This window comes from Arvicola amphibius, chromosome 11 (genome assembly GCF_903992535.2).
Source record: "Arvicola amphibius chromosome 11, mArvAmp1.2, whole genome shotgun sequence".
NCBI classification, from domain to species: domain Eukaryota; kingdom Metazoa; phylum Chordata; class Mammalia; order Rodentia; family Cricetidae; genus Arvicola; species Arvicola amphibius.
The window spans coordinates 114,588,038-114,732,216 of record NC_052057.2 but is presented as its reverse complement, the minus strand read 5'-3'; the positions used below and the strand labels follow the sequence as shown (position 1 = coordinate 114,732,216).

The 144,179-nt window shown below is 43.7% G+C and overlaps 2 protein-coding genes across 4 annotated transcripts; one reads left to right on the top strand and one right to left on the bottom strand.

Moving 5' to 3' along the window:
• Positions 1 to 34,974: 34,974 nt before the first annotated feature.
• On the top strand, positions 34,975 to 91,160 carry Nsmaf (neutral sphingomyelinase activation associated factor). The gene is made up of 31 exons (XM_038347157.1): positions 34,975 to 35,256; positions 47,821 to 47,910; positions 51,870 to 51,948; positions 52,050 to 52,117; positions 52,192 to 52,228; positions 54,528 to 54,578; positions 56,030 to 56,101; positions 56,442 to 56,489; positions 56,584 to 56,636; positions 61,533 to 61,662; positions 63,605 to 63,676; positions 65,037 to 65,145; positions 67,329 to 67,505; positions 69,065 to 69,144; positions 69,583 to 69,673; positions 69,756 to 69,819; positions 71,171 to 71,222; positions 71,310 to 71,430; positions 72,028 to 72,159; positions 72,699 to 72,741; positions 73,353 to 73,516; positions 74,781 to 74,889; positions 76,922 to 76,980; positions 80,345 to 80,412; positions 81,127 to 81,194; positions 81,594 to 81,717; positions 83,617 to 83,700; positions 88,314 to 88,464; positions 89,385 to 89,487; positions 89,602 to 89,711; positions 90,536 to 91,160. The coding sequence occupies exons 1-31, from the start codon at positions 35,195 to 35,197 to the stop codon at positions 90,628 to 90,630; spliced, it is 2,766 nt and encodes a 921-aa protein (XP_038203085.1). The 5' UTR covers positions 34,975 to 35,194; the 3' UTR covers positions 90,631 to 91,160.
• A 638-nt stretch (positions 91,161 to 91,798) lies between these two features.
• On the bottom strand, positions 91,799 to 118,725 carry LOC119826122 (syndecan binding protein). 3 transcript variants are annotated; one of them, XM_038347158.1, is made up of 9 exons: positions 118,634 to 118,725; positions 109,502 to 109,568; positions 107,829 to 107,907; positions 106,201 to 106,310; positions 102,335 to 102,496; positions 100,118 to 100,293; positions 96,363 to 96,534; positions 93,676 to 93,767; positions 91,799 to 92,924 (listed from the first exon to the last, which is right to left on the bottom strand). In XM_038347158.1, exons 2-9 carry the CDS (start codon positions 109,550 to 109,552, stop codon positions 92,870 to 92,872), a joined length of 897 nt encoding a protein of 298 aa, XP_038203086.1. In that variant the 5' UTR covers positions 109,553 to 109,568; positions 118,634 to 118,725; the 3' UTR covers positions 91,799 to 92,869. The 3 variants fall into 3 exon arrangements, with proteins under 3 accessions (XP_038203086.1, XP_038203088.1, XP_038203087.1); XM_038347160.1 differs by having other exon boundaries at positions 102,335 to 102,493; XM_038347159.1 differs by lacking the exon at positions 118,634 to 118,725 and adding an exon at positions 118,479 to 118,601.
• Between the last annotated feature and the right edge of the window lie 25,454 nt (positions 118,726 to 144,179).

The window sequence follows — 144,179 nt, the reverse complement described above, 5'->3', positions numbered from 1 at the left end:
GGCATAGAGTGATAATGAGGTAAGAAATAATCTCTGTCTGAAGTCACTTAGTTCTTCCGTCTAACATTTTGTCACTAAGTACTACAAAATCTAGAAAGGAACTATGTCCCTTTTCTCAAGAGTGGCTTTAATATGAGCAGACTACAACAGCAAACCAAAATCTTTCATTCGCTTCACTCTGGATTAATATTAGCCAAATGCATCCACAATACAAATACCAAGTTTATCTTTTAGGCTCTCCTTAGCAGAGGGATGGGATCCTTTTTCTGACAGTCACGGTCTGAGGAATGATCTTTATTGTAAAGCCAAGTACGATTCTATGTCACTGTTGCAAATGCTGTTTGGATTTGCTTTGATGATCAGGTCTCAGCCCCCCGCTAGACATGAAAGGGATGCAGATGGATGTGTCATTATGGCTTTTCACCACCAGAGGGAGCTCCGAACCACACCACAGGGACCGATTAGCCTGCTGGCAGAGTAGAGAAAGGATATACTGCCTACAGCTGGAAAGTTTAAACCGCATTAAAACTTAATGAAGAATTACAGAGCGGCTGCGGGAATTCTAACACTAAAAACTCTCCCAAAGACAAAACACAACACAAATGCCTGAGGCATTCTGTTAGTGCTGTGTTTTTGTTTTTGTTTTGGAGAGAAAAAATACACAAGAAATATTGATTCAATTAGAGAAGCTAAACAAGCCCCGAGGTCTTAAATAGAAAGAATTGACACGGAGTGTCTCAACCCTTCCATCTGCCAAAATTCCCCTTCCGTTGGCATCCTCCTCCCTGCATTCTTCTGATCCACCTCGGATACCTCAAGCTCTTAAGATTTGCCTCCCACACTAAGGACTTTAATTTTCTCCTAAGGTTCCCAGAGCTTGTAATTAATGCTTCCTCTCTACTCGAGTGGGTAATGTCTATTATCAGTAATATTTAGCTTCAAATGGCATAATCCTTTAATAGACATCGTGATCTAATAGGAAGGGAAAGCACCGAGGACTAAAACCATAATGATTTCCGATTACAGGCAGGAGGCCAGGTGTGTGAAGTGCAGTGTATAGCCGATATTGTGCTGGGGACCCTGTCAGCACCGTGGGTACACGCGAAATGATGATACAAACAACAAAATAACAGCCAGGAACGTAAAAATAATAGTAAACTCTGCCCTCGGACTGTTCCCGCCATAACAAACCGCCACAAACACAGCGATTCAGACAGCAGAAACTTATTTTCACAGAGTCCCAGAGGCTGGACCCTGAGATCAAGTCCTGAGCAGGGTTATTTCTTCCAAGCGCCGGCCTTGAACTGTAAGTAGCCGTGTTCCTCCTATGTCTTCACATGGTCTTTTCTCCGTGTGTGTGTTCTTATCATTCCATCTTAGAAGCACACAGGTTACAGGCTTAGGGCGTAACTCATTTTACTAATTAGTTCCCAAGGGGCCCATTTTGGAACACGGTCACATTTTGTGATGCTGTGAGTTGGAGCTTCCAAATGTGCATTTTCTGGGGACACAACCCAGTCCCTTACGGTCCCCTTTCCAGCATTACGCGGCAGTGCTGAGGTGTCCAGGAGGCAGGTGGGAGGACCTGAGGGGTGGGGCTGGGTGAGCATCACAATGCCAGGCTGCTCACTGAATAAGGAGAATGCTACAGAAGGGAGAAAAAAGAGCAAGCAACTATAAAAAAAAAAATGAAAGCAAGCGGCATTTCCTGATAATGAAAGAGATTAAAAATAAAATCAAGTAAATGTAAGAAAAGAAATAAAATAAGTTACTTTCTCATAAAACAACACGGTAGAAAGTCAAATAATGTTAAATGTGGAGAAGGGGAAAGGAAGCACAGGGGAGACAGGGAAGTAAAGAAAAGACACCTGGCAAGGGAAAAAAAAAAACATTGCCCAATAATGAGAAATGTAAAAAATAATCAAATGAATGTATGAAGACCAAGAACAACTGATTTAAATATAATGAAGTAAAAGTGGTGCTGAAAGCATAGAACGGGGAAGAGGGACCTCAAGGGGAAAGAAGATGAGGTGTAGGAGGGCTTATTGCTGGGTCCTTGAAGGTTGAAAACCGCTGGTTATACGCCCAGAGCTGGAGGAGGCCAAGTTGAGCGTGTGGACATAGTCACATTGTTTATGCTGTTGTTGAGTCCGTCTGCGCTGAACTAGTGACGTCTGCCAGAGCTGGCTTCACCTTGGTAGTTTTCTTTCTTTGTCTATTAGGGACATAATAGCAACACATCTGCTGGCCACGCTTATCTTTGCCGTCTGTGGGAGGGGCAGGCTCTGTCTCTCTTCCCAGACTCCCCCAGATGACACTCCAGGGATGGCTAGCGTTTTACCTGGAGTGCTAGAGGGTCTGAGAAGCAGCTACAGAGCTGATGTAGTCCTTTCAAACCCTTGGGCGTGCTAATCACTATGCTAGACGAGCTAGTGCTGTCCTAGAAGTTCCGCAGTTGCCAGGAGCTACCGCACGGGGGCGATAAACGCACATGGATGGCCCCAGAGACTGAACCATTACATCTGCAGGTCTCAGCCTCAGAACTGTTACTGCATCTCAGCGGATAAGAGCAGGGCTGTCTTTATTCACTCTCTAACCTGAGCCAGCCTTTGCCACCTACCCTTTTCACTTCAGCACCTACTCTCCCCCTCCACAGCGACCTGGCTGGGCCTTCCCTCACACCGGGGCTCCAGCTGACCACACAATGAGTCTCCCCATCCCAAGCCTGTTCCCTGATCTCAGTTCCCTGAAGTAGCTCAGCTTTTAGCAAGAGACCCTCTCAAGTTTATGGTCCTCGCTGCCCTGAGTCATGGAGTATGGTGATCTATCCTACAGGAATCTTAATTTCTCATCATAGACTGTGGGTCTACAGGAGAGCTGAGCCTGTGGGGGGTGTTCAGAGAGTAGGAACACAAAGCTTTCAGTCAGCCTACGTCCAGGAAGTGGCCACTGCTTTGTTCTCTGGGGCCTGAAGTTCTGCTTCCTTCTCTTTGTGGTCTCTACTGGTTCTTGATCCTCTCACTTCAGATGTGGGTTCACAGGCTCCTCCAGAGGCTCCTCCCCTTTTTCGTTGTAGAATACAGCATATTTTTATTGTCGTTTCCCCTCACCAGAGCACCCAAAGGCAGCCTCAACTCCACCATCTTTTTTAAAGGAGTACATTTACTCAGGAAATAATACAGTTTAAAATTCTAACAATCTTTAAAAAAAAAAAAAAAAAAAAAACTTTTCTCGGTGTTTTCAGATTCCTGGGAAGTTACTCTATTCCCATAGGAATATTCAATGAAAAACATGATGCAAAATTCAGGCCTTGATAAGCTTCCAGTCCCTCGTGGAATCAATCATATATAGACCCTGCCCATTTAAGGACTTATTTTGCATTGAAAATGTGTTGTACCTTGAGAGATCATCAAAAGACATACTTGACACATACTATATATGTAAACTCACTAGTATGCATTTGATTTTCATTACATTTTCTTGCTTTCCTTTCTCAGTGTTACACCTACACACATAATTAGTTACCGATACACAGGTGGAGACTATAGGCCAGAATCTATCTGCATTTCAAGGAGAAAATGCAGGTTTTTCTGAAGATTGGGTGACCTCACTTGTATATTCTAAGTCCCTTCATTTTCTTATGCATTTTGTGATTTCATTTTTCCTTAGAGAAAATTATTAATCATAATGCTCCATTTCACATATGTTCCAGATTTTTATTATCCATTCATCTTTTTGATGAACCACTAGGTTAATTCCATTTCCTTGCTACAGTGAATAGGGCAGCAATAATCATGAGAGTTCACATAGCTCTATCGTAAGATATGGAATTATAGTAGTCTCGGTTCCCCAAAAATTAAAAAAAAAAAGATAACTGATAAAATGAATAGATACTAAAAGGGGATTTATTAGACTGGATTACAAGATGTGGTCCGGGTAATCCAACAATCGCTGTTCACAGTTAAAAGGCTGAGAACCCAGAAGCTGTTCAGTCTACATGGCTGGGGGTGCAGCAGTACTGAGGGACTCCTTGAAAGCTGCTAGTTTCCAGTCTGCTTTGGGATCCCAACGAAGTTATCTTTAATACCAATCTCAGCAACAGGATAGATGACTTTGCCAGGCAGAGTGAGAACAAAGCAGGCAAACAGCAAAGCTTTGGTCTCTGTCCTTTTATCTGGGACACCACCAGTTGATCCCAGATGTAGTCAAGTGGACAACCAAGGCCGATGACCCTCACAGCAGCTGTCTGGGTACCCCATGCCCAAGAGTGAATTAGCCATCATCTTCGCTAGAGCATCAGCAACACCAACATTCACAAACAGTGACTTTGCAGAAATCTCTTCTTAACCATGGTTTCACTTTCTTTTTTTTTTTTTTTTTTTTTTTTTTTTTTTTTTTTTTTTTTTTTTTTGTTTTTCGAGACAGGGTTTCTCTGAAGTTTTTTTTAGAGCCTGTCCTGGAACTAGCTCTTGTAGACCAGGCTGGCCTCGAACTCACAGAGATCCGCCTGCCTCTGCCTTCCAAGTGCTGGGATTAAAGGCGTGCGCCACCACCGCCCGGTGACATCATCTCACAGAGATCCGCCCGCCTCTGCCTCCCGAGTGCTGGGATTAAAGGCGTGCACCACCACCACCCGGTGACATCATCTCACAGAGATCCTCCCGCCTCTGCCTCCCGAGTGCTGGGATTAAAGGCGTGCACCACCACCACCCGGTGACATCATCTCACAGAGATCCGCCCGCCTCTGCCTCCCGAGTGCAGGGATTAAAGGCGCGCCACCGCCGCCCGGCTATGGTTTCACTTCCTATAGTGTCTCTGTAAATCTCGAATAGTACAATTAACTACATTAAGGAATCTCATTCATGTAGCCTGTATCACACTGCTGGGCTTGCCCTAATAATATGTATAGTTGTGAAATGCTTAGTATACTTGATTTATAAATTAAGCTTTGTCACGGGTATAATTATTAGGGGAAACAGTATCATTTATGGTGTTCAGTACTATCCACGACATTATCCCAGTGTCCACTGAGCATCTCGGAATGCATCATCTGTAAGGGGCCCTCAGAGTTGGTACAGTGATGTGGGATTCCCCTCCGTATGCTGTGAATATCATTGGTTAAAAAGGGAACTGCTTTGGGCCTATAGCAGAGCTATAGGGGAACAGAGCTAGGCAGGGGGGCGGGAGAACTAAAGTGAATGCTGGGAGAAAGGAGGCAGCGTCAGAGAGAAGCCATGTAGCCCCACTGGAGCCAGATGGAACTTTATTTGGTAAGCCACAGCCACGTGGCATTACCCAGATTACTACAAATGGGTTAAATTAATATGTAAGAGTTAGCCAGTTAGAAGCTAGAGCTAATGGGCCAAGCAGTGGTTTAAATAATAGTTTCTGCGTGATTATTTTGGAAGTCTGGGCGGCCAGGAAACAAACAAGCGGCCTCCTTACTACAGTAAAGGACTTACTCAAACAAGCTCTCAGCACAAAGGAGATTTATTATTCCAGAGGGACAAACAGAGAGAGGCTGTCTCTGGATAGGGCACAGACAGATATGAGGCGTCTCTACTGAAGTGGGTTCTTTAGGAGGAAAAAAAGGGAAGTCTGTGCTAGAGTGAGTTGGGAAGTCCTGATTGGACGGGTTAGCCAGTATAGCCAAACAATGAATTCTGATTGTTGGACTCCAATGTTTGGGAGCTGGACCTTGGCATTTTAGTCAGGCATGACGAAGTGACCAAATTGGGGAATAGACCTCATTGGCTAGCTTCAGGAATGTAATCTGTTTAGCAAAGGAGAGGGAAAAGGGTGGGCAAGACCGGCTGGTGCCATGTTTGCCATGCTCAAGCCTGTTAGAGAGTCCTTCAAAATTGACAAACCCTTAGAAGGCCCAGCCTAATGGAAGAGACTGAGCCAGCTCCTTCTCTCCCTGTCTGTCTCCTGGCTGCTCTGAGGTGACGGTTCTGCTCTATTGCTGACCCCGTCACAGTGTGCTGCACTGACAGAGGCCCAACGCTATGAGAACCAGAGGCCACGAGCTGAAATTTCTGAAACTTCACATACACACTCACACACACACACACATGCACACACACACACACACACACACACTCAAACACACACACTTAAACACACACACAAATTTCCTCTTACTTTTGGGTTTTTTGTTGTTGCTGTTGTTTTGTTATTCTTGATTTTGTTTCTTTTCTCTGCAGCAATGGAAAGTCAGCACAGCGGTCAGTTGATGTAAAATAAAAAAAGAAACTGTCTTCCTAGGGCATCGCCCTCACAGGTTAACTCCCCACAGCTCTAAGCTTGAACAAGAAAGCCATTTGTCCCCTTTCCATCAAAACAAAACAAAACAAACAAAAACAAAAAGCAGCAAAATCCCTTTACAAAGAGAATAGCAAGGACAAAATTGTCGGTGGCATTTGCCACAAAAGTTTTATTCTTTCTGGCATGAGCAGGCATCATGTAAGCTATGGACAGGACACATATTCCACATGACTATGATTTTCTTAAGCCTTAAAGCTTAAAAGTTCCAGATGAACTAGGAAGCTAGCAGGATCCAAATAAATATGCACCGCTATTCCGTATCCATCAGTGGGTGACCATTAAAAACCATCCTAGAAGCAAAATGTCCAGCACAGGGCAAAAGCTGACTCACACAGCCCCATTCACGTGCCTCACCACCAAGGCACATGCCTGAGCCTGCCCACGGATCCTAGAGAACAAGAAGGAAATCCAGTTCCACACCACGGACATACAGTTAGAAAAACAAAGAGTATTTTACAGTCTTCTCAGCTAACTAGACACTCTTCAGTCACATTAGCCCTCAATTGCTGGTAGCTTCCAAAAGAGCAGTTGCAGGGGGAAATCCAAACTGTGAAGTTCTCTTCCTCTTTACAGCAAAACCCACTAACCAACTTCATGAATGCTTTTTGTGTTTTGTGTTCTTTTTTTCTTTTGGTTTTTTGTGACATGGTTTCTTCATATAGCCCTGGCTGTCCTCAAACTCACTCTGTAGGCCAGTCTGGCCTCGAATTCAGAGATCCGCCTGCCTCTGCCTCCCAAGTGCTGAGATTAAAGGCGTGTGCCACCACCATCCAGCTCATTCATGATTGTATAACTGCTAATTGTTAACAAGTTTTATTAAAGCAATGTCAGAAATAACATTTGTTTAAATTCCTATTCATCTCCCACCGTTCTTTCAAATGGGAGCATTGATAAGCTCGTGGTAGTATAGGTAGTATTTTCCTGTTTTTAATTTTTCCTTAAATTTGTATGCATACACATGTGTGTGCACAGTGTATGTCTGAGTGCATGTGTGTGCATTCAGAGGTGGCCACCTCTGAGTGCTTAAGGAAGAATTTCCTACTGATTATTCCATGTGTTGATTCCTACTGTGGTTGCTACCTTTGAACCAGATCGTTTTTCCAGATAAATCATTCTCCTTTGCCCTATTCCTCTTTCTATGCAAAATAGTCTGCTATTATAACACTGATTGACATGGACTGGAGAGAGAGCTCATCCCGAGGACCCAGGTTCAGTTCCCAGCACCCACATGGAGGCATACAACCAGCTGTAACTCCAGTTCCAGGGGGTCCATCGCCCTCTTGTGGCTTCCCTAGGTATTGCATGCAGACATGCAAGCAGGCAAAATACTCATACATGTAATAAAATAGTGAATAATTTTCAACAAAAAAATATATGTTCACTGTTTTTTAAAAGCTATGAAATATCCCAGGCAGGTGAAAAACACCCACAGGCCAGCCTTGGTCCTTACAGTCCTGGCTGGCTGACGACATCCAGCAGGCCTTGGGGCACCAGCTGGGTGGATGCCGTTATGGTGAGCAAATAAATGGTGGAGAAACGGAAGAGGAAGAGAAGGAGACTGGTTCACGTGCTGCGGAGAGAGACAGAACTGAAGAAGGGAAGGTGGTGAGCAGCAGGCTGATGTGGGTCTCCTGCTTGCTACCCAGGTCCCGTGATGGTGGGGTTATGCTGAGGGATATGTCTGAGTCTGTGATCCTACCTAACCAGGGTCTGTATTGACATCCATGACCCATGTTGCCACTAAAGGCCAAAAGGATGCCCAGGGTATGGTCTGTCACCTGAGTCCATGCGGGTGTCTTAGAACAATGCTGCCACCAAAGTCATGCTGATCCCAGTGTCCTGTGATTTTTGTTTGTTTTGTTGTTAAGTTTTTTTGGGGGGGGATGCTGCAGGGATGAGGGGCAGATATAGAGAGACTGTAAGGTGAGCGGGTTTGGGGTGCATGGTGTGAAATTCCCAACGAATCAATGAAGAATTCTGTTACTTATAAAAAAAAGAGCGAGGAAATAACAAATAATCCATAATCCAGCTCACAGAAATTCCACCATTCCTGTTCGTTCTCTGGTTTAAGCAGCCATCAAGTAGGCTTTCCTAGGGGAAGAAGAGGCCAAGACGATACTTTAAAATTGTTCTACATATTTCATCTTAATTAAAACTCCCAGCCAAGTAGTCTATCTTCCTTAGAAGCAATTCCATCGTATAACGGTTTCCTATGGCCAACATAACAATGACACAAATTTGAGGTTTTCAAAGAATGTAATCTGGTACTGGTGGGGAGTTGTCTGCAGGCTTAAATTGCTTGCTGCACAAACGTGAGGACCATAGTTCAGATCCCCTGAACCCACTGAAATGCCAGACGTGCCATGGTGACTCACCAGTAATTCCAGCCTCAGAAAGCAAAGACAATGCCAGAACAAGGTGGCTATGGAGACTAGCCATATCTGTAAGATCCGGGCTTAACTGAGAGACCCTGCCTCATTAGATACAGTGGAAGAGGATTTCCAACATTAACCTCAGTTCGGCAGGAACACCTACATATGCATGCCCATGCCCGTGCAAATGTGTATATACATACACAAGGGCACACCACGCACAGACACAAGAGAATTGAAACAAAGAACAAATGAATAAAAGAACCCCCTTGTGTAGGGTCTTCTTACTGAGCAGTGTGCTGGCAAAGCTGCCTTTCTTTCTGGGGCTCTCAGATACTCTTTGTTAGTCAATACTGGAACTCAGCTAGTGGTGACTGCTTGAAGAATGGTTACAGCGGGAACTTTGAAACTATATGGGGAGAGCTTCCTCCCTCTTTATATTATATCAAGACTCTGCACAGCTTTCTCTTCCAGTGCACAGAGGCTGCTTTCATCTCTTGGTTTCACTGCTTCCTTCCTCTGCCATCAAAAGCAACTCAGGTGGCACACATCACAACACTACCATCTTGGGGTTTATCTTGATAATCATGCCACCCTCTGACCACAGCTAGGAGAGGATCCAGATGCTATGGTTTGAATACTAAGCGCTTCCCACCAGCCCATGAGTTGAACACTTATTCCCCAGTTTGTGCTATTTGTGATGTTCTAGCAACTTTAAGAGGTAAAGCCTACCCAGAGGTATTATTCTGTATTATGTGTTTCTCTCTCTCTCTCTCTCTCTCTCTCTCTCTCTCTCTCTCTCGCTCTCTCACTCTCTCGCTCTCTCGCTCTCTCGCTCTCTCGCTCTCTCGCTCTTCCTCTCCTCTCTCAGTCTCTCTCTTGTGCTTTCTCCTTCCTGTCTGCTGTGCAGCAAACAGTCCTTGCCATATGCTCCTGCTGCCATATGTTCTTCCTGACCACAGGCCAGTGATATGGTGCCAAATAATTATGGACAAAATCTCCTCAAACTGTGAGTTAAAATAATTCATTCCTCATTTAGGTTGTTCTCATAAGTATTTTGTTTACAGCTATAAAGACGTAACTAATTTACAGAAATATCTTGGGTTGATTTCCCCATATTAAACTCCTCAATTTAAGCACATCTTCTAAATTTTCCCTGTCTACAAAAAGCAGATATTCACAGGCTATGACAATTCAGACTTTGACATTGGAGGAGCTAATATTCTGCCTTCTTTTTCTGTTTGTTTGTTTGATTTTGGTTTCCTTAAAGATTTATTTATTTTGTAAACAGTTTTCTGTCTATATACCTGCAGGCCAGAAGAGGGCACCAGTTCTCATTACAGATGGCTGTGAGCCATCGTGTGGTTGCTAGGAATTGAACTTAGGACCTTTGGAAGATCAGCCAGTGCTCTTAACTGCTGAGCCATCTCTCCAGCCCTATTATTATGCCTTCTACAATTACTGGCAGATGCCAGAGACAGCTTCACTATGCTCAAAAGCAATTCAAAAAGTCATATACTACACTGGATAGTCTTCACTGGTACTTATCCATGAACCAGTGATAACTGGATTTATACACCTGTTTCTGTCCTAGAGATGAATTAGGCCTTTGTTCAGACCCTTGATGTCACCAGGGTACAGGCAGTACATCATTTATCTTCATGTTGTGCCTACTCTTGGTCAATTACTTTAAAAATAAATGAATATTTTGAATATGTATCTTCATTTTTAAAAAATCTAGTTTAATTTGCAACTAACATGCCCCAAACACTAGGCAGAATATTATCCATGCAGCAACAAGAAAGGCAGTTTCAGGACAGCTCTCTAAATGGATCTTAGAAACCTATGAAAAGGCTTTGCTTCTTTGCCCTCGTTTATTTAGATATGGTCAAACACACAACAAAACTTCCTATACTAACCACGTTAAATATATCAATTTCAATTCATGCTGTACCATAATGCAATCACAACCATCATCCATCTCTAGACATCCATTCATCTAGTAAATTGAAAACTCCACGCCCACTAAGCAGTGGGCTTATGCTTCTCATCCCCTCTTCCTCTGGCCTTTGCGGTTTCCAGTATAACTTCTGAATTATCCTTTTGATTACTCTCCATAGTATATGTAAATAGAATCATACACTGTCTTTCTGTGTCTGGCTTCTTTTATTTTATATAATGCCCATAATTCTTTGAAATGTGGTGGAATCCCATGTGATAGGATTACAATGCATGAATTATGATCACATAGCTATGCAGTTATTACCATATAACTCTAGAACAATTAATACTATATAAGAAACATGAGGAAAATTTGCGATACTATATATTTGCCAATTATTTCTGGATATGACATGAAAAGCAAAGACAGAAAAGACATATGAATTGGACCTCATGGATAGTAAAACTCTTTTGCATCAAAAATGCAACAGAACGTAACAGAATCCCACAGACTATAAGAAAATATCTTGTAGGGAAAGGGATAAAATGAGTACCTAGACGGGGGGAGGGAGAAATGGAATTGATAGACTAAACCACAAAATGTGGACACTTCTGAGTGTCAGGGTACAGACTAGAAAGACACCTAACACACACATGCAACCCTAATTCACTGTCCAGGGTTAAGTGGATCCGACAGCCAACCTCAGAATATCAGCTGATAGCATACTCTGAAACTTGAACAAAGTAAAGTCAATAAAAGCGATAGACTAAGGGAATTGGGGGGTGGGGGGTCATCTCTTTATTTCAAGTCACATTCACTAATGAGGTAGTGAGACATACAATTGCTAGGAATCAAAGGTAAGATAATTGCTGTCCTTAAATATCTCCTACTAGAATAAGGTGAACAAGCAGATAAGCAAATAACTGCACTATATTATGTTCCAAACGCAGGCTGACACTGGGAAACCATAAGATCATTGGAGATTCGGTCTCTATTCTGCTTTACTCAGGGTGGGAGTGTTGGAAAACAGGGACTGGTGATGGCTGAAGTAGAAGATGAATTTGATTTGAGTTGAAAATGACAGATTGTGGGAAAGAGGGATCATTAAATCCACAGCAACTTTACAAAACCTTGAGTCCATAGATGAGCACAGAGTATCGGGTGCAGTTCACACCTCCAGCAGAGCATCCCTTTCGGCCTTAGGAATCTGGTCAGAGAGGCAGAGATAAGCTGTAGCCAGAAGCCACGGAGCCATACAGTCAAATCCAAATACTACACTTGCCTGCTGCCAATTCGTCACACCATATCTTTCTATTGACGTCTGCCATCATTAGAGTCCAATCTTCTGATTTACAGTTGGATCCCATCCTCAGAGCTCCTTTCCCTCCCAAATCTCTACTCCTATGTTCCTCATAATTCTGCGTTCTCATGCCCCAAGCACACGAGGAATAAGAGATAGCTAACTGTCTTCCTGGCTTCATTTTGCTCTTCCTAAAACAGTGCTTTTGCCTCATTCTTTAGACACTGATGAGGGAGGTCCTTCTGTGTATGTGTTGTTAATGAATAAAAAAGCTTCCTCGGCCTGTGATAGGGCAGAGTAGAGCTAGGGGGTGTGGCTAAACTGAATGCTGGGAGAAAGAAGGGAGAGTCAGGGAGATGCTATGTAGCTGTGGCCAGGGACAGGCGCACCCATAAACCACAAGCCTCGTGGTAAAATATAAAATAATAGAAATGAGATAACCAAAGATAGAAGAGCTAGCTAGCAATATGCTTAAGTGATTGGCCAAGCAGTGATTTAAATAATACAGTTTCTGAGTGATTATTTCGTGGTCTGGCAGCCAGGAATGAAAAAGTGGCCTCCACCAATAAGACATTATAATTCCTTAAATGTTAATGGCATCAGGAATATCACACAAGAAGTATTTTCATCCCCTGACATCTTAGGAACTCCAACTAGTATACAGAAAGGAAGGTGTTGGCTTTAGCCCTCTGAGCTTATTTTCTTTTTATCTGGTCCCCATTCTTTATGGCATCTGCACCCCTGTGACTGGTCCATCCAATATCCTAACCTGTGAGTTCTCTCATCTTCTTGAGCCAAATGAGAACCTACTTGTCCAAGGGAACTAAACAAGTGTTAAGCACTATTAAAACAGTATTGAAAAGTGTTAAAAATCATATTATCAGAAGTTCTTTTCTAACTTTTAACTTAGCTAAAACTCTTAGTTTTGAAATGGGATCTCATGTATTTTGGCATTAAACTCTATTTGTAGCTAAGGGTAACTGTCTTAGCTGGGTTTTATGTCAACTTGACACAAGCTAGAGTCATCTAAGAGTATAAGAGTTGGGAACTTGAATTAAGAAAATGCCCCCATAATATCAGACTGTAGGAAAGCCTGAAGGGTATTTTTAAATTTAGTGATTGACGTAGGAGGGCCACATTAATACTTGTTGGTGGTGCCACTCCAGGGATGATAGTCCTGAGTTCCATAAGAAAGCAGACTAGCCAACCATGAGGAGGCAGCAAGGAAGCAGTATTTCTCTGTGACATCTGCATCAGCCTCTACCTCCAAGTTCCTGCCCTGCCTGTGTGTGGAGATGAACTGTTAGATCGAAGTGTGAGTGAAATAAACTCTTTCCTTTCCAGTTTGCTTTTGGTCATGGTATTTCGTTACAACAAGAGAAACCCTAACCTTGAAATTGTGATGCTCCTGCCTCCAACTCCTGAGGGCTACAATGTATGACCTGGTTCGTGCAGTGCTGGGTGTGGGATGCAGGGCTTGGAGCAGGCTAGCCAAGGTCTCTTGACCAGCTGAGTTAGTTACAGTCACAGCCCTAGTTCTTTAGGATCTTATAGAAACATTTCTTTCAATGTTCATTTTCTTTTTTTTTTTTTTTTTTTTTTTTTTTTTTTTTTTTTTTTTTGGTTTTTCGAGACAGGGTTTCCCTGTAGTTTCTAGAGCCTGTCCTGGAACTAGCTCTTGTAGACCAGGCTGGCCTCAAACTCAGAGATCCGCCTGCCTCTGCCTCCCGAGTGCTGGGATTAAAGGCGTGCGCCACCACCGCCTGGCCAATGTTCATTTTCTTATAAAGAAGCAAACATGGCTTCCCTCCCAGCCAGCCCTAAGCCCTCTCTACTCTCTTCTGAAGGCACAAGAGTCCCTTATGGTCTATCTGACAAAAGACGCCTGCTGTCCAGAATTCTCAGCCTTCCCAAGAGTGTGCCTTTCCACAGCCATGCTGAAGGTTATAGTAGAAAAATGTAAAGCTCGTGTTCCAAATCCTTCTCTGTGCTGCCAGCTCCCAAATAATGGCATGGAGACTTCTTCCTAATTATGAAAGCTCAGCCTTTACTCAGCCTTGTTTCTAACTAGCTCTTATAACTTAAATTAACCCATTTATATTAATCTGTGTGCTGTCATGTGGCTCGTGGCTTTCACAATATAAAGTGATTTCCTTTAACACATCTATTCTTTGGTTTGAAATTGTGTATTTAATCTTCAAAATACTTTACCCAACAACTAAATAATTGTTATTAAATACATGTGATCTGTAAGTTTGTTTGTGCATAAGGCTTTAATTATTGTATTTAATTAATACTTTAGTAAAACATATTTTGTTAAATCATAAACCATATCTGCCTTTATTTTACTATCAGACCTGTTAGCCAGCATACCTATTGAGTCAGTTCATTAAAATGCTATTTTTTTAAAAAATGAAAAGATAGTAAAAAGTTCTAGGTCTTGAAAAGTAAACATATACTTCCAAGTGTCAATCATTACCGAGAAGAACATCAGAGGGGACCAGACCTGAGGAGTGACCAGAGTGAACTAGGAAATTCAAATCCTTCTGACATAGTTTCAAAGATCTGGGATTGTAGATCATGGAAAGTTCTTATATCATATGCCGTAGGACACAGTTGGAATATTTTCTGGAAGCATAGGATATTCTCCAAGCAATAGTTCATGGTAGGTGGAGAAATGTACATCCTGACCCAGATTTACATCAATGTTAGAGGCAGCTTTATTAACAATACCTAAAAATAACAAACAGCCTAGGTCCGTCAACCGCTGATGCAAGAAACACGGTCTAGCTGCTCTTGTGACGGTTAAGGAAACTCCAATTTTGTGCCAGGCACCCCCTTTAGCTGATGCTGCCCTTGGAACTAAATTCCCGAAAGATGAGCTCCTGGCAATCTGCTCCCTCCCCCAGAACAAACAGCGCAACTGTTGTGAATGACTGCCTGCTTGCTCTGGCTTCTGTAAACTCGCTTATCAGTTTGTGCAGGAGTGAGGTGTTCCTCACATGACTGCCAACTCTGCAGAAATGATGTCTTCACCTTTAAAAGCCCTCCCCTCATCAGCTTCTCCGTGGTGTGTCTTTGATTTGGCTTAGACATGGTGCTTAGAGACTGCAGCACTGCTAGCAGTTTTAATAAATTTGACTGATTATAATCTGTATGGAGTCTAGGCTTTTCCCAGTAGTCTTGAACTCCATAACACTCCAAGTGTTACTTCTCAGAAATAAAAAAGAATGCATTTGTGTCCCACATTCCAAGTGGGTGAAAATCTAGAAAACAATAATCTTACAGGGAAAGGAAGCAGATTGGTTGTTTCTGAAGACCCGAAATAATGGGGAGTCCTACTGTGGGGTGTAAGGAAGCTTGTTAAGGTGGTGAAATGTTTGTATCACAATCGTGATGGTTATGAGACTGCATACATTTATCAAGACCCATCCAGCTTATAATCAAAGTTGGTAAACTTCATCACATGCAAGTTATGCCTCAATAAACCCAATAAAAATGGATTTTTCAGGCACTGGGGAGATGGCTCAACAGAAAAGCAATGGTGGCTCTCCAAGAGAACCAGAGTTCAGTTCCCAGCACTCACAACGTTCTATTACTGCAGGCCCAAAGGATCCAACGCCCTCTTGCGGTACTGTGGGTACCAGTCATCTGCAGACAAAACACCCACACACACAACAAAATTTTAAAAAATGGATTTACAAATGCAAAAATATCCTAAATGGCTACTAAAAGAAGCTCAAGAAAAAGAAAAGCTAAAGGGGAGGAGGTGGAAATTTTTAATTAAAAATAAATAAATAAGTGAATAATAAAAAAAGAAAAAAAGAAAAGCTAAGATTGATGCCACAGATTAGAGCCCCCACTGCATCTTCATCCTTTTTTTGGGGGGGGGCACTGCTTCAAGATGTTTGAAATGAGAATTGTGAGACAGGACTGTTGAGGAGAGATGCGCACCCACAGGTCATGGCAGCTTCTCTTGCGTGCACAGACAAAGGGAGAGCAAATGTCCCTCCAAGAGGCCCCTGAGTGTTCTATTCCAACCAATAAATTCTGCTCCTCCTCACTTTCAGCAAACAGTAAGAAAATAGACCTTGAAGGGTCAGGCAGTTGTGGATCAAATAACGTCCCTGCTGCTTACTGAATACAACTGTGCCTGTTACTAAATTAAAGCCTGAGTTAGCATCTTCTGATGACTGGAAATAACACAATGATCTCACAAAGCGACCTTAAGCATTTGCCAACGAGCCACGGTGTTGCTAAGGAGCAGAAGGTGTCAGTGATAGGTTGGACGGAGAGATTGTGATTTTAATTTAAACAGTCTGTGGCCGCAGGCAGACCAGGCACCAAGAGCTTTCCCCACCAAGTCAGTTTCTCCTGCCCCTCGGTGTATTGGCTTCCTGTGACAAAATGCTTGACCAAAGCGAGTTAAGGAGAGGAGGCTTTATTTGGTCGCATAGTTCATCATGCGCGGGCAGGCATGGCTGCAGGAATCGGAAGCAGCTGGTCTCACCGTGTCCTCATTAGGAAGCAGGGACGTGAACGCTGGTGCCCGGTTCACTTTCACCCTTTACAGTCTAGTTCCTCAGCCCGTGGAATGGTGCTGCCACGTTTATAGTTGAGTCTGCCCATGTCAATCAATTCGATCTAAAAAATTCTTACACGCATGCCCAGGTTTCTGCGGTGACTCTATTTATTTTTTTTTTTTGTTTTGTTTTGTTTTGTTTTTTGTTTTTCGAGACAGGGTTTCCCTGTAGTTTCTAGAGCCTGTCCTGGAACTAGCTCTTGTAGACCAGGCTGGCCTCGAACTCAAAGATCCGCCTGCCTCTTCCTCGCGAGTGCTGGGATTAAAAGGCGTGCGCCACCACCACCCGGCTTCTGCGGTGACTCTAAATCCCACCAATTTGACAAACAAGATTAAACTCAGGTTTCATGACACAACCCAACTGGATCCTCCACACATGGTCTTGTCACATCTGAGAGATGATGTCAAGGTTAAGAAGCCCTGAGCTACAGAGAGGCTGCTGCCCACTGTAACCTTAGAGAAGACAATATTATGTGTGTTACTTGGGACATTAACTAACATTCCCCAGCAGGTGCAAGTGAAATTTCCATCTTCACTACCCTCAAATACAAGGAGGGAGAGAAAGAAGGATGATGGGAGGAAGGAAGGGGGGATCGGGGATAAAGATAGAGACTGGGCGGGGGCAGAGAAGGAGAGAGAGGCTCATCGAGAAAATGAATGAATCTGAGTAATTGGTTGATATTTAGTCATGGAAAATCGGAGAATATTCTCTCACTGGGATCAAAGGAGAAAACTAAATGCAAACCACTGATCTCAGTGTTTGCCAGAAAGTAATTCCAAGTAAATTCTGGCAGCACTGGTGTTGATAATTATGAAGCAGCTGCAATTAGAGGCACATGTTCTTGGTTTTTGTTGTTGTTTTGTGTTTGTTTTTAATATTGATTCTTTGGGAATTTCACATCATGCACCCAATCCTACTCCTTTTGCAGTCCTTCCATGCACGCCTTCAACCCTTGTAGCATCCCTCAGTAAAAGAAAATAATATTTTTTAAAGGAAGAAAAAAAACCCAGTTCTCTTATCTATTTTTTCCAACTCTCCATCACATACTCACTTTTCATAGCGGCCAAGAGAGCTGTGGTGTGCCAGGCAGTAATCCTTTTGCCCAAACAGTTTTACTTGCAAATGTTCATTGCAATGAGTTGTTGGTCTGGCTCATTGTCTCTGGCTTCTGGTACACCATCAATACTGAACCCTCACGGAAACTTCTCATGAATATCCTGCTGTGGCCCTGAGTCATGGAGATCCTGCAGCTATGTTTCCAAGGGATCTGCCCCTTCACACACTCCAGCAGGCCATAGTTGAGGTATTTTGGGGTGGGTCAACTCAAAGCCCTGGATGTGGCCCTGGGTAGTAGCTCAGTTGGTCAGTGGGCACCTTCAGCACCTTTGTCAGAACCTACACACACACACACCCCAGGCAAGGGTCAGGATCATCTCTTTCTCACCCATTCCATTGGGGCAAGCTCGCATGCATGGATTGTGAGGGGTGGGACCAGCTCTTTCATTGTGGTGGCTGGTGAGGGAAGGGCAGTTTTCTCAGGACTGTTGATGGTCTTGGGACCAGCTTTTCATGCCCATGACACTGGGGCCAGTTCTCCAGGATGAGGGGGGGAGGGTATCACAGTATTTTTCACCCACAAAAAACAACGCTTAAATTTACTATTAACTATGGAAAGTTTGACCTTTAGCTTAGGCGTGTTTCTAACAAGTTCTTATAAACTTAAATTAACCCATCTATGTTCTATCACACTCCATCTTGATCTTCCTGTTTCCTCTCCCTATCTCCTGGCTTCTCCTGCACACCTAGATTTCTCCTCTTTCTCTCTCTTCCTGGAAGTCCTGCCTATACCTCTTGCCTAGCTATTGGCCATTCAATTCTTTACTAAAGCAATCACAGCAATATACAAATATACTTCACACATTATACAAATATCTCACATTTCCCCCTTTTTCTAAACAAAAAGAAAAGATTTTAACTATAACATGGATGTATACAATAAGAACAATTATCAAGTAAGAATACATTCACAGCATCTAGTCCATTTGCATTTGGCATATTCAGAGAAACTACCATCTATTTTATCTTGATGAATTCAAACCATTTCTATAATAACTTGTATTACCATCCTAAAACTGTCTTTTTTTTAGACCTGAAAACATCTTCTTAGGTAAACACTGATAGAGGGGTTAATGGTGTAAGATCAGAGAAGCAGAGCAGCCAGTTTTTACCTCTACTGAATCCTCAAACTGAATGGAGAAATCCTGTCTTTACAAAACCTCAGAATGAATGCCATGAACTCCTGTCTCCTCCCACCTTTTATTTCCTCTCTGCCCAGCCATATCCCTTCCTGTCTCTACCTCCCTAGTGCTAAGATTAAAGGCATGTGACTCCCAAGTACTGGGATTAAAGGTGTGAGCCACCACCTCTGGTCCTGTTTGTCTTTTACACTGGATCAATCTTGTGTGTAGCACAGGGTGGCCTTGAACTCACAGAGATCCGTTGGCCTCTGCTTCCCAAGTGCTGGGATTAAAGGTGCCTGCCACCACCGCCTGGCCTCTATGGTTAACTAGCAGCTTGCTCTGCACTCTGATCCCCCAGCAAGCTTTATTTGTTACATAGCTCAAGTACCATCACACTTACCACACAGAGATATCAATAGCCTGGGAAACCTAAAGCAACTAGACAGATCTGGTAAGTCAAACAGAAATTTTTTTTATCACCTAGAAGTTTTCAACAGATTTACACTGCATTCAGAGGAATAGTCCTTGAAGTGAATGATTATTTCCTGGTAGTTCCTTAGAACCACCTCTGTTGAACTCACTATTGACTTATTGCTGTTATGACTAGATCTTACATGTACCCCAAAATCCACACATTGAATGTTTAGTACCCAACATGTAGGGAATTATTACAGTGTCAGTGGTTGTTGGGGGGAGGGAGGCACGTTTTCTTTAGCAGTGTAGCCACTAGTAAGTTCTCCATGCTCCTGTAAGTAACCATAACTAAACCTAACTGGTCACAGAAAAGAAGAAAAGGAGGAAGAGGAGGAGGGACTGATGTGGGATTCCCCTCTGCATGCTATGAATATGTTTTATTACCATTGGTTATTAAGGAAACTGTTTCATCCAATGGCTTAGTAGAGTAAAGTCAAGCGGGAAATCTGAAAGGGAATATAGAGAGAAAGTAGGTGGAGTCAAGGAGATATCATGTAGCTGCCAGAGGAGAAATATGCCAGATGCCAGCCAGAACCTTACTGGTAGGCCACACTCTCGTGATGATTCACATATTAATAGTGTTAATTTAGGATGTAAGAGTTAGCCAGGAGCCAGGCAGTGGTGGCACACGCCTTTAATCCTAGCACTCAGGAGGCAGAGGCAGGTGGATCTCTGAGTTCTAGGCCAGCCTGGTCTACAAGAGCTAGTTCCAGGACAGGCTCTAGAAACTACAGGGAAACCCTGTCTCGAAAAACCAAAAAAAAAAAAAAAAAAAAGAGTTAGCCAGGAATATGCCTAAACTATTGGCCAAGCAGTGATGTAATTAATATAGTTTCTATGTGATTATTCAGGTCATTCCACAGAAAATCTACATTGGGCCTTCAGGTTTACATTGCAAGGGCTGAGCTACGTAGCTGATACTAAATGTCTATATTTGGGAAAATGCACCATATACCTTAAAACATTCATTCATTCATCCATCCATTCATTCATTTTATATTTTGTTTTATAGATGTTTCGCTTGCATGTATGTCTGTGTACCACGTGTATGCCTGGTGCCGGTAGAGACTAGAAGAGGGTGTTATATCCCAGAAACTGGAGTTACAGATGGTTATGAGCTGCCACACAAGTACTGGGAATCAAACCCAGGTCCTCTTCAAGAGTAGTAACCGCTCTTAACCACTTACTTGGCCATCTTTCCAGCCCCAGACTGTTTTATTTATTTCCCTCTTATTTTCCAATCTAATCTGTGCTAATCTCTGACAGGCACTGAGACCCTTTACCACAGTGGTCCTCAGCCTCCCTAACATGAGACCATTTACCACAATGGTCCTCAGCCTCCCTAATACTGAGGCCCTTTAACACAGTTCCTCGTGTTGTGGTGAACCCCCCAACATAAAATTATTTTTGTTGCTACTTCATAATTGTAATTTTGCTACTGTTATGAATCATAATGTAATTATCATATGTGACCCCTTGAAAGGGTTGGTCGCCCCCGAGAGTTGTGACCCACAGGTTGAGAATGGCTGGTTTACAGCATTCCTATTCCTTTTTAGCAGTTGGACATGTACGCAGGAATGGGTGTTGGGAGTTGGGGAGTTGAGGTTGTGAGGATCACTTGAGCTCATGAGTTTGAGGCTAGCCTGGGCAACATAGCAGGATATCTCCCCACCAGCTCAAGAGGGAGCAATAGAGGAAGGGGAGACAGTGAGTAAAAATAAAACCTTAGAAGCAATACTAGCTAGGAGTGCAAGTTTTTCAAATTCTATTATTAAAAAACAAGGAAATTTTTTTTTAAAAAAAATCACATACTGAATTTAACCATACCCAAAATCTATATGACTCAATGAACTTCTATAGCTAGAAAAGCCATTCTAAAGCTTTGGTAATTCAGGTTGGGTTTTATACTTTCTCTATCAAAGTATATCTCTATACTTGATCTATCAAGAGAAGATCAACCTGAGAGTAGAAAGAGCTCCTTTTCCTAGGGTTTCGATTTCCTTGCTTTGCAGTCTTGTGGACTCAACTGTTAGAAGAAGGGCCAGAGTACCAGTGTCTCTGCAAAGGCATCCTACTGTCTGGACCCATAGCCTGAAGGTTCTACCACCTCCCAGTATTGCCTGCAGTGGGGACCAAACCTTTAGAGATGTTTAATTTCTTAACCAGCACACACACACCCTAACTCTTAAATAGACTTACCCAAATCTTTTGAGATATTTACCCTGAGCCAGAACAAACAGCTTAAGGATAGCAGAAATTTTTTATCTTCAATAGCCCTTCAGTTCCTGTTAGAGAACTGGTTAAGCTACTAGTCAGAGGGCTCAGAGAATCAAGACTGTGAAATCAAGCCTGGGGGTGGGGCAGGCAAAGGCCCCGCAGTAATGGGATCAAGTACTCCAGACAGGAGCTCTGCTGAAAGCTGTTTCAGTTACTCTGGGCTCTGCTGAGAGCTCAGAAACGATAAAGCTAAAAGTGGCCAATGAGTGTGAAGGTTTGACAAGGAAGCCTTGTGGAGAAGAGGTAGGAATTGAATGGACCAAACAGATGAGAAAAAAAACGGAAACAGTGTGCACAGGCAGATACGTCAGGAAGGAGGTGGTGTGAGTGAATGCAAGGTAAGGGAAAGTTTGTCTTAATCTTAAAAATACATTACCCTCCCCCTCAGAGCTCAGGGAGGTGGGAAGATTGTAGTAGCCTGAGGGGTTGTAAGACACCAGACCAGAGCAAGGCCCTCTGAATCAACTAAACAGGACACCAGCACGTGAGCTCACAGAGACTGCAGCAGCAAGCGCGGGACCTACAGGGGTCTGCACCAGGTCTCTCTGTGTGTGTTACAGCTTTCAGCTCAGAATTTTCATGGGACTCCTGAGTGCGAGAATGAGGGGGACCCTGACTCCTGTGACTGCTCTTTTGGGCTCCTTTTCCTCTTGTTGGGTCGCCGTGTCCAACTTTGATACCATAGTTCTGGCCTCATGTATTTTACTTTGTCATATTTGGTTGTTATCTCTTAGAAGCCTGTTCTTTTGTAACGATAGACAGAAAAAAAAAAAAAGTGGATCAGAAAGGGAGAGGCCGTGAAGAGGAACTCAGAAAAGTAGAGGAAGGAGAAACTGTAATCTATTTTTAATAAAAAGAAACAATACATTGCTGCTCAGATGGAAATAGTCCACCAGTGAGGGGAGACAGACGAACTAAGAGCGTGACAGAAGAGAACGCGGTTCCAGATTCTCACTCTCCGGGAAGAAGGAAGTGAGCCTTTGATAGGATATTCATACCTCTAAACAATATAAACAAAGATGGAAGACAAGAAAGGGAAAGCAGTTAGGTAGAGATTAGGTGGGAGGAAGATGAGAGTACCATCCTCGGTTCTCTTTAAACCTCTAGCTCCTCACAAACCAACACATTAAAACGTCTCTCCTCTGGGACAGAGTTGAAGAAAACCCTTTGAAAATATGTCTCCCTTCTGCTTGTTCTAGAAAAGCTTAAAGCAGGATGAACCACTTTTAATCAGGAATGCGCTGTAGCAATAGGTGCAGAAGATGAACTGAACTTTGATTTGTGGAAAGGCAGAGTCAAGGGACAATGTAAGACTCGGAAAGGGAGCAAGCAGGGGCTCGAGAGCGTTGGGACAGTGAGAAACTACAAAGAGTTAGTCCATAGAAACATGGTCAGGCAGCTGTGTCTGTCTGCTAGTTGGCAATTCTAGAAGCTAGAATTCTGTCTTCCTTCTCGGGAGGAGCACACCAGAAGAATGACTTGTAGGCCCTTATAAAAGACACGTCTGAGTGGCAGGAGATACACATTCATCCCAACGGGACCAAGGAGTGACTTACTTCATGGTAAGTTTGTGGTCTAGGTATGGGCCTGTGTTCATATTTGTGTGTTTCTGAGGCCAATGTTGAGGGGGCTCCTCTATTGCTATCCACCTCCCTCCCCTTTTTTGGGACAGTGTCTCCCTGACCACACGACTCCCTGACTGACTAGAGCGGCTGGCCAGTTAGTGTTGAGGATCCGCTGTCTCGGACCCCCAGTGCTGGGGTACACTATCTGCCATGCTTGTTTTATCTCACATGGGTGCTAGGAGACAGACTCAGATCTCCATGCCTGTGTGACAGACACTTAGCTAACAGCTCTCCCCAGCCCCATGAGTCTTTTCAGCAAGTTCTCTTGACAACTTTGAACGGGCACTAAAAGGGGCTTGGGTCATCTGAAGGAACTGTTAGAAATGGCAGCAGGGTTTAAGTCTGTTCATGTGGAGAGGGTATGCATTGGAAGTCCAGAAATCTTGTAAACCAAGGTCAAGACCTATTTAAGGAGACTCACAGGAACCTGGCTAATAGGTCCAGAAGATTATCTGTCGCTCTCAAGCTCCCCAGGACCACACCTTTCTTCAGTGTTTAATTGAAAGGAAAGTTATAGCTGGTCTATCTTTTCCTTACCTTCTTTTAGCCAAGTTAACTTCTCTCCTCTGACTTCATAGCATCTATTCCTGGGATATTTCTCACACAGAAATTTCTCACATGATACCTCAGCAATTCTCATAATCTTATTTCACTGTGCAAATATGCACACAATGACACTTTCCCAAGGCCCCATGAAGCCAGTGTCTCTCCTCACAGGATCTGTGCAGCACTGAGATACAAGGAAGAGATGCACCGACACAGGGCACTCGGGTCTCTTCATGTATTACCCTCAGCTTCTGCTCACATTCTGACACCTGGTAAAGACAGCCGAGGTGTACTGCTACTTCCACCACCATTCCTTTCGGTCTTTTTTGTTTTTTGTTTTTGTTTTTTAACTTAGCCCTGCAGAATCTGGTCCTTAAGACAATGAAAGGTATGTTTCAACATGCACACAATTTGTAGGCTTGTTATCTGAGAGTCCCTCAAAGGTAAGCAATCTGCCACTTATTCTCAGGGTTACTGAGAAATCATAACCCCCACAAAATACCAGTCATACTTGGTAGGACAGATTTATACAAAAGATAATAAGTATCGTTGAAGGTCGGAACCTTTCTTCACTGCTAGTGGGGGTGCAACGGTGCAGCTACTTTGAAAGCAGTGTGGTGGTTTTGCAAAGTTCGGAGATGGAGTTATTAGGCAGTCTAGTGACTCCACTCCTTGATTTCAGCTTCACTCAACAGAAATGAAAGCACGTGCGTACAAAAAAGAGTATGTGAATGCTTATAACTGCATTATCCTTAATAGCCCAGAGGTGGAAACTCTGACATGCCTAGCGCTTGCTGAATATATTAGGAAATGAAGTATGGACTATAATGGAACATACTTCAGTGAGAAAAAGAAATGCAACATTGGCTTATGCTACAGCTCGTGTGAACCTTGAAAGCATTATGTTACATGAAAGAAATCAGACAAAAAGACCACATAATTGTATGGCCCAATTTTTTTTTGAAATGTCCAGACTAGGCAAATTCATAAAGAAACTTAAATAGTGTTTTCTAGGCAAAGGTTTGTGCTAAGGCAGCTAGGAGTAGTGATTGCTAACAGGTTTCTTTTGGAGTCTATGAAAATATCCTAGCATTGTGCTCACGGCTGCACCTATCTGTGAATATCACTAAGAACCATAGACTGCTGCACTAAAAAATGGGCGAGCTGCTTGGCACTAGGGTTGTCCTTCATTAATGCTGTTATTTTTTAAAAAAAATGCCATCAATTATTTCATTAACTGAAATTTGGGGTTGAAAATCCCAAACGTTGTTATTTCAAGTCTGTAGGGTAAAAGGGCCTGCCAAAGAAACCCACCCTGGTTCTGAAACCAGAGCTGATGAAGATACCCAACCTGGGTCTTGAGACCTGAGCCAGTGAAAGAAATGCTTGAGCCCTGAACCCAGACCCAAAGAAATGCACCTTGACCCTGAAACCAGTGCCAAAGATACACACTCTGTCCCTAGAATCAGAGTCAGTGAGAGAAATATTACCTAGCCCCCAAACTAGAGCCAAAAAGCTGAGCAGGGAAAAATTTAGCAATCCCTCTTCTCCCTGGGAAAACTCCGCCCCTAAGAAGCCCTATATAAACCCTGAGCCTGTTCAGTTGATGGCTCTTCTTCCACCCTGGTAGAGGCAGCCACTCTCCTGGATTCTTCCCTCCCAGTAAATCTCTTGGACATTTGGGTGAGACCTCCTTTCATTCGAGCAGAGCTGCACTTTTGCTGGGGGAGCCTTCTCCTAGCAGCCCCAAGTTGTTACAGCTTTGCTGGAGACAGCAGGAGCAGGACTGTAACATTTTTGCTGGGGAAGCCTCCCCTATCTTGGTCCTCCTTTGGTCCTCCCTTAGTGTCAGGGACCAACCTCAACAAAAACACCTCTTTCCAAGGTAAGAACCTGGGGATTAGGAAAATTAGTAAAGAATATGAAGACATGAGTAAAATAATAAAACAGAAAACATAAGGTAGTATCGGGAAGGAGTTCCAGTGAATACTAAAATTGCCCACATTTAATTTTCCATACACTTTTATACCCGATACAAAAGTGGGGAGAAGGCAACAACACACTTTTTTAACATGATACAAAGGACAACACAAACAGGTAATTGCTTCAGCACTTTGAGACATCAATCATTAGCATTCTGTTGTTTGTGCAGTGAAGCCATACTAGACCAAGTATCCTGAAAGCAGCCACTCCCCAGGTAAGCACATAATTACAAAAGGAGGAGCAGAAGTGTGCTTGCATATCCTGACCACCTGTCAGTGTGGAGTGGATCTTCCCGTATGTGCCATCTTAATGTCAAAAGAACCAAGTAACCACATCCTGAGTCAGGATGTGCAGCCCTGGTTGTTGTCAATAATTTTTAGCAATCTCTAAACTCTCTGACCATCAAGCAAGGTGGAAATAGGCTCACATTTTCGGGCTTCCACAATTCCTCCCTTTTAATTAATTTAAATAAAGCCTGTGCTTCTGCAACAGGACAGATGATCACATCTGCCTTAGGTGAATACTATCCTATTTTCTAGATTTACCCATCTTCAGTACATGCAGTCCAATCATGCATGCCCATGTCTTCAATATCTGGGGTGGGGGAGGATCAAATCCATCTCTGACTGCCAACTTCTGTAAGCAAAGAGTTAAGGGAGAAAGTGCCTTTGGGCTCTGTGTTTCTAAACCAAGTTTCTGGCAAGAGAGTTCATTTGGCAATTAGATAATTGTAAGCAAGCAGATAACAATGTGACACACATACTTCTATATAGTTATACTCCCATATACATATACTTTCATAAGGCTACAGTATCTTCCAATTAAAGGAGTAGAGGATCATCAGGGATGGGAATGCCCTTTTGAATTGGTCTAGAGTGTTTAACAGTTCTCAGCTGTATCAAAATCTAAATTTGTCTTATCAAACATGTCAAATCCAAGAACTCACTGGAAATGTCAAACTTCTCTTAGACAAGTTCTAATCTTTTTCTAATCAATAGTATCTTATAGTAAACTAAAACAGTAAGAAACATGAACAAGTCAGTACCATAATTCTAGCATGGAAATTAACAATAAACACACAATTCATCAAATCACAATTCTCTTAAATCCATTCTAATCAAAAGACAAGAAATGGTTTCTCAGATGGGTGAGAGTCCAACTGCATTGCTGCTTTTAAGTAACTGTCCCAGTCTTTGAGCAGCAGCAAAAACCCGTAGGCTATCCTCCTTATATCTGAAGAGGGGCTTCAGTCACTTTTTGTAATGAGTCTTTTATCCCCTGAGGAGAAAACTGAGGTCTTAGTTCGCAGGTTCTTTCAACATTTCAACAGTAGATTGAATACCTCATTGGCATTTTGAGTTCTGTGTCCCAAAGTACAAAACAGTCAAATGTTCAGTGTGTTTCTGGTCTGGCTTCAAAGTAAATAGGAGAGTCACTAGGTCTGGAACTTTGCACTGCAAGTTCATCAAGAGGCTGGGAATCACCATCACCCTTCTCGGCCTGTGGCATGGTGGTATGAGGAAGTCAAGAATGCAGGTTCAGAACCACATTCCTGCTTTTTTTTATAAATTGAGTCATCAGCAGCTGCAATGTCATCAGAGCTGGCATCCCTCTGCTGTATATGCAGTCATCACATCAAGATTTATTTTCTTCCTATGAAAAAAGCACAAACATGTCCTCAACCCAAGTTAATATAGGGTTGAGTCTCTCCATAATCCAGTGCAAGGGTATCTCCACCTTGCTTCAGCAAAGGTCACCTTGGTACCATCATGCTAGAATCTGTCCACGGCAGATTGCTCATGGACATTCATATTCGAGAAATTTAGCATAAAAGTGCATGGCTCAAGTTGGCATTATGTGGCATTTGAGGATATAATTCTCCTGTTTTTGTCTTCTAGAGTGGTGTTTTCAAGGAGCCATGGGCACACTACATAATTCCTTGTTCTTGAGAATGATTAGGTATACCTGTCTTATATTCAATATTCCATTGGGAATAAAATTGCTGAAAAGTTTTACTAATATATCTGGACCCATTACCCATCTTTATGATTTTTTGGATTCCCATATATGAGAAGCATTTTAAGCGATGAGTTATTACATGCTTGGTGGTTCTTCCAGTTTGCACAGTGGCCATCAAGAATCCTGACTATGTATCGATTGTCACATGCACATATCTTAATTTGCCAAATTCTGCCATACGAGTGAAAGACCTGGATAAATCCAGACCCTCCTCCCCCAGCAGGAAGAAAATAGCCAAAAATCTAAGCAGGAAGAGAAGAAACAGAAATCTAGGATTAGCCAGTTCAGTGACTGTTTCAGGAACTAGCTGAAGATAAAGTTAGATTGTAATCTTGAGAATAATCTTGAGAAACAGGGAGTTTCCCCCTTGTGATTATCATTGGTATTTTGGAATACTGTATTTCAGGAACTAGCTGATTATGACCCTGAGAGTGATCTTGAGAAGCCTGGAGTTGCCCCCTTGTGATCATCACTGGTATTTTTGGAATTTTCTACACCCTCCCTGCCCCTCTCGGATCACTGGGCTGTTATTTCTTCCTTTAAAAACCCCTACTCTCCGTCACTCGGGGTCGAACTCTTTCCCCTGCGTGGGTTATGAGTCTCGGCCCCAGTGCACTGGTTCCCGTCTCATCTCATCATTAAACCTCGTGTAATTGCAGCAAGGACGGTCTCTCGTTAGTTACTGGCGGGGTAGTGTTATCCCAAGACTTGAGTGAGAGTCTCCCCACACTGGGGGTCTTTCATGAGTAATATCCATTTGCCATAAGTGATTAGTAAGTAGTCTTCAGGGATTTACTCAGGCAAATACTGTGAGCATATATCACATTGCTTAACAATCTGACAAGCAGATTCTCTTGTTAATCTTAATTGTTTTCTTAAACTTCTAGGACTTGAAGAGCATTAAAAATATATTGGCTGTCAATATATTGATTAAATGCTTTATTTGCAGAAAGCTGAAACACTATAGGAACAGCTAACAGCTCAACTATTTGAGCTGAGGTTTGCGCTACACGTCCTTCTCCATCAACAACATACGCAGCTCTTCCTTTGGAAGAACCATCTGCAAAAATCAACATAGCCTCCTCTAAGGGATCCCCTGCCACTACTTTAGGGAAAATAAAGGAATGCAGGGGTACAAATCACAACAACAGATCAGGTGAGAAAAATTATTAATCTGGCCTTCACATTGAGCAAAAGCAATTGTCCAAAAATTATTATTTTGAAATAATCAATCTGTTTCTTAGTATAAGGAGCATTGATTATAGCATGTTCTCTGCCAAAATATCTTCTAGATTCCATATTGCTCTTTTGTGCTAAGCAAGCTACTGCCTCAAAATAAGGATTTACTACCTTAACTGGCTAAACAGGAAAGCGTAGGCATAAAAGTGGACTGTCTTGCCATAATACTATTGTAGGTGACCAGGCAGGAAGTAAAGGTGGGGCGACAAGAATAGGAGAATTGGAGAAGAGGAAAGACTCAGTTTGCATTTAGCTGAGGTTCTCAGGTGCCTGCCGTTGCAGTGGCTCTGAGACTTCTGTGTCCACAAGCTTAGGTGGGTATAGCCATGCCAATTTCTTTATTACCTCTGCTTTTTTATTTTAAAATCAGAATTTTTGAATCCTCTCCTCTGTTAAAAGCCATAGATTTATCCATATAGGCTCCTTGGCTCATGGACCAATTAGCCTCTAGGTATTTGCATTGACCCGCTACAGGTGCTGACTGTGGGAGGTATAGCCCTTCAAACTTTCCTGCCTCCTGCCTTTCCTGGCTCCACCACACAGTTGAGACTCAGCTGGCCACGGTGCATGTGCATAAACTGCCACAGTCTCAGCAGTAACCTAGGCCATTTCTGGGCTACGCACCCTGAGCTCTCTTCTCTCTTCCCACTGGCTCAGCAGCAGCAGAGGCTGTGACCAGAGGACCACAGCACTACAGCTAATCAGGGGCAAAGACAAGGTCATACTTTGGCCTCTCCAGGTCCCGGAGTGGCCCAAAGGTGGCGGTGGATATGGCCACCACCACAGGAGTGGGAATATAATATTTACAAACTCTAAAAATCTCTGCCTTTGTCTCTGCTCCATTCAAGCTCCTCCAGCTATCAAAATATATCCAATATATCCAAGCAATTATACAGACAGTTGAATACGATTTCCTTGTTTGTAAATGTTTACAGTTTTACTCCTGATTTTTTTTGCCCTGCCTTTCTCTTTACTTTTTTTATTATCTATTATTTATTTCTGAGTGCTCATTGCTCACCTCTACACCTGCAGTGTAATTTTCTTCATGTGGGGTCCCTCATGCTCTCCCCTGTATGCCTGTCCACACTTCTGTGCTTTTCTGGGTTCATCTGTTGCCCCCACATTGTGGCACCTTTTGTTGGGGATCAGCCTTGACAAAAACACCTCTTGCCAGGGTAGGGGCATGGGGATCAGGAAAATCAGTAAAAAATATGAAGATGCAAGTAAAATAATAAAACAGAAAACATAAGGTAGTATCGGGAAGGAGTTCCAGTGAATACTAAAATTGCCCACATTTAATTTTCCATACACTTTTATACCTGATACAAAAGTGGGGGGGGGGGAAGACAACAAAACACTTTTTTAACATGATACAAAGGACAACACAAACAGGTAATTGCTTCAACACTTTGAGACATCAATCATTAGCATTCTGTTGTTTGTGCAGTGAAGCCATACTAGACCAAGTATCCTGAAAGCAGCCACTCCCCAGGTAAGCACATAATTACAAAGGAGGGAACAGAAGTGTGCTTGCATATCCTGACCATCTGTCAGTGTAGAGTGGATCTTTCCATATGTGCCATCTTAATGTCAAAACAACCAAGTAACCACGTCCTGGGTCAGGATGTGCAGCCCTGGTTATTGTCAACCATTTTTAGCAACCTCCAAACTCACTGACCATCAGACAAGGTGGAATAGACTCATATTTTTGGGCCTCCACATCTGCGTCCTGTGGATTTCCATTACTACAGGCTGCAGTGACCTTTCTTATCCACAGGAAAGGTGGCGTCCAGCCCTTCTCATTCCCCCTTGGGATGCCTCTAAGAAAACCTCCAACCTAAACTTATTTGCTTTTACAATAAAATTTGGCCTAAATACCCCTTAGTTAATCAATCCAAATGTCTGCTTAATGGCACCCTAGGTCCCAATATTATTCAGGACCTTTACAAATACTATAAGTGATCAGGGGAATGGGAAAAGGTGTTTCTATGTCTAAGTTTTCTTTCTGCTCTGCTCCAAGCCTTTTCTCTGTACCTCATGTTCTCCTGCTCAACTCTTTCTAGCTATGAAGATTGAACAAGAAGATCCTTCCACTACTTCTGACCCAGCTAATCAACCTTCCCCCAAGCAAACAAAACCCACAGCTCCTCTGCACCCCCAACTTCCACTCAAGTTGGTTCACTAGCGCCCACTTTGAGTACACTAGCAGCCCTAGTCCTTCCACTACTCACTCTTGCTCCACCCTGAGACCCTCTTTACCTTCCCCTTCCCAGCCCAAACCAGCTAATGGACCCCTGACTCCACAGGCAGAAGTCATAACTGTGACCTTTAAGGTGTACCACAGGAGGTATGAAAAACCCAAAACAAAAATGCCTGGTGATGGCTAAGGCCTTTCAACCATCCAGAGCAAAACCTAAGGCTCCCTGCCCTCCCAAAGGCCAAGGACCTCCAAGTTCTTGTTACAAATGTGGTCAGAAGCATCATTGGGCCCAGGCCTGTCCAAACCCTTGTAAACCACTTGGATCATGTCCTAAGTGTCATCAAGGAGGACATTGGGGTGTTGATTGTCCCCATGTCCCTCGTGGGCATGAGGACATCAAGCCTAGATCACCCTACATCCAACCTCCTTGGACTGTCCATGGATGACTGAGGGGGCCCAGGCACCTCCATCTCTGACAGGAGCCTCAGGTAGTTATCACAGTGTCAGGGCAATTCAGCCCCTTCCTACTGGACACCAGGCCTGCCTCTTCAGCCCTGATGGAGTTCTGGGGCCCCACCTCTTTGTTCCTTCCTAGTGATACCGACCTGATCCATCCCGTTGCTGGGAAGGGACCTCCTAGCAAAAGTGGAAGCCTCTACTCTGTTCCCCCATCCACTTGACCCCAGAGTCACCAGATGTTCCCCTCTCCTTCAAACCCCACAATCTGACACACTTCTTCCCTTATCAGTCCGGGCTGAGTACACAAAATTAAAGCAGAGGACTCCACTATCATGCATAAGACCTTGCTTTACAAAAACCAATTGGGTATCCAATATGTTACCCAATCTTACCACCTCACCTTCCATGATGTTTGTAAAACCACCAGAACCTATCACTTGTTTCGGGGTCTCTGGCTGACCAACCCAGTCGCAGTTGCCCTTCACCCCATAGTACCCATGTCTTAACATTTCAGAAGGACTCAACTGAGCCCCACATTGGAGCACTGGACTGAGCTCCCAAGGTCCTGATGAGGAGCAGAAGGAGCGAGAACATGAGGGAGAAAGTCAGGAACGAGAGGGGTGCGTTCACTCATGGAGACAGTGGGACAGAACTAATGGGAGATCACCAACTCCAGTTGGAATGGGACTGATGGATCATGCGACCAAACCCGTCTCTCTGAATGTGGCCAACAGCAGGGGCTGACTGAGAAGCAAAGGACAATGGCTCTGGGCTCTGATTGTTCTTCATGGACGGGCTCTGTGGGAGCCTTCTCAGCTTGGTCGATCACCTTCCTGGACCTGGGGGGAGTTGGGAGGACCTTGGTCTTAGCATAGAGTGGGGAACCCTGATGGCTCCTTGGCCTTGAGAGGGAGGGAGGGGAGGTATGGGTGGAGGGGAGGGGAGGGAAGGGGGAGGGAAGGGGGAGGAGGAGGGGAGGGAGGGGGGAGGAGGAGGGAAGGAGATGGAAATTTTTTAAATATAAAAAAAATAAACCATGAGGAAAAAAAAAAGAAGGACTCAAGTTACTGATTTGACTCTTAAGAGATGTACAGATCATTTGTTTGTGCTACCCATCATGTTTGGTTCCAAATTCTTCCTCCACCCTCTCTAAGCATCCATCTCTCCTCATCTACTTGGTAAATACCCTCTTTCCGGCTCCTGGAGAAACTCCTTCAGAGTTGCACCACAGGGCCAACTCTTTATTAAGATATTTACTTTATGAAGATACTCACTTGCTCCTCTCCCTCTCTTGGAACCTGATGTGGGATTCCCCTCTGTCTGCTGTGAATACCATCGGTTAATAAAGAAGCTGCTTTGGGCCCATTGCAGTGCAGAATAGGGCAAGGTGGGAATTCTAAGCAGATAGAGGAGAGAGTAGGCAGAGTCAAGGAGAAGCCATGTAGCTGCCATAGGAAACAGACGCTGGACACCAAACGGAACCTTACTGGTAGGCCACAACTATGTGGCAATACACAGATTAATAGAAATGGGCAATTTAAGATATAAAGCTAGCCAACAAGAAGCGTGTGCTAATAGGCCAAGCAGTGTTGTAATAATACAGTTTCTGAACAAGCAGCCTCCTTCTACAGGAACCCTCCCTGTTTTCTGGCCTCCTCCCCCTAGGAGCTTCCTGCTAAGCCCCCACAGCTTTCTTAAGCACTTCTGGGCCTCTGCGACCTTGTTCCCTGTCTCTCAGCTCCCACTTGGAGTTTACAGAAACTCCCTCTAGTGGCGTTCACTCTGTGACCCCTCCCCTCCTCCTCCACAGACTCCAATGTCATTAAAGCCTCCCTCTGGCCTCAGTAGGGTACAAATGGCCAACATTTGCATTTTCAATTTTCAATGATGAGCACTTCAACAAATAATTTAACATTCTCTGATATCTAAATCTCCTTTCTTCTCTATTCTTACCTATACCCGTCTGGCATACGCTCTTCCGTAGGGATGCTTATTGTCCAAAAGGCCCTCACCTCCAACAGCCCGTCCTAATAAGGTCAGGAAATCTCTCTTCAGGCTGACAAAGGCTGGTTCAGTTACCTGTAACTCCTTCATCCATGCCCCATCACTGGGGCTTACTACCTATGCCTGTTTTCTCTATTCCTGAAGGATAATTCCTGCTGTTTAAGAGTCCAGGAGAGTGTCATAAGAATGTGAAAGCGTAAGTAAGCCCCGAGGACGAGTTCTGAGGTGTTGTCTGAGGATGTGAACGCTTAGGTAAGTTTTGAAGGTATAAGAAAATGTGATGTTAACGAAAGTTCTGAAGGTCTATGAAAGTGTTGTCTGAGGATGCAGAAGATTAAGTCTGAGGATCCAAGAATGGGTTATGTAAATGAAAGTTCTGAAGGTCTAGGAAACTGATTTAGGGTTGATAGAAAATGTTTTCATTTTTCTTTCCCCTCTCTTCTACACCTAAGTCATTCTAAAACACCTGCCCCTTATTCTGTCTTCGACAATCAAACTAGAGATTACTGTTGACGCTGGCCAGAAACGTATGGAGGCTGCTCTTACTGGTCCTGTAAGAGACGTAATGCATATTCAGGAAGGTACTCTGTCTTTTACGCATAATGGGGAACATTTATAAGACCCATGGCACTCCAGATGGGAGACAGGGGTCACTGTGTAAACTTTACTATAGCACTTATTACAGCTGCTCATCGGGCATGCTCAGAATACAGAAGGTATACAGCCCACTCTCAGTCCCTAGGTATAGACACAGCAGAAGTGGTTCAGAGTTCCTCAATGATCCTTACATCACTAATATCACCCCCTTTTGATGATACTGATCCCACCTCCCTTTCATATCTTTTGTTTCAGACCTTAACCTCTGCCTATCCGCTATTGACCAATGCTACTGACGGCTTTGAAGAATGCTGGTTGTGTGTCCCTCCTGGGTCAAAGTCACAACCACCATTTGTGTCTTGTTAGATTCTCCTATATTGCCGCCTGCAAATTGCTCTGAGTCAATAACAACTACTACCCCATCTCTCTCCCACATCTCTCTCCTCGGTGCTGCAGACTGCTTTAACTCCTCAGGAACACACTTTGTGGGAACTCTGGATTCTGCAGATCGCGATGATACCATGACGCTTGGGGACTACCGCACTATCCCTAAGTCCAAATATTCACTTAGTCTCGATTCTCTGCTTAGGTGGTCTGGGACTTGTGCGCTGGTGTTGCTTTTTCCTAAATCAGGGGTGGGACCAGGTGAAGAACCCTTGCCGAGTCCCACCACTGAATTTAGAACAGCTGGGCATGACAAACGAGCCTTTCCGCTCACACCCCTGGGGGCGGGGTGGGAGATGCTCCGGGCAGGCTCTCACGTGTGCGGTCTGCAGAGGTTGGTCGGGACAGGCTAGGACGCGGCTCCTGCGGCCCCAGGTCAGCGCGCGCCCCTCCTCCGGGCCTGAGTCACCGCGTCGCCCGAGTCCCCACGCCAGGATGCTGCGCTGAGCGCGGTCGGGACGCCGCGGGGCCCTGGGGGCGCTGGCAGCGTGGGGTTCTCGGCCGCCCGGCGGCGCCGCTCGGGACCTGCTCGGACGCTCGGCGGCCTGCGCGCCCGGGCCTCCATGGCGTTCACCCGGAAGAGGCAGCGCGAGCAGCAGCTGCAGCTCTACTCCTCCAAGGAGAGGTGAGCGGGGCCGGGAGGCCGGCTGCAGGGGTGGCCGGGCGGTAGCAAGCGCTCGCCCGCAGGCCGCGGCCGCCTCCCGGGGCCCGGAGCCGCGAGTGGGCCCGGGGACCTGGGGACGCGCCTCGTGGGGCCGAGCGCCCCGGGCCCGCAGCCGGCCTGCGCGGGCGGCCGTGGGAGAAGCGCGTGCGGCGGCCCGGTCGCGGTCACACGCGGCCCAGGAAGGACTCGGGGAAGAGCTACGGCCTCTCTCAGATCCCGTCCCCGGCTAGGAAACCGCACTTCCGCCTCGCGTGTCCTTCCCAGGGCGGTTTGGCGACCCACACGCCGGCTGCTAATCCGGCTGTGCTTCCACCAGGAATGCGGGCTACACCGTTTGGGGTTTTTATTTATTTATTTTTGCAAGCACGGGGTTTGTTGGTGGGAGCTGCGGTCGGCTGTCAACGTTGTCGCTCGGCGGAGCCAGCAAAGCTGGTTTATCCCTGGAGACGCAGGTGCAGCTTTTAATTCTGGGTGGATTTGCCCAGTCTTCACCTGTAGCTGTTACTTCACCCGCCGGCTTCCTTCACCCAGACACCCCTCTTTTCATCTGTCATGTCGGGCTGGCCATGGGGTGCGTTCCGAAAGTGCATTTCCCACCTGAGTTTACGTGGGATTTCTTTGTCTGGCACCAAGGACTTGTTAAGACTTGTTGGCGCTCTCTGTATTGCGTCGACGAGTCTTCACAGGAACCTTTTAAAGGCTTGAACTGTTGTCACGCTCTAGTCATCTTTAACAATCCTGTGACCTCGGTGATGAACAGGGAAACCGGGGAGGGGCGTTTTGTTCTGTTTTATCTAAATTTTAGATTCTCACTTTTACTTTGATCGATTTAGCCTGGTAGGGGAACCTGCTGGCCTTGATATTTCCAGCATTGGCTGTTTTGTTTACATGTTAAGCCCGCGGTCCTCCAGGCTAAAAGAGTTCTCCTAGCCTAAGCATTTGTCAGTTATCAGCATCAACTGTCCCCCACAATCAGCATGGACAGTTGAATTCTACTTCCTGATCACCCCAAGTTTTTTCTCTCCGCCTAATGACTTTGCAGTCTTGGGTGTTATTCATAGATATCTATTTTAATTAGGGAAGCATCTCCGACTGTGAGATTTGAACTTAAATTAAGGAGATTCTTTACAAATCATCCAAAAAGACTGTCAGCTTGGTAAAGCAACCTTGCCGAGACCCAAATTTAACACTTCTGCACGCGTGTTTTGTGGCTTATCTATCACTGGCAACATTAAGGACAAATGGACAAGATGCTAAAAGCCATTGGTTCCAGATATCTCGGAGGAGCTTGAGGCCAGCTTTAGAGATAACCAGAGGCCTCCCTCTGCACTGTACACTCCTTGGCTCCAGTCATACTGAGTTAGGGATTTTAGATTTCTACAGTTCCCAAACATTGACCCCAGAGAAAGAGAAGCTGAAGTTAGCTTTGTATGTGTCTCTGATTGCTGATTCAGCTCCACTTAGAATAGGTTGTATTTTCTACAAAAGTAAATCAGAGCTTGTTTGAGAGATTCCGTGCCAGTGGTTTCGATCAGTGAGGACAAGAAAGAATGCAGCAAAGTAGATATGTATTCTGGCTGTTCAGTGGGATCGAGGTGACTGCTGGTGGTAGTGCATCTGGCCTTTAAGAGGGCTGGAGAAAGAAGCCCAACCGGGATTGTTAGGCACAATATGAGGCACTCAGTTAAATATTAATTTCAGATAATTTTTGGCATATGTCCTATGTAGATTTGGGGATATGATTATACTAAAAACTTAGGACAGACTAAGTCTGTTGTTTATCTAAAATTCAACTTTAACTGGAATCTACATGCTTGCTACTTGCTAAACCACACAGCCCTGCCCTGAGACTTCTGATTTGAATAACCACACACTGTTGCTGTTTGCTGAAGTTCATGGAAAAAAAAAAATGCTTTAGCAGTTTTCAGGACCAGAAAGCAAATAAATGATTCGTTCTGTCTGATCAAATGAAGTGCTTTTGTATTTCTATGATCATGTCGGGCCATATTCATTTTACTAGGTATTTTTAAATATCATGATTAGATGCTGATGAAGGCAAATCTAAAGGTAAAGAGACAAGTTAACACACATTCTTTGAAATGGTTGAGTGTGGTAGAAGTGGTCAAGCAAATGATATTCTACGAACTGCCGCTTGTTCTATTTATGAAAACTATTTAAATTTTGTCTTCACAACTATTTTTGTCTTACTTATGTAGAAGTTGAGACCCATGTCTTCACAGTGAAAGCTGTCATTTGATTTCTGTGGTGTGAGAGAAGGAACAGCCGTTCGTAGGCTGTCAAGTCAGGCTGACACGTCAGTGACTCTGTTTCCTGTTGTATGCCTGTGTGTTACATGAATAGTTCTCCAGGAGTTCCAGAGACTTACGCTTGGCTTTAGAGAGCCCGTGGATGTGTAATTCCTTGGCTATGTTGGTATTAATTTTCTTACTTAATATATTTGTTTATCAAATATATTTGTTTATCAAATATATATTAGCATCTTTTAAAAATAGTTTTTCAAAATTCTGTGTTATTTTATAATCTTCCGTTTCTAGTGTGGAGCGTGCCAGTCTCTTATTTCCCTTTTGTAGGTTATGCCAGGGACTGGAAAAGGAGATAAACTGCAGATTCAGCACTCAGTCAACAGGACTCTAATGATCACGAGACATTGTACCTTTAAAAGATGGACTCGGTTTTTCACACATAAATCAGCTAGAGAGAAAACAAGTGTTGCAAATATTTTGGTTAACTTGGAATTTATATTGGCTTCATCAAAAATGCTTAGTAGCCTATCTCCTTATTCCATTATTGTCTCAAATTAACATATTCCAAAACAAGACTCTATCCATAGATGGAATTTGAGTTCTTTTGCTGTATGGTTTGCATCAGTTATATCTTAAGTATGATATTAATAGGAGTGGGTCAGTCAGGATTCAGTACTTAATTGTAATTTCTCTTCCTCCCTGATTTCCCCACCACCCCATCCTTTTTTATTTTATGAGAGTATAAAATACCTGTAGTCCAGGCTAGACTTAAATTCTTGACTGTGGAGGCCCGATCTCGATCAGAGGTCGGAGAATTGGACTTCACCTCTTTTCTTCCAAGGTTACCATGTTTCTACCTCAAACCAAGGTCCCACCTAGATTTAAAGCAGAGAGTTTTCTCAAGGCTGTTGTCAATAGGTGTGGCTAATGTTCAGACCTTACATTTCAGGAATAGAGAAGTAGATCTGTTTCTACCAAGGGTCCAGTTCCTTTATGGAGATAACATTGGATTCCACCCAGGGAGTGGTTTGCCTATGTGTGTGTGTATGTATATATATATATATATATATATATATATATATATATATATATATATATATATATATATAATGTTTTGGTGTAGGGTGTGAGTGTGACTTGTTTTGTTCTAGCAACAGAATATTTAACTGTGGCTGTAGCCTGAGACCTGTTCATTTCCTTGTATCATGTTAATGCAGTTTTTGTCTTACTCCTACCTTTTGGGGTCAGGGGTATTTAAAGCAATTGGAAATTTGGGTGAATTTTCAGTACTCATGGAATTCCCTCCCGATACTATCCTTTATGTTTCTTCGTTTTATTATTTTCATTCGCGTCTTCATATTCTTTATTATATTCCTAAATTCCCATGCCTCTACCCTGGCAAGAGGTATTTTTGTCAAGGCTGATCCTGGACACCTGACCCTTTGCCCACACCTCCCAAGTGCTGTGGTACAAGCATGCATCATACCTAATGGTGTATTAACCATGGTGCAGTGCCATTTTCCTTTCTTGTTATTGCTGATGTACTGGTGATCCAACTCAGGGCCTCGTGCATGGTAGGTAAACGCTTTACCTCCAAGTTCTGTCATTGGCATAACTTCTAAATACCACTGTGGTCTCAATTTTAACATCAGATATTTAGAATTGTCCTAACGTTTTTAACTCAGAAAGATTTTGAAAATTATCTTTTATTTCTTTCAATTTATTATTATTATTATTATTATTTACTTATCCTGTTTTTCCTCAGCACTGGGAATACTGGGGGTTTAATATAGTGAGGGACTTGCAGATGGTAGACGAATGTTTTACCCAGTCCTGTTACTGTCAGTTTGTGTTTTATGAGAAACTTTGAACTGTTTTCTTTTTCCTGAAGTGACTTTTTTAGGAACATATAATAACCTCACTGTTTCTAGTAGGTTTTTTTTATTTTGTCTGATAGTCATACAGCTGTATCAGGTGATTTTCATTATACAAAATTCTCCATTCTTTATTTTTCTATAACCTTGTGTTTTGTGTGTTTCTTATAAAATGGTATATTATCTAACTTTAGTCTTAAAAACATTACATTTTATGCGTTTATTTTGTGCATGTGTGTATGTGTGTGGGCTTGTCTGTGAAGGTTGCAGGAGTCAGCTCTCTGCTTCCACCATGTGGGCCTAAGATATCAAACTCGGGGTGTCAGGCTTGGCGGCAAACACTGCCCTGCACTTCTTGTTTGGTGGTCCTTCTTGTTGAATTTTTCAGTAGTTCCTTTTGAATCTTAGTCTTAAGAAACAGATTGTTTATTATTATTACAGATTTTATTTCTGCTATCTTACTGCATCCTGTGACTTCCTCTCCTCCCCCAGCCCCCTTTCCTTTGGATTAAGTGAAGTCCTTATGCTGTCTTCAATGTTCGTGCAGAGGATGGGGCACTGTATCCTAATTTTATCTTTGCTTTGGTGCTTATGCTTGAAATTCTAACATTTAATTTACTATCTGAAGCTAATCATTCACTTTAACTTCCCCTCTATCAATGTGCAGGCCCTGGAATAATTATTCCTGCTGTCCCATACTTAATTATAGTCCACTGTTGTCCGGTTAAATATACACATTTGGCATTATGATTGCCTGGTTAATAATTGTGTGGTTTTATGTGCATGTTTGCTAAAGTCTTTGAGTTTTCCTTCTTGCTTGTCTCGTCTTCCTTATGGAAATTTTCTTTCTCAATAATATTCTGTAAAAGTTCCCCTGAGCGGCATCTGATGATAGTAAACTGCCTTTGTTTTGCATGTCTAAACATATCCTTAGTTTGCCCTTGCTTTGAGAATAGTCTTGCTGGATGTATCATTCCTGTAGCATTAGAAGACTCTAAACAAAGGCAGATGACCAAAGGATAGGCCAGAATTTGCTGTAAGTGATATCACTAGCAGAGAGATGGTTTGGTCGCAGGTGTGTTCTTCTGGACAGCCCTCAGCTACCCAATTTTGCCACTTGAGTTAGGGAGAAACTTGACGCCTGTAGAATGATCAGTTGGCAAAACATAGTAGGTCCCACTCCTTACTCTTGGGCAGCCCAGCATTTGTGGCCTAGGGTTGTCCTCCCCCACTGGCTTGACTGAGAACTACTAAATCTGTAAGATCTGGTAGGATTTGTGGTAACCCTGTCCAGAGTGAGGAAACATGACCATGTTCCCTGGCATCATTTGGGAGCTGTGGACAACCAGGATTGATGACCTTAAATGCAAATTTCTGTAGCCAGATTCCGGGCAACTTCACAGGGTACCACCTTTTCATCTACAACCAGCCAGTACCGCTGCTACTGAACTGTTGTTGATAAGCAGAATGTCCTCTCTGAAAGCTAAGGAGGTCTCCTCTCTGTGGTGGTTGCTGCCACTAGGTAGCCAAGCTGGTTTCTTTACACTCAGATTTTTTTTTTTTTTTTGGTCTGTTTTCCAAGGTTGTCTATTCAATGTTTCCACTACATCTTATAGTTGAACTTAAGTAATTAAGTAAATGATTTGACAAGATCGCATAGCTTGGTCATGTGTGATGGCTAATTTTGTCACTTTGGTTGCATTGGGAAGCACCTGTGGACACACCTCTAAGTGTGTCTGAAAACATTTCCGGAGAAGATTAACAGAGGACAAGAAACATCCAGATGGATGAGGAAAAAGGAAGGAGCCTGTTAGCACGGGCAGCTCTCTCTGTGTCCTGAAACATTTACGTTAGCTGCTGCCGCCGCCGCTGCAGCCGCCGCTGCCGCCGCCTTCCTGCCAGGACAGACTGGCATCTGTGAAACTGCGCGTCACAAGACAAAACTTAACACACCATGACTGAGTGCAAACTAGCCCTAGCACTGAGTTCTTGGGCCAAGTTCAGCCTTTGTCCACGGTGACTTACTGATCTTGTTTTCAGTACAAGGCATGTGAACAGCTGGGTAGCACTTACTGTTAAGTTCTTGAAGTTTAAGATGATTCTGGCGTGACAGAAGGAAGCCTAGTTTATATGATCCTGAAATCTTAGTCTCACTGCACCCTGCGGCTCAGCGGCGTGAGCATGCCTGGAGCTCATCCCGGGTCCACATCAGAAGCTCGTTTTCACAGCCTCCTAGGTGATTGTGTGCACTTGCAAGTCAGAGAACTCAAGAGAATGTCAGCGATGCCTCCCTGCTTTCTTCTGTCCTTTTGCTGCTGCTTTCCAACGACTCCTTTGCCTCTCTCAGGTCACCATGGCTCCCTGGGCCATGGCTTTGTGTGCGGACTGCAGATTCCATCAAGGGCCTGAATGTGGTGGGTCAGCACCTCACCACTGAGCTGCTCACCCGCCCATTGGGCTGTGATGAGTGAGGGAGCGGAAGGACTTTTAAGAGCATCTGTCATGTTTCTGCCTTCATCACTGTAGACCATGGAGACTTGGAATTAGAAGCTCCAGGCTTTATGGGTAGTGCCAACAGAAAGGATTTTGGTGGCTGAGCTGGGTCCAGAAGTAATGATCTCATGGACTGAGAAGAGAGTATTGTTTCTTAGAGCTGGGCTAAGTGTTGGAGGCTTAGACATGCTGTGGCGGGGACAGGCTACAGAAGTCAGCTGACATAGTGAAATTGGTTTTGCTAGGGAACCACACCTGCAGAGGTTAAGGACCAGTAATGTACATGAACCAATGGGTACAGGAACTAGACAGACTTTATCACTCAGATAGTTCTATGCAAATTTGCAGACTATGGCTAACTTGATACTAACCAGACACCTGGGAAGAGGGGACCTCAGGTGAGGAATTCCCTCCCTCAGATGGGCCCGTGAGCTGTCTGTGGGGGTATTTTCTTGATTGCTAATTGATGGAGGAGGTCCTACACATTGTGGGAGGTGCTCTCCTGAGCAGGTGGTTCTGGGTAGTTTTACATGAACCTGGAAGCAAGCCAGCAAGCAGTGTTCCTCTCAGAGGGTTCTTCAGGTCCTGCCTCCAGGTTACTGCCTTGAGTTTCTACCTTGGTGTCTTTACAGCAGGGGTCCTCAACCTTCCTAACTCTGTGGCCTTTTAATACAGTTCCTCATGCTGTGTCCTCCAACCATGAAATTAATTTCATTGCTACTTCATAACTGCAATTTTGCTATAGTTAAGAACTGTAATATAAATATTTGTGTTTTCTGATGGTCTTAGGCTACCCCTGGGAAAGGGTCATTCGACTCCCAGGTTGAGAACCACTGCTCTGGATGATGAACTGTAACCTATAAGTGGAAATAAGGACTTTCCTTCCTAAATTGGTATAGGTCATGGTGTCTGTCACAGCAAAGGAAGCAAACTACTACAAGCATTAATGTGTTTAGGTGGGACTTGAGATCAGAATCCAGTGTTGAGGAGCTGCAGATTTATGCAGAAGTGTCAACCTGCTAGAGACTTGTGAATGCCAAGAAGATGCAAAATTCCTATCGGTTTGTGGAATTCAGGACCAGAGTAGGTAGGGCCCTCATTGAGGACCTTTAGGAAAGAGGAACAGAGATAACACACTTGCTTTCATTCATTGTAGGTCCCCCTCAGGGGACGGGGGAAAAAGTGACAGATGCGTACCTGGTGTAGAAAACAGGAAGTGGCAACAGTGACAAATGCCAACAGAGAAGTGTAGTTGAGCTAATTACAGATCCCCACTTCCCTTCTTAAAGTTTTCATTTATCCTGATGCAGAGAGCTTGGGACGTTTACTTGATTCTGAACATTAAAGAGACATTCATGAACCAAGTCCAGTAAAGAAACTCAGAAAGAGCCAAAGGGATTGAGGCTGCAGCCTTACCCAAAGCCAAGATTTTTAAAAGAAAGCAGTTTCAAAGCTTTCAAGTAAAAAATATAGTCATTATTACTGGGCTGTTCTGGAAAACATTTTCACACAAGAAGTAAATACTACCATCAAAAATATAATTTAGATTTCTTTTCCAAATTGCCTTTCCTGTGCAGTTGCAGAAGGCAGGGCAAGCAAACACAGATGGTTGTTTAGCAGTGTTTCTCCACGTTGTTCTCCAGATCTGAGTCCAGAAGCTATAACTGGCTTCAAGAAAATTGGAGCCTCCCTTGAACGGAAGCTTTGAAAAATGCTGTAGGTTAAGAGAACAAAACAAAATTTCTGAAGTTGTGTTTGAAATGAGGACATATGTAGCTACTGGGCAGGGCCACAGGACCTGAGAAAGTGACGCTTTTTGTGCATTCCCCTCATGACAATGGCCTTCGTCCAGAAGAGAATGTCACGAGCTGTGTGAAGATGCAGGGCACACAGGTGTCTGTTGGCATAAAAATGCCAGGCAAGCTCCTGTGCAAGGTTGCGGTTGTCTAGTGACCTGGGAAGTCAGAGTTGCTGAAGGAGCATGCGCATACTAGCTGGTGTGAGAGCTGGTGGGACAGAAGGTTCGGAGACCACAGAAGGAGGAAGTTGCCACCATCTCCAGCATGAATTACAGTGAAGTCCTGCTCTGCTCCCGATTCTGATTGGAAAGTAGAAAATGAAGCAGAGTTTAGTCCCCTTCACTTGGCCAGAGGATGAAGTGTTTGTTTCGTTGTTTGGTTTTAACATTTTATATGTGAACATAATTAACATGGGGAGATTGATGTTCATGTAGTTAGGTGGCCTCTAATGTAAGTGACTGTTGAGAGTCTGAAAGAACCCTCCAGAGTATGGTCCTGGCCTGCGGAGTACTTTGAACTAGAGAGCTGAAAAGGTCTCAGGAGTAAGGTCTCTGACCTCCTGCTCCTGCCCCCCTTCTCCCCTGAAGTGAGCCATGAACTCCTCCCCCAACTGTCCCACAGAACCCAGAGAACCTCTGCCTTAACCAACCACAAAAACTAGAGGTCAATTTCTCTTCCTCTCTTGAAGCCCTTCACTGTGAGGGCTTCTGACTGTACTCAGAAGCCAAGAGGACTCAGCAGACTGTTGTTGAGCAACTCTCCAATCTAGCACCTTCTGTCGTTCACTTTTCCATACAGCTGTCTGCTTTGTGACCCAGGGACTTAAGCAGAGAAGGGATGCAGTTTTCCCCAGGCCATTGGGGCCATTGGGCTCTCCTGTCATGCAGAGATTTACATGAGTTTGTTATTCTGTCTATGATGAGCCTGCCTTTGAGGATCGTGGCTGTCATGATGGACAAGGGCAGGTTTTGCTCTTTCCACCCCGCCCCTGCAACTCTCTTCAGACTCTGCTTAAGTGGGGTTTGGGGGTGGAGGTGGGTGTTTGCAGCTGTGGCGTCACCAGACTATAATCTTGCTTGTTTGTGTGCCTGTTTTCTCAATCTCTTTCTTACTTCAGATTCCAAGGGCTAACTAGTTTGTTCAGCCAGTCTTCTAGTGGTGTCACACTTATCTGAGAGACACATCCTGCACAGTGGGCTTTCCTGTGGCGTGCACAGCGCCACCCAGGTGCCAACAGATTTACGTGTGTAACCTAGGTCCAGGCCTGACCAGTACACACTGTGGACCCACTCTTGGGAATAGTTGTGGAGTGACTGTGGACTATACCTAATCTATGACTAATTCTTGTTCAGAAGTTTCTTTTCAGAAATTACTCCTCTCACTGTCTGGAGTAGAGCAGTGGGCCAGGCGTTAAGCATATCCATGTACTTTGAATATATAGTGACTTAAGGTTACAATAGCGTATGTTTAGTATGAATGATTTACTAATGGAGAGATGTATCTAGGAGTACATACTCTATAAGGTGGGTTACACTAAGACTATGGAACCATGAACACAAGTCTAAAGAAGTAATTAATGTTAACTGTGATATTAATGCGTGAGAGCGCAAAAGGCACCGCAAAAGAGTGACTTTAAAGTTTTCTAAAATTATTTTCATGTGCATTGGTGTTTTGCCTACATGTATGTCTGTATGAAGATGTCAGATCGCCTGGAACTGGAGTTACAGGCAGTTGTGAACTGCCATGTGGGTGCTGGGAACTGAACCTGGGTCCTCTGGAAGAGTAGCCCGTGCTCTTAACCTTGGAGCCACCTTTCCAGCCCTGACTTTAAAGTTTTTAAAACATTAGATTTTTTTTAACCCCATAGAATATTGTTTGGAAATTATTGTTGAAATTAATTGAAATAATTTTCACATAGAAAATATTTAAATCAAATACCAGCAAACACTTCAGTGCAAACAAAACAAACAGCTCCTGCCTAGGAGGTGGTGGCGCACGCCTTTAATCCTAGCACTCAAGAGGCAGAGGTGGAAGGATCTCTGGGAGTTAGAGGCCAGCCTGGTCAACAGAGGGAGTTCCAGGACAGGCTCCAAAGCTACAAAGAAACTCTGTCTCAAAACAGAAAACAAACAAACAAACAAACAAACAAACCCAAAACCAAGCAAACAGCTCCTTAAACTGTTACTGTTAGGGAGTGTGGTTTGCTCAGGTTCCTTCTCTGTAGTTTACGTTTCTCTTAAAATACAAGTATTGCGAAACGAAGGAAACCACTATTAATTTATGATAGATTAGTGCTGAAAAGGGTCGGCATCTGTCTCACTTACCGTATAGAAGAACAGCTGTCCTGGAAGGTGGTCTGTGTTTCCTAGCTGTAAAATCCTGCATGTGTCTTGTTGAAGAACACGTCTGTTTTCCCCTTCCTGTGGGAGCAGAGGGGACAGCAGGGGACAGAGGAAGGACTGCACCCCAGCTCATTTGGTTGCAGCCAAAATTTAAGGGGGTAACAAGTCTGTAAATTCCTGATTGGTACCTTCCTGGACATCATCTGACACATCAAAGGAATGCCCCTTCCTCCGAGCCTGGGCACTTGTGCTGGAAATTCAGCTTATGGCTAATTTTTTTTTTAATATACTGGACACTAAACCTAATTTATGACTAATTCTTGTTCAGGAATTTTTCAAATGGAGGACAGGTCAATGAAACTTAGATGGTAAACTAGTTCCTGTAGTCATTAATTTTAATCTCATGAGTCAGTCTTTTGGGCCAGCTTGTTTTTTGAATGACACTGTCTCGTGTCTCTCAATGAGTGTTTTGTTAGTGTTTTGACCTTCTGTTCCTTGTGTTGTCTCAGTCCTTCTAGTGTATTCTTGCTTGTTTGGGTGTTACTCTGTCATGTTCTGTCTTTATTCGGGTCATTAGTCTTTTACCTTTTTTTCTGACCCTACGCTGTCCCCGCTCTTTTCAGTTTGTATTCCTGTGCTTTCCTGTGTATTCCTTGGGTCTTGCTCTGTCACGTTAGAGGCTACTCATCTGGGACTGATGTCGGTGGCTGACACCGGGTAATGTCCTGTGCTTGCATTGGTGTTTGGATGAGTGGTACCGTCTCGGGGAGCATCCACACTCTGAGTTCTGTGTGCAGCTAATTCCCATCTGCCTGCTGCCCCCCCACAAACTGGCTCACATCTCTTCCTTGCTTTGATCTCTCTCTAGTTTGCTGTTGTCTTTGGGTTTTGTCATTTAAAAATATTTTATCCACATCTTAGGTTCCAATAGGAAGTAAAATAAGCAATGTTCTGTGTTATCCACACTTAATCTAGGTATCTTCCTCAAGAACTGCAGAGTATCTGAAAGCTTTTTCCTTGACTCCAGTTGCTGTCAGTGCCCCGCCCTACCCTGCAGCCACACACATGCTTCTTTGCATGTTTTTGCCTTACTTATTTCTATGGCAGTTCAACTAAGTTATTTTATTTTTTTAGTCGTGCACATGCACTTTCCGTGGTGCACGTGTGGGGGTCTCTGGGGAGTCAAGTCAGTCCTTTCCTTCCTCCAGGGTTCCAGGGATTCTCAGGCCGTCAGGCTTGAGCAGCAATCCCCTTTACCCACGTCACCTCACCACTGTATTTCTGCCATTGTACTTTTAAAGTACAAAGCAATTCAAACTGAAGGAAGTGTACAACTCAATATATTTGTTTTAGTTATTAAACATGCATGGTCTTAAACATTAGGTTGGTTGTAGCCCTCTGTGCACTTGTCTCTAGACAGAGCTCATTGGCTTGAGGGAGTCACAAGAACTGAAGTCAGTGTGGGTCTCAGGGTTATGGCAGGGTAGGGGCAGAGAAGCCTGGCGTGCACCATCAGGGGACACTGACATGAACATTCCTGTGGGGAGGAGAGCAAGGTTGTCATAAACTTAATTTCCCACAGTTTGATACTGTTGTGTGTGTGCGGACAGTGCATCTGTGCTGGGAAGGATTCCATTTGGAGCACGGGAGAGAGAAGTGTGGGCTTCCCAGAGGGCCGCCCAGGGTGTGGTACAGGCATGTTAAACACCTCTGTAGACAAGATGCAACACAAAGCCGTCTTTTCCCCGTTCAGGTTCTCCTTGCTGCTGCTCAATTTGGAGGAGTACTACTTCGAGCAGCACACGGCTTTCCACGTCCAGAGCCAGGACAGCCACGAGGAGAGGTGAGTGAGCGCGCACAGCGCTGGGCACTAGTGGGCTCTCAAAGTCTACTCAGGACTGCGTAGGCGTCCCTCTTCCCTCTCTGTGGTTAGGTAACGAGATGGTGACATGCCTTGTGGGGTTCCGGCTCCTCTGAGGCTGCCAAGCAGGACTCCCTCTGGTCATTGCTTTGTCCCCGTGTTCCTTGTCACACAGTGCTCCCTGCTCCTGGTCACTGCAGGATGATGCAGTGAAGTCGTGATCGGAAGCCATGGAGCAGTGAAGATGAAGTAATAAATAATGCAGTGTGAACCGGGGCAAAATCTGCTTCCCCCGTAACTACCTGCTCCTTTGAAAACAGATCCAGCTGCTTGGTTCGATTTTTTTTTGAAAGCTACAAATCAAAGCATAATTTGTCTTCGAATTTTTGTGAAATTTTGTACAGGTTGTGTTTCAGTGCCACTAAAGAGCTGATTCATGTGGAGTAATTCTTAGTTGGAAAACTCTAGCTTGTGTATATATAATGGAGTAACAGAATTTAAACCCATGATGGAGCAATGGCTCTGTATACAGGGTCAGCAACTACACAGCCTTTGGACCCTTTGAGTGGCCGCCTGCTTTCCTGGTATGGCCACTTGTTTGGGAGCAGCCACCACCATCTGTGCCCCTTGTTTGATCACCCTGTGACAGTTGTGACAGAGAGTGCATGATCTGTAAAGACACATATGTCTGGCTCTTCATAGAGACTACTCACCATAATTATATGTGTGTTGTAATCTTCAAGGGCTGCTAAAGCTCTCAGGTGAGAGGTTACTGAGGTTTGTAATGGGCACGTGAAGACTGATACCACCTTCAGTCCCCCGTGGTTCCCGCTGGTGTGAGCGCTCCCTGCCTCCCCTGAGGTACTGTCAGAGGATGCCAGAGAATCTGACATAATACATGGTTGGTATAAAGGAGGACGCGGTAGAGGGGTGTTTGTCACACAGATGCAGTAAACGACATTTATGGGCTGGGAGGTCAGGCTGTTGTCAGTGGGAGGCTTTTGTCCATAATGCCCAAGAGAACATGAGTTCTAGCCAAGTATTGGAAAAGGAACAATAAAGTCATTATGTGGGGAAATAATTGTAGATTAGCAAGTATGAGGAGTACATTATATAAATCAGGTGTTATGTGGACTCTTTGGATTTTGATTTGAGTAAACAAACTGTGAAAATACATTTATGAAATGGGAAGTTTTGAACACAGTATACTTGGAGAACTTTAGGAGTTGTTTAAGTGTGATAATGATAGAACCCTTATTAATGAGTGCTTCTTCAGAGCTCCTCACGTGGACCAGCTGGGTTTAGGAGGGGCTTGTATAAGAAGCAATGGAAGCAAAAATGACCGGTGCTAAAGTTAGGTGATGGGCAATGGGCACTTTCTCTTCTAGGTGCTTACACGTAGAAGTCTCATTCTATTAAAAAAAATGTAACTGTTGGTAAGTTTGGATATTAAAAGTAAATGCAATTAGCATGATGAAAAAACGTACATTTTCAAAACCCTTTGAGAAGGGAGAGTTGCTAACTGAATTCTGACCTTCCGTACAGTGGGTGCATGTATTGAATAGTAATGATGACCAGAAAGCTCCAGCAATCACTTCCTCCCACAAAGAGGAGAGTTTCCTCTGGGACTGGGAGGCCATTCTCAACTTTTCTTTTTTTTTTTTATTTAAAAAATTTCCATCTCTTCCCCTCTTCCTCCCCCTTCCCTCCCCTTCCCTTCCCCCCATACCCTCCCTCCCTCCCTTTTCAGGCCAAGGAGCCATCAAGTATATCTCAGTGTGAGGTTTTTTGTTGTTGTTGTTTTTGACACTTTGGATTTCTAAGTTATATAGAGACATAGACTCACAGATTGTTTTTCTCCTTAGATTCTCAGAGATACCCAAGTCCTTGAATAATTCAAGTCCCTTACAGAAAGTGGTGTAGTATTAGGATGCACCCTCCAGGCATCTTCCTGTTTACGTAACACGTCTGTGACTATGTCCAGTTCTGAACACGGCATCTGCATAGCACTTCGTCCCTTTCCATTCAGCACAGCGCTTGATGCATAGCAAATCCTAGTTTTATTTTTGGAACTTTCTAAAATTAAAAACTAATCTGAATTGGTTAATTATGGAGACAGAACCTTAGATATACAGGGTCAGCTGCAGTCACCTCAGTTAAGAGCAGGGTAGCCCAAGAACCCTGGGTGGACAAGGTAAGAAACTTCACCCAGATACCAAACAAGGGCTAGGAAGATGACTTGGTGGTTAAAGCGCTCTTTGTGTACTCATGAGGACTACAGTGCTTCCTCCCCATCCCTGTTCCCGTCCCGTCCCGTGTCCGTCCCCCCACCCTTGTAATTCCAGCCTCAGGACTTTCCCAGAGCAAGTTGGCTAGGGAAACCAGCCATTTCCATGAGCTCTGGGTGTGACTGGGAAATCCTGCCGCAAAAGATAAGGTGCAGTAGCCATGGAAGATGATTCTAGCATCACCCATGGCCTGCACATGCTTGTGCACAGGTGTATATGGATGTTCACCACACAGGTGTCTGCTGCACACATGCAATCTGTAAGCAAAGGCTGCTCATTCATTTCCCAGCCACCCAGACTTGAATAATCACACAGACACTATATTAATTACAACACTGTTTGGCCTATTAGCTCAGGCTTTTTATTGGCTAGCTCTTACATCTTAAATTAACATTTCAAAAATCTGTGTATTATCACAAGGCTGTGGCTTACTGGGTAAGGTTCTGGCATCTGTCTATTTTGGCAGCTACATGGCATCTCCTTGATTCCGCCTTCTCTCTCTCTCCCCTCTCTCTCTCTCTCTATATATATATATATATATATAGATAAATATAGATAGATATAGATATAGATAGATATATAGATATATAGATATCGATAGATAGATAGATAGATAGATAGATAGATAGATAGATAGATAGATAGATAGATAGATAGATAGATGTTTGGATTTCCTGTCTGGCTTTACTCTGTTAAGCCATTGGCCAAAACAGCTTTATTCATCAACCAATAAAGCCACACATATGCAGAAGGACATCCCACATCAGCAGGCGTGAACACACATAGACATATTCATAAAAAATGGGAGAAAAAGAATGTGAAATCATACAAATTATACTTGTATATAAATGTGCTTCTTGGAAAATAATTTTTAATAAGTACAGTCACTTTTTCCTTACACGTGTCTGACTTCATAGTAAGCTGTTGTCTTGGTTTAATCACTGATAAAAGTCAATTGATAAGAGAAAGTAAAGGTGATGAATATTGAGCCAAATTAAGAACAGCCTCTAAGATATTTGAACATGTTATTTTCCAAAATTCAGTAAAGCCATATGACTATCCTAGGAAGCTAAGGAAGTGGTCAGCCCCTTATCTGATTAAAGGATATCACATCACATAACATAGTCTTTAAAACTGCTTATTTTCATAAAATGGAGTTTTTCCACGAATACTTCAAAATTATTGTTTATGGTATTTTGTATGTAAAATTCAAACTTAATTTTTCCATGATTTTAAAAAGCAAAAAAGTCTTTAATTAATTGTACCAATTTATTGCTGTTTTCTGGGTAATTCTTCCATATTCAGAGGATGAAGAGACAATGAAATTTGCTGGAAACAGCACAGATTTAGCGTTGTCAGTGGTTTTGTGCTTCGGTTTCTCTGGAGAGCAATTGTGAAAACTCTGATGATGATAATAATAATTAATGAGGTCGTGGGGCTGCAGTTAACACACGAAGCCACAGTCTCAGCCCGTGCGGGTTCCCCAGCCCCTGAGGAGCTGAAGAGACATGGCTGCTCTCCATTGGCTGTTCTCCCTTGCAGTTGCCGGGCTTTTATTAGCTGACACCCTAGCCGTCCACATTTACTTAAGATAAATAACTTTTGTGATTGCCCTGGTGTCCACTAAATAATCTTTTTTTTTTTGGCTTCTAGGAAAACCAGAGGCTCCTTAAAAATATGTTCAAAATCAGTGATTTTTGAACCAGATGCAATATCCCAGCCCATCATTAAGGTAAAGGTGTTTTCAGTGTAAGCAGAAGCATTCCTAATGGTGTGTGTACGTGTGCTTCATCTTTGCCACTCTTCATACTATTCTCTCTCAATTTTATCCAGATTCCTTTGAGAGACTGTTTGAAAATAGGAAAACATGGAGAAAATGGAGCCAACAGACACCTTGCAAAGTACGTTGTTTTCACTTTTAATTTTACTTTAACAAAAATTTTACATGTCTGATGATTTTTTTTCTGCATTCCAGGGCAAAATCTTCAGGTATTTCACTCATTTTCAGACAGGTGAGAGCATCTAGTAAACATGTTTACTAAAAATGTTAGTATGTCTGTCTCCAGACTTGAAGGAAGACTTCTGTGCATGAGTGTGTGTGATTTCTTTTGCATGATGAAATTATTTACTTATATAGATCTCAGCTGGGAACACTTGGAAATTGATGTTTAAATGCCTTGAGAATTTAGTCATTGAGAAGTAAACGTTTTAAAGGATAAGAGTCTCCCACTGGACCCTCCGGGTTTACTAAGTCTGAGAACTGAGTTTGTCCTCAGGGTCAGTGGGAAGCTGGGAAGAAACTGAGTGTAGCAGTTCTTTCTGTGCCCTCCCCCTGCTAAAGGTGGGAAGCCAGTGCCAAGCCGCCAAAGCCACCCCAGGCTTCTGTGTGACAGCCCAGCAATGCTCCGGAAGCGCAGTCTCTCCTGGCAGGAGAGTTCATCCCAGATACACACTGACCTCACTTATGCACACACTGTGGTACTCAAGTCCCTATCTGCATCACGTGACAAATTAAAATGCAGCTTTAATGCTGGTGTATCATTGATTAGTTTGTAGATTAAAAAAAATTAAGTAAGAGCAGAGGGATTTCTCTGTTCTTTTGGTTTTGGCTTCACATTCTTCATCCGTCTCAGGATGTGTTTATCGGGGTTGCCCGGACTCCCTGCAGCTCTCTGGTTGTGTGCACTGTCAAGGGCCAGGGACGCGCTCTGTGATTAGTGAGTGCAGGAGCTGCGGGCAGAGTGGACACTCTGTGGTGAGTGAGTGCAGGAGCTGTGGGCAGAGTGGACGCTCTGTGGTGAGTGAGTGCAGGAGCTGAGGGCAGAGTGGACACTCTGGTGAGTGAGTGCAGGAGCTGAGGGCAGAGTGGACACTCTGTGGTGAGTGCAGGAGCTGAGGGCAGAGTGGACACTCTGTGGTGAGTGCAGGAGCTGAGGGCAGAGTGGACACTCTGTGGTGAGTGCAGGAGCTGAGGGCAGAGTGGACACTCTGTGGTGAGTGCAGGAGCTGAGGGCAGAGTGGACACTCTGGTGAGTGAGTGCAGGAGCTGAGGGCAGAGTGGATGCTCTGGTGAGTGCAGGAGCTGTGGGCAGAGTGGACACTCTGATGAGTGAGTGCCTCCTATAATTCCAATTTTTAAAAAATTGGAACTATCTTCAACTTCATATTTAATGTCTCACATGCAAACAGGTACAGCCCATCTGGTGCTTTGTGGGTGAGCCGTGCTACTATCCCTAGCCCTGTGTGCTCACAGGTGTACTTCTTATGACATCATGATAACATTTTCTTTAGAGAACTGCTCATCTTAGTAAAGGCTCAATAACTTGGCTTTAGAAATACAGCCCAGAATCCTTTCTCTTTTAGTAGTGTTAGGAGATCTCAGATGAAACCAATTCAAAATCAAGGGGCACCCAGGGCAAGCTACTCTTTCAAGGATTATTTTAAGCTTTGTATGTCAGTATTTTGACCAAGTCTCAGAAAAGGTTTTGGTATAAAATTTTGCTTTCAATTTTAGTGGTTGTTGGAATAACATGTTTGTGTGTGTGCGTGTGTGTGTGTGTTTGTGTGTGTGTTATGTGTGTGTGTTATGTGTGTGTGTATGTGTGTGTGTGTATGTGCGTGTGTGTATGTGCGTGTGTGTGTGTATGCGTGTGTGTATGTGCATGTGCGTGTGTGTGTGTGTGTGTGTACAAATACTAGTTTTAAGCCATATGTTCAGTAGGGGAGATGGATGGTGAGGGGGAAGTCTCTCTCTCTGTGTCAGTTAGTGATAATGTCATGAAGAAAAGGAAGAGCAGGACAGAAGCGTCCTGGGCACACTAGGGGATGTTGCTGTGCTCTGTGCTCCTTAAGACCGCGTGGTTAGAAAGAGAGAAAGTGGCTGAGCAGTGTGACTGTGAGATGTCGGGTTGAGCAGGTGAGGGTCGAAGGGTCAGAGCAGAGCACACCCCAGAGGGGTCTGGTCTGGGAGCAGGGCAGTCACGAGGCCTCTGAAGCATGGTAAGGCTGTAGAGAAGAGCAAATGAGAAAAGCACTGGGCAGTAAGAGTGTGTGACCTCATTTGGGTGCCCTGGAAACCTGGGGATGGTCAAGAGAGGAGCCAGGAGACCCTGAGGGTGTTCTGAACCCCTGCTGCTCTGCACCAGGCTGCCCGGAGCTCCTCACAATCTGGGGGTGTGCTGAAGACAAGCCATGCATAAAGCCTTCCAGCTGGAGCTTGTGTGACAGTGTAGACACTGAATTCATAGTATCTTTAGGGTACTTCTTCACACTGACAATTTGGTTCCTTCAATGTTGACTTGCCTTTCTCAGGTGTACTTCATTAAAGAGCACAACATTGTGGCGCCATATAAAATAGAACGGGTAAGTAAACTTTTTCATATATTATTGGACATTAATGCAGTGATTTTTGAGCAGTAAGACTTTTATGGTTCTATTAACATCTTTAATCAAATATGGTAAGTAACACTGAGTACTTCAAAGTTTATTAGCAGTTATTGCAAAGGTACCCAAGTGATCCACAGCCTTTAGTTCTAATAGCAAAAGCTTAGCGATCATATTAGAAGGGAAAGAAATGGAGGAATGGCTCAGGGGTTAAGAGCACTCTGGTTTGTTATATACATGGCACTAAAAAACATTTGTAACTCTGGTTCTAGAGATCTGCTGTCCTCTTCTGGCCTCTGCAGGCAGTGCACACACATGCTACATAGACATGTATGCAGACAAAATAACTACACATATAACATAAAAATAAACACATCTTTTTAAGGAAGGAAAGAACTGCAGTCAGAGTGTACAAATTGATAAAGCATATTTACTGTGTACCACTGAGAATTTTTTGCCTAACAGTACTGAACATTTATTTTTAAGAGCATTCAAGAGACACTCAATTTATAAATTAGCCTATATTTGATAACAAACTTTTATGAAGTCTTAATTTGGTGGAGTTATAAGGGTTTACAGGGAGGCATAGGCGTGTCTTGAAGTCGCCTGTGTTGCTGTCCCTCACTGCAGCACTGTGTGGGGAAGGCACACTCCTACTCAAGGAGTCTTCATAGGACCAGGAGGTGGAGCCAAGCTCCTGATAAGGGTGCTTCTGTGAATGAGAGAAACCACACTCCCTTGTTAATCCAGGCTGCATGCTTAGCTCCAGGTGCAGGCAGCCTGCAGTATCTTATCCAGCAACTTATGAAACAGAAACTGCTTAGGCAGTGTTAGAGTCAGGAAAACTCACATGTGCAGTGACCCAGGGGCTTGGCCACTGTGTGAGTGTGCCTTCCTCCCTGCTAAATGCATCCGGCCTTGTGACTTTTCTCTTGTTGTGGTATTGCCTCTACATCTTGGCAAAAACTCCCATGGGCAATAGACGACCCTTCTCTCAAGTTAGAGCCCTCCTGGGTGCCCTTCCTTGTGGAGCCTGCTGAGACCGTCTGAAGAACAGACCTGTATTTCAAGTGCCAGGCACGTAGCTATCAATGTATGTGAGGATTCATTCTCTGGAGACATAGACTGTCAGGATGCTACGTGTGTGGGTGTGGGTGTGTGCGCGCGCGCGCACACGCCTGTTTATACATAGTACCTGGGGAGATTGAGACAGATGATGTTAGATATAAGGAGTTTATTACAAGGAATCGATGTGGGGGATGATAAAGACTGAGACTTCAACCTCTGAAGAGCCCACAGTGTAAGGTGAGCCTTCATCTGAGGGAAGGGAAGCCCAGCATTCCAGCAGGAAGACAGTCACAGTGCACAGCTGGCGTCCGCTCTGCAGATGCTTACTGCAGCAGGATGACTGCTGCTTCTGTTCCCACCAGGGAAAGATGGAGTATGCCTTTGAACTGGAAGTTTCTGGGAAGGTGGAGGATGTTGTGGAGACGCTGCTTCAGGTAAGCCAGCCATTCGGTGGTCTCACACCCACAGATCATAGAGCAGACTGAGCAGGAAGCCTCCATGTTTCCCTTTTGTTTCGAGGCAGGGGCTCATGTAGCCCAGGCTGGCCTCCCTCATGCCTCTCCCTTCCTGGAACAGGGATTTCATCCTACCCAGACAACTGTCACTTGTAAATATGCTGATTGACTTGAATTTGGAAACTTAAATAGGAGAAGCCACAGACATCGGAATTGATCCCTGCTGTTACTAATGGACAACCAGTGTTTTTCTGTTGCCTCTAAAGAAATGCCCGCTGCTGTCTGCAGGGAAACTGATTGTGTGTCTGTCACATTGCAGTTGCACAGAGCATCCTGTCTTGATAAACTTGGTGACCAGACGGCCATGGTGAGTGTCCTGGACAGTTGCTGTTTGACTAGAAGTTAACTTCATTGAGCTCACTTATACTCATGCCCGGAATTTTAAACGGTTCTCCTCGTAGATAACAGCTATCTTGCAGTCACGTTTGGCTAGGACATCATTTGACAAAAACAGGTAAGATTTTAAGATTTTTGTTTTCTGACTAGAATGCAGTGAACGGCTCCATCTGTAGGCCTCTCTCAGCCTGTTCGGAACGGATGTGGGCTGGCGTGCGGGGAACTCTTGCCTAACGTATGTGAGACTTTGGTTCTGGCCCCAGTATGACTTTCATCATCCTATTCCAAACCTGCTCATCTTAGCCAGCCTAGGTATGATAACTCTCAGAGCTTCCGCTGCCCTCCTCCTTCCTGATGTCTGCCACTTAGAAATCCTGTCCATCCTCCAACTGCCATCTCCAACCCGCCCACCTGTCTTACCCACTGGGCTTGCCCCAGTGCGCCATCGCAACCTTGAGCCCATCTTCTCAATGCTAGTCTCCCGCCTCAGTTCTGCTTCTCCCCCACCCAATGACCTACTAAACTGTGTCTGTGTAAAGAACATCTGTCACTTAGCTGTTGGCAGTTACAGGGACCTGCTGCCACAACCTCCTCCTTCTGGGGCGGGGCTTGCTCACTGCACCAGGTGGCTGTTGGCTCTCATGAGTTCTGGGCTTTGGCTACTTGCAGAGGGAGCAAGGTCCCGATGGTCACTACTCTCTGCCCTCTAGGCCTTTGTCTCTTGTTCCCTCATTCTCTTTCCGCTCTTCCTTCATCTTAGCCCCCTGTTTTTCATGCTTGGAACATGGACCCTCCTGACTTTTCGTTCTGGCTAATTGGGCTTTCTGATTTTTAGCTTAGCTGTCAGTTTGAGCATCCCCTCAAATTACATCGATTACTTGCCTATTATTCCCCACAAGGACCAGGAGAGTATACTTATTGTTCTAATGGTTTTCCCATTGATTTTCTTGTCTTTATTAAGTATGCAATACAGTTTCTGAAAATAATGGTGCTATTTATTTTTATTCTAGTTTCTTATTTTTTTCTTGCCTTAGATGTAGACTATTTGCCTATGTTTTCATTTCATATTAATCATTTATAAAGAGGTAGGACCCAAGGTCTGTCCCAGGCCAGTCATCCAAGGCCTTGGTGGTTCCCCTGGCGGGTGGGAGACCACATCAAGTGGGAGACAGACAGAGAGGCCATGCAGAGAGAGCTGGGGTAATGAGTTTACTTAAGGGTTATGGAGGGGAAAGGGAAGAGGAGAAGGAGGGGGGTGCACCGGGGAGGTTGGAAGTGGGTGGAGCTTGTCTCTTCAAGGGAACAGGGTTCTCTGGTGACAGACCAGGCCAGCAGATTAGAACAGTATTCATCTGTATTCCTTTATCTTCACTGTAACTATTGAAAATGTTGTGGTACTCATCCATCTATAATGCTGGTTCTAGGAGATCTAACCTCCTAGGGCACCAGGCACATACGTACACAGGCAAACATGGGGCAAAACTCATACATCTAAAATGAAATAAATAAATATTAAGAAAATTAGAGAGTGGTTCACTTTGAAAGTTTTAATTTGTGTTTCTAGAACCCGAAATGTCATGCTGAGGATTTAGGGAAGCGTCTTTGCAGTGTGGGATGAAATATTTCAGTCATGAGCGCGGTTTCTAAAAAAGGGAACACAAACTTGTGAGCATAGCCTTCATCACGTTTTTGAAGATTCGCCTCTTATTGAGGAAATAGGATATTTCCCTACTTTTTATGTTGAAAGGGTCCAAATGCTGTCAAGTTGAAAGAGTACTATAGCGAGCGCAGACATCCTGTGGCGTGTCTGTCGATGGTTTCCAGCTTGCTTTAGATGTTGCCGCCGTGCCCGTATCCACGTCGCTGCTCTGGCATGCGCATGCGCGTCTGCCTTATGCAGACACTGTCCCGCAGCTGTGCAGTCAGGCAGCCTCTGTGCCCTGTGCCGCAGTCATCTGGTTATGCCAGTTCACCAGGCGGAGGAGGGGCTGCAGCTGTGCAAATACCGTGTCCTCGTAGATAAGACACTTGGGGGACTACAGATTTGGAGGGGGTGTGGGGTGCGCTCTTGCACGGGCACGTCGCTGTGTATTGTACGTGTTTGCGTGCTTGAGTGTAGTTGTTCGGGTTGTTGACACTGAGTTTCAGGACATCACGTCAGTTTTCCCCCCGGTACTCAGGTGTGTGTGATAATATCTTCTGACACGTAGCTCCAAATTCATGTTCACCCAAAGGTTTTCTAAAAATTCTTTATTTTAAAATTGCTTTAGGTTTTTAAAATGAAGGAGTCTATAGAAATTCCTTTCTTTGCGCTGAGCTCTCCCCAGGATCGGGTGTTTGCGGTGTAGATGTTGCCAACTTTCTTTTCTTGCCACATTTCTAGGTATTTGCTTGATGCCACTGAAATTCCTGTTCCAAATGTTTGTTACTGGTATAGAAATATAATACATTCTTTTTAATATTGGCCTTGTACCCTCCCTCTTCTAAGTCCATGCATGGGTTTGTAGCAGAATTTCTACTGTTTTCATGTTTGCAGTCCTTCCTGGAAAAGGGCAGTTTCCCCGAGACTTCTGTTTTCCGCTTGCTGTCTCTCTGCACTGTTTTGTTAAGGAAGAGCTTGGGGCAGACGCCCTGCCTTCTTCTTTATGCTGAGGGAAGATGGTTTCGTTTTACCACTAAGGAATGGTGCTGGCTGTAAGTTTTTCTTAGACAGTCATTGCCACAGTGAGGAAGCTTGTTTTAATTTTAGTTTGTTGAATTTTTTTAAGCAAAAGGTACAGAATTTTGTCAAATATTTTTTTTCTATATTTATGGACATCATTTTTCTCATTTGTTGTTAATATTATAAATTATATGGATTTTTTAGTGAACTTTGTATTCATGTAAAAATATTATTTAAGATCACGGTGTGTGACCCTCTCTCTTGCCTCGTGCTGTCCACACGCAGGACATTTTGGTGCAAAGTTCTGCCGACCTCATAGAATAGATTGGGATGTGTTTTGTGTTTGCCAGAAGAACGCGGCTTGGTGATATTCTGTTCTTATATTTTTTTGTATATTTTATAGAAAAAGGTATATAAATATAAAGTATTCTTAGGGATTGTACTTAATGTAGTTTACTATTATTAATTACTATTACCAACACCATCATTACTGTTATTTTCAGAGAGGGTCTTGCTATCCGGCTTAAACTGGCCTTGAACTTGCAGTCATTTTTCTTCAGTCTCCTCAGCATTGTGAAGGAAACACACACCCAGTTTGTTTTCTTCGTTTTTTGTAATGTGTGGATGTGTGTATGTGTGAGTGTGTGTGTGAGTGTATGTGTGTGTGTGTTTGAGTGTGAGTATGTATGTGTGTGTGAGAGAGTGTGCGTGTGCATGTGTGTGAGTGTATGTGTGAGTGTGTATATGTGTGAGAGTGAGTGTTCACGTGTGTGTGTGTGTGAGTGTGCATGTGTGTGCGCGTGTGTGTGAGTGTGCGAGGCTGTAGTAGTAGGCATCCCTTTGGTTTGTCACAGTAGCGCTCTCTGCCTCCCTCAAAAGTGCTCCAGCCCAGGTTTCTTTGTTGTTTCTAAATAACTTGGCCATTTGTGTTAAGCGATAGGTGATTAGAAGAATGTTGCTTACTCTTCACACAGTCGAGGACTGGACCGCTGTCTTAACAGTTGCTGATTATTATTATTTGATCAGAAACTCTGTTCTATGCTTCAGTTTTTTGGCGTTTATTTGAATTTGTTTTATAGCCAGTGTATGCTGGATCTTGGTGAATATTTCCTGTTTCTGGTAGCTCTTGAGTCGGTGTTTGTATAGCGCTCAGCTGACGGTGGATCCCAGTGTCTACACCCTAGTGGCTGCGTTGCTGCTGTGCCCATCGTTTGCTGGAGAGATGCTAAGGTGACAGCAATGGTTATGGAATTACTTCCCTATCTCTGGCGCTGCCCTGGCCTACAGACTTCATCATTCCCATGAGACCACCCTCCTCCTGCCATAGCCTGTTGGTCTCTTCTTTTTCTTCTTCCTTCAACTGTCTCTGCACCCTCTGTTGGTTCTAAGAACTTATGAGGATTGTTGAACTTACCAGTTGGTTGTGATCGTTAGGCAAGAGCCTCAAGGTCTCCAACAGTTCAGCTTTTCTCTAGAGAAGACTGTCCTAGTGTTGTGTCCTGTATTTCTTCCCTTGTCTTTGGTACCAGGATTGACCAGGGCTCCTGAGTGATAGCATACACTTCAGTGTTGAGCTGCACTCCCAAGCACATGAGATTTACTTTTAATACAGTTATTTCACTAAGTAATTGCCCTAGAATATTGGTAATTTAATTGTTTCTGCACTACTTTCTAAATTAACAAATCAGAAATGTTTTATTTTTTTTTGGGGGGGGTGGTTTCGAGACAGGGTTTCTCTGCAGCTTTAGAGCCTGTCCTGGAGCTAGCTCTTATAGACCAGGCTGGTCTCGAACTCACAGAGATCCACCTGCCTCTGCCTCCCGGGTGAATGTTTTATTTTTTTAAGTTAAACATTTGAAGAGTAGAGAATGCATCTCTGAGTGGTTGTATGTTTGTATCAAACTGACCTTCAAGTAATTGTAATTATGTGTTCAAAACCTGATACAGTAAATGTGGACAGGGTCTTGCTCTGTAGCCTAGGCTGCTCTGAAACTTGGGGTGCTCCTGCCTCAGCCTCATCAGTGCTGGGAAAACAGGAAGGTGTCTGTGCTCTGCAAGGTCTTAACTGTGTAAAAGCAGGATGTTACACGGATGTAGGACTAGCTTCAGGGCTGTTCATTTGTGAGAGATTTTGTTTCTGTGATATGTACTCTCCTGTTAATAAAATGTCATGCTTCCATTGTTCCATCTAAAAGACTGTCAACCTTAGTCAAGTAGCCAGTTTATATCCCCACCTTTTTCGTATTAGTTGTAGTGTTTAGATGCACAGCAGGCAAATTTACATGGTGGTTCAGCGGAGAGAGTAGGTCAGGTTCCGACTTTCCTGACTTTTTCTACAAAACATCTTTGCAGGTTCCAAAATGTTTCTGAGAAGCTGCATATGGAGTGTAAAGCTGAGATGGTGACGCCCCTGGTGACGAATCCGGGACATGTTTGCATCACAGACACCAACCTGTACTTCCAGCCTCTCAACGGACACCCGGTATGTAGGTCACGGGCCGCTGGGTGCATAGGTCGTGGGCCTGTATACAGTACTTGCTTCTGTCTTTCAGCTCAATTTTTTCAGGACCTGAAATCAAAATTACTGTCTTGAGTTACTTCCCTCACTTCCTAGGGACGGTCACAGTCGTTTGGTAGCCCCGTGTAGCAGTGTGCCTCCCCAGTCCATCTGGGGTTGGGTGCACGCTCACGTGAATGCAGTGTCCTCTGATCTGTATCCAGTCATTCTGAAGGCCCTCGTTCCTGGTAGTGTGTAGAGAAACGCCACCACTCCTGATTCTGGTCCCGTCAAGGGAGATTTATCCTTCTAGGAAGCACCGGGGAAAACACCAAGAAAGCGCAGCAGTGAATGAGAAACGGGTCTCCTGTAAGCACTTGCTGTGTGTGAGCACGGGTGGCCCTGCTTCTCCTTCATTACAGACACTGTCTTCCTCCAGTGCTCATGTGAGCTTCTCACAGCCAGTGTGTGCTCGTGTAGAGAGAGATGCTACGTCTGGATCTATGTGACCCCTCAGGTCACAGGGTTGGGCCATTTGACTAGGCATTTTAACCGACAATGTTTTCTGTGGCCATTCTCCAGGCTAGTCATTGGCCTCAAACTGGACAGACAAGTGTTGTAGCGATTCTGTCCACTAGGTGGCAGCACATACTGGTCAGCTGCTCCAGCGACTTAGCACAAGGCTGACTGGCATGGTGTTCTCCAATATTGGCTACTACTACTACTATTTTTGTTTAAAAAAAAAAATTGTAGAAAAATGTCTGGCAATACAGCTTCAGGGGACACAGTGTATTTTTCCCAAAGCCCTGGACAGGCTTCTTGGATTATGTTGGGGTCTTTAAGGCCTTTCTCACTGTTGCAGAACCTGGTTTTCCTATTACCTGGGAATCAGGATATAGAAGCTTTGCCTTTTAGCTGAGCACGCAGTATTTCTAATTTTGATTCTCTCTTACTATTCTTTTCAAGTTTTAGAGAATTGAAAACATTTTTTCCTTTAAAAAAGAAACAGTCTTGTCTTATATTGTAATTCATGAGATTTAAAACTTTGTAATAAAGGAAATTAAAAACATTTTTTTAAAAAAAAGGATCTTAGTACAAAGTAAACCCTAGATCAAGACTCAGGGCTGGAGGGATGGCTCAGCATTCGAGAGCATGTGCCCTCAGGTATCGGGACCAGATCTAGAATCCTAGCTCTCTCAGAGCCCGCGGTGTCCCACACACCTGTAACCTCAGCTCCCAGCCAGGTAGAGATAGGTTAGGAAGGGACCCTGCCCCAAAGAATAGGTGGAGAGTAATAGCAGAGGTACCTGATGCCTTCTCCAATCTCCACACATGAGTGCACATGTAGCCCCTCACACACAGGTGCATGTGTACACTCAGACACACACATACACACACGCATGCCCCCTCCACAGGTGCATGCGTACACCTAGACATACACACACAGACACATACACATACAAATAGGTATATGTAGTCCCTCATACACAGGTACATGAATACACTCAGACACACACCCACATACACACACACAGGTATATATAGCCCCTCACATAGGTGCATGCATACACTCAGATACACACACACACACACACACACACAAATAAATACATGTTTTAAAGGAGCAAACTTATTGAATAGTTATTTTTACTCATTCTTGAGTGCCCCATACCACACACTAATCTTGCAATAATCTGAAAGATGAGGGTACTGTTATCATCTGAGTTTACTGAGAAGGGCTAAGAGCTATGTCATAGTGAACTGTGACTTGGGTACCATTTGTTCAAAGATCTCCTCTGGGTGTCAGCTGCAGCACACTGGAAGGCAAGGATGTGTAGCTCTCCCTCCCTGCTGTTAAGATGCAAAAGAACAACTTCTAATTGTGTTTGAATGGCAACTCTTGACACTACCTTTGTCCTTTTTAAAGAAACCCGTGGTCCAGATAACACTCCAAGACATCCGGCGCATTTACAAAAGGAGGCACGGCCTCATGCCTTTGGTGAGTTCAGGTCACTGATGCAGGGCAGCTCCCTGTAGGAGGTTGCCAGACCTGCAGTGTGGCGGCTGATCGACATCCAGGCCCCCGCGGCAGGCCTGAAGACCCAGGTGTGCTGTGTGTGGACATGTGGAAGCTGGCAATTGATAGAAGAGACCTCTTCTCAGGAAGTAACAGCTTCTGTTGCAGAAATGTCTTCTTGTTCAAGAGCTAAAGGGCTAGAGAGAGTCCTTGAGTTTCTTCCTCCTGAATTTCCAGAGCTTCTAGGCTAAGGCTAGACCAGTGCTGGCAGAGTGGGTCCAGTGTTCCTCCTGCCAGCTCTCAGGGTAATCCTGGGAAGATCCTTCCATAACTCTTTAGTATAGCAGAAGTGCACATCAGAGCAGCCACAGCAGTTCGCCTCTGAGCTCAGGGAGGAGGAGGTAGAGGAGACAGTCATTAAAGGGTTGGCTCTTGCCGCCACTCCCTCTTTTATCTCACATATGCATCTTAGAAGTTAGTCACCGCTGAGGAGATGGTTCCTAGTGTTCTAAACTGATACCAGTATAGATTCGTTTCCTTTTGCAGATCATAACTAGCTCATTTTTGTACTTTTAATTGTGAAATTCAAGCACTTTATCATGTATTTTATGTGCATTTCTAATGATAGTAGAAAACAAATACTATTAAAAATCTGTGCTCTCAGTATAGAAGAGCCATGAGTAAAAGTGGAGAAATTAGCATTGGAGCCCCACATGTTTCCATTGCAGCTCTGTACATTACAGATGAAGCAGTTGTGCGCCCAGGAATTAACTCCCTAACTTCCCCAGCTGGTGAGTTCCAGCAGCCTGAGCTTGGCCCCAGGATCCCCTAATCCTCCTTGTGGTCATCTCCCGTCTTCCTTTGCCACCATAGTGCCCAGGAAGCTGACTCTTTTCTTTTCTCTTGAGACTGGGCCTACTGCAGCCCAGATGGCCCAGAACATTCAGCTTATATTGTCCTTTAAAATAGCCATCATTGAGTAAATTATTTGATTATTAATTTGTTTCCTACTTATTCAATTTGCACAAGAAAGCTAAATATTTATGTGCAAGAATGAAATGTGGGTTCATTAGCAATCTAATTTTAAATTTCAGAATAAAAAGCTATTGTCAGTAATCATATTTGGTACTAAAGAGAATCACATTGTTTGCCTAATGTGCATCTCTCGTTCTCAAGGTGTTTACAAGAAAACACACGTGAATATAGTGACATATATCCCGAGTCAGATTATAAATGTAAGCAAGGCTCAAGCACATAAATGCTTAGCTGACTTAAGATTGTGTACTTCTGTGATTGAAGAATGGACATAGGGCTATTTGTTTTATTCTTTCTGAATCTTTAGGGCTTGGAAGTGTTTTGCACGGAAGACGACCTGTGTTCCGACATATACCTGAAGTTCTATGAACCTCAAGACAGAGACGACCTCTATTTCTACATCGCTACATACCTAGGTTGGCTGCCTCCCTTGTTGTCCGTGCCTGTGAAGGTAGCGAAGCTCCTAAGGAGCTGGGGCAGCAAACAAGAGAAGAAGCATTGCTTTGCCAAAGTTTTACTTGTTTTGTTCTCAGATGTGTTATCCTACAAATGAGGGAAATGTGAATTCATTTTGTGAATGCTCATTTGTGTGTTTTGAAAGCTCTTATGAATATGTTTAAATGCTTCCTTATTTTAATGACTTCCAACTTGAGGGGGTTACAGGGTTTTTCCATGGCATGATTTAATTAATGAAAATGAAAACTGAGGTTTTTGTAAGACATGAGGATGTGTTTGCGATCACTAGTTAGCTCTTCACCAGAGAGCCAGCACACCGGGTGGAGCAGGTGAGTCCTCCCTGCCTGGCCCCACACCCTGCGACTGGAATCTGTTTTCTTTAGGAACGGAGCCTCAATCCTGCTGGAGAATGTGAAGTTCTCCACCTTTATCAGAAAAATCCCCACATTCTCATCAGCTGTGCACTTTATTAAGCTCTATGACTAATTCCTAATTCACATGGTTGCCCTGTCACTAGAAAGGAGTGACTTTCACGTGGACATTGAGATTTTGTTTCTCTCTGGTGTGCAGCGAGATCTTCTCCAGATGTGTGGTGAAGGGTGTCTTTTCTTGCTCTAGGGGAGGATTTTATTCCAGCAGATTTCGATTTTAGCTCAGAGTAGTTTGTCAGCCCCTGACATTAACATAGTGAATGAGCAGAGATTTAGTATGAGTTTGTTTTTATCTTCTGAGCCCAGGTGTCTTTTATTTTTCTAAAATGATAAGACAACAGTAGAAAACTCACTGTTTTAGGGAATACCAAAGCTTCAGTCAAAGCCACACCCTCTGCATTCCAGCTGCCACTCCTCTGTCTGAGCTCATTCCTGAGTTTGCCTTTCCAGAGGGTTCTAAGAGCCAGGAATCAAAAAGAAGTTTCATTGTTTTGAAGTCTTTCCTGGTAGCTAATGAGGAGCTCGGTGAGAGGTAAATTAGAATACGTTCATGCCTAGTGAAACAGCATATGAATGAAGATGCTTGATACACCCACTAAAGAAATTTTATTCTTTCTTTCTTTCTTTATTTATTTATTATGTATACAATATTCTGTATATGTGTGTATGCCTGTAGGCCAGAAGGGGGCACAAGACCCCATTACAGATGGTTGTGAGCCACCATGTGGTTACTGGGAATTGAACTCAGGACCTTTGGAAGAGCAGGCAATGCTCTTAACCTCTGAGCCATCTCTCCAGCCCCAACTACTTTTTTTTTTTTGTTTTTTTCGAGACAGGGTTTCCCTGTGGTTTCTAGAGCCTGTCCTGGAACTAGCTCTTGTAGACCAGGCTGGCCTCGAACTCAGAGATCCGCCTGCCTCTGCCTCCCGAGTGCTGGGATTAAAGGCGTGCGCCACCACCGCCCGGCATAAAGAAATTTTAGGTTCAGAAAAGCAGAGTTTTCTAAACAAAATGGCAAATCCTTCCATCCTTAGGACAGCTGAGTCATCCCGGCCCTTCTAAAACCATAGTTCTTACTGAGAGGCCATTTCTCCTGAGGGCCTTCCTGGTTGTTCTGGCTTACCAATTAGCCCTACAAAATCCCCCTTTTTCTTTGGCAGTTTTGTGGGGTTTTTTTACATATCATTTTATAGATGATATGTAGCTACTGACACATTGGCAATAAATAGTCCACCTCTTCAGAACCTAGGAAAAATTAAGTTCAATATTTTGTTCTAGCTTCATAAAAAATGAGGGGAAGTGTTTACAAATGGCCATGGTTTCTAAAAATTCATCAAAACTTGGCACATTTGATAGAATCTATTATTCATTGTGTAATTGTCAGCCATTGCCACATAATACTTATATGTTCACTCCATAGTCTAATAGTTTTTTATATAGTTTTTGGGAGTGAATTTGATAGTAGTTCAATAGACTTAATAACCTCTTTATCTGGATCTTTGTGAAAACACATCCACAGACACTTTAAAAACACTAAGCAGAAGCTCGCTCTTCACACTGAGCAGAAGCTCGCTCTTCACACTAAGCAGAAGCTCGCTCTTCACACTGAGCAGAAGCTCGCTCTTCACACTGAGCAGAAGCTCGCTCTTCACACTATGCAGAAGCTTGCCAGTGATCCTCAAAGTACAGTGACGGCACCCCCTGTCCTGCAGAGAACCATGCCGCAGAGCACACTGCAGAGAGCTACATGTTGCAGTGGCAGCGAGGACACCTCTCCAACTACCAGTACCTGCTCCACCTCAACAACCTGGCCGACCGCAGCTGCAATGACCTCTCCCAGTACCCCGTGTTTCCGTGGATAATAAATGACTACTCCAGCCCAGAGTTAGGTGAGCACTGTCCTGCGTGGGCCCTGGTGAGGACCTGCTTCCCAGCGGGAGGGTGCGCTTTATTTTATAGCATGTCAGATTATAGAAACAAATTAGAGCTCATTTCAGCTTTCTCACTAAAGATTGCCAATTTCCATTTCAAAATATTGGGCAGATGTGGTATAAATAGTGTTTTATGTGTGTTTGCCACTTCGTGAAGGTTATACCTAGGAAATGTGTGCATAATTTTAATTCAGTCTTTCTATTATTATATGTAAGTGCCAAGTTTTGAAATATTTAAATTTCTCACTGAAATTTTCAAGTTAGTTTATTTTAAATTCAGATTGAAATTTTTTTAAATATTTATTTATTTATTTATTATGTATACAATATTCTGTCTGTGTGTATGCCTGCACGCCAGAACAGGGCACCAGACCCCATTACAGACGGTTGTGAGCCACCATGTGGTTGCTGGGAATCGAACTCAGGACCTTTGGAAGAGCAGGCAATGCTCTTAACCTCTGAGCCATCTCTCCAGCCCCAAGAGCCCTTCTCATCTGATTGGCTCAGGAGATGCCTGTGAAGACACGCTCAGAAACATCTTACTAATGTGGCATTTCTGGGTCCACACACTGACACTCAGGACTGTCAGCACTTTCTTTTCATAAAAAAATCAGAACTGCTTGTTCCCTTAAATAATGCTTCTAAAATATAATATTGTAATTTTATATCATAACTCTTTAAAATTATATATTATGATCAAGTTGTTCTTTTTGACAGTTTGGTGAGTTGAGCCTTTGTCATTGAAAGTGATAACATATTGTCTAAGGATATAAGAATGTAATTCATTGATGATTTCCAAATCCTGGGTTTTTAAATTTTGTGTATGTAGCTGAGTGGTGGTGGCACACACCTTTAATCCCAGCACTTGGGAGTCAGGGCAGGTAGATCTCTGTGAGTTCGAGATCAGCCTGGTCTACAGAGTGAGTTCCAGGACAGCCAGGGCTATACAGAGAAACCTTGTCTAAAAAAACAAAACAAAACAAAAAATAATGTGTATTTGCTAATGTCGCTGTAGTTTAGGCATAGAAAGTAAACCTTAATGGAAGAAGATGGGTTAAAAGTTTGTTTTCATAGTTGTCCCTGGAATTGGGTTTCCTTTTTTCTTTATTGGAAATGACATGATTTATTTATCTGTATGTGTATGGGGGTTGGGTGTGTGGGTGCACATGTGCCAGGGTGGACCTGTGTGGGAGTCAGACAGCCTGTGGAAGTCAATGCTCTCCTTCCACCACGCAGGTCCCAGGGGTTGAACTCAGATGTCAGCCTCCATGGCAGGGGTCTGTATCCACGATCCATCTGGTCTGCTACAGAGAGTCTGTTTTTAACCAGTCTATGTGCTGGGCATCTCACACTACAGGCGTTACTTCTGAGTGAGGGTAGTTTGGGGGGTTTATTTGTTTGTTTTGCAGCTGTATAGATAACATAGGTTCTGACTATTGTGGATTCATCTCAGTTCTTAAAACGACTTTGTAGAACAAGTGTGAACTTGGCTCATGTCATTGTGTTTATGTTTACAGATTTGTCGAATCCTGAAACCTTCCGAGATCTTAGTAAGCCAGTGGGCGCCTTAAATCAGGAACGGCTGGAGAGACTGCTGGTGTGTATGGGGGGCTCATGGCTTCTAAGCAACCTCACAGGTCATGGCCTATGTCTGCTCAGTGACTGAAGCTCTGCCCCTAGACTTAGGTGGGCTGTGACAGAAGTCCTCAGCCCTTTCCTGCCGTAACCGGCAGCTCACTGTTTCTGTGTGTTTGTCTTTAATTTGGGAAGCTTGAATTATTTTTATGAAGAAAATCTTCAATAAACTGCAAAAGACGTGCAGACAATTCTGTTTTGTTGGATGTCAGCGCCATCGGCAGTGAAAGCCTAGAAAACGAGAATGCTTATCTGCTTGTCATGGATGCTTTCTCGCTGGCCCTCTGCTCTTCCTAAGAGGGGAATGAGAACGGCGTGTCAGGAGCTCCACTCAGGGCTGACACCTCGCGTCAGTTCCTGCCTCACAGATAACACGTAGCTCTTTGTTCTTATGTTGCAGGCGCGATACCAGGAAATGCCCGAGCCGAAGTTCATGTATGGGAGCCACTACTCTTCGCCGGGCTATGTGCTCTTCTACCTCGTCAGGATTGGTGAGGCTCTAGCATCACCCGTTTCACTTGGACTCTCAGACAATTCTTCAGTCTGATCTAACCCTGGTTTCCCCCCGTCTAGCACCGGAGTATATGCTGTGTCTTCAGAATGGAAGATTTGATAATGCAGATAGAATGTTCAACAGGTTTGATAAAACACCTCATCATTTTGAACACTTTCTGATCATATATGCTTGGTTTAGAATACTAGATACAAACAAAAATGCAAAGAAATATAAAGCCTAACCAGGCCTGAAGACACACACTTTTCATCCCAACACTCAAGAGACAGAGGCAGGTGGATCTTCGTGAGTTCCAGGTCAGTCTGGTCGTTACAGAGATTCCAGAATGGCCCAGGCTGTAGTGAGACCCTGTCTCATAAACAAGTCCTTTCTTTCAAGCTTTAATAATGTGTATATAGGGAAACATGTTTTTATATTATTTTTAATTTATTTATATGTCTGAGTATTTGACTGCATATGTGTGTGTGTGCACCATGTGTGTGCCCTACCTACAGGAGCCAGAAGATGTCCTGGTGCTGGAGTCACAGATAGTTGTGAATCCACCATGCGGGTGCTGGGAATCCATCCCAGGTCCGCTGAGCCATCTCTCCAGCCCTAGGAACAGATTTTTGTTCTGTTTAAAAACAGGATTTCTCTGTATAGCCTATTCTGGTCTAGAATTCAGCCTGTAGACCAGGATAGCCTTGAGCTTGAGATCTGCCTGCCTCTGCTACCCAAGTGCTGGGATTAAAGGCATGTGTTGCCACACCTGGTTTAGGGACGATTTTTATAGATTTTTCTCCTTACCTGTGTAGCCTGGGCAGTTCTTTTTCATACTCGGAAGAATATTTTGAAACAATGACTTTAAAAAATTATTGTGTCATGTTTTAGAATATACCACAGTTTACTTAAACTCTTATTCTCTATTGGGCAATTAAATTTGTCTACCCAAATTTTATTCTTCTTGATAATTCTGCTATGGCGAAAGCATTAAAATTGGCTTACACATTTGAATGATTAGCATTTGCTTCCCAGAATAGAAAAAGGAAACAAAGTCCCCTTCTGTCCCACCATACACTTTTGGACTGATCTTTTCTGGCACCACAGAGGGTTGCACTAATCGAGGATGCACCCCTTGGATAGGTGTTGGTGTGCACCTTCCGTGTGTGGTGTGTCCTTCCATGAGGCAGTGTGCATATATTGGTGTGGGACGGTGTGGTGTGCACCTTCCACGTGTGGTGTGCATGTGGTAGTACGGGCTTGCTTCAGTCTCCTGTGATTCTCGTGAAGTTCTGCCAGCCCCCCCTCCAGCCCCCTGGCCACACTTTTCTTTTGAGGTCAAGGGGCAGGGCCTCACATGCATGTTAAAATCCGAGTCAGTGAGAAAGCTTGCGTGCAGGAGCCTAGACGGGAAGTGTTAGCTGGGAGGAACCGAGCAAAGCTGCTGCCGCCGAAGCCCCGGCTGCTCATGAGTGCATCACTCTTTCATATCTAGTATTGCAGAAACCTGGAAAAACTGTTTGGATGGCGCAACGGATTTTAAAGAGGTGAGCGGTTCAGGGAGCTGGCGACCCACAGGCTTCACTTTCTCAATGCGGTAAAAACATGTTCTACCCCCACCTCCCAACCTGCAGTTGATCCCGGAATTTTATGACGAAGACGTTAGCTTTTTAGTCAATAGTCTGAAGCTGGACCTGGGAAAGAGACAAGGAGGGCAGATGGTTGACGGCGTGGAGCTTCCAGCATGGGCCTCAAGTGAGTGCTTCCTGAGGCACGGCGGTGCATCATGTTGCGTGTTCTCCCAAGTTATGTCGTTCATTGGATTGAATTGCTTGTGACTTCTAAGAATACCTACTTAACTGAGCTGGAATCTGTTTATCCCAATCAGAAGTATGCTGTGTCTACACTGTAAAGACATTGATATATGTTTGGTAGACCCAGATGCCATAAAAATGCTTTGCTACTTTTTCTAGGAAAAAATATGTAAAATGAATAATAAAACTCATTAGAGATGTATGTCTTTAAAAGAAAAATATAGAAGCATGTATCTCCTATCTCCTGGAAGTTTTATGCACAAATAGATAGGTACAAGAAATGAAAGAAGGGGCTGGAGAGATGGCTCAGAGGTTAAGAGCACTGCCTGCTCTTCCAAAGGTCCTGAGATCAATTCCCAGCAACCACATGGTGGCTCACAACCATCTGTAATGAGGTCTGGTGCCCTCTTCTGGTCTGGTGGCATACATGCAGACAGAACACTGTATACATAATAAATAAATAAATCTTTAAAAAAAAAAGAAATGAAAGAAGATTCAACAGAGATGGCATAACATTCTGATGCGCTCTACCCCATAGGTCCCCAGGACTTCCTCCAGAAGAACAAGGCCGCCTTGGAAAGCAGTTACGTCTCCGAGCACCTCCACGAGTGGATTGATCTCATATTTGGCTATAAGCAAAAAGGGAGTGAAGCTGTAGGAGCCCACAACGGTATGTAACACTGGCTGGCGTTTCCCTCGGTGTGTGCTGATATGCAGGCAGGCAGACAACAAGCTGGAGACCCAGCGCTCGGGAGCTCAAGACGAGTCTGGGCTCTGCAACCCAAACGAATCTGTTGCACAGCAGTAACTTTGATGCCTGCAAAGGGCAAAGTTTGCTTTGAATTAAGCATGAAAAAGGTGGTCACTGCCCACCTCTTCAGCCTCAGGTTTCTGAGTCTTTCTGTCAGTAGTGAGGAACGCGCACTGAAATCCAGAAGGACTCACGTGAAGTGCAGTCACGCCAGTGCTATGACTCACGCTTCCCCGAGGGAGACAGTAATGTGAGCCAAGGAAGACACAGCAGCCATGCCAGCTGCCACCTTCATTTCTGCTCTCCGAAAGATATAGTGCAAGTTAGTCTTCACTGAATATCAGTGGTTCACACCAAAGTGAATTTCTCTGAATACAGCTTTGAGTTGATCAGATTCTGGACAGGGTATTTAAAATTAAGTGTACTTTTTTTCAATAGTATCTCTATCTCTCCTTCAGTATTCCATCCCCTGACCTATGAAGGTGGTGTAGACCTGAACAGGTATGTGTGCGTATGAGGTATCTCTGCTCCACTATGAAACACTGCTATCTGAATCATTAATGCACTTATTTGAGAAGTTAAGGTATAGAAATTTTGAAATGATTTGTGTCCTGCTTTCAATATTGTTAGTTGCTAAGACACAGAAAACAGGGACCAGAGAGATGGCTCAGCATTAAGAGCTCCTGCTCTTCAAAAAGACTTGAGTTTGATTCCCTCCACTCACGTGGGGCAGCTCAGAGCTACCTGGAACTCAGCTCTGTGAAGTTTAACGCCTTTCTCTGGCCTCCTCAGCCACCCTTATACTTGTGGCATTCACCACCGCCGCCCGGCAATATTAATTCAAGCACTCAGAAGGCTGACGCAGTGGGTCTCTGAGTTTAAGGCCAGCCTGGTCTACAGAATGAGTTCCAGGACAGCCAGGGTTACACACAGAAACCCTGTCTTGAAACAAAACAAAGAAAAAATATTATGTAAAGGTGTATGAAGAGGGTTAGTCCTTGCCCGTGGTGGCTTTTTATTTGAGGTTTTGTCTCCCAGCTGATCTGCACAATTTGATGCTCACGCTTTAGGGACTTAGTGGTTTACTGTGTCTTTTGTGTTTCTTCCTAAAGCATTGAGGATCCTGATGAGAAAGTAGCCATGCTGACCCAAATTTTGGAATTTGGGCAGACACCGAAACAGTTGTTTGTGACACCGCATCCTCGAAGGATCACCCCCAAGTCTAAAAGTGTGTCTCAAGCCTCCAGCTATAATGCGTCTATGACAGAGTCCCCTGGTAAGTCCTGTAAAGAGTAGGTGTAAGCTTAGCAAGGGCCTGTGTGTCTCCTGTGGTTAGTGAGTTCTGACGATGCCGAGGCTGAGATGAAACACAAACTGCTGAGTTGCCTAAAGATGTTCACGTCGGTCGGAGGCTTTGGGCTGCTCCTGTCGCGGAGCTCCTGCCTTCCTAGGATGTGCAGGGCCTTGGGCTCAGCCCTGAGCACCACAAAACAAACATACTTCTTCTCCTCCTGTTTTTGTTGACGGTTGTCTGTAACTGTAAACTTTGAGAAATGGTCATTGACTGTGACCGTGATTGTCACAGCCTCTGATGCTGTGATTTTGAAGTTGACACCCAGTGTTTAGCATCACTGCCTGACAGACATCTGTACCCAGCCATGCCTGCTTCAACAGCCACTGCTCCATAATGTCCCAAAGAGGACTTCACCAGCCTTGCCTCCACCAAACCCACATACAAAATTTGAATTCAGTTCAAACTAGTTTGCTGCTAAACTTGTTTTTTTTTTTTTCTCTTCATTTATTTTTCTCTTTAACACGTGGCAGATGTATGTGGAGTATCTCGTCCACCCAGGCCATGCTGGCTGCTAATATAAACGACCCGCACCTTCATCCATGTAGCACGTCACAGAGCCTCCCGTGAGGAGCCATGTGACAGCACACATCAACAAAACGTTTCCTTTTCTTCCAGTTTTGTCTCATGACACCCATGCGTGCTGAGGCTTTCAGGGTTGCTGCAACAGGAACTAAGCTCACTTTTCAGCGTTTTGCTGTGAGGATTTGACCTGCGGCAGCTGAAAATCCTCCTTGAAGGCATACAGGGTTAAGTCAGCAATGCTGTACTCCTCCCTTACACAGCCTTAGCCACCATCGTGACCGCGTTAAGCAGGGGGATTCCTCCAGCTTTTCTTCATGCAGAGCAAGAACATTACTTCTGCCCAGAAAGACTTTGAAGAACCAGAAGCCTTACTTGATTTCTTGTTTTATTTCTCCTTCTCAAAACCCAAATAACACTTCAGCGTTCGTAGGCAACTGTCAGGCTTTACAAAGTGAAAGACTGAAAAGGGAATGGCCTAGGGCTTTCAACTAAACTTTTTGATTTGTTCTTGGCTAACATTGGGCTATACGATAAGTACCTTTGAAAGCATATTTTGGTGGGCAGCTTGTTTTCCTGGTTCCTTCACTGTAATAGAAAACACAGCGAGTCTGATGCAGTTGCCTTCCCGTGACTTACCGACTCACTTAGCACCGGTTTCATGCAATCTCTCCAGGGGAGGAGTCATTCGAAGACCTGACTGAGGAAAGCAGAAGCCTGGCCTGGAATAACATCACCAAGTTGCAGCTGCATGAACAGTACAAAATCCACAAAGAGTAAGAGGGCCTCGTGCTTCTGGTCTCTGTAAAAGCTGGGGTCTGGGTGTGGGGGGACTGTAGAAGCCAAGTCACGTGGGAAGTGTCCATTCAGTGTTGCCATCATTGGTGTCCAGCCTGCAAAACGTCTGCAGTGATCTGTGATGTGAAGCCGTTGTAGCAAAGGAAAATTGGGCATGAAACGGATAGTTTTGTCCCCATGCTTTTTCCTCCTGTCCTTTCTGTCATATGTTGTTCTAGAACAGTGGCTCTCAACCTTCCGAATTTTGGGACCCTTTAATATGATTCCTCATCTTGTGTGACCCCAACCATAAAATTATTTTGTTGCTACTTCATAACTATAATTTTGCCACTATTATGAATAGTAATGTATATACGTGATATGGAGTATATCTGATATGTGACCCCTGAGAAAGGGTCATTTGACCCCAAGCCTGTGACCCACAGGTTGAGAACCACTGTTCTAGAATAGGCCCAGGCTGGCAGACAGCCTGTAGTTTTGTACTTCTAGACTATATATACCACCCTTCAAATCTTAAAAAGTGGGGAATTATGAGACAAGCACATCTGTCATTAAGCTTTGGATTTACTGATAGTGTAGGAAAAAGTACATCTTAAAAAAATAATGGGACTAACAAGGTAGCTCACTAGATAAAGCACTGTAAACGCTGGGCATGTACAGTGGCCATCTGTAATCCCAGAACCCATGTAAAAGCCAGGCATGTATCGTGGCCATTTGTAATCCCAGAACTCAGAAGATAGAGACAATCCTTGGGCAAGCTGGCCAGCCAGAGATTCGCAAGAGTCCTGCCTCAGTAAAGTGCACTAGAGTCATCAAGGAAGACATTGAGGTCAACTTTGGGACTCCACATGCACACATGCGTGCGCGCGTACACACACACACACACACACACACACACACACACACACACATGCAGACATGTGCTCCTATAGACATGAAAATGTGAATACACATGCATACCACACATATATTTACATGCAAAAAATTATAACAAATGTGGGTGGGTGAGTGGATGTATGGATGAGTGAAAACTGACAGATCTTTTGTAAGATAATGGTAACACATGGGTGGAGAAAGGCGCTGTAAGATGATGAAGTCACAGGGTGAGGGAAGGGGCTGTGCAGAGCGATGGAAAGAGAGGAAGGGAGAGAACCAGGTATGTGCGTTGTAAAACCTACATAATTTTTTAAATGACACCTGTAATGTCAAGGACATTGGGTTTGTGGATGGAAGCCTCCCGTGTCTCCTCTGATGAGGATGCTCGTGTACCATGATGGGGAAGCTAAGAGGCTGCTCTAATGGGCCAGCCTGCTTCATAAAGAACCCAGCCTAGCTCCAGCCCTGGTACACTCATGGCTGTCAGCAGTCCCGCACAGGGGGTGGCCATGTGTTCTGCTGGTCCTGAGTAGACTGGGGTGTGCAAATGCCTGCCTTTGTGTGACATGTGGATCACAGCAGAGTACAGCATCTTGAACATAGAGAGCCAGTTTTACCTTATCTTTTAAATTAGCTTGTCTTCCCTCAGCTTCCAGAAAGGCACCTAGGAAGAGACGTGGTCCCTGAAAAGATGGTGAAGGTGTGAATAAACTGTATTTCTACAAGTAATGTTAAGTGGCTGAGCCTTGAATATTGTTTGAAAGGGCCCACTAGCACCCATGTGCCCGCTATTGATAGACATTAGGGACAGTGTATTCTGAATAAAGTGAGCTAAGTGGTTGTGAAGAATAAGTGCCGTCATTTTGGGTATGGTCAGATAAGGTGGGATTGTAGGGTTCAGCATTGTCTGCAGCAGTTTTGGGGATTAAAGTGCAGGAATGTTTGCTAGCAGCAGGCTGTTGTCTGTCTGAGTAAAGTAGGCATTAACAAGCAATGGCGTGCAATGGCAGGGACATGCAGATAACAGTCCAAGTGAAAGAGCCATGAAGACAAAATGAAGGGAGCTTAGGAAAAATAAAGCAGATGCCCTAGCACATGGCTAATGATAATCTATAAAACTTCAATTTTCAACAGGGCAGTTACAGGGATAGCAGTGTCTTGCAATGGGTCTTCAGTCTTTACCACATCACAAGGTATGTTTTCCTGCCTGAAAAACTGATGTGGGATTCCCCTCTGTATGCTGTAAATATGTTTCATTGCCATTGGTTGATAAGGAAGCTGCTTTGGCCTATGGCAGGGCAGAATATAACAAGGCGGGAAATCCAAATATATAGAGAGAGTACGTGAAGTCAAGGAGATGCCATGTCACTGTCAAAGGAGAAAGATGCCAGAATCTTACTGGTAAGCCACACCCTCATGGCGATACACAGATTAATAGAAATGGGTAAATTTAAGATATAAGAGCCATCTAGGAATATGCCTGAGCCATTGGCCAAACAGTGTTGTAAATAATATAGTTTCTCTGTGATTATTCGGGTCTGAGCAGCCAGGAACAAAAGCAGTCTCTGTTTACAAAAAGCTGTTTAGCTAGAATCAGTGTCTGAGCTTTACGCGTTGGCACGTGCTGCTTCCACATAAAATAGGCTTAGAAAAGTTTTGTTGTAGGTTGCAAAAAAGGAAAGGTTTCCTGATGCTGACAAGGTTTCCTGAATGAAGACACAAGGCAGGAAGAGTCCATTGGCTATTGCCTTGCTTACGCCAGGCTATCTTACTGCAAGAGGTTCCAAGCCTGCTCTGTGGCGTGCAGAACTCAGAATGGCATGGAGGAGTAGCCAGCACTGAGCCAAACCTGACCTGCCAGGGTGGTGGTGCACATTAGCTGTGGATTTGCTGTTAGCTTATGACTCTCGATTTTTTTTTTGTAGGATATAACATGACATTGAATTCATATATTGATAATGTATTGTGCCTTTTGGTAAGACTTAGAATTATATCTTAATGATCCATTAGAATTTGGCTGTGCTGATCTATGAAAACAGCAAAATTCATCTCTTGCTGCACACGTGTTTTCCTGGAGGTCTATCTCTATCATTAATAGAAGTGTGTTTTAGTGTCAGGACAGCTTCTGACAAAGCTAGTGATTGTTTTTCATGAAGCGACTCTTCTTTAGTCTTAGATGAGCACAGGAGACTGTAGTTTCCACCAATCATGCTTATAAATGATGCTATGCAGCCAACCACATCCAGGTAGATGAGTCGCTGCTCCTACATTGTTACTGTGGCATGTGAGCTGTACCATTTCATTTCCCCTGTAATCTACCACCCTGGATTCTATAAAATAGAATTTCCCACAAAGTCTACAAAACGATTGTGTAGGAAAGTTTACATGCAGGACCCTACACAGAACATGTCAGAGCACCTACTATGCTGCTCGGGAAGAAGGAAGCCATCTGTGTTCTGCAAAGATTTCTAGCCTCTGTGTTGATCCAGTCAGCAACCAGCAAACACTTGTGTCTTTAACAGAGTTCCTGGTGCCCTGTAGGGCAGATGACCCTTCACGGCAGTCACTTCCAGATATTTATGTTATGATTCATAACAGTAGCAAAATTAGTTATGAAGTAACAACAAAATAATTTTATGGTTGGGGGGGTTACCACAACATGAGGAACTATATTAAAGGCCACAGCACTGGGAAGGTTGAGAACCACTGGGCTAGTGATTCGTAGCATGGTTTGTTCGACATGGCTTGTCAAATCTTCAAATCTCTGTACTCATGTGACCGTGTAAACCATGTGTTTTATGTTATGACCACCAAGGTTGCAGATCTCCCCCAGCTTACTAAGCTTTGTACCATTGCTTTGTGAATTTGCCAAGTAAAAAGGAAGGATTTTTGTTAAAGTCAAACACTTGTATTTTGTTTTAATTTAAATTTCTCCAGATTAGATTTTCATGATTGGTGTTAATGGTTTATATGCAGTCTAATATTGGCCTCACAGTTAAATTCCTCCTCAGATGCACAGTGCACTTCGGTTTCGTGGCTACCACCTGGGCGATCAGCGCTCGCTGCTGTCTTTACCTGACAGCTTCTAGTGCCGGGGGAGAATCTTTGGTTTGGAGAAAAATGTCTTGGCTACTTTATGCCTCTGTAAAATGGTCAAATTGTCTTCAGTAGTCTTTGTGGTAAGCACACAGCACTGCCTAATAGGATCAAAAGCAAATTGGGAGGATGTTCCAAGATTAAATGATACTCCCCACCTCCCCCCCCCCCCCCCCCCCCCCCCCCCGCAAAGAACAGTCACGTGCTGTTATTCACAAGCTAGCGATAAGGGAAGCCTTACTGAGGCTCCTGTTCATAAATTTTCATGAATTCTGTTGCCAAGAAAGTTTCACTGTAGAGAAGGAATGTATTAAAAATTCATTCTGATGGGCTGCCATGTTGGGTATTTAGGAAGTAGGTTACTGCATGATAGAACATCCCTAGCAACATTAAGCTGTGAGTCTTGGGGGCTGGTTTTGGGTGCTGGAGATGGCGTCCATGTCTTTGCTCCCAGGGAGTGCTCTTTCACTGAGCCTCTGCTCTGGGCTTTAACTGTTTGTGTTGGTGAACTTGCACAGTGTCTATTAGTCAAGGAAATTAGTCATTTGGGTGTTTTCATCCCTGCTCTGCTGTTATTGTATAAGCGAGTGGTTCTCCCAGCCGGTATACACATTTGATTGGCATCTGCTCCGCTGCAGAACTCCAAGTGTTCAGCTGGCACATCTGTGGCTCCTGTCATTGCCCCATCCCCACTCCCTTTTAGTTTATCTTTCACCCCTGCTTTTCTTTTCAGTGCCAGCTCTGCTCTGTCCAACAGTTTCATAAAACAGGACTATGTGGGGCGGAGCTCAGGAATTTGAGTATATACAAAACATTTTCCTTCCTCAGTAAAAAGGAAAAATAACAAAAATAAAAGTACTTCTTATCTATAAATAATTTAGAAAAAGAATGTCACTCTGTAATTAGGCCATTCATTTAAAAAATTACTTTTATTGCCAAATTCTTTGTTTTCTTAAAATAAAATTAGGCCTGGAGAAATAAGTATTACTCTTTAGAGAACATGGGTTTGGTTCCCAGCACACACATGATGCTCGTTTATAACTAGTTAGCACTCCAGTTCCAGGGAATTCAGTACCCTCTTCTGGTCTGCACAGGCTTCAGGCTTGCATGTGGTACACGTAAATGCATTTAAAAAACAAACATATACACACTCACACACCTGTATACTTTGGGTTCAATGTTAAGATTTCTGTGTCCCTCCACTGTAACTCCCCCCGCACAGTTGGGTGTGGGCTGCACTGTGCATGCAGGCCTTTAGAAATGTCAGTGGCAAGCTGTGTTTGTGCTGGGATTGTACGGTTTCAACCGATCTTTCAGGAATTTATAGGTCATAGGATCTTAATGTTGGCCAGATGCTCGCGTACATGGCGTGACACTGACTCCTGCCCCTCACAAGTGAGGTGGCTCTCCTTTGGCATCCGTAATGCTTAGGAAATGTTCCATCTCTGTTCTGATTCTTAGATTCCACTCTGAAGATGTTTTCTAAGGAATCCAAAATGCTACAAAGAAGCATATCATTTTCAAATATGGTAAGTTCATTTTACCAGAGTTATACTAAAACACATGGAGTCTAGGATATAGTTCTGTGTTTGAGCATTTGCCTAGCATATGCAAGGTCCTTGGTCCTGGATCTGGGGTTGGGAGAGAGGGAGGCTGGCAGGAAGCAATAAAGGAAGTCCAGTTTCTGCTTGTTTTTTTCTCATACTAGTGTGATTTCATTTTAAGGTAAAATCTTGAGTACCCAGAAAAATTCTCCTTAAAAAGTTTATTCTTCCTTTTAGCTATCAGAAAAGAAATATTTCTGTGCTACTTAAATAATTTAGGCACTTCTGATTACTTAGGGGAAATAAAAGCAGTTATTAAAGAAATGTGCCTTATTTTTAATGTCAACACTCCAAGAGAATTTGAAATTCCCTTAAGAACTTTATATTTTCCTTAGTCGCATCTCTGCGCTACAGAGAGTCATTTCATCCTTAAGGACTGTCCTCCTACCCAATCCACTCCAGATCAGCAACACCCTCCAGCCCTGTGGGAGCCCAGCAAGCAGCAGGCTGGGCTACAGGATTCCTGACAAATCTGAGCGTTTGGGAGAAAACCATACATCTGGACTTGGCCACGCTGAGCCCTGGTAGCTAGGAGAAAAGAGTCTGACATTGGTTTGGCAGGCATCCATAAGAGAGGTATACCAGTAAAGAATTTACTAACTATCCCAAGTCATTAATATCAAATCTTCTGCATTTCAGGCTCTATCATCTTGTTTACTTTTGCCGGGAGACAGCACTGTCATCACCTCTTCGTGGGATAACAACGTGTGTGTATCTGTGCCTGCTTCTCTGTAATTAACCCGCGTGCTTAGCGGCTGCCTCCGCGTGGATGCGAGGGATAAGAGGGCTCTACTAGAGGAAACATATTAGACATGAGGACACTATCACTGGGTTCAAATGCCGTTATTTTAACGTAATAATTTCTCCAATTAGGATCTATTTTTTTTTCTAACTTTTAAACGCGGGTGAAATGTAGCTAAGACAGATTTGGAAGTAATCTAATTTTAAATTCAAATGTTGAATATTTTCCCTTACTAATATAAGAACAAGCAATTTGTAATTCAAGTAAACATTAGCAGTTTAGAAATATTTGTTTCTTCAATGTATGTTTAAAAATCTTAAAATTAAGCCCGGCTATTATTTTAATAGTTGTTGTTATCTTTTAGCTATTTTTATTCCATAGCATTCGGAAGACGCCAGGACACATTGATGGGACATGATGACGCTGTCAGCAAGATCTGTTGGCATAGCGACAGGCTGTATTCTGCGTCGTGGGACTCCACTGTAAAGGTTGGCATATACTTTTTTTTTTTTTTTTTTTTGGTTTTTCGAGACAGGGTTTCTCTGTGGCTTTTTGGAGCCTGTCCTGGAACTAGCTCTTGTAGACCAGGCTGGCCTCGAACTCACAGAGATCCACCTTCCTCTGCCTCCCGAGTGCTGGGATTAAAGGCGTGCGCCACCACCGCCCGGCTTGGCATATACTTTTTAACTGAAAATGTTTGTTCAGCTTCCCTTCAATATGTCCAGACAGTATGTAATTGATATACAAGTATACAGTATTATTGCATTTTCTTAAAGCCTGTATACTGTGCATTTCTTCCAAATATCTTTTTTATTCTCTGATACTTTTACACATGCATAGACTGTGTCTTGATCATATCCAACACAAACATCGCTCCTTTTCACTCTCACAGTGCTTCCCCTCCCCCCTTCAACTCCTCCTTTTTTAAACCTAGATTCCAGTTAGTGTTGCCTGCAGGCAGAATGGGTGTGGGCCATCCACAGAGCTTGGGTAGCCTATCAGAGCCACACTCCTGAAGGAAAATGGCACGCCTACCCCAGAAAGTTGTCACTAATTACTTAGCAGGGACAGAGCCTTGTGAGGCTTCTCCTGTCCACAATGGAAGGTTGTGGACGTCTCACGCAGGTGGGCACAGCTGATGGGAGTTCTGAGTGCAGCAGCCATGTCCTACCCAGAAGACAGCTCATAGCACTCCTCCCCATCCTGCAGACTCAGCACTGGGTGTCGTGTGAATGCCCGTGATGGACCGAGCAGTCAGTAGTCACTTACACTCAGCACTTTGACCAGTTAGGATGTCTGCATTTAATGTTTCTGACTGCAGGAAGCAGCTTCCCTGACCAAGGCTGAGAGCAGCATGCATCTATGGTCTAAACATAAATAGGTAGGCAGCAGACTGTCAATGTGACTGTTCAGAAAACAGCAGTAATGGGCTTTCACCTAAGACCCAGGACTTCCCCAGCCATGGGCCTTTGACCAGGTTTATAGGACAAGCCATGAATTCCTTCCTGTGGAGTAGGCTTCAGATCCAGTTGGGAAGCCATTATTGCACACAGCAGGCACATCAGTCTAATAACACGCACGGTCCACTGTTGGACAAATCCATTCATGATCCACCCCACCCCAGTGGCTGGCCCTGAATGCTCGCCACCAGGGAAGAAATTGTCAGCTAAGTTCCAGCTTGGTTTCTTATGTCCTTCAATACACATGTGTGTGTCTTCAATAATAGCGTCTCACTGTGTGCTTCTGCAAGTGTGTTCATGAAGGCATTTCTAGGTCTTCAGAAACAGAATTGGAGCCCTTGTTTGATGACACAGACTGGAGCCCTCCTGGTTGATCAGTTAATTCTAACAGTGCAAGTTAAGTTGAGAGATCATTGAAAGATCAGTGTGTTTCATGTTCAGTGGAACATGCATCCATGTGTTCTCGCTGTCTCTGTATTGCAGGATCATCAGCTTTCTTTTTAGATTCCCTTGTGCTTTTCCCATACAAGCCTCTCCAGTGCTCTGTACCTTAGGTTTCCAGATTGATTCTGTGTACAGGAAAGAAACAAAACCATTGTTTTTTGCAGAGTTTGTCTGAATTTTGTATTTTTTTTTCTCCAGCCTTATAGATAAGTTTCCTTTACATAATATCATTAAGGGCTTGGTCACCCATTTTCTGAAGCACCTAGACACTGCAGCACCCGTGCATTCAGCCTTCCCTTGATTCCCAGTGCTTACACAACACAGAATGCCGTGTTCAAGGGATGGGTGTGACAGGCATGTGTCGACCCGCGGAGAAGCCCACAGGCTCCATGGACAGGCATGCTGGATGGGAGTCTTCTGCAAATGTGTGGAGAACTTTGTCTCCAAGTTTACAAATACCTTGTGTGGTGTGCTCTGTCCTAGGTGTGGTCCGGTGTTCCTGCAGAAATGCCAGGCACTAAAAGACACCAGTTTGACTTGCTGGCTGAGCTGGAACATGATGTCAGTGTGAGTCCCACAGCAAAGCTCTAGGTCCAGAGGGTGGGTGGGCAGTAAGTACTTGGATTTGTGTATGTTTTCTCCTTTGCTTTCATTTGCACATTAGAGATGATAGGCTAGCTCTTTGGGTGATCCTGTTAGGTATTTGATTCTGCTTCCCTTACCCCTTCTAGTTGGTTCATTGGTACATTTACCTGAGAGAATTAGCAGAATTCTGTCCCAATTTTCAAAATGTCAGTTCTGAGGTGGGACCCATCATCTTCATGCTTTCTGATTTAGAAGGTGGAAGGGACCATCTGTCTGGAGATAACTATCCCCAAGCTGAGAAAACTGAGAGGGATCTGGGATGGCCAAGAATGCACAGCCTAGCAGCAGAGCCAAACTAGAACTTGTTACTGGTGGTTTATTGAGTCATGCTGCTGTGTCTTAGGCTGTAGTTTACAGTCTAGCATTTTCCGTGCATTGATGCTGCGTTTTCATGGTCTTCAGATATGAGGTTGAAGACTTTTAGTGTGCAATTCAAGACGGTATTCAAATGGAGAGATCCTTCATTCCACAAAGCCTTCAAGCAGTCACGGCTCAGCCTGCTTCAAGTAGTTTGCCACCTCAGTATGATGTATTCAGAGTTAACTTTTTAAAATATGTTTTTAATTACAATAGAATTACATCACCTTCTTGCCTACATTGCCTCCCTAACATCCTTTGAGTCCCTACCAAGTGCCTTCCCTCTCCAGGTGGTAGCCTTTTTCTTTTTTATTGATAATACATATAATAATAATATGTACATACATATAATAATAATATATACACACATATGTATGTGTTCACTCTCCTCCTCCGAGCCGTCATCAGTTGTGAGAGCCTGTCAGGTCGTCCCTTCTCTGCGTTAGCATGTCCCAGTGCAGCACTTTCCAGTGTGGTCTATGTCGCTGTTTCTGAGAGACCATTTCACAGCTGCCTTCCTGGTAGTCTGCCTCTTACACTCTTGCTGCCCTCTCTTCCTCTGTGGTCCTGGAGCCATTGATGCAGGAACTGTGATGCAGATGCAACCGGAGGGGCTGGGCGTCCTACAATCTGTTAATCCCAGAATCGTGAGATACAGCTATGGTTCTCTGTGCTGGTCTCTTTGCTGTAAAGACGGGCTTGTTTCACGAGTAGTGGAATAAGGACAAGGCTTATCAACGTGGTAGTGAGGACTGCTTTCTGAAGTCCATGACCTCACCAGTGCCAAGAAGCTGGCTCATTTAGGAATGTACCAGGAAGCTATCCCTCCTGTTCAATGGCCTTAAGTCCAATTAGACAGCTGTTGGTTGCTGCCGTCTTATCTGTGTGCATATCTCACCATGCTGGCAACTGGCTTGGTTCCTAGGTGTTACAGCTTGATAAGACTTGAATTGCTTCCTTCCCTTAGCAACTTGCATAGTAATTTCTGGACCCAAGGAAGCTAGACGGCAGGAAAGAGGCTTTCAGGTCAGATCCAGCTCAAGTCATCCGAGTTCTGTGTCCTCAAGTATAATGTCTTCAGGAATAAGGGTCTGCCCTACCTTCAACCCATGAGAGACACCAAGAACTCTCTCGATAGTCTGTATTGTTTGGGGAGTCATTTGGACTACCAAGACCATGCAGTGGGCAGTTTCTCATGCCCAGGACTGGAGCATTCATTAGTATATGATTCCTGTGGGGAGCATTGTCAGTCCAAGTGGTTTAACGTCACGTGTATGCACATACACATTTATGTGCTGCATACAGTTCAATGTCAATATAGGTAATACGATTCCTTGAGGCGCTATCAAACAGCTCTGTTATTATTTGTCCCTCGTCTCCTCCTCTGTATTGCCCCCCCCCCCAGCTGGAGTCCCCTCCTCAATCCATTTCCTGTTTCGTCTGTACCTGCTGTTTTCCCACCCTTGTCCCTTTATCCTTTCCTGGTCTACATGCTGTATATTCACATTTGGAGCTGGGGGCTGCAGATGATAAAGAATAGGTGACATCTAAGCTTCCGCGCTCAGCATAATCTTTTCTAGGTCCATCCATTTACGTGAAAATTTCATTTTCAGGTACAGCTGAACAGTGTTCCATTGTGTATCAATGTACTGCATTCTCACCATCAGTTATCTGCCGGGCATCCGGGTTGTTTCCATTTCCTGGCTGGTGTTAATGTGGACATGGCTGAGCAAGTGTCTGCAGAATAGGATGCTGAGTCCTTTGGGCATATGCCAAAGAGCTTGGTCACGTGGTTGATTCATTTCAGATTTTTAAGGGTTCTCCAGAGTGGCTGCACCAATGTGCACTCCCACCACCAGTGAGCAGAGGTTCCTTTGTCTCAGCAAACTCGACAAGCTTCTCTTGTTGGTTGTTTTGTTGACAGCTGAGATGACATCTCAAAGTTGTTTTAATTTTCATTTCCCTAATTGCTAAGGAGGATGAACACACTTTGAAGTATTTTTAGCTGTCTTAAGTTTCTTCTATTGAAAACTCTGTTTAGATACCTAGCCCAGTTTTCAATTGAGTCACTCATTTCCTTGACTCTTTGATTTTGTTTGTCTTAGTTCCTTCTATATTCTGGATATCCATCCCATCAGGATTAATTCTCTCCCATCCTGTGGGTTTCTTCTTCACTGGGTTGTTTCCTTAGCTGTATAAAATTTTTTTTATTTTTTGAGGTCCTACTTGTCAATTGCTGGCCTTAATTCCTTGGCAGATAGCTGTGTTAGAAAGTCCTCCTTACATTTCCATCTCTCAGGTGTTGCTGTCTTCTTGCACCTTTAGCATCGCATGGGATTTAAAATTGAGGTTTTTAATCCACCTGGATCTAATTTTCATACAGTGCAATAGATATGGGTGTAATTTCATTCTTCTGGATGTGGACATCCAATTTTGCCAGTACCATTTATAGAAGACACCATCTTTTCTCCAGGGTATTTTTTTTTTGCCTTTATACCAATTAATCAGATGACAGTCGTTATGAATACTCATATTTGGGTCTTCTCCTTTATTGCGTTCGTCTAGTTTTGTGCCAGTACCGTGTTGTTTTATTGCAAGTCTGGAATTATAGTCTCTTCCTTATTTTTTCTCAGGATTACTTTAGCTACCTGGAGTCTTTTCTGATTCCACTTGAATTTTAGTTAGTTTTTTTGTTTCGTTGTGAAGAATGTTGTAGATATTTTGATGGAATTGAACTGAGTATGTAAATTGCTTTGGTAAGATGGTCATTTTCACAATACTGATCTGTGTACATGGGATGTCTTTTCATTTTCTAGTCTTTATCAAACATTCTTCGGAGGTTTGAAGTTTTCACTGTAGGTCGTTCCTTGGTTAGGTCTCTCCAAAGGTATTGATGTGTTGATGCTCTTTTAAGTGGAAGTGTGCCCATGTTTCTTGATGTATAGAAAGGCTACTTATTTTTGTCTTTTTCTCCTTCCTATAGAGTTCCATGTTTGTCTCTCTTAGGGTCTTTGTTGTTTAGGTTCTCTGGGGCTGTGGAAAGTAGACTGGTTTTTCTTTGCTTTATGTCTAAAAAGCCACTTATGAGTGAGTGCATACTATAATGGTTGCATAGGAAACATGGGATTATTTCAAAGGTTTGCTCTGTGTCCCCGCATGTTGTCTTAGAGTAAATCCCATGTGTGATTGAGAGAAAGTTATTTGATATTTTGGTAAAATATGTTAGGACCATGTTAGGGAAACTAATATTTAATTGTGAGGTTTCTCTTCTTTTTTGTCCAAATGACGTATCTCTTGGAGAAGGTGGGTTGTTAGAATTGTCTACTATGATTGTTACTGCATTAGTCTGTGTCTTTAATTCTATTAGTATGCTTCTAATAAAACGGGGGCACATCAGGGTTTGGTCTAAATATGTCTAGTATTGCGATAGTTTCCTGGCTACTTGATCCCTTGATTAGAATGAATTGCCTTTCATTGTCTCATGACTAGTTCTAGTGTGAGATCTATTTTGTCATAGATTAAGGATGGCAAGACTCGTGCTTCTTTATCCCATCACTTGAAATACTTTTTCCATCCTTGCATTTTAAGGAAAGGGTGCCTATCTTACAAACTGGGTTTTTGTAGACAATAGACAATGGCTATTTTTTTAAATCCATTAATATTTGGATGTGTAGACTGTAGTCAGTTTGATTTTTTCTATTTGTGTTCTCAGTTGCTTATCATTAAATTAGGATTCATTGATTTTCTTTCTAGCCACTTGACTGCATTCCTCTCCTCAGAGTATTGCTCCCAGTAATCTGTTTAGCATACTTTTTGTTTTGTTTTTTTCTTTTTGGATTTTTTTTCAGGCTGTTTGAACCATGGAAAGTGTTTCTCTTTCAACTGTGGCAGACCCTTGCTGGATACAGTAGTCTTTTAGTAGACTATCTTAGACCATTTGAAAGCAGCCTTACTATGACTCCCTATATTATTTCATATACTTGTATTTTCCTAGCATACTCAGAATTTTACTTTATTTTAAAGTAAATGGTCATTTGATGAGATACTACTAGAATATAATACAATCATAATAGTTGTGCCAGCACAACTATTTACTGCACAGCAGTTTAATCTGTAATCCCTGTAGTGTATATTTAATGAGGAATCTGAGGCACTCGTCTATCACTGTCTCTTCCTAGGTCAATACCATCAATTTAAATACTGTAAGCACACTGTTAGTTTCTGGCACCAAAGAAGGTATGGTGAATATTTGGGACCTCACTACGGCCACCTTATTACACCAGATTTCATGCCATTCAGGGACAGTATGTGATGCTGCTTTTAGCCCAGGTACGTATTATCCTTTTCAGTACAGAACACATCAGCTCAGTTAGAACACTGAAATTAAAACTTCAAAAGCAACACATTCCTTACTAACAAGAGACTCTGTCAAAGACCTGTGGACAGGTCCCTGCATAATTCCAGGCACGACCCCAGAAGCACATCTGCTACCTGGTCTCCTGTGTTCACCATGCTACCACACTGCTGCCCTGAAGGAGTCATGCACCTTAACAGTATTTGCATAACTGTTGTGGTTAATGGAAAGAATGGTTTTAACCACAAGAGTCTTTGAGAAATGTTACTAAATAGATGATACATTAGTTAATAGGAAGAGTCTAAGACCAGGAATGAAGCAGAACCCACACTAACCTCATTTCTAAGAACGAGGAATAAACAGAGCCAACTATTAAGAGTAAGTTTCCAAGTTCTGTCGCCTATGGGATAAATGGAACGCCTGGTCTATCCCCAGAGGAGATGGAGTAGCGTTTGGCTGGTGAGCTGGAGAGAACCCAGACCCTACCAGGTGTAAACACGAGTCACAAGAGACAAAACTGTCTTGCTTTGCATGACCCTGTAACCACATATGCTGCCAGCTGGGCACACTGTTCTACCTGTAGGTGTGCCTAGTCAGAAAAGTACCTTTGTAGCTTGCAAAACTGTTATGCTTCTGATAATAGAGATACAGATCAAAAAGGCAATGGCTTCCAGTGGGAGAGTTGGGAGACAGAAGGGGAAAGAAGGAACAAACATAATTACTGTAACCATTTTTAGAAACTTAGGAAGAAAGACTGTAAAACTATTCATACAAACCATTGAAACTGTATAGAGAAAGACAGACTCCAAGGAAATGAAGTAGGCAGCCGATTCAGAAGCCAAGTCTGAGTGATCAGACCTGCTTTCTGAAGCAGCTCCCTGTGTCTTTATGACAGATAGTCGCCACGTCCTCAGCACGGGAGCAGACGGCTGTCTAAAAGTGATTGATGTGCAGACAGGCATGCTCATCTCGTCCATGGCCTCGGAGGAGCCACAGAGGTACAGCTGCTGAGTGCTGGCATTTGCAGTATGTTCGTGATTGTCCATCTGGTCCTGTCTGACCAGGGTCACATGCTTGCTTTATGGTGGACTGTCTCCCGACCTTGCTTGCAGGTGCTTCGTCTGGGATGGAAATTGTGTGTTATCTGGAAGTCGGTCTGGCGAGCTGCTTGTTTGGGACCTGCTTGGAGCAAAAATCAGTGAGCGGATACAGGGCCACACAGGTGAGGAGCGCGACTGTCTGACTCAGGCAGACCCCACGTGTGCTCTGGGAGAACATCCCTTGTACATTCTGACGGGCCAGTGGTTATGCCTTTCAGGTTCCTTAAGATTTGTATTTATCTTAGCCTCTGAAAAAAATCTTTACTACCACTTAGAGAATAAAAATCATGGCAAAACTGTACAACTGATACCAAAAGACAATGGAAAAATAACCTGCCGTGGAAACTGAGGCATCTTCCTGCCTCCTGCTGTCAGGCTGCAATTCCTACCTCCCAGTCTGGGGGTGGGGGGGTGTTCGACCATCACGGGCATGCTCATTGATTTTACTGAAAGCATTATGTGGAGAGAATTGCACAACACACACAATCATGTAGAACTCTCTGCTCTCTCCCTTTTCAGCTGCAGACTCTGGGAGACTCAGTGTAGGCTGCTTACATTTGCAGGGCTGTTTTCACCATTATACCTCCCACTGAGATGAACCTGCCTACCTTTTCTTTTCTTCTCATTTCATATGCTTTATTTCTTCTTAGACATGTATCTTAAATTATGTAGCTATGTTTTCAATGGAATAGGCATAAATCTGCAGATCAGGCTGCCATTTCCCTTCCCATAGGTCTCTTGACTTTTCTTACAGCATTTGCCAAGGTGTGTGCTGGCATCAATCATTGTGCTTTTAGACTCATACTGAAATGGTTTCATTCCTCTCAAGTTCTCTGTAGAAGTGGGTGTTTTTATTATAGAAAGACAGGCACGGTGACTGCTTCCTCTCTAAGCGTCCCCGTGTCTGCCCTGGGCCGCGTGCCCCTCACTGATTGCTGTCTTGCAGGTGCCGTGACATGCATGTGGATGAGCGAGCAGTGCAGCAGCGTCATCACGGGAGGGGAAGACAGACAGATTATGTTCTGGAAGCTGCAGTATTAAGTGCCTTTTCCTCTCTGTTGAGTTCACTTCTATTTAATGCATTTTTAAGCCAAACTTTGAACAGGTGAATGTGCAATGGCAGTACTTTACTACATGAAGAATTTGTGGTTTCAACTTCCTAAATCATGATGACTTCATTCAAAGCCATTTGTTGTCATCCATTAAGGCAGATAAAAATATGGTGGTGTTAGGGGCAAGAATGTTCTTTTGAAGACAGGACTGTCACCTGTAATAAGGTTACAAGACTGTACTGGGTGGTAGAGGACAAGAACCACACATTCAACTGAGAAAACCGCAGGCAACACTGGCCAGCTTAGTTCTCCAAGAGAGGAAGAAGCCTTTGACCCAAGTGCCCAGTTGTCACCAGGGTCTTTGGTGTGTTTTCATGGACTGCTCCTTTCTGCAGTGCCGTGGGCCCAGATTCTAAGAATCTGGGGGAGGAATATACTGTGTATAGTAATGGTTTATATTTCATTACGCTACTAAATGTTCATCTTTTCTACATTAAATTTTTTTCTGTAATGAAAGCACTCTTCCTTTTCTTATTTAAACAATTTCTTTTAAGAATCACAGCCAAGCGATGGTGGCTCATGCCTTTAATCCCAGCACTCAGCAGGCAGAGAAAGGTGGCTCTCTGTGAGTTCAAGACCAGCCTAGTCTAGAGCTAGTTCCAGGACAGGCTCCAAAGCCACACAGAAACCCTGTCTCAAAAAACATAAATAAATAAATAAACTGCAAGTATTACTCCTACAAAACTGTACTTAGTAACAAATATAATTTGTTTCATTTCTTTTGGGCTTATCATCAGGACCAAGTCCAGAACACAAGGTTGATAAACTGGGGATTGTCAATGTCCAACAAGGTAAGTTATACAGCAATAGCAACGATTTACTTTTTATTTCATCTCTGAACAGCAACATATGATCACAAAGTTTCTGAGCTGTCGAGAGTACTGTTAGTCAGTTTTAAGCATCACTGAATACATGTGGTCTCTGGTTTTACTCACGATGCAGAAGCCTCACCAGGTTTCCTCATCACCCACAACTAGGGTACAGGGTGAATGGGGGGTGGGGGTCACAGGCCTGGCCATCTAGGGTCCCAAGCAAGTGTGTTTCCAGACACAGCGCTAGGCCTGCTCAGAGACTGAAGAAATAGCACAGACGAAGACTCACCATTGTATACATTTAATAGGGTGATATCAGATAAAATCCTAGGATAGGCAAAAAGAAAAAAATCAAGATAAAGTGTCATTGTCATTTTTGTTTAGAGGACAGAGTCAGGAAACAGAACAAATTAAAACGGCTAGGGAAGCAGTCTAAGACTACCCAAAGTGGCTAAGTTACATAATGTTAGGGTTCAAATGCCAATCTAAGCATTGCCCACTTAATCTACAAGTGAAAAGGAGACTCCAAAATTTGTTCTGTTTATATAACAACTTTTACATGAAATATATAGTGATTTGTTTTTCAGAAAGAAATACGGCAACTTGTAGGCGTTTCCTTTATGCAGCAACTAGAAAAATCTTCTACAACTAGGCAGCTCTGCTTTGCCAGTAAGCTGCTTGGGGCTGGCGTATACCAGCTTAATAGAGAGCTAACATCTCAGAAGGCAGCAATAATTCTATTTTGGCTTTTATTCTAAATGCTTACTGTAGTTAAGGCGGCAGTTGAAGCACATTAAGTGAAGGTAGTAAAAATTCAGTGACAATCAGAAAGTCTTTTGCAAACTACACACACTGTATAATGCTTTTGTGGAATGAAACCAGTGTTGATTAACTGGAATTTTACACACTCATACAGAGAAAAAAAAGTAACTATCAAAGGCAGTCATCCTCAATGTACTATATGCTGATGTTCTAAAGTCCACATGTGCCACAGAACTGAAGCACACGACTAGCACTGTGCTTTATCTAGGACAAAGGTGACCAGTTCCCACAGCTAAGTCTACACCAGTCAAGTCATCCTAACCACAATGGCTTATAAAAACATCAGGTTTCCAGTAAAGAAACGATTCTAGGAAAGTCAGGAAGTTTCACATCTGTAAAACCAGGATAAGGCTACACCTATCTTAACTCTGAAGAAGACGTCAGATAGCGTGAGGTTCCCAGCCATGATGGAAGATAGACAGGTCCCCATGCAGCATATTCTCCCTGGCTTTGGGAAAGCTTCATATGCAAAATCTAGAAGTTGCCGAAGAAGAAAACTGGAAACATTCAGCTGTGGTAAGTTGTACAGGGTTATTAAACTTCAGGAATGGTGTGATCCATCAGGCTTTTCATAATGCTTGGTGCCATCCTACAAGAGAGCCAATCATGTAACAGATGACTTATTTCAAGAATGCCATGTTAATCCAAGACAACCCCGATTCCACTTTAGCACTATTGTCATCGATGAGTCTGAAGGAGAAGGAGAAGGTCCTTAAATGAGCTCAGAGCTAAGGAACTGATACTGAGTTGTCTGAGACTGTCCACACCAGGGTAGACATGCTAGAGAAGGTGCGAGTCCTATATGTTAAGACTGGCAGTTTAATTATAGCAAGGCTATGATGAGTCAGAAGAAAAAGGGGAGAAGGGACCTACCAATAGTTAAAAAGAAAAAAATTACAAAACAATCAAGTCTGTTTTCCCATAGCATTCTTCCCGAATAGATCAAGATTTCATTACAATGGTTATGCTTATATATCTTCCTAATCTCTCTTTCACATGCTATGTAAAAGACTCTGAATGAAAGGCTTCCAAGACATCATGGTAACTATAGAGAGAGTTGGAAAGCTCTGGACAGACTCACCCTTGCTGGCCTTATTAACTCGCATACACTGTATGTACTCTCAGTCTCAGAGGACAAGAGTAAGCACCATGCACCTCTCTGCCTCTGGAGAGACACCGGAAAGAATTATCGCACAGCCGAGAAATCCCCGTCATAACTATATGACTATAATATGTAACTATAATATGACTATATTTCTGGTAAGCAGAACTGCAGACTGAAAGTAGTGTTTACATTTGTGTCAGGTGACCACAAGTGTGAAGTAGAGCTGTCCACTTACCGCTTAATAATATGTTCAAAGATAAAAGCAGGCATGATTGTAATGGTAACTACAGTCCCAGCTGTTGACAGTATGTCTGCAATCTGAGAGTCCTAATGAAACATAACAGAATTTAATACAGATAAAACTGTAATTGTTAGGTAAAACTCATACTATATTTGCCGATGTCTTGCTGATATCTCTGTAGTCCCAATCCCTGGTATGTCTGAATTTTAAATTTAATCTTACACCCATGTTTTTTAAGCTGGTAATTAAGTTGAGGGTACTGAACAAAATCCTTTCCACACTCGAGAATGGATAGCTTGCCCCATATACAGTCAATCATATTCTAGAATTTATGAATTAAGGTCTTACTTAAAACCTTAAGATTTTAAGATAGTCTTAATTCAAGAATTTATAAGCTGAGCATGGTTTCACATGCCTTTGAGCCAGCACTGCAGAGGCAGGACAGCCAGGGCTATGCAGAGAGTTCCTGTCTCCAAAAAAACAAACAAAAAAAGCCCACAAAAACTTTATAGATCAAAATCTATAAAAAAACAGAGTCAACTTCCTACTGCCTTCTGGTCAAGATAGAGCCAGCTTCATGTCTGCCTGCATGCTGCCATGCTCCCTTCATGACCCTAAAGGACTGATCTGTGTCTCTTCACAGCAAATTAGAAACCCAAACTAAGACAGAAGTTGGTCCCAGGGATTGAGGTATAGCTGTGATAGGCCTGACCATGTATATGTTTGGAGGAATTTGGACCATGGTACTTTGGCTTTGGAAAGCAGTAGGATGCTTTAAGCCCTGCTTAATGAGGCATACATACTAGTAGGAGCATGGAAGACAATGGTGCTGATGATTTGAAATGTTAGGAGCTGGCTCAAAAGGTTTCAGTGAAGAATTTTAGTCTGTTGCCTCAAAATCGCTCTTATGATATTTTGCTGAAGACAGTGGCTACCTTCTATGAAGAGTCTGCCTGAGACTAAAGTGAGGTTTTGGATTAATTCCCATGACAGAAGGAATTTCAAAACAGCCTAGTATAGACACTGTTGTGTGGTTTTTAGTGGTAACTCTAATATACTGTTGTGTGGTTTTATTGGTAACTCTAATGAAAGTTTATAATGAAAAAGTGCAAGCAGAGCAGAATAAATTACAAAATGTAAATTTTGAGAAAAGGGGTACCAGGAAGTGGAATGGAGCTAAATCCTCTGTTAAAGGAGATAAATGAATTAAATGGAATAAAAATAGTAGTGACCTCGGGGAAAGGTCCCACCCAGCTAAGTCTCCAACTTGTGAAAAGGAACTGAAGAAAAGCTTAGAGTCAGGTACGGTGGAGCACACCTTTAATCCCAGCACTTGAGAGGCAGGAGCAGGCGGATCTACAGAGCTAGTTTCAGGACAGGCAAGCTTAGGCAGTGAAAGACAGAAAGCTGGTGAAGATGTAATTGAAAGGGGAACAGGGCATGTTCCGGCCCCAGTAAGCAGCAGACCTTGGCAGTTCAGAACAAGATTCTGGCTTTAGAGCTAAGGATAAAATAAAGGAGTTTTGGAATAAAGCCGCTGAGGCCAGGCACATGTCAGGGTTGTCCCTGAATTGAATGGAGGCCCAGAGATAACCACTGTGTGAAGACGGGGCCTGGATTGCCTTGGAGACCCAAGATGTTAGCGATACCAGTCATGGGACACCTGCTGAGGAGAGCTGCTAACAGGGAGTGGAAACAGGGAGAGAAAGAAGTGTGCTGCAGTCAACAAAGCTAAATGGAGTTACTGGAGATGAGAGTCTTCTGACATCAGATACGGAGATGCAAAGTCTGGAGTTTTCAGGCTTGCTTTGTTTTGAGTATTTCTTCACTATGCTCCTTTCCCTACATTCTGGAATGGTGACGTATAACCTGTGCTGTTATATGTTGGACGTATGTGATCTGCTTTTTGATTGTATAGGGGATTATAGTTAAGAGACTGCATGAAAGCTTCTGGAGGTCAGGGAGTAGAATGTGTTGGTTTGGAAGAAAATAGCTCCCGAAGGGAGTGGGGTCTGTTAGGTGGCGTGTGATCTAGCTGGAGGAAGTGTGTCACTGTGGGGGTAGTCTTTGAACTTTCATATGCTCGGGATACCACCCAGTGTGTGAGTCAACTTCCTGACGCCTTCTTGTCAAGATGTAGCCAGCTCCATGTCTGCCTGTATGTCACCATGCTCCCCTTCGTGATCACAATGGACCGGACACTGAGACTGTTAAGTGACCCACCCCCAATTAAATGGTTTCCTTTGTAAGTGTTACCATGGTCATGGTGTCTCTTCACAGCAATAAAAACCCAACTAAGGAAAAACTATAAAAACAAAGTATTAACATATACCAAGACTTATTCCTTTTCTGTATTTCGAGACTGGAAAGTTGGACATTCATGCATTCAGAATGTCTAAAAATGTCCCTGCCCACAGAATTCGAGCATGACTGAGTACCAAGTCACAGTTTAGCCACCTTGGTACGGGAAAGAAAATTTCAGGTAACAAACATCTCAGAATTATTTCTGTGATGGTCCAAGACCACAGCTAGCCAGAGCCCCAGCTCCTACACTTAACTCCGACCAAGTTTCAATGTTTGAGGGTCATCACAAATGTCATGCCACCTAAATGATGGGGTTTTTTTTTGTTGTTGTTTTTAAATAAAATGGCACCAAAACCGGGGTCCAGTGCGTTCCTTACCTTCAAGCCAATGACGTTCTGCCCGTTGATCTCACAGATGTGATGATCGGTGAGAAGGCCGTTTCTGGCAGCAGAACTGTCTTTCACTATGGATGTGATTTTTCCACTTTTAAAGATAAAGCCCACATGCCCGCTGCTGTCCTTATGCATAGTGATTGTTCGCTCAAAGGGCCTGTAAGCATAAGGGTTGGACTACACTGAAACTTATTTCATATTTCAATAGACACGACACACCACAAACTGCCACATGGATATTTTGTTATATGAAGTGCTAACTGTCTCTAATAATTTATTATGACATGGGACACCTCAGTAGCCTTTTTCAGTCTCATCACTTGACTGACTTGCTAATCGAACATCCTTCTGTTAAGTTTAAGAAAACAGAACACAGCGCTTAGTGGAGTTATCAATACATTTTCCTTTACCTGCATTAACAACGACATGGCTTTGAACTAAATCAATGAATACCTTCAGCACTTCTGGGAGCCAACTGATCTTAGGACATTTAGATTTTAAAATGTTATTGTATTTTCACATCTCAGTTCTGAAGATTTTATACATTGTCTTTTGTTTCACTTATTTATGAGATATGCACGGGACGCACACGGGTAAGGTGCAGGAGTCGGTTCTGTCCGCCATGTGAGTCGGGAATCAGACTCACGCCTCACCCACTGAGCCACCACGCCTGCTCTCGGGTTCATGAACCAGGGTTTCATCATGTGCAGCCCCATCTTCTCAAGAGCTGGCATTACGGGCAAAGCTTTGCTCTAATTTGTGGTAAGAAATTACAAGGAAAAAAAAGACAAGCATGGAGAGGGAGCTTCCGCAAGCCTGACTGGAAAGGAAGGTCATGAGCGGTCCGCCTCGGGCGCAGTCACGCGTGTACTACTTGCTTATGTTCGGCAATCCTGCCATTGTGCAATTTTAAGGCCACCTGATATGTTTATATTATGAAATTCTACAGCTGTACCTTCCTATTGGTCCAACTTTAAAAAAAAACTGTCCATGCAAAATATTTAAAATTATTTAACAAGTGAAAAAGACCTCTCCCAGTACAAACTTCAAGATACTAAAAAAGGAAATGGCAGCAGACAGCTGATGATGCGACTAAATTGGCAAAATTAATATTGTGAAAATAGCTGTATTATACCAGAATTAATTCACACATTTAATGTAATACCGATCAAAATTCTGATATCAGATTTTACAGGTTTAGGAAAAAAAAACAAGAATTCATTTGGAACCTGAAAAGATCACATAGAGCCAAAGCAATCCTAAGAAGGAAGAACAGGGCTGGAGAGATGGCTCAGAGGTTAAGAGCATTGCCTGCTCTTCCAAAGGTCCTGAGTTCAATTCCCGGCAACCACATGGTGGCTCACAACCATCTGTAATGAGGTCTGGTGCCCTCGTCTGGCCTGCAGACATACACACAGACAGAATATTGTATACATAATAAATAAATAAATAAATAAGTAAATAAATAAATAAATATTTTTAAAAAAAGAAGGAAGAACACTGCGGGGTTTACAATACTCAACCACAGAGGTCCCACCATAGCTGTAGTCATTTAAAAAAGAAAAGAAAAAACAAGAGCCTAGTGCTGGCGTTAAAAACAGACAGACCAATGGGACAGAACTGAGGCCCATAAAAAAGATGGTAAAATTAGGACCATGTAATTTTTGGCAATGGAGGCAAAAAACATATCATGGGGAAATAATTATTCAAGAAATAATGCTGGCAAAACTGGATTTCTAGTTTTGCAGATGAACGGGATAAAGTTTTTCACTTTGTGCAAAAATAGAAATGGACACAAACCTTATAAAAATCTAAAACGTTCCAACTTCTGGAAAATATAGGAGATGCTCTTCAAGATACTGGAGTCAACTAGAACTAGAACACCATTAGCAAAAGAACTAACTACCCAAGTACCGACAGATGGGACCACCTGACAGTGAAGTATTTTTGTCCTGCAGAGCAGACCATCCACAGCATGGACGCCTACCAGTCACACCTCAGACAAGAGGCTGACCTCCAGAACTGACAAAGAGCTGCAGACAGAAATACCAAGGAAATAAACCCACCAATCAACAAATGGGCAACTGAACTCAATAAACATTTAAAAAATGTAGAATGTCTAGTAGCTATTTTAAAAAGTTCAGCCAGACAAAGATGGTGCAAACCTTTAGTCTCAGCCAGCACTTGAGAGGCAGAGACAGGTGAATTTGAGGCCAGCCTGGTCTACAGAGTGAGTTCCAGCCAGGGCTACACAGAGAAACTCTGTCTTGAAAAAAAAGGGTTCAATATTACTAGCCACCAAGAAAATGCAAATTAGAACTACTTTGGAATATTAGTTAACTCATCACAACGGCTATTATCAAAAAATGGGGGATGGATGCAAACTAATACAGCAACTGTGAAAGTAAGTATGGAAGTTTCTCAAGAAATTAAAAATAGAACTACCACGTGATCCCACTACTTCACTCCTGGGCAGGCACCCAGAGACTCCATACCCTACTGTGGATATCTATATTTAGTGCTACTTATTCACTATAGCAACCAACCGGAACTAACCTGGATGTCCATCAAAAGGTGAACGGGCAAAATCTGCATGTGTGAGTGCACATGTGTGTAAAATGTATTCATAAAATTTGTAAGAAAAGTGGACTTAGAATGTCTATTATTCAAAGTAACAAAATCTTAGGAAATAAACACATTCTTTATAAGCAGAACCTAGCCAATAATATACATGTGTGTGTTTATATATTGTAATAATATATAACATATATTATTGTGTGTATATAAACATATACACACACATATGCAAAGGTACTTGACACACACATTAAAAACAAGAAGAGTAAATATGAGGGCACAAGGAAGGACTAAATTCAGGTAGTGAACCTGAGTTGCACACAAATAGAAATAACTAGTTGGTGTTTTTTTCCTAGTTCTACTCTCACAGATTTGTTTATGGTGCTGGGTCTCAGTATATTCCACAGTGAAAATATAAAATCAAGTGAGAAGGTCCATAGCTTCTGTTCCAAACAGCTACTCTAACTGAGTATTCAGATTCACTGAGACTGTGGGTCTGGCTAATTTCAACATGTGATTTTAAAATGACGTAGGTGGCCCTGTGAATGAGTGCAGGTGCCTATGAAGAAAACAGGTGTTGGAGCCCCTGGAGTTACAGGCAACTGGGCCCTTCCCAGCTGGGGTCCTTCCTCTGGAAGAAGAGTGTGAACTCTTAACTAGAGACACCCTGCTAGCCCTGATCCAACTTTATGAAATTCTGCTTAGATATTAAAAAAATTACAAATTTCCATTTTCAATTTCTGATATATTTAGGAATTTAGTAAAACTTTTTTAGACGAATGTCATTTTTATTTTAAGATAAAAATAGACTATCATCCTCTTTTACTTAGTTGCACAAACATGCCAGAGACCAGATTTGGCCCGGGATGTTGAACAGTGGGCTGCAGAGGGGGCCGCAGCTGCTTTACTGTGTCAGTACCTCCTCTAGCACATACATCCAGACTAGTAAAGTGTGGGAAAGGAAATATGCAAAACCTAGAATCCAACTATGTAAGAAAAATCTGCAGCCCACAACTGCAAGACTGTAACGAATCAACATTTTCTTTAAAAAAAAAAGAAAAAGGGAAAAAAGAAGAAAAAAAGCAGAAGTAGAAAGCTGTATTTACAGAACCCTAAAAAGTGCAGGCTTGAATCTGCACTTTCAACATTGGGTCGCAGCTCACCTGTCACGAATGGTCATGGTGATCTTCTCTCCAAATGCCTGCTTAAGCACCTTGTGAGCCTTATCAGAGCTCCATCCCGCACAGTTGTCACCATTGATCTGCAGTACCTGGTCCCCAAATCTCAGTCCAACCAAGGAGGCTGGGGAATTAGCCTGGACTAGCTGAACAAATATACCCTAGATAAAAAGAAAATAATGTATCTTTACCACTGCTATGGCTTAAAAGGTAGCTGATCAGAAATCTTCCTAGTATTGTGTGGTGTGTCAGGTCATTCCTTAAAAAGAAACAAAACTTTATTAAAGCAATAACATCTGAAAAACAAAACAAAAAATAGATCTCAGTCTTACCTGAGCCACCTCGGCCACATCACCCTCCCTAGGCTTTACCCGGTGCAAACCTCTACATGCAGGAACTGATCACACCAAGCACCGCCTGTCTGCTGAGTTGTTTTACTGCTTAAAGTAAAAGTCTGAGGCCTGGGCAGATGGCTCAGCAGTTAAAAGCACTTGCTACAGAGGACTCAGATTCAGTTCCCAGCACCAATATGGTGGTTCACAACCATGTGTGGCTCCAGTTCCTGGGGAGCTGGTGTCACTGTCTAACTTCAGTACCAGGCATACATGTGGTGTACACACATACGTGCAACCAACACTCAAAACATAAAATTAAATACATTTTAAAAATGAATGATAGTTTGGGGTAATAATTCCATGTTTTTAGCTCAAAGACCATTTTACTATCTCTTAAAGTATCAATAAAGCTAGGATTAAACAGGCTAAAGTGATAAGCATAGTAACTATAACATGGATGCTTATAAATAAAATTCAGAAAAGTACCTCTAACAACTAAGTCTCAGATAGTCATACTTATGTAAATTCAATCGGATGTTGAACCAAATACAAACATAAAAGAGGAGGGCTAGGGACCCGCAGACACATCTGCACGGTCAGATCTTCCCTACAATCTAAGGCAGGTAGACACCATGAGGTGGTATGAACAGGCTCCCTGCTGAGCAGATGAGGATGATGCCAGAGGACCCTAAGCATCTCTGCTGCAGTGTACTGTGCACACGGAGGAGGAAGGAGAACCTCGGTGAGGCCAGGGCTTACAACGGCACAATGACGTGTCCTGACCACGAGCTGAGGGCTGCACACAATCATGCCCTCAGCCCCTCAAGTGGAAAGGTGGCGCTGCCATTTCCTGCCACCACCGGCCTCAGTCAGCTAGAGAGCGTGTCACGTGTGTTTTGTCTGTGCAGAGCTGGGCTCACTGAACTAAGGAGCAGTAGGACTGAAACAGACTCTAGTAAGATAATGGCTATAAAAAAGAAAAAATCATAAACCGAGGTTTCTGGGACCCACCATGTCCATAACATTTTAAGACATAGCTGAAAAACCTGGTTTCATGTCTGTACTATAACAAGGGGGATTCACTGCCTGAATTACAAAGAACTTGCTCACAAATGGCCTGTCAGGTTCAAATTTTATACACAGAAATAACAAATTTGCAAAACTATCCCACAAATTAATTATCACTTAGTGTGGAAGTATGAATGTATTTGGCCCCATAAACCCTTAGGGTTTATGCCACTATTAGGAGGTAGGGCCTTGTTGGAGGAGGAGGATGGCTGACACACCTTTAATCCAGACCTTGAGGCTGGAGGGCACACTTTAATCTGGGCCACACTCCGTTTGAAATGTGTCACTGTGGGGCGGGCTTTGAGGTCTTTTCTTCAAGCTTCACTCAGTGTGACAGTGGACTTCCTGCTGCCTCCAAGACTAGGACATCTGGCTATTTCTCCAGCACCATGCTTCCTTCCAGGATGGACTGAATCAAATGTCCCCTTTGTAAGGTGTCTCTTCACAGCTATAGCGAGCCCTAAGGCACTGGTTTAAAATGCACAGCCAATCCCCACTCGTCAACTTTCCCTTTACTTTTACTGTGCTGTCCTATGTCAAGCCCAGATTCTATCACACAAGCTCTGTAATATGGCTTCTGTAAACCCAGTGACCTGTTTACAAGCTCCAACATGGCTTCTTCAAAACAGGCCGTCTCCAAATTCAAAACAGGCCGTCTCCAAATGGAAAATTAAAGTCAGCAGATTCACAATATTCTTCACTGCAGATGTGTTATTACAGCTAGCCAAACTATTTTCATTTCTAATTGTTTAATGTTAGTATTTCATGGCTATTTCAATAAATTAAGGAATATACTTACATTATCTATTGACTTAAGTCTGAGCCCAATTTTTCCATCTTGATCCTTGCACAAAATGACTTCACGAATCCCTTGCTTTATTTCTGCTCTCCGAATTCCAGCATCGTTACCTGTCACAGGTGCTACCATATAGTTCACGCTGGATGGTCTTGCTACCAACTGCTGGAAAAAATACCCAATTTGTCAGTATTTAGAAACCCTTTCCTTGAAAAGTAATCTACAGAAAACAGGAGCATGCTCAGTTCTAGTGCTAACAAACACGACTCCACAAACAAGTTCCCTCAGGGGAAGTCCGATCTCTACAATAAAGACAATTTATGGGTTTGCATTTCTTCGTTCCTCTAGTAATTGATGCCATTATCCTTGACAGATAAGACTCTGGCTTTGCTCCAGCTTGTTACTTTAGGTCAACTGGCACTCTGCGTATGAACGCCATCTGCTGCCAACCAATGTAAGTAGCAGCGGTCTCTAAAGGCTGCGTTGTCCAATGAGGTCATACGACCACAGATTGTAAGTACACCATATTAAGTTGGCACAGATCTGAAAGCAACACATGTATCATTTCTCAGAAGATATTCCTCACCAACAACTATGCTTGTTTGCCTTCATTTCAAACATACTTTCCTAGAACTAAGAGATCACACAGGATTTTGGCAACAAGCATTTTCCAGAGAATTTCTGTGGTACAATCATAAAATTATCAAATTAAAAATAAGCTCAATAAGAACAAGGACTTAAGTCAGGAATGGAACAGATGACCTGAAAACTTGATATTAAGCTACTCTTGACATGTGTCTACAATGGGACTGGGCAAAGTGAAGCATCAAGAGCAGTGCAATGGAACTGGGGCTGATCTACCAAACATACATACCAGCTCCAAGTGGATAAAAACCCTAAGTGTTGAGATGTGCTGAAAACATAAGGCTAGGTGAAAACACAAATCTCTTTGATACTTATTTTCAATGTATTTTTTAAATTTTCAAACCAGAAGTATAAGCAAAAATATGTTAACTAGAACTATATCAAATTTAAAAAGGTTCTTCACAGCTGGGGCAAGGCATGGTGTCAACAGAGGTGGGTGGATCTCTGTAAGTTCAAGACCAGCATGGTCTACATAGAGAGACCCAGCCTCAAAACAAACAAAAAAGTTCACAGCTAAAGAGGCATTCACGGAACCATGAACAAACCATGGGAATGGAGACGCTATCTGCAAGTCATGTACTAAGGAGCAAGCATATAGATGTAGAAAGAACTCAAAACCCAACAGCAAAAGAGCAAATAACTCAACTTAGAAATGGGCAACCTGCCTACATAAGACATTTCCCAAAGAGGACAAATGGCTCATGGGTATGGGAAAGGGATCATTGATCATTAGAAGATGTAAATCAAAACCAGAAAATGACATTGTCTCTTCACATACTAGTGTATCTACCAAAAAGACAGAAGTGCTGGTAAACTTTTGTGCATTGTCATACACTGAATATCCTTATTATAGCCATTATGAAAACCCATATGGAGGATCCTCATAAAATGAAAGCAAATTTGCCACTGGTCAAACAAGCCCCTTCTGGGCAAATATCAAAACAGAAACAAAATCAGTATATCCCAACGATGTCTGCATCCCATGTCCACTGCAGCATTATTCAGTGACCAAAGCTTAGAAACAAGTCTCTGTCAACAGATAAATGAATAAAGAAAATGCTGTCTGTCTGTAAATACACAACGACTCACGACTCAAGCCATGAAAACATGGGCAGCTGGCGAGTATGGCCGACCCTGAAGGACGTCACACTAAAGAAGTATGTCAGAGATGCAATGATAGTACAGTCGGCTATGAAAACAAGGCCAGAAGGCACGGGGGGGGGGGGGGGGGGGCAGGAAGCAGTGGGCAGAGGTGAAATGGGGAGATGGACAAAGTATACAGACCTGGAAAGATAAAACAAGTCTCAGGCTCTAATGGAGGGCACAGTAGCCATGCTGTTAATCTGTGTAACTGAAATTTGCTAGTGTTACAGATATACACTAAAATGTTGCACACAGGGCTGGAGAGATGGCTCAGTGGTTTAAGAGCATTGCCTGCTCTTCCAAAGGTCCCGAGTTCAATTCCCGGCAACCACATGGTGGCTCACAACCATCTGTAATGAGGTCTGGTGCCCTCTTCTGGCCTGCAGTCATACACACAGACAGAATATTGTATCCATAATGAATAAATAAATATTTTTTAAAAATGTTGCACACATCTAGGAGGGGAGAGACATGGTACAGTCATTGGCTTGACTGTGGGAACACTTCACAATGTACACAAATTGATACATATGTTGTACACCTTCAGTGTACGTCATTTTAATAAAGCTGGGGGAGAGAACTAGATGGAACACAAAAAGAACTATATGGTATGTGAGATGAAAGAGTCACTATGTGAAGAGTTAACAAAAATCTCCAGAACAAATTAAACACAGCAAAATGATAGAGAAAGAAAAGAGCACACCAAAGAGTCTTACAAACACAGCCACTTCTAAAGGAAGATTACCTTAGTGGCAAGAAATGGAGCAAAAGGCAGGGACACTGGATTAAATTAAAGGAACAAAGAATGCAGACCTGACAGTGGAGGTCAGATATATTAACTGGAGCCCTGGAGCCAGTCACTAAAATAATAGCTATAATTAGCTTTTTTCTGTTAGAAGATAAATCTCCTATAAATATAGCAATTAACCTTTATGTTTCTCCATACCTCCTTTCTAAGATTCACTTTTATATAATGCGTCTACATGTGTATCTCTGAGTATGTGCCACTTGTGTGGAAGCCAAGGGAGCCAGAAGTCCTCATATGCTCTGGAGCTCCTCCTCAAATACTGCAGCCACTGAGCCATCTCTTGCCAACGTGCCCAACCCCTCGGGGGCTGCAGCTGCCAGAAACGCTTCCCAAGGTCCAGCCTAAGCTTTTCTAGGTTCCAGCGTCTCATCCACTGCACCCCAGGATGGCAGCTGGCTTTCTGCAGTTCCACCTGGGTGCTACTTTTTCCTCTGGAAATCTAGTTACCTAATTCCTTAAATTACCACAGTTCAAATACTATGTTTTTAGCTGGATCCTGACAAATACAAGTAGGTTTTCAAAAAATACTGAAATTTCAATAAATAAATGTCAGGTACTGTACTAACGATGACATTATGGCAGGAGGACAAAAGTGGGCTCAGCCATGAATTATAATCACATCAAGTGCTATATGTTATATGTACGCCTAGCACCTCCATCTAATTACAAGAAGCTTGGTTTCTAATTGTAAGAAAAATATTAAAATTGTGAGCAAAGTAACACAGCAAATGTATACTTCTGATGACTAACCTCAGCAATGCAATACTGTTTGGAACAGGACGTGCTGAGACATGGAGGGTAAAGGTATAGTCAGCGTCAGAAGAGTCCCACGACTAGAAAGGATAAACTAACGGAAACATGGCAGAGGCCCAGTCACAATGTCTTAGGAAAGGACAAAATGCAAAAGGCAAAAAAGAGACAAAGACCCAGTAAATTCAACAGTGGACGACAATGTTCAGAAATACATCTATAAAGAAATCTAAAATCAGGCTGGGCATGGTGGTACATGCCTTTAATCCCATCATTTGGGAGGCAGAGGCAGGCGGATCTCTGCAAGGCCAGCTTGGTCTACAGAGTGAGTTCCAGGATAGCCAGGGATACACAGAGAAACCCTGTCTCAAAAACCAGAGGGGGGAAAAAAAGAGAAAGAGAGAAAAGCTAAAATCTGAGAAGTCAGCTCTAAATTTATAAATAGTAAGTTTGCTGTGAATGAGAGCGTACATGTACACATAAACAGCATTTTATATGTCCGAATTATACTGTACATACATACCCCTTGGGTTGGTGCTCCAGAGACCATAGGCATATTTGTACATATTTCTTCTTCATTTAAAGTCAGTCCCATGTACTGAGAAAGCTCTGGATACAGTTTAGGGTAGAGATCTAAAATAAACAAATGAAGAAAAAGGCATTGGCAGAATATTCAAAATAATAACTGTGGGCTGTGTTTTATTTTTAAAAAATCGCATTTAAGATACAAAGATTTAGAAACATTTAAAGGATCCATAAAACGGAAGGACATCTTCCCATCTCTGCCACAATTAGAATGAAAAGAATCCATAAATTTTTTCACATGAAAGTCCTGAGACAGCCTGAGCTTTCCTGCGCAGTCACCCTCTGTGGCCACAGGCCACTGGCTTCAGGACGCCCACAGACCACGCCTGCAGGTGTCCAAGTCCCTCATTTACCGTGGTCTAGAGCTGGCTGTGGGGTGCGTGGCTACAAGCCAGAGCTCCACCCGTGTGGCAGAAGCAGGGCTGACACAAGTCTGGGACCAGCCAGGGCTAGAGAGCAGGACTTTAAAGTTGAAATAAGTAAGTAGATACAGAATAAGGCGTGCGAGCCATCAGCAAACCTGTGCAAATCCTCCTGTCTGCTTCTGACTCCTGCTGGATACTCACACACAATACCACCCAACGCTAATGGCTGTCGCATTTCTCTAATAAGAAAACATTGTGTATGTTCACAGTACAGATATAAAATCCAGAGACAGAAATAGAGGATGTAGAGAGGTGACTACTCAAAGGTAAAAATAATTTTTCTAAATAAATGATCTAGCCCTTTCTGTTTCTTAACATAACGCTATGCATTAGAAATATGGGGATTATGGCATGAATTCTTCTGTTGAGAACAACCGAAGTATTTCTGTGACAACTGCTGAACTCACTCCATAAACAGCTCTGGCATGTGATGGTTCCTCTCAGCTAACAGGGAAAAGTCAAAGCCTGTAAACTGACTATTCCCTACCACTTTCAGAATAACAATGGAATCAGGCAAACAGAATTTTTAAACATTAACAATATTTAACATTTTTGGAAGTGTGCTATTTTTAAAATCTTTTTCTATAATCTATTTTGACTTAAGAGTAGATTCATTCCAAAGAATAATACTGAATGGTCACACAGAAGATGAAAGACAACAGAATTAGAATTCACCATTTACTCTGTACCTCAATGTCTTTTAGAGGCTGTCCTGAGGCCCCTGAATCAGGAGGGGGTAGGTTGTGGCTTATGGAGTCTGACGTAAGACCCAAAGGAGGACAGTTGGAAGCTTCCCACGCTCCTGGCAGAGGTGAGAGCGAAGCAGCTCAGAATGTCTGTGAGCAGCTATAGAAGCCGGGAAAGCTGGAGCTCCCAGGGAACGGGGCTTCCCATTAAAGAACAGACAATGTTAAGGACTATGGATAAACTAAGGTAAACTTCTAGGATGCCCTACTCACAGACCACTCTCTTGAGTGAATGCGGGTTAGTTCTTTAGTAAACCATTCTTCCTTATTGCTACTAGATCGCTAATCACAAATTCATACAGCATGTCAAAATCCTAGGTTCTTCATTTCAGGGGGAAAGAGAGGCTTTATATATGTTTCTGTCCAAAGACCAGGAGCCCAAAGTATGAACCTACTTCCATCTGGAGGCAAAGAAGCAGAAACATCCACCAGAACTGCCTGGGTGGCAGGGCCAGCAGAGTAGGCGTTCTGAGCCTGGAAAAGAAAATTCTATTAATAACAAAAATATTTTCTTATCTTTCTCACATGGCTCAGGCTACATCTAGAGCTGCCCGAAAGAAGTGAACAATTGAAGTCTTACTCAGAGTTTCAGCAGCAGCCATTTATTTTCCAAAGGAAATCTATAAATAAAAAATTTTAGGAGTACCTTTAAGAAGTGAACGACACAGGCTGTCAAAGTCTGAACTGAAAAGGAGGGTTCTAGGACCATGTGCTGCTGAGAGCTACAGCCCAATAGCTACTAAATACTTTACAAATGTGAACCGCCAAGTCAAGACTGCGGAGCAAAGGGCCAGACGACAAGAAGTTTCTCTAACTTCTTGTTGCCAGGTCACCAAGATAAAAAACAACAAACAAACAAAAAAAAAACAAATAAAAACCATGAGTCACCCACAGTAGATACAAAGCAGAACAAGTAGCCCAAGAAGCTGGACTAGGAAGTTTTGAAATCTAAAAGGAACAGAAAGAAAAGCCATGTGCGACCTCTGCCCAGGCCCATGCCACCTCCCTGCCGTTAGCTCTCTGCTCAGAACACTGAACCTCTGTCAACATCACCCGCTTTCTGCATTTTCTAAGAGAACAACCCCTGCTAAAAGCCAGCTGTGGTTAACGAAAGTTCAGTTCTACACACAGCTATTAAGAACATGGACAAAGATCATTCTTTGCAATCTGTGTGGCTAGTCCTTAATGTAGAGATGGAATGTTGTTTTGAGGCTGAGTAGCTCAGATAACAGCTTTCTGAGAAGAGTGCTTGTTCAGAAGAACTTGTGAAAATGACCACAGGAATGGGCAAACTGAACACTACAGAGAGAAATGACGGGCATTTACAACGACAGAGCATGCCACTTGCAGCTTAGAGCATCCCTCTTCAGCAGCTCAGCTGCACACACAGGGGCTAAATATCCTTCTTTGATTGATGTAGGAAAAGGAACTGTCCACAGAGCAATTTCCCCAACCAGTGCCACTAGGTCAGTCCCTAGGACACTGGAGCTGCTATTATTATTCTGTTCATTCTCCTTCCGCCCGAGTATGGTGTCAAGACAAAAGCACCAACTTTACACAATACTACTGCTTACGTTATACCCTCTGACTTACATGAGTTATATGCAAGTGAAGCTGTGCTAAGAAAATTAAGCACTCTAAAGATAGTAGAACAAATTTTAAAGAACTACTATCTGGCAGGAGAGATGGCTCAGAGGTGAAGATGGAGAGAGTATAGTTTCTTGAAGCAGACCCAAGTTCAGTTCCCAGGACTGGAGCCTGGCAGCTCACAACCAACTGCAACTCCAGCTCCAGTGGAGACCTCTTCTGGTCTCACAAGAGCTTGCACTCACATGTCCGTGGCACATAAAAGCACGCATGTGCACATACACTCACACAGACACACACTTTTGTTCATGCCAGGGCTAATAGATATGGAGAAATAAAAAAGAATTTCTAGCCTTCTTGTAACATTGCGGTCTACAACAGACCTACGCAGATGGGGGGGGGAACCAACAAGTGCACGCGTCCCGCTTCGTTTCACGAGTAGACACGTCATGAAATAATTTAAAATTAAAAGCACACATACCTGAATCACTTTGTCTACCTTCAAATCTTCAAGAGATGGGTAAAGAGACATTTTGCAGGGTTTTTTTCTAAAGAAAAAAAAATTCAAATGTCATAGAAATGCCCACAGTACGCGCACCAGCACTAAGCACATAAATATGGCCAACCATAATACCACCAACATAAATGTTCAAAAGCCAAACGACGGACTATTTAAAGCATATCATAGTTGTTAGCATTCAACAGTTGCTACCAAACTCTCTGTTCCCATAGTGACCAAACTACTTCATCAAGGATTTTAGATTTACAAGGAAAGCTGCCTTCTTCCCAAGTTGTGACAATCACAGAAAGGCATGTGGCTTCTGCTTGGCTGACACACTGCCCCCAGCAAAACAGGTCGGGAAATGACTTTTCACAAGATACTTTACCTTCTAACAACACGAGCCAAGAGCAAAGAGTATGCAGTGTCAACATGAGGGAAAAACTAACATAGGCCATCTGTTTGGTTTTTCTTTAAAAGCAATGGCTTTATCTTGAGGAAACAGATACAAAAAAAATTATTACCTTTTATTTTTAACAGGGCTACTCTGATGGTTTGGAAGAAAATGGCTTCCACACAGAGTGGCACTATTAGGAGGTAAGGCTTTGTTAGAGGAAGTGTGTCACCATGGGGATGGGCTTTGAGAACTCCTGTGCTCAAGCTACATCAATGAGAGCGTTCACTCCTGTTTCCTGCACATCAAGATGTACAGTTCTCAGTTCCTCTCCAGCACCATGTCTGTCTGCATGCCGCCATGTCCCACCATGATGATATCAGACTAAACCTCTGAACTATAAGCCAACCCAATTAAATGTTTTCCTTTCTAAGAGTTGATGTGGTCACGGTGTCTCTTCACAGCAACAGAAATCCTAACTAAGGCAACTGTTTATGAGACTCCCAAAGCATACAGCCGATTGCTACTGCCCATCTATAGATGGGAAAAATGTTCCTATTGCTGAAGATACCATGCATTCCAGAAACAGGGCCTAGAAACTCCTGAACTGGAACTTACCTGAAAGCCTCCTTCCCAAAGACTAACCTTGACCTTCATGGTACCAGAAGATACCATACAAGCTTCCAAAGGAGGAAGGCAACCAACAGTCCTATCCAGCTATGCTATCTATGACCCACATCAACAATTTCTAAGGCATGATAACACTAAGCTTTTTTTTTTTTTCCGAGACAGGGTTTCCCTGTAGTTTCTAGAGCCTGTCCTGGAACTAGCTCTTGTAGACCAGGCTGGCCTCGAACTCAGAGATCCGTCTGCCTCTGCTTCCCGAGTGCTGGGATTAAAGGCGTGCACCACCACCACCCAGCCTAACACTAAGCTTTTAAGTTAAGCCTAGCATAATATAAGCATAGCCTTTTGTCTGGCTTCTTTCATTGCAAATGATACTTTAAAGGTTCATCACTGTCATGACATCTATCAGAGCTTTTATCCTTTTATGGCCGAATACATTACAATTTTTATATGGCACTTTATGTTTACTCCTTCTGATCTGTACCTTGCGGCCATAATGAATAATGCTAGTACTCTTGCATTACTGCTAAATAGTGTGTGTGTGTGTGTGTGTGCACGCGCGCACGCACACTTTAGAGGTTTTTGGATAGATATGCCTTTCTTTCAGTATCTATAGCTAAGAACATAACTTCTAAATCAATATGGTAACTCACCTAACCTTTAACTTTTTTAATATTTATTTATTATGTATACTAATATTTAATATATTATACTATTATGTAAAAGTCTGTCTGTGTGTATGCCCACATGCCAGAAGAGGGTACCAGACCTCATTACAGATGGTTGTGAGCCACCATGTGGTTGCTGGGAATTGAACTCAGGACCTTTGGAAGAGCAGGCAATGCTCTTAACATCTGAGCCATCTCTCCAGCCCACCTTTAACTTTTTTATAAACTATCAAACTGGTTTCTAAAAGAATGACATTTTTTTATACTCTCAGAATTCTAATTTCTAGGCGGATCTCTGAGTTCGAGGCCAGCCTGGTCTACAAGAGCTAGATCCAGGACAGGCTCTAGAAACTACAGGGAAACCCTGTCTCGAAAAACAAAACAAAACAAAACAAAAAAAGAATTCTAATTTCTCCATATCCTCACTGCTAGTCTGTGGTTCTGAGAACAGCCACTCCAGGAGTGAACCAGCATCTCATGTGGTAGGAATTTCACTTCCCCGACAACTAATGATGCTGGCATCCTTTCATGTGCCTGGCTACTTGCGGACCTTGTAACATCTACATCTTTTGTCTAAGAAGAAATGCCCATTCAAATCCATTGTCTGTTTATTTACTGGATAATTATTTTTTAATGGTAATAGCTCTGCTTACAGTCTAGATATTAGGTTCTTAATCCATTCAGGTTACAAAATCAATGGAGCTGGCTGACTTATAAATACAAACTTATTTTTCAAAGTTCTGCACATTGGAAAGTTCAAGAACAAGGCCAAATGATGGAGGACTTTAATTGGTTAATTAATAAAGAAACTGCCTTGGCCCTTTAAGAAGACAGAAAATTAGGTAGGCGGAGTAGACAGAACAGAATTGTGGGAGAAAGGAAGCAGAGTTGGGGAGACGCTTCAGGCAGTCGCCTTGCCTCTCCTCTCCGAGATGGACGCAGGTTAAGATCTCTCCTGGTAAGCCACCCCTCGTGGTGCTATCTAGATTACTAAATATGGGTTAGTCAAAATGTGAGAGTTAGCCAATAAGAGGCTGAAACTAATGGGCCAGGCGGTATTTAAAAGAATACAGTTTCCGTGTAATTATTTTGGGTAAAGCTAGCTGGGTGGCGGGACACAGCCCGCCGCTCCATCTACAGCCAAACATCATTTCCTGTGCCACAACAGCAACTCTTCGTTGTTCTCACATGGAAGAAGGCACAAGACAGAGCTATGGAGTCTCGTCTCTAAGGTTAGCAGCTCCACTCCTAAGAGCAGAGAATTCAAAAATCTCAGTCCCAAAGACCCACGTTCATCTTGGTGCTCACAGGTTTAAACAATGAATTCTGGAGGAGTGGATACATTCAGACATATCACACACTCTTATCAGATATGATTTCCAAAATCCATTACATTGCTATCTGTTCCTCCTTTGGCCCTATTCGCTTTATGTATTTGAAGACTCTGAGATAGTGTGTGCATTAACTGCTTCCTGAGTGGGTGCCTTCTGCATTCACCACCACGCCTTTGTTTCTGGAGTGTCCTATGCCAGTGGTTCTCAGCCTTCCTAATGTTGCAACCCTTTAATACAGTTAGCTCCTCATGCTCTGGTGACCCCAACCATAAAATTATTTTCATTGTTACTTCATGACTAATTTCCCTTCTGTTATGAATTGGGATGACGCCTGCAGAAGAGTCTTCTGGCCTCCAAAGGGTTGTAAATTACAGGCTGAGAACCACGGGTCCTATGCTAACCACAGCACACAAAACATGCTCAACCCACCACATAAAATAATATCTAATCCCAGCACTCAGGAGAGGCAAGCAGATCTTCCTGAATTTAAGAGCAGCCTGGTCTACTCAGACCTGGTCTACTTGGACAATAAGGCTACACGGTGAAGCACTGTCTCAAAAAAACAAAAGGAAGAAAAATAGTATCTATAGTAAACTGGGAAGGACAAGCAGTGTTTTGCTGAGGTTTGAGTACTTCTGTCAAATTACTGAACTTAGAGGGGAGGGATCAGAATGAAAGGCCATACCTGGCTCATGCTGAGAGACATTAAAGGCCTGGACCAGTGGTTCTCAACCTATGGGTTGCAACCCCTTTGGATTCAAAAGACCCTTTCATGGGGTCACACATCAGACATCCTACATATCATATATGTACATCACAATTCATAACAGTAGCAAAATGATAGTTATGAAGTAGCAAGAAAATAAATTTACGGTTGGGGTCACCACATAAGGAAGGCTGAGAACCACTGGCCCAGCGGAAAGAGAAGCTTAAGCAGAGGTTGATCAGTGAGTGCACTTTTTATTTATTGAGGAGAAAAATGATCCAGTTACTGGTTTATTTGGTTTACCATTGCACCTGGACCAGCTCATGTCTCTATAGCATCTCCTGTACAGCATAGACAGCTGACTTTTTCCACTTGGTCATTTTTTTTGGCTTGTTAGCAGTTGTCTTTCCATACCCAGTAACTTCCTGACCAACACTTTGCTGTTTGCTATCTTGTAGCAATCTGCCTCTCCTTTCTTCTCACCGTTCTCTCATTTGTGTGTGGTCTAGCTACGCACTTTTGATTTGTTCCATTTCCTTTTACAACCCTCTCTGTGGTTACCATAAGGGTTTAAACAGCCGACCACCTGTGTGAGGAGGTAACAATTTCCAGGATTGGTACCTCTCCTTCCACCATGGGTTACAGGAATCAAACTCAGGTTGTCAGGGTTGTGAGGCAAAAGCCTCTGACAGCTGAGTCACCTCCCAGGTCCCGTGTGTTCACAGTTGGTGAACATCCTCTATCAGAGGCCATTTGGTAGACTCCCTTTAGCACCTGTTAAAGGGCAGACCTGGTGGGAAAGTCTCTTCACCGTTTTCTCCAGCTACTTTGTCTATGAAGACAAGGCTGTGCAGAAGGCTTCTCGACACTTTGAATGCACACTCCAGCACTCTCCCTGGCCCATCAGGCTACGCTGAGCTCTACCGCCAGCCCCCAGGCCCCGTGCACATGATGCGCTTTCCTTCTCTTGTGGCTCTCACAAATCTCACTTGCTCATCTGACACTTCTGATTTGCTATGTACAGGGTTTCTTGACTTGAGTCACTTCTTTTCCCAGATTTGGGATTTTAGCCATATTCTTTTTTTTTTCCCCCCGAGACAGAGTTTCTCTGTGGCTTTGGAGCTTGTCCTGGAACTAGCTCTTGTAGACCAGGCTGGCCTCGAACTCACAGAGATCCGTCTGCCTCTGCCTCCCGAGTGCTGGGATTAAAGGCGTGCGCCACCACCGCCCAGCTAGGCATAGTCTTAAAGCAAACTTTCAGTCCCTTCTCGCCTCTGAAAGTTTCTGAAGGCTAAAGTTCTAAGTTTAATTTACTGTGCTTTAGAGATCTATAAAACAAAAATGCTTCTAACTTGTGAGCCTCATTTGCTCAAAAACAGAGAACTTCCCGGAATGCTGGCAGCGTCTGTGCATGGAAGGGAACAAGCTGCTGATTTTCACTTTTGTAAATAAGATTGGTTGCCCAGTGCACAGGCCGTGCTTGCTTGCACATAGGCGAGAAGTGCACAGGCAGAATGATGTTCGCCCCCAGTGGATGAAGGTGGAAGTATGTCATAGCCCTGTGGGTTCGTGGGCTTTGCCTTTATAGGCACCTGACTACTGATTTATAGTCATTCTCTGGGAATCCCAGGTGTGGACATGGCCAGTGTTCATTGTTCTGGCCAGTATTTATAATAAAGCTTGCTTCAAAGTTGACCCAATAATTATGGTAGTGGTCTTACTCTCACCTGGTGGGATTAACAAGTTCTGTTCCAGCATGATGGCCTATAAACCGAGTGTTCCTGTAACATCCTCAAGTTTCGTAATTTGACAGAAATATTCAAACCTCAGGAAAATGCTACTCAACTTCCCAGTTTATTATAGGTGTACAAATGGACTAGAGATACACCAAACAGGGGTGGTTGAGGCACAGGGCAGGATGGAGTGGAGGGCTGGTCTCCATCCTCCCTCACAGGAAAGCACCGCCCCCTGCATGACAATGGGATGCTCTCTCACCTTAGGCCAATCACTGCCCCCAGCTGTGTTTTCTTTCTTTTTCTCCATATTAACAATTAACTGAGCAGCTTTTTCTTGGTGAACAACCTTTGCTTAAACTTCTCTTTCTTTCAGGCCTCTGAACTTTAATCTACTTTGAGCTGGAGCCAAAGGATATCCCTTCTGGCCCCTCCCTCCAAGATGAGGCTGGCTTCTCTGACTAGGATTTGATTTGACACCCTGCCACACACTAGCCCCCTCTGCATTCTCGCCCTGCTTCTCCTCAATACAGCCAGCCAACCTTTTACCCGCTACACCGAATGAGATGTTTACAGATATCAAGCATGGCACTTTCTGCCCTCACAGTGCTCCTTCAGAATGAAGTCCCTTCTTAGCAGAAGGCAGCATAGGACAGCCATGCAACGCTTCTGCCTCCCTCAGCGATCCCAGCCTCCTGCACATCCACCCATGTACCTCCCCGTGCAGCCCCAGCTTCCCAGGCCACAAAAAACTCCCACAGCTGACACGAACAGGAAGGGGTCCTGGCAGGAGAGGCTGCTCGGGCAGAACTGGGTTTTCAACGACCTCCTTTTGCAGGATCAAGACTGGCTCCAGCCGCTTTGCGTCCCCTCGTTTTAGTTTTACATAAGCAACAGTGCCCCAAAAATCCAACAAAATCATTCAGGCTAAGTGTTACTCATGACTGGGGGATGAAATCAGGCATTTATCTTCCATACCACAACTGGAAGAACAAATCGACCCCTTTCAAGCAAGAAGTGAGTCATTTAATTACTATTTCTATAGCAAAGCCAATTATTACTCTACCTATGCGACCTGTACCGACCGTATCCCCTAAAGTGAGACTGAATCTGGCAGTCAGATTCCAGGATACAGAACAGTTAGCCAGAAGCTGTTCCCAGGCTTCCTATACTTTCCTCCACCCCCAGTCACAGGGGTTGAGTCTCTGATCTGATTCCAAGTGTCAAAGGGATTGAGCTCTTTCTGCAGATCCGTTAAACTACCTTAGACTAGAATTTCACGATGACCAATGTGAATTAAGAGAATTCTGAAACCATTACAGCAGTGACAAGCTCTCGTTTTAATCCCTTACAATTCCTATTAAATCATCGTGTGCCAACGCCACCACACAATTCTGCTTCTACGTCTCCCATCCAGGAGGCTCCCCAGGTCAACCAGCACCCAAAGTCCTCTCCACCTGTGGAGTTACTGAAGCCTTCAGAGCAGCTGAACCAAGTTAAGGAACCAAGGCTTTCAACAAGCAGCCCTTCAAGCAGGTTTGGCCTACCCCGTACTGGCTGAGACCAGAATACTAGGTTGGTCTTATGAAAGTCCTGAGCCCAATGCAAGGGAGGCTTTAGAAAATATCCTCTGTTGCAAATATGTTTCTCTAATGATTTGGGTAATACCAGAATCTCTTCAAAACTTAAAGACAACAGCAAAAAGGACTACAAACATGTTATCTGTAGGCCCGGGGCCTTCTAGAAAGGACAGTTACTTTGGGAAGGGCTGAGAGTAATGCTCCGTTTCACTACCGCATGGTTGGTCTGAGCAATCCTACTATTCCTGTAGGCATTTTATTTTTATTATTTTAGGGTTTTTGTTTGCTTTTAGCATCATTTGGAAAAATTAGTGACTGATGACGTAAATTCTAGATTGCTAAGAATCTCCTCTCTGTCCCTCAACACTCCCAGAGCAATACAGTGCTGTTTCCTTGGGCCTTTGACCCACTCACCACTCAAACAAGGGAAGTGATATTTTGGGAAAACTAGTTTGCTGTTGTCATTGTTGCTGAGTGTAATAAAAATCAGCCACGGTTCCAGAGAGGAGAACTAGAGGAGAAAGGTGATGATGTAAGACCCGCTGGTGTATTCCAGGCTTAGAGTGAAAGCCCTGATCATATACGCTGTGACATTGTAGATGATATTTCTATTGAGCAGGAGAAACAAGATTCTCCACGGGGCAGGAAAGACTCAGTCCTGCAGTGCTAGACGGCCCCCCACCCACCCCATCACACTAAGGAGGTGTTACGGTTTTCCTTCACAGTTTTATCTGTATTCCAGATTGCCTGTGCATCTTTTGCAGAGGCCAACCGGGACAAACACGTAAGAACCGTGACCAGAAGGAACTAGTAATGTAGGCACTTTTCAAAATCCACTACAATGAATATTCTATTTAGTGCTTATAAACCTAAACAAAAAATTCTCTTTTAGCAAGGAACAGAAATGGATACTCTCTCACACTCATTTGAAACCACTCAAATTGATAAAGGTATGTGACCAGGGAAATAAAAAAATTAACCAACAGTATTGACAGAACCTATGTATAGTTGAGATCTGGAATCAATATTGTGCTTTGGTGACTCAAGAGCTGAAAAAACAGAAAGCAATGCTGTGCTACAACAGAGATATAGTTGATATCTTTGCAGTGGCTAAAAGACAAGGCCATGCATTCTAGTTAGTGAGCAATTATTATCATCAGATCTGGGAAGAACAGTAGGAAAATGGTGTCATGCCTATTTTAAGGGACTGCTTAATTAAAAAGTGCATTTAATTGTTCATCGGTCCCTTCTTGTTCATGAGTTTTAAATCCGCTTTAATGGTTTCAGCACATAGCTAAAACCTGCCTCCAAAGTTAAATAACTTCAGTTATAATGGAGCGATTGTTTACCGAAACCTTCAGTCATTCCACTTCCTTATTTCCTGGCAGACACCATTGGGTCAGCAATGTTAAGTACCACGTAAGACATAGAAGTTCAAGGAACTAAGCTGTTAACAGGATTGAAAGATACGTTTTCAGTCTGTCCTCAGCCTTAAAATGAGAAAATGAATGTACAAATCTGTTTATCACCTTTACATTTCAAAAACATGGCCATTTACCAGGTCAGCAGCTATTTTAAGGTAACTTTAGTTTTTAAACATTGTTCTTGGTATAATGCGTGCATGTTAAGAATCAAACCCTACACTTTCTAAGCAATTTACCTAAGGGAAAAAACACCGCTTTGTGTCTGAAGACAGGACGAATACAACAGAGGACCCCACACACTCCACGGCTCCATAACTGCACTTCGGGAACTGGAAACTTTCCACGTCCACAGCCTCCCTCCGCCCAGTATTAGAAGGAAATCCTCAAAGGAGAGCTGAGTCACCAGACCTCCAGGGGACAGTTCCTGTGCACACACCCGCTCCAAACCCCGTCCCTCCCCGCCCCCTCCAAGAGCCGCGGCTCAGCTGCTAACCGTCGTAGCCTCCGGTCGGTCCCCGCCCGGGCCGTCCTGACTCCGCCGAGGACGCGACCCAGGACGGCCGAGGGAAGGTAGGAGGCCGGGCGGTGCCCCGAGCAGCTTCCAGGACCTGCCGGGGCCCGGGGTTCAGGGCCCGCGCGGTCGCTCACCTGCACCGAGGACAACGCTGCTCCAGCCGCTCTCTCGCCCGCTCGCTCTGGCCCCGGACTAGCGAACCTCCCGGCCCGCCCTGCGCGTCATCGCTGCCCCCGCCTTCCGCCGCGCAGGCGCAGGCGCACGCGCCGTCCCCATGACAACGCGGCGCAGCGTGCGCGACCTCCTCCGCCCGGAGCCGAGACCCCGGTTCCCGCCACGTTTCCCGGATAGCCCCCGCCGCCTTTTACTACCCTTTGTTCCCAGAGCGAATGCTCATTGGCTGCTGGCGGCTACTCTCGGTATCGCACAAAAAATGAAAGCCACGTCCTAATCTAAAAACACAAACTGATTTCTGAGAGTTGATGATTCTGATACGAGAACTCAGCTGTTTTTGGTCGACATGAATCTGCGAAAGCAGCGCAACATTCCATGACAGAAGCCATAACCTGAGCGTTTCCTAGGAAAGCGTTAGCAGGCAAGCAATTGTCTAAATTATTTAGCGTCACAGTACCTTGAAATTTCATTTCGTAACTAGCAAAACAATAAGTATTAAGCACAGGACAAATAGAACAAGAATTTGATCCTCGGGGAGCTTGTGGACTAATGAAGCAAAACCTTACAAAAATACACAATTAAAAAGGAAGAAATACAGCTCTGTTCACAGATGGCGTGGTTATCTATGTAAACAAAATAAGCAATTACAGCAAGGTTGCCGGGATAAAAGGGTTACTATTACAGAAATCAATTACCTTCCTATCTGTCCCAAATAAGTAATTAGAATTGGAAATTAAAAATACATTAAAACAAAATACCTAGCTGCAAATATAGTTCATTGTCTGCCTATATGAAGGATGTGGGTGTGAAGGAAAACTCCCGAAGGAATCTGTGCCTGTAGATAGCAATAGTCTGGTTAGAATTTCACACTGGAGGGGTTGGGAGGTTGCCAGTAAGGAGGAGGGCTGAACTGGCCCTCCAGAACAGCCATTCCTTGCCCCCTGAGTCCAGACTAACATTCTGTGATAATAAAAGAAAAGCCTTTTAGAATTCATTGAATTACCAGACAACTAGCTTCTACCAATCCAAAAGCTCAGAATGCCTTCAGAGTGCATATTGGCCTATAGCAAAGCTTCCCAGTCTCCGTGTACCTGCCTCTCTGATGTACCCACCTATGTATCCAGTCTGCATGTACCTACCTCTCTGATGTACCCACCTATTCCAAGTCTCCATGTGCCTACCTCTCTGATGTTCCTATTCCTAGTCGTCACATACCGGCCTCCCTGATGTACCCTCCTATGTATCCAGACTCCATGTACCTGCTTCTCTGATGTACCCACCTGTGTATTTAAAACTTGCCTTGATTTATGATTGTTCTCTCGTCTGTAAAACCATAAAATCTACATGAAACTGCTTCTACATTGGAACATGGTGTTTGGGGTAACCTAAATTTGTGTTTCCAGGCCATGGTCACTCAAAATGGCTCCAGAATAATGCATACACCCTTAAGATGAGAGCTGTGGTTTCATGCTGACAGCGGAGCGCAAAAGAAGTTAACGATCTAAGTAAATTGAAAGACTGCATGTTTATAAGTAGGAAGAGTCAATTTTGTACAGCGATGCCAATTCTTTTCACCTTCACCTACAGATATCCTACAATCTCAGTCACAGTCGCATCGAGCCAGACATACCAGCAAAATGATTCCACAGCATATAGAAAAACCAAGATGGCTCAGTGGGGTAAGAGTTCTTGCTGCAGAAACCCTGTTCACCTGGAAGGAGAGCGCCAACTCACAGTGCTATTCTTTGATGCCACACCTGTGCTGTTCGGTACAAGAGCTCCTGGATACACACACACACACACACACACACACACACACACACACACACACACACACAAACAATAAATAAAGCCATCTTAAAGGATGCTGAAGGGACCCTAGTAGGTGGAACACGGCAAACATAGCTTTGGTAGAACTTGCCCTTCTGACATTCCCTCTTCCTAAAATCCGTTAGATTACATTCCAAAAGCTAGCCACCTTGATCTGTTCCCTTATTTGGCCACTTCCTCCTCCTGGGGCTGCCTGCCAAGGTTTAGTTATCAAATACTGGAGTCTAGCAATCAACCCCCACACTTTGGCTGCCCTAATTAACGTACCCAGTCACAATTAACCAATTGATCCTAACACAGGGTTTCCCCTTTTACCTTTATACCCTTTGCCTATGGTCCATGTCTGTTTCCTCTCTATCCAGAGGCAGTCTTTTGTCTCTCCAGGACAAATATTCTTTCTCCCTGTCCCTTACCCTGTCCTCCCCACATCCTGTTCCCTTCCCCTTCTCCTTCTCCCTTATGCTCTATCATCCTCTATCTCCTGTCTTTGTCTTCTAGTCCCTACCCTTTGTTCCTCTGGGGAAAATCAATCTCCTTTGTGCTGAGCACTTGGTCTGAGCACTTGGTCTTGGGGTGTCTTATGCTGACCCTGGTCCCTTCAGATACTGAAGAAAACAGAATATGTAGCTTGACAGTGTTTTCCTTTGGCTAAAGAACAAATTACCAAAGGCTAGCTGGTTCCCTCTGAACTCTGAGACAGGGGATACCTGATGAAGATCTTGGGTCTAATAAGGACCCACTTTCTAATTTGCAGACAGCCATCTTCTCATTGCATCTGAAAGAGAAGAGAGAAGTGGGGGAAGAGGAGAAGAGAAAGGGAAGAGAGTTCATGAATCACACTGCAAAATGGGCTTCTGTATAGAAACATGGAGTCAGAGACTCAAACATCCTGTTCATAGCGGTACTCAACACAAAACTGCCTTTCATGTAGTAATAATCCAGAGAGTAGATTTGACAGGCAAATGAGGCATAGATGTAGAATCAACAAATACACTGAAGAGACCTTTGACAAAGAAGCAAAGTCTTTCAGAGGAAAATTTAAAAATCTGCTCAGTGGTAGAGCACCTACTTAGAATTCATACAGCATACCATAAAAGTATCATAAAAGAAAAAAAATTAAGAAGAGGGGAATCTGACAGCAGCCATTTTACTTTGGCTGTTTGGAGGGGAGGAAGAGTGGGAAGGAGATGGAAGATGGGACTTTAGAACCGTCACAAAACCACTTTGAGATGGATTATGACCCTAAATTTAAAATGCAAAACTCTAAAACTTCTAGAAAATAAAATAGGAGAAAATCTATAGGAACTTGGATTGGTGGGGGGGAGCTTTTAGATGTAACAGCAGAGGCACCTTCTGTGGAAGGAGCATGTGATGAGCTGGCCTTTAGTAGAAAGAAAAGCCCTGCAGCTATGAAAGACAGTCCAGAGAAAACGGGGTACAGACCAAGACAGTGGGGGGGGGAGGTAAGAGAACACATCTGAGAAAGGCCTTATCTTTCCAAGACACCAATAACACTTAAATTTCAACAAAAATAATCAATGAGCCAGGTAGTGGTGGTGGCAGCGGCACACACCTTTAATCCAAGCACTGAGGAAGCAGAGGCAGGCAGGTCTTTGAGTTCAAGGCCAGCCTGGTCTACAGAGACAGTTCTAGGACAACCAAGGACTACCCAGAGAAACCCTGTCTCTAAATAAATAAATGAACAAATAAACAAAAGGTGAGTCATTAGAAACTTGGCAAAAGGTCTAAACAAACATCTCGGCAATAGATGGAGACAATTTATGAAAAGAAATTCTGACTCCTATAACACTAGGAGACTGCAAATTTTAAAATAAGATCACAACACACATCTAGCAGAATGCTTAAATCCAAAACACTGATAATACTAAATGCCAACTAGAATGGAGGAACTCAGGAGCATAGCCGCTGAACAGCAATCTAGAACTTTCTTACAAATCTAATTTTGTCATAAGTATCATTAGGCATATTTCCGGGCACTTAAATTAACTGAAAAGTTATGGCCACAAAACAACTGTACATAGATATTTATATCAGAGTTTACCAAATTTGTCCTCAATAGGCGAATAGAGAAACAAATGGAGTTTTAGCCATCAAACTTATGATAAGTTTTAAATCCCTGGTTATTGGATATCCGCCACCGCTGACGTAATAAACCAATAAAACCGAATTAATAAATCCAGGTTTAATCTGAGCAAGGCATTCCTAGGCGAGCCCAGGGGAAGAAGAGAAAACCACGAGGGCACAACCGTGGGCACACGGTTTTAAATGCCCTCAGGGTGGAGACGCCCGATGCTGGGGTGGAGTCTGGAATGAGGCAACTTCAGGGGCGGGGCCACCGCTTGGCACCCTAAGGGCGGGGTTTGGAACAGGACCCCTAGCGCCAGATTCCAAACACTTAAACAATGAGCTATTGGGCAAGAGAAATGGCTGCCGCAATAAAGCGGTGGTCTTGTAAACGCAAAGACCTGAGTGCTGGGGTAGGATTGCACACTTGTAGCCTCAACACCAGGGAGGCAGAGACCGGTGGATTCTTGTGGATTACTGGGTAGTCAGTTTAATCCTAGTCAGTGAGTTCCAGACAGTGAGACACCCTATCTCAAAAAAGGAGGAGGATGGCATCTGAGGAACACCGGTTATCTATGTGTTTTAGTTAGGGTTTCTATTGCTGTGAAGAGACACCGTGGCCACAGTAATTCTTATAAAGGAAAACACCTAATTGGGGTGGCTCACTTACAGTTTCAGAGGTTTGGTCCATTATCATCATGGCGGGGAGCTTGGCGGCATGAGGAGCTTGGTGGCATGCAGCAGACGCGGAGCTGGAGGAGCGGCTGAAGTCCTACATCTTTCAGACAGCAGGAAGTCAACTGCAGCACTGGGCAGTATCCTGAGCATAGGGAACCTCAAAGCCCACCCCTACAGTGACACACTTCCTTTAACAAGGCCACACCTACTCCAACAAAGCCACACCTCCTAATAGTGCCACTCCCTATGGGATTATGGGGGGCACTTACATTCAAACTACCACCCTGTGGTTGACTGTTGAGCTTTCCATGCAGGTACATAAATGTGCATAGGTACCTGCAAACACAGGTGCCTGTGTGCACTCTTATGTACACATGCATACACACATACACACACACACACATGCAAGCACGCATCCTAATGAGCTATAAAGCCACACCTGTGAGAGAAGTCACTGTGGCAGAACACGACTGCAATACCAACACCAAGAAGGTAGGAATGGCAGGACCATACTTTGGATGCCAGGCTGTCTACCTAGTAAGACCTTATTTGAAAGAAAGACACTTGAATGAATTTTAGAAAGCAACCTAAAATGACTGCAATGCTGTGTGATTTCTAACAATATTAAATTCTTGAAACAACAAAATTATAGATGGTCAAAAATACCAGGGCTTTCCAGGAGTTAAAGAAGACAGAGAACTGTGAGTTCAAGGCCAGCTTGATCTGCCAAGTGAGTTCCAGGACTGGCGCCATAGCTACTGAGAAATGCTGTCTTGAAAAACCAAAAAAGAAGGAGAAGGAGAAGGAGAAGGAGAAGGAGAAGGAGAAGGAGAAGAAAGACAGAGAAATAGTTAAGTTTGTAAAATTTCAAGAAATTTTTAGACTTTTTTGTGATACCACAACAGTAGGCAGATACATAATATTATGCATTTGTCAAAGAATATAGGTCAGATGCATTGTTTTCTATGTATGTGTATGTATATGCATGTCATCTGATTGGATATGATGTATATGGATGTGTATGTGGATACCTATGTGCTCTTTTTTCTTAGTTCCTATCACAAATCTTCAAAAACCCTTAGATACAGCTTTCTGGGAGCTAATGCCTTTGCTAAACTAATGAGGTGGTTTATGTCTGGACTTAGGTGAAGGACTCTGAAGAGCTTTAGGCTGAGCGTAGTCACCAGAAACACCCTGCACGTGACTCGGGTTGGGCTTTCAGCCACAACCACCAACATCCAAAGTGGAGAGAAAGGTCTGAAGTCTGAGTTCATGCACTCGGTCAGACCATGAAATCCCAAATCTCGGCATCAAAGCTCCCAGAGCTTCTGGTTGGGAGAGAGTGTGTTAACTCAGGCCCTCTCCACGAGGAAAAAGGCCTTTGCCATTGGGTTCTTCTGGACCTTAGCCTGGTACCGTTTCACCTGTCCAGCTGTATCCTCTATTAGAGAAGTACAATCCTAGGTGCAGTCCTCTCGCCGAGCTCTGTGAGTCATCCTAGCTAAGCACTGAATCTGAAGGGGTGGGGAGGTGGCTCCCTTCCCATGGATGCCCTAGGCAGTGTGAGAACAGTGTGAGCAGCATGAGGAAGCTAGGGCAATTTTGTTGATCTTTACCAGATGGGGGCTGTAGTGAATGGGAAGCACTCAGCATCAAAGTTGAATTGAATACTTGAACATTCGGTTGGTGTCAAGGAACTGTTGACAGAATGGAATGCACTGTACAACACAGAGAGTTCTGATGAACATTGTGGTTTTCAGTTAATATCACCATATGAGTCATGAATTATATTATAGCTGTGTGCAGAGTAGAGGGTTTGTGAACTCTCCGTGCCATTAGGACAGCTTTCCTGTAAACACAAAAGACTGTTTTTGTTTTGTTTTTGTTTTGTTTTGCTTTTGTACAGGATTTTTCCGTATAGTCCTGGCTGCCCTATAACTCACTCTATAGACCAGACCAGCTTCAAATAGAACAAACTTGCCTCAAACTCAGAGATCCACCTGTCTTTGCCTCCTGAGTACTGGGATTAAAGGTGTGCACCACTATGCCCAGTTCAAAATACTCTTTTAAAGAACAAAAGTAATACAAAACCAAAATAGCTATATAACGTTCTGATAGGCAATTGAAGAAAAAAGCTGCAGGCACTCTAAAATGGTATCACAAGTTTACTAATGCTTCCTTGGCGTTGTAGCTTTTAGCCTGAAGGGGAGGAATTAGCCGAGTGACTAATGAAGGAGAAGTATACCAGGCAGAGGGAAAGGCACAGGCAGAACTTTTGCCAGTGAGGAGCGGAATGAACCTCAATACACTCAGCGGCTGGAAAGCCCTGTGGTTGGAACTGCGGGATGAGACAGAGTGAGCACGGTGAGGCTGAGCAGCAGAAGGTGCTTGCTGAACACAGAGGAACACAATCAGGTTCCATTAAAAGCACAGCTCGCACTACTGTGTGGAGGGCAGATTCCATGTGTGGACAAGCAACTGTGATGTGGTCTGTCCCCAAAGGCAAACTGGTCCCCAATATGGTGGTACTAAGACGTATTCAGAACCTTTGAGAGGTGACTCTAGTTACAGGTGATGGGATATTGGTGGCATTGCCCTAGGGAGAAAATCATACCTGTCTTGTGGAATTAGTTAGTTGACATAAAAGACCAAACTTCTCAATCCTGCTCTAACTTAGAAAGACTTAGTGACTGGTCAGGTGTGGGTTAATAGCAGGGAGATATTGAGATTGTTAGGAATATTCTTAAGACGAGCCTCTCCAATGATGCAAATAATTCTAATCAGACCAAATTAGACTAAATGAATGCCCATGTCTACTGCAGTGCTCCCGGGTGTCTGGGCAAGCATGGTGAGGGGAAGAGAGTGAGAGACAGAGGGGCAACCACACAAAACCCCAAAACCACGTATTCTTTTTATCTGCAGCAGCCTAAATAACCTTTGGGAGTGGTCCTGACCCTCCCTGGGGAGGAATCAGTACTTGGTGGGCTTTTCCAGAGGTGGAATCTGGACCAATGCAACTACCAGGGACAGGGGTCTTGAGACCCCCTCCATCGGTGCCCCAAGGACGAATGCCAGAGGCTGGGGTTATGCGTTCAACCAATCACAGATGACTACCAGCGTGCTGACACACGCAAAGTTTTGAAAGTGGCACAGTTTCTGAGATAAGGTACACGAAGGTGAGCACATATAGGAGGTGAGAAGATTAGAACTCTGTAGGATTCATTAGATCTAAAGCAGTATGTGTGTTACTAGTTTGGGGTTTAATCATGGCTCCTGGAAGATGTCTATACATACCCAAGGACGCAAAGATGGTTCAGAGGTTAAGAGTGTTTGCTGCTTTTTTTTTTTAATTTATTTATTTATTATGTATACAATATTCTGTCTGTGTATGTGCCTGCAGGCCAGAAGAGGGCACCAGACCCCATTACAGATGGTTGTGAGCCACCATGTGGTTGCTGGGAATTGAACTCAGGACCTTTGGAAGAGCAGGCAATGCTCTTAACCTCTGAGCCATCTCTCCAGCCCTGTTTGCTGCTTTTACAGAGTGACTTGGATTAGTTCCCAGCACCTACATGGAAGCATACCGCCATCTGAAACCTCAGTTCCAAGGAATTGAGAGCTCTTCTGCACCAGGCATGCCCGTGGTGCACATGCACACTTGGACACAAGTACTCACGCACACACACACACACACACACACACAAAAAACGATTTTAAAAACGGTATTTATACCCCAATGTGCTAAATTCCTTTACATGATAAAAGGTAGCTTGAAGGTATGATTGATGAGTTTAGCATTTTGAGATGGAAGATTGTTCTATTTGAGCATACTGAGGGAAATGCATAAGGACAGATTAACTGGAAGAACTCACCAGAAAATGAAACATTCTTTGGGCTAAGGACACAGCTCAGTGTTACAGGGCTTGCTTAGCATGTGTCGAACCCTGGGCTCAATCCCTAGTACTAGATTTAAAAAAAAAAAAAAAAAAGCAGCAGAGAGAGAGAGAGAGAGAGAGAGAGAGAGAGAGAGAGAGAGAGAGAGAGAGAGAGAGAGAGAGAGAATACAATGTCAGGTCCCAAAGAAACCCCTTAGACAAGGCCCAGTACTTGTGGCGCCTCGGAGCACTTACCCCCCAGCACCCCACCCTAACCATCTCCAGCCTAAGGGCTTAGCTTCTCTTTCCCCAGCATCTCATTCCTATATAAGCCTGTCAATTTCAGCTACACCATCTCTTGGTTCTCTCTCACGCACCTCAGTCTTGGCTGGTGTGTCCTGATTTTCTTCTCTTCCTCTCTCGAACCCCGCCCTCCCATGTCCCAGTTCAGTCTGGATTCTTCCAGCTGCCTTTGGCTGAGCGCTCAGATCCACAGTAAAAGCCTTCCCCTCCATAGTGTCTGGGAGCGGTCACGTCTTCGTTTTCACTCAAACAGTAAATAGTAAATGTGGCTTATTGACCAAGAAAGAAATCCAAGGAGCTGGTATGTTGGCACATAAAATCCCAACAGGATTAGGAGCCCAATGCCAGTCTGTGTCACACAGGGAGATTTTGTCTCCAGATTTTTACTCTACGTGACTCTTGCATTTGAATAATCTTTATGTAAACACAGTTATATTAAAAAAGTATTATTATTTTAGGACCAAACATGATCACGTTAGAGTAGTAACGAAGGCCTATTAGCAGAACTTTCCTCTGGGCAGGAGAATAGGGTCTCCGGCACTTAGGGCAGTGGAACCCCTCCTGGGAAGGTGTGTCTGCCTTAAGTCATGCTAAAGAGGCAGGCAGAATCATTCTCCTCTAGTGGGCTAATAAGCTTTTAATTTCCGGAATTCCTGCCTCCAGCACAGATTCTCACAGAGCACAGCCATGCTGATTAAGTCTGCATGTGTTTCTGAATTACTCAGACGAGCATAACTTTCTTTTCTTCGTTCTTTCGCCTTTCTAAGCAGGCTTCCCTAGCATTTTCAACTTCCTTCTTTCTAAAGTGCGTCATCTCCATCCTGTGTCGCCCGGCCTCAGACAGCTGACCCTCATGCAGCAGAGCCGTGGCCTTTTCTCCCCTGCGCTCCTCCTCTCAGTAGCTCTTGAGGTTTAGAGTTCTCCTAGCCTGTGTTAGTTTTCTTTTAAATCCTAATAAAATTGTCTGAAGCTTCTGTTTGATTCCATCTTAAAATTCTTTTTTTGTTTTCTGTTTTTTTGAAAATCCTCTTATAATGGAATTAAGAGGTGAGCCTGACTTCCCTGGTATCATCTGCTGACCCAAAAGGATCCCCCCAAACCCAGGAAGAATCACAGGTTGGCTCCGGATACTAATTTGTTTTCCAGAATATGTTTTTAGTTCGTATTTTCAATAGCTTGCTGTAAAGCAAAGTTCATAAATGTGCATATGCCCTAGCAATTACCCTGGTAAGGCATGACCAACCAAAGGTACAGCTGCTTAGACAAACCTCCTCGGCACCCACCTCACGCTGGGCCTAAAGGGAATTGCTATTTATTTGAACCGAGTAAAACTGGAAGTAATTATCATAAAAACCTAATCTTCAGAAGTGAGCCTTTCTTTCCTTGTTTGAAAACTGCCTGGAGCCACTAACATTAGCATCGCCACAGCTTCACAACGGAGCTTAGACGAGTTGACCCGTGGCCGGTCACTTGCTCTGCTGAGTGATGTAACTTCCTCTTTCAAAAGAGTCTCAGCCACCTGACAAGCAGCTCCCGAAATCCTCACGTCAGCCTTTGTTCCAGAACGCCCCGCCCCCGCAGAGTGCTAGTTAAGGCAGCAGGATTGTGAACCTTTTTGTTAAACAGTAATACCACCTAAAAACACTCCCCAGTCACTTTCCTCAGCGGGGGGGGGGGGGGGGGGGGGGGGAGGGGGGTAAGGGGAAGCTCTAGTTGCTCTTTTTCTATAATATATACTTTTTCCGAGACTGCCATACATGTATACAATGTATTTTGATTATATCTTCCTCTAACTCCTCCCGTCCATCCCCCTCCTAACTTAATGCCCTCTTTTCTGCTTTTTTGAACCCAAGGAGGCCAATCAGAGCCCCCCTCTTAAGTACATGGGTCTAGGACCACCAACCTGAGCAGGGCCAGCTCACCAGGGCCGCACCCATTAAGAAAACCGACTCTCAGTTTCCCAGCCATCCTAACTGCCAATAGTTCCTCAGCTAGGAGGAACTAGGGCCTTGTGAGCCCCTCGGCCATTCGTCCTGGAATTGCGACTAGATCTTGTACAAGTCCTTTGCAGCAACCACAGCTGCTACATACATATCCTAGAGAATCTCGTGGAGAAGAAAGTATGCCTCTGAACATATCACATTGTCTATTGAAGGGCGCCCTGAATGCACAGGGGTAACTCCATATTTAAGAAGAACACTGAAGACGGACAGGGCTGCTCAGTGGCAGAGTGCCTGCCTCCCATGTGAGAAGCTGCGGGTTCAATAAATAAATAAACAACGCAAAGAATAGCGGACTAAACCGTTGTGTAAAGCTTAAGTATTTATGAAGGAGAAAAATTATTTCTTAGTATCATTTACACAAGGATTTAGCAGAGATGATACCCATGTAAGTTATAAGGCCCCTGTTGCTAAACTGAACATGTTACAAGGCTATTTTTAAATTTGTTCTATCATAGCATGTTTTTTCATTGTGAAGCACATGTATAGAATCACAAGACCCATACCTTTTATAGGTTGGTGGGAAAAACATTGTTAATCAGTGCAAGGTATGTTAAACACAATTCGTCCACTCTAAGGTAATTTAACAATACTTGAATCCCCAGACCTTTTCACTGAACTCTCTAATGTATTGGCTTCTGTCACCTCCCCTGTAACCACCCACCCCTACCTAGGCATGCTAGGCAAATACTTGACCACTGAGCCATACCCCTAGTCTGGCTTCTGCTTCTCTAAGAGATTAAAATAAAATTTTCTTAGTTTTGAAATACCTCCCCTCTACAAAATACATTTTTAAATATATAAAGCAGTTTAAGACAGTACTAAAGTGACTTGTGGCTTTTTCTAAAAAGGGAGTTTCCATTGTTGCATAGATGTTAGTGAGTCAGCCGCTCGTCGTGTTTCCAACTCTTGTCTCCCTGAGTTGGCTTTTACCAATACTTATAAGGAGAGAAATTTTAAAATGTATTGGCCCATTAGAAACAAGATTCCCATAACAGAAAATAAAAAGAAATGATCAAAAATGGCCAAGGATGTAGTCTAGACGCTTTGATATTGCCACGTTAGTGAGGAGGATGTAATGTATATTTGTTCAGGGCAGTTATCGCAGGAACACTACAATATTGTGTGTCCACTTATGGTCAGCTTAAATTTTAATGATATCTGGACTATTTAAGAACACCCGAATAAAGTCATTAACAAACCTGAACACGTACATCCTTTGCCACTTGTGTGCCATGTTAACACTGTTGCCATCATTCGTTGATCAGTCCCTTTCTAGGTCATGGCCAGAACTTCCCCAGTGTGCTAACCTTTTTGCTTCCAACTGTGGACTTCTCTCTGGGACTCCACTCTAAGCTGTGAATACATTCGCCTTAGCGAAGGTGCCAAAAGCTCATTTCCACGGTCCTCGGGGCAGAACTCCCCAGAGGCTCAGCCTCAACCATACGGCTGTTTACACATCCAGGGGAGTGCAGCACGATTTCTGATCATATTCCTATAGAAAATTATATAGTTCTTTTATTCGTTAATTTTCCCACGTATGGATAATTGAGCAACTACACTAATGCGACCACTGCGTCTTAGCCCTACCCTTCAGTTCTTGCTATAACCCCTGTACAGTTTTACATTTTACTGGGAGTGGGTTTTTCTTCCCTGCTGTCTCTTGAGAATTAATCATCCATTCACCTCCCTGAGAGCCGAGCTGACTTTGCTTTCGTTTTTCTTTGATACCGGAGCAATGTCTGAGGAATTGAATAGTTTCCTGTCTATAGTAACTGTGTTTTTCTTTTTCTAAAGCCTTTAGAATGTCTTTACATATTACAACTTTACACCTTCGGGTTTCTGTGATCATGGTGTGTGGCAAAAAAAAGTACTTTCCTCTGCCTGTTCCAGTTTAGTCACGAGCTGTAGTTGTCCCGTGACTCTCGCCTCTCTTGCAACATTTGCAGTTACAGCATCTGTTAAATCTTTAACTTAAGAAGGAATTCCTTTTGTCAATAAAGATGCTTTTTCAAAAGAGTATGCGGCGAGGTGACTCAAAACCACCAGAGGCTACCAACTGAAGCCAGAGAGCCCTGTGCTGCTGGCTTTTTATTACAACCTGGTTCCTCTTTAAGGGTTTTGAACTTTCCCCCAATAACTAGCCCTGTGAAGGAGGCCTACAGCTCCGTGCACATAATTGGCCTGATTCACAGGCCATCTATGTAAGACTCCTAGAGAAGCAACAAGTGAATCTTGGGAGCAAGAGCTCTGTGGTACTCCGGGAACTGGGGGACAGAAGAGTCCTGCTGGCGTTGAGACCAGACGTCTCCATGAGCACTCTCAGTAGGAGCAACGTGGATGAAACACAGTCAGAGCTGTCACAGTGCTTTAGACAAGGGAACGCAGAGATAGGGTCTCGAGCATATTTGGGAATGGTAGGCCCTCTGAACTTGGTAGCTGTCATAAAACTGAGCTTGTATTCCATGTGTTTAGCATAAGTAAACCTGTTCTAAGTGTAAGACTGGGAGCTGGAGTGGAGTGGCTGTGACTTGTAAGGGCTGACCCCACCCCCTCCACACACACAGCTTCCTAGTCCCCTGGTACTGGTAGAAATGGAGGATCCCTGCTGTTCACCCATCAGCTAGTTTAGCCTAACTAGAAACCTCTAGGTCAACCAGCGAAAAACCCCAGTTCAAAAAAAAAAAAAAAAAAAAAAAAAAAAAAAAAAAAAAAAAAAAAAAAAAAAAAAAAAAAAAATCACAAGGTGATGAGAAAGAATGACACCTAAGATTGTCTTCTGTCTTCTGGCCCGCACAGACCTGTGTGCAAATGGGCACATGCATACCAATGCCCTCCTCACATACATACACAAAGCATTATTCTTAGGATTTAAATCCCCAGAGTAATCCCAGGACCCATAATCCGTTCTACTTAGTGAGGAGATGCAAGTACCCTCACCTGTCTTCCTTTGCAAATCAAGTTAGAACCAGATGTTCAGATCCTTACATATTATCTCAGTGTCTACCCAAAGTTAGACGTCACTTTTCTTAGACTCAAAACTATCTGGATGGGCTGGAGAGATGGCTCAGTGGTTAAGAGCATTGCCTACTCTTCCAAAGGTCCTGAGTTCAATTCCCAGCAACCACATGGTGGCTCACAACCATCTGTGGTGCTGCCCTCTTCTGGCCTGCAGGCATACACACAGAATAGTGTATACATAATAAATATTTAAAAAAAAAACTATCTGGACACAGTATGCCCTGCTTTATTGAGGTTTTGGTTTTCTTTCTTTCTTTCTTTCTTTCTTTCTTTCTTTCTTTCTTTCTTTCTTTCTCTCTCTCTCTCTCCCTCTCTCCCTCTCTCTCCCTCCCTCCCTCCCTCCCTCCCTCCCTCCCTCCCTCCCTCCCTCCCTCCCTCCTCTCTCTTTTTTTTTTGGTTTTTGAGACAGGGTTTCTCTTTGTGTAGCTTTGGAGCCTGTCCTGGCACTCACTCTGTAAACCAGGCTGGCCTCGAACTCACAGAGATCAGCCTGCCTCTGCCTCCTGAGCCCTGGGATTAATGGCATGCACCACCACCACCACCACCCAGCTATGTTATGTTTTTTTTTTCAAATTCCAGTTACTGATACTAACAGTAAAAATATTAACTGAAATTTTTAGAAGCAAATTTTAAAGTGTTCTTTTGCGTGTGAGAAGAAATCTCAGACCATCTGCTCCATTCTGTTGCGTCCCATCCGAGACACGAGTCACCCCTGTTCCAGCGTATCTGTGCTGCAGACAGCAATTGCCCACTAATCCTCTGTAGCCATGTGGCTCACCTGACTGACTGAGATACTGTAAAGTGTGTGCTTCAGTTACTCTTCCACTCCACTCCAACAAGACGTCAACGCCTACAGCATCTACCTCACCGCTCACTTGGACAACATGGCAATGGTGTGGGTATCCGGGTGGCGGCTGCCGGATATCCAGGGAAACATGAGTAAGCAATAGATATGGTTGTTATATAACTCATTATGTAACCAGCTCTGGCAAGATGCCACCTTTGTGTGATTCTTTATTAAAAACGTCTTTATAAAATGGGACTAAAGGCATATGCTCAAATCTTACAATGGGTCCAGGCATCTTTTTATATCTCTCAGCTCTTCATGACCTTCCACCCCTGACCCCTGAACTTAGCGTCATCACTTGGCATAGGCAGCAGGGTAGGACGGGACCCCAGAAATGCATGAACCATCTTTCACCATGGCTGAAGGAGGCACAAAGGAATGGGGTGACCTTTCGTGCCTACTGAGCCCCCAGTAGAGAGCTGCATGAGGTGCCCAGAGAGTCCTCGTTCCCGGGGGGGGGGGGCTCTCAGGTGTCAGGGTGGACGCCCTGACAGGAAAGGAAGAGATGGCAGCAGAAAAGATACGCTGTTGGTCATAAAGGCTGTGGTCATGGTCACACAGATGCCCTGCAGGGATGCAGTGAGGGAGGTAGAGAATTGTGGAGAAACTGTCATCCTAGGAATGTGATTCTAGTTCTAGCTCCCTAGGGACACCCTCTAAGGCTATGAGAAAATGTCCCACCTACTGTTGCAAGCTCTACTGGTAATTGAGCAGAAAATACAGGTAGAGCAGCCCCTGGGTCAGTGGGGTCAGCTCCAAGACAGATAACAGCCACAGCCACATGCCCTGCATTCCCTGTATCTCACAGAGCCACAGCTGGGAAAGCAGGGCAGAGTCCAGGGGAGCCAGTCCCTGCCTGATGGCTGCGCCTCTGCAATGAACGTGCAGACAGTGAACTGCAGAGAGGGTGGAGAAATTGGCCTCTGCCACTACCCGTCCCTCTTAAGGAAATGTTTGCTTGTCCTGAGACCATAGAGTCTGGGAGAGCACTCGATAATGAACTGGATAGCAGCTGGAACTTTCTGATATGGGCTGGTGCTGGCAAGCTGCCAGGGCCTATGACTAAAAGGATATTGTATGCTGTCTTTATTCAGATAGTAGGCCCTCTGTTTGAGGTGTACCTCTGTTAGGCGCTATGTTTAAGGTGTATCTCTGTGGCTCTGATATGTGGTATTTTACCACCAGAATGAGGGGTTTGACTGTTGCCATTGCTTTGGAAGCACATTTGGGTCTTTGGCTGCAGTACTATGTGGGCCAGCATGTACAGGAGGTAACCACAGCCCTGGGCAACATAGAAGCCAGCAAAGTGGGTGGAGCACTATGGTCGATCAAATGCCCCAAGGGGGAAAAGCATAGGCTAGGTCACCCTTCAGGAAGAAGTCAGGAGCACAGATGTGGACAGAGTGCATTCTAGCAGGAATGGATAAGCAGGCACTGTTAGCCCCATGGAACCAGCTGAAGTCCCCCCTCTCTAGTGCACATGCGTGTATATGGATGTTCCATATGACCAAATAAATGTAACACCTGCCTTATGGGCACTAGATAGTGAGGTCCAGACAATCCAGTAGTTAACTGGAGATGCCCAAGAGCGATGCTAGGATAGCATCTCCTCTAGCCTAAAAGTGGACCACTCTGGCCTGAGCATACAGAGTCTACTTATTGGGCATGTGTTGTTCTCCTCTAGAGTGGTGCTGTGGACCACGGGCCCAAGAAGTGTCCCAGGGGCCATTCTACTCAGGTGCCTGGGGAAGGCGGAAAGAAGCAAACAGATATGTCACCCGTGTGGACATCAGAATGACTTAGTTGAGATGGTGATGTCTGTGGAACCATGAACACTCAATAAGTGTGACTGGTGTGTAACTCTGTATGTTAACCCATTCTGGAAAGAAGCCACATTGGTGTGATTCTCTATGAAATACATGTCCGTGGGACCAAGGGCGCATGAGCCAGCCTTGTATAAATTATGTCACATTTCCCAGCATCTGCACACACCAGCTTCGATCACCTGGCTTCTCACAAACCTCCATCCCTGTCCCTCAAATGGGCCTGTTGGCATCGTCTTATCCCCACTGTCACAGGGAGAAGTTGGAGAGGAGAAAGAAGTGATCCTGTATTAGCTACTCCAGTCTGTTGGGAGTGTTCTATGCTATTGCTAGTTATTTTTAGTCTCTTACACTCACTATGTCTGGGTTATAAACTAATTCATGATAAAAAGCTTACATGGACAGGAAAGACATAGTCTAAAGAGAGGTTAGTGCTGCCCTAAATTGGCCCAACAGTTAAAATTAATATAGTTTTGTGTGGCTATTTGGGTCAGGGGGGCCTGGAAACCCGTGTGCAGTCTCTGTCTACAAGAATCGATTCTAGATGTTAAATGAAGTCATAGAGGGAAGCAGGAACAAAGCAGGTTAGGAAATCATGCATGGTGCTGAGATGCTGTGAGTGAGCGTGGGCACGCTCACTTCCTGAGGCGTGCTCACCTGGTGTGACCCAGAGAAATGAAACCAGGGCCCAGAGCAAGACTGAGGCTGTGACAATTTTACTGAGAGCAATCTGGCTTCTTATGCCTTTACCGGAAACAGAGTATAATGCCAGTTTCCAGGATCAATACAACTGTATTTGCCAGGATACAAGGAACTTTGCAAGCTATACAGGGTACACAAGATTACTGTCAGAGACCAATTGCCCTGCCAAACTTTCTGCTTTCTTCACTAGGAAGGGAACATAGAGAGAAACCGAAAGTGACCTGAGTGCTTCACTGCCCGAGGGAGGGCGTCAGTCTCTCAGGAACTGGAAGGCACCTTGTGCCCCAGGAGCCACAGACTCTAACCTGGAAACCTGTGATACACACCTTTGAATGCACCTAGGTCAGGACAACTCCATGATTCCCCACAAGATGCGAAAAGGGAACAATGTTTCTGCTCTAGTGTTCCTTGTTTACTACTCTCGTTTCCTTTTTATAAACCTCACCAGCCTCACATAAAGCTTTCTATGAAGACACATACTATACACAGTACAGTGAATGGCACACACAGGCCGAAAGGTCACAGGACTGAGCATTCAAAGGGGAGAGGCAAGCAGAGAGCAAGGCAGAGATTTAAAAGCAAGTCCCTGTTCCACTGGCTGTGAGCAGCGTGCTCTTGGTCGGTCTGAAGGCAAGGGCTGGTCTCTTCTCTTTTAAAGCATTCGTTTTTAAAAGCCCATCTTCATAAAAATCAAAAGCTTGAGTAATAGGCCAGCATCATTTTTTTTTATTTTTACGGTTTATTTAACTTTATGCATTGGTGTGAATGTGTCAGATCCCCTGCAACTGGATCTTCAGACAGTTGTGAGCTGCCATGTGGGTGCTGGGAATTGAACCCGGGTCCATCTGGAAGAGCAGTTAGTGCTCTTAACCACTGAGCCATATCTCCAGCCCCTGCCAGCATCATTTTTTGAAACCAATAGACAGTCTTTTTTCCTTCTACCCTCTCTCCTTCCTTCTCTCCCTCTCTCCCTCTAATCTTTCTTTGTCTTTGGGCAGCTTCCTTCCAGGTCACCACACTTTACAAATCCTTTAAATGTCAAGAAATTCAAAGCAATTCCCGAAACCACTAACTTTCCCTTTGATCCACTAAAGGAAGGCACCACTTCTAAAGTTTTCCATTTGGGCTTGTGTATGGTTGAGGTTCGTTTTTTTAAGCATGGAGAAAGGTTGCCACCGAATGCATGGGGATGGCATACTGGGAGAGTCCCGTGCATATGACTCAAACTGCTTTGATATTATTACATTGAATCATTTCTTGGGAGCTAATTCACATGATTTAAACACATGGTTTGCTGGATGGTCTCCATTTGCTGTGAAAAAAAAGCCTCTTGATGAGGGTTGGTAGTTGGGAGAGGGGGATTTAGCCTCTCCCAGAGATGAACTCTCTTATTGGTTGTTCGATAAAAGTGGTCAACCCTTTTATTGAACACACACACACACACACACACACACACACACACACACATATATATATATACATATATGTATATATATGTATATACATATACATAAGCAACAAAAAATGAATCAGCAGGTTATATTTATATATTCAAGAGTGTATTGTACATACAAATATTATATATACACACATATACACATGCATTATATAAACATACATATACATATATATGGATAACAAAGAAAAAGAGGCTATCAATTTTGGGAAGGCCTTGGGAAAAGAAATTAGAGGGGGGCCGGGCGGCGGTGGCGCACACCTTTAATCCCAGCACTCGGAAGGCAGAGGCAGGCGGATCTCTGAGTTCGAGGCCAGCCTGGTCTACAAGAGCTAGCTCCAGGACAGGCTCTAGAAACTACAGGAAACCCTGTCTCGAAAAACCAAAAAAAAAAAAAAAAAAAAAAAGAAAGAAAGAAAAGAAATTAGAGGGGAACCTGGGAGGGGTTGAAGGGAGAAAAGGGAAGGGGAAAAGTGATATAATTCTGTTTTAAATAAAAATGATCCCTTCCTTGTCTTCAAAGCACATGACTAAACTCTGCTTTTGTCATCCGCAATACTCTCAGGCCCCAGGTATGCAGGAGCCTGGAGATTACCCTGAACCCACTCTAGTGATCCAGGATAATCATCCTGCCATCTCATAATTCGTAACTAAACTGCATATTCCAACCTGAGTTAGGTCCAAACCCAGGACCCAGGTCCCAAACGCAGCTGCTCCTCATGTAGGCAAGGCTGACTGGCCAGCATGCTGTGGTTATTTGCGGGATCTGGAATAGGGCTCAGGAAACCCTTTACCAACTAAGCTATCCTCCTAGTACCACCCATGAACTTTTATATCACAGTGTATGTGTCTGTAATGGGAGGAGCCAAGTTCGAATTCCCACCATGTAGGCGGAGCTTTTCTGTTTCCCAGCAGCCACTCCCAAGTAACCATACTAAGACTTATTATTAATTACAAATGCTCAGCCAGTAGCTCAGGCTTGTTACTAGCTAACTCTTACATTTTAAATTAATCCATATTTCTTTTCTATGCTCTGCCACGTGACTGTACCTTTTTTTTCAACAAGGCGAGTTCATCTTGCTTCTCTCTGTGTCTCCTCTCAACTCCTGAGATGCCTCTCCCTTTCTTCCCAGTAGCCTCTTAGTCTGGTTCTTCTGCCTGACCTTATCCTGCCTAGCCACAGACTTGTCAGATTCTTAACTAACCCAATTATAGTGACACATGTTCACACAGTGTAAAGGAATACCCACAACACCACTTCATAGATTTTATGATCTAGGATATTTATACTTTGAATAGCAATATGAAACAGAGAAGCCAATTATCTCGCAGACATTTGTTCTCCTTCCTTCCTTAATAGCAGGGCCTGGGAACTGTTAGGCAAAGCAGTGATATTTTAGACCTTTGGCAGCTGAGACAGAACCCAAGTGTCTTGAAACTGCGAGGAGATTTTGGCCTCACCTGCTTCAGCTCCCTCCTGATGTCTGGAATGTGGGCGTGGTAACCAGCAGGGCAGGAATTTTCACATCCTGAGATTTCACTTCTAGATTTCTTTTTGTGTAACAACAACAAAAATGTTGACTTTGCTTAAGCTACTTTATTTTAGGCCTCTGTGTACAACAACCAAATAAAACCCCAACTAGATCAAACCTGATTTTCCTGCCCTTGGTGAAAAAGAAAAAGAGAGATAGAGAAGGAATTAAGAAAGCCGGGCGGTGGTGGTGCACATCTTTAATCCTGGCACTTGGGAGGCAGAGGCAGGTGGATCTTTGTGAGTTTGAGACAGAGAGAGAGAGAGAGAGAGAGAGAGAGAGAGAGAGAGAGAGAGAGAGAGAGAGAGAGAGAGAGAGAGGGAGGGGGGGGGGGAGGGAGGGAAGGAGGGAGGGAGGGAGGGGGGGGTAGGGAGAAAAAGGAAACCAATTCTTTTCTACAGTGACCAGAAGGGACCCAGCTCTGGAAAAAACCCTTGATTTAGTCCATGGCTTCATTTCAGAGTTCTGATTTTCAGAATGAAAAATAATATACATTTGTGTTGTCTTAAGCTATTGAAATTGTAGCAATTTGCCCCAGCAAGAAGGAACTAGCACAGTGCAAACGGTTCCTTTTTCTGTCGATAGTGATGCTTTGGGTTGAGGTCATTCATTCCTCATGTTATGACTAAGGACATCGCATGCCCCTTGAACTCACCAGAGTTCTTCAGATAAGCCCCTGTGTCTCCACGTATTCTCAAGTGCTGAGGATGTCTTTGAGAGACGTCATTCTGTCTGTTACATCACTGCAGCACGTGCGCCCACTATCCTGCTATCCGTGGCTCTGCTGAGCTTCTCGGCTTTGCACACAACCTGCAGAAGCTGTGTTCACCATAGCTGGCAGCTCCTGCTTCTGAGAACAGAACCAGGGGAGCAAACTTTTGCCAGTGACACCCAGAAGCACTCAGTGACCAGAGTGGTAGGAAAATGGCTTTTTTCAGAATTTCTCAGGACAACTCACCTGCTTAATTCTAGCATTTGGGAGACTGAAGCAGGAGGACTGCTAAGAGTTCAAGCCCAGCCTGAAGTATAAAGTTCATAGTGAGAATCAGTTAAACTATGACAACACAGCGAGATCCTGTTCCCCAAATCAAAAGGAATATAAGTCTAAACACCATGTTAGCTCCTTTCTTATTGCTGTGAGGAAACACCATAACCAAAGCCCTTAAAGGAGGAAAGGCTGGGGCTGGTCTATGGTTTCCAGGGATAAGAAGCCTTCATGCCCGGAGGCAGACAGCAGGCAAGCATGGCAGGCAGAGCGGGAAGTCAGATGCTCACATCTTCAACTGCAAGCATGAAAAAGAGGGAGAAAACTAGACTGGGAGAGGCTTTTTCATTCAGAAACAGTCCCCAGTGACATACTTCCTCCAGTAAAGGCTAGACTGCCTACACCTCCCCACACTATATAGAGATCACAAGTCAGCACCCCCAGGACCATGGGAGACGGTCCCCATTCAACACTTATGTTACTGATAAAAAAATGGGAGTTGTTGAAATAGTTTAATAAGGATAATCAGCGTGATGAAACAAACAATCGTGACAAGTGGCATCTACTCATTAGACTTTTAAGTAATGTTTAGCTGGCTGCTGTGTGGCCCAAGAGAGAAAGAATTGAGAAAACATTCAATAATGTTCAAGTATAAATTATTCCTACTATCAAGGAAAACTTGCACTAATTATTTAGTGACAGAATTTCCGTTGATGGACTCCTTAACAAAGTTTGTTTCAAGTTTACAGTTGTGCTTATGAAAAGAAAACCATATAGGGGCATTTAATTATGGCCAAACAACCATGATAAATTCAGTGGCTAGGACTGGAGAAGTGGCCCAGTGGTTAGGAGCACTAGCTGCTCTTTCAGAGGACTGGGGTTCAAATGGAGTTCCTACTTCCATGGTGGCTAACATCTGTAACACCAGTCTTCAGGGAGCCTGACACCCTCTTCTGACCACCGTGGGTACTTCATGCATACGGAAACCAGACAAACCTGCAGCCAAAACATCTATATAAAATACACATATACAATGAAAAGAAAGGAAAGTTATTTTTAAAAGCATCTATGGACCAGTGAAACATTTAGAGAAGAGATAAGTAGGTTAGAAAATAACCCTCTCTGACATGTCTGGGGAGTGTATTCAGGATGGGGAGAATGGGCAGTAGAAAGCTCTAGGCACATTGCCCCTGTGCACTGCCCCCAGTGCAGGGCTCAGGGTCCATCAGCAGCTCTTACCGACTGTTATGGGTTCAGCTTCTCAAACTAGCACCCATGTCCAACCAATTGATATCACAAATTCAGCAGAGGCAAGCAGTGGAAAGCTGAGACGTCGTCACACTATTAGAAAGTGGTATTTGTGACAAGGGATGGTACGCTAAATATGTATGTCATAAAGGAAACAGCACCAGTAAGTGCAGAATGATTGAGGAGAGACCAAAAAGCGTGCTTCAGTTCTGGAGGGGGCAATCAGGAGCTGTGGTATCTAAGACACAACATCTGCCCAGGCCCTTTCCACCTTTGCTCAAGTACCCATTTTCTATTTCTCTCCCAATTTCCAATTTTTAACTTCTTTAGCTGATCCATATCTTCCCTTCCTGTGCCCATAGTCCTATAGGACCTTACAGTCCACTGGGAAAACACTAGCAATCAGTCTCGACAGCTTCTGGAAAACACATCTTTCCTTGACGCCCAGGCGGCAACGGCAACCATAGCACCACAGCTGCAGAAGGTTCTATAGAGTTCCCCCACTTGACTGTCAGACTCATGAAACCAAAGACTGTCCTTGTGCGTACTGGGATGACATCACCATAGACTAAACAATAAAGGAGGGGCTGAGAAGGTGCATTTGATGTTCAGATAAAAACTAATGACTGCTCGAATAACATCATCAGGTGAATAATATTAAAAGTCAGAAAATCTATACCAGTTTAATGTCAAAATAAAACAGTATATCTCACTCTATAAAAGATCGATAGGTGCTAAAGAAGCCATGGATGTTGGGCATATGTTTTAATCATAGCACTTGAAAGTCTGAGGCCTGCATGGGCAACATAGGGAGACTGTCTCAAAAGAAAAGAGGGACGAGGAGAGAATTGTCATTTAGAGCTAATCATTGAACAAGCCTAAGAACTGGGTGGACCCACTGCATAAGTCAGTAAACAATTCAAAACTCACCGATGGTGTCCTCTAGACAACTGGGTGAAGTCATTGGGGGTGACAGCCTTGCCTTTGAATGTCATTATCAAAGTAATATTATGTTTCAGCAGGAACAGACAACATTTCTCTTCTGTCATTTCGCCCTGAACAATGGCTAAATACAAGAGATGTGTCATGCTCTGGTGCACAAGTGCAGAGTCATGGGCGTGGCTAAAGACACGCGAGAACCTGAAGTGTGTGGGAGAAGTTTATGGACAGCGTGTCTTCCAAGCGGAAGCTTCTCGCCAACTCACCACATTGTAAAGTTTCATTTGAGGAAAAAAGAAAAGCATAAACCGCAAAGGCACCTCCATTGTGCAGAACTTTGGCGTTCCAACACTAGGTGATGTCTAAACATGAGCTGGTTGAGCCATCAGAGCAGAAATAGCTCATGACTTACCCTAGTTTAAAGTAGAAACGTGAAAGGAAGTAACTTGAAGAATTCCTTCTGCCTGTATTTTAGCATTCTGAAGCTCATTACATTTAAAATAATTGATTTGTTTATTATGAAACTAATGTGTAATCTTCAGCCAAAAATAAGTCAAAATCAGGGCTAAATGAGATTCAAAAGAAAATGGAGCCTTAAAAGCAAAATATTAGAAACCAGGAGTGCGTGGGTCTCTGTGACCTTCACAGAAAGAAGAGAGGAGCCACGGGGTGTGTGTATGGTGGGGGAGCTTGGCTCGGTACAGCTCAGTAGCCAGTACTGCTTTAAACATCAGTAGTCTAACTCTGAACGGTTTATTTTGGGCATATTTAAGCACAGCACAATTTGTTAAAAACTGTTCTGGTGATAATTAACTCAATAATGCATTCGCAAGCAAGCTTACAGAAATCTAGAAAAACAGAGTGTGTGTGGGGAGGTGTCTTTGGCCCACAAAGCACTAGGGAACCGGGAATGTTAAGCACAAAGTGGCCTATCTTCAATGAAGGAGATAAAACACCTGTTTGATTGCCCAGAAGGCTGGGAGTGGATATTGTTCACTGTTATATGGGTAACATTTTTGCTGTCCGTGACAGCAGCCCTCACTCAGCCTTCTGGGTAAATAACAGGTATTGCATTTCTTTCCTTGAAGGAACACTGTGTGAAGGAACACTGTGTGTGTGTGTGTGTGTGTGTGTGTGTGTGTATGTGTGTGTGTGTGACATTCCATGTTCCCCTAGTGCACGTCTCTGAGCATGAAGACCTCCATGCCCCTACAAAGGAGGACGTTTTGGGTAGAAACTGGGTCAGACCATCCTCAAACCATATGTTGTAGTGAGGAACTAGGGACACGGGACAGCTTCTGTTGGGAAGACAGGAATGGACTGACTGAGGTGACAGCATAGAGAAACTTGTGGGAAGGTTGGGAGCGGCTCAGGAGCTGTGGTCCAGCCCTCAGAGGGAGGCACCGAAGCCACGGCTGTGTTTTCTGTCTGCACATGCTCATTCTCTTCCTCTCCACCACACTCTCCCCCCCCTTTTTATTTTTTTCATTTACTGCTAGTTCTTTTCTTCCCCTTATTTTTCCTATTCTTTTTTTTATTTTATTTATTATATATACAATACAGTGTGCTGCCTCCGTGTATGACTGCATGCCAGAAGAGGGCACCAGATCTCATTGTAGATGGTTGTGAGCCACCATGTGGTTGCTGGGAAGTAAACTCAGGACCTCTGGAAGAACAGTCAGCGTCCTTAACCTCTAAGCCATCTCTCCAGCCCATATTTTTCCTATTCTTTTAGTTAATTTATTGTTACTGAAATTAAATTTTAACCTAATAGTTTTTTTCTGCATTATTTTTGCAATATTTTTTTCTACAGCTGTTGATGGTGTCATAATTGGCTGTAAGTGATGTTCATTGTATTTCTAGGCTCTGGCTTGCTTTGGTGGCGGTGTGGTAATTTGTTTTATCCTCTCTGAGTGGTACTTGGGGTTGGATGTTCAAGAGAAGGCTGCTCAACAACAAGACACTGAAAATAAACTGGAAATGCTATTCCTTCCAATAGTAACCCAAACTGACACTTAAAAAGAATTTTTTAAGGGCAAAGCCATACAACATATCTAAATATCCTCAGGTTTTCAATAATCGGATCCCAAATATTTGAAATATTTGAGATAGCAAAGAATTCACATCTGCCAGAAAAAAAAATAGGCAAGGACCTTCTGAAAATGACAGTAATAGTGTAAGT

Bases quoted from the DNA above. Each gene is read 5' to 3' on its own strand.
- Nsmaf (XM_038347157.1), top strand. From the start codon at position 35,195: ATGGCGTTCACCCGGAAGAGGCAGCGCGAGCAGCAGCTGCAGCTCTAC. The intron at 52,118-52,191 runs GTACGTTGTTTT...TCTGCATTCCAG, and splicing joins GCCAACAGACACCTTGCAAA to GGCAAAATCTTCAGGTATTT. The intron at 52,229-54,527 runs GTGAGAGCATCT...TGCCTTTCTCAG, and splicing joins TTTCACTCATTTTCAGACAG to GTGTACTTCATTAAAGAGCA.
- LOC119826122 (XM_038347158.1), bottom strand. From the start codon at position 109,552: ATGTCTCTTTACCCATCTCTTGAAGATTTGAAGGTAGACAAAGTGATT. The intron at 102,497-106,200 runs GTATGTATGTAC...TATTTTTTCCAG, and splicing joins CTGGAGCACCAACCCAAGGG to CAGTTGGTAGCAAGACCATC. The intron at 93,768-96,362 runs GTAAGGAACGCA...ATGTTTCATTAG, and splicing joins AGAACGTCATTGGCTTGAAG to GACTCTCAGATTGCAGACAT.